This window comes from Chanodichthys erythropterus, chromosome 12 (assembly GCF_024489055.1).
Source record: "Chanodichthys erythropterus isolate Z2021 chromosome 12, ASM2448905v1, whole genome shotgun sequence".
NCBI classification, from domain to species: domain Eukaryota; kingdom Metazoa; phylum Chordata; class Actinopteri; order Cypriniformes; family Xenocyprididae; genus Chanodichthys; species Chanodichthys erythropterus.
In genome coordinates this window covers 43,910,325-44,054,503 of record NC_090232.1, presented here as the reverse complement: position 1 = coordinate 44,054,503, position 144,179 = coordinate 43,910,325, and the positions used below count along the sequence as shown (strand labels likewise).

General features: G+C 36.8%; 5 protein-coding genes across 12 annotated transcripts; 3 read left to right on the top strand and 2 right to left on the bottom strand.

Annotated features, from left to right (window-relative positions):
- Positions 1 to 4,537: 4,537 nt before the first annotated feature.
- On the top strand, positions 4,538 to 13,429 carry fam161a (FAM161 centrosomal protein A). Its single transcript, XM_067405026.1, has 7 exons — positions 4,538 to 4,772; positions 6,275 to 6,537; positions 8,288 to 9,535; positions 11,582 to 11,749; positions 12,068 to 12,167; positions 12,375 to 12,532; positions 12,859 to 13,429. Exons 1-7 carry the CDS (start codon positions 4,614 to 4,616, stop codon positions 13,163 to 13,165), a joined length of 2,403 nt encoding a protein of 800 aa, XP_067261127.1. The 5' UTR covers positions 4,538 to 4,613; the 3' UTR covers positions 13,166 to 13,429.
- A 980-nt stretch (positions 13,430 to 14,409) lies between these two features.
- Positions 14,410 to 30,585, top strand: xpo1a (exportin 1 (CRM1 homolog, yeast) a). The gene is made up of 24 exons (XM_067403634.1): positions 14,410 to 14,977; positions 15,854 to 15,983; positions 16,096 to 16,197; positions 17,751 to 17,823; positions 18,153 to 18,214; positions 18,532 to 18,576; positions 18,654 to 18,835; positions 18,928 to 18,976; positions 19,071 to 19,190; positions 19,534 to 19,662; positions 20,271 to 20,429; positions 20,527 to 20,724; positions 20,810 to 20,948; positions 21,424 to 21,605; positions 23,605 to 23,761; positions 23,880 to 24,178; positions 24,362 to 24,545; positions 24,633 to 24,739; positions 24,836 to 25,030; positions 26,110 to 26,278; positions 27,204 to 27,338; positions 27,692 to 27,851; positions 27,938 to 28,034; positions 29,695 to 30,585. The coding sequence occupies exons 2-24, from the start codon at positions 15,858 to 15,860 to the stop codon at positions 29,839 to 29,841; spliced, it is 3,216 nt and encodes a 1,071-aa protein (XP_067259735.1). The 5' UTR covers positions 14,410 to 14,977; positions 15,854 to 15,857; the 3' UTR covers positions 29,842 to 30,585.
- Positions 30,586 to 32,348: 1,763 nt separating this feature from the next.
- usp34 (ubiquitin specific peptidase 34) lies at positions 32,349 to 87,571 on the top strand. Of its 3 annotated transcripts, none has more exons than XM_067402497.1 (77): positions 32,349 to 32,659; positions 38,494 to 38,578; positions 40,012 to 40,483; positions 42,882 to 42,932; positions 44,417 to 44,566; positions 44,647 to 44,714; positions 46,573 to 46,765; positions 46,848 to 46,909; positions 46,987 to 47,068; positions 47,222 to 47,314; positions 50,031 to 50,156; positions 50,304 to 50,433; positions 51,472 to 51,602; positions 51,685 to 52,466; positions 52,752 to 52,966; positions 55,514 to 55,629; positions 55,721 to 55,848; positions 55,953 to 56,042; positions 56,200 to 56,295; positions 56,794 to 56,876; positions 56,964 to 57,118; positions 57,211 to 57,324; positions 57,404 to 57,503; positions 58,767 to 58,926; positions 59,155 to 59,281; positions 59,410 to 59,557; positions 59,703 to 59,803; positions 59,881 to 60,090; positions 60,171 to 60,296; positions 61,397 to 61,519; positions 61,629 to 61,712; positions 61,931 to 62,017; positions 62,704 to 62,904; positions 62,991 to 63,073; positions 63,293 to 63,333; positions 63,787 to 63,911; positions 64,661 to 64,813; positions 65,390 to 65,550; positions 65,806 to 66,110; positions 66,367 to 66,530; positions 66,762 to 66,827; positions 66,911 to 67,057; positions 67,508 to 67,564; positions 67,685 to 67,762; positions 69,106 to 69,200; positions 69,286 to 69,458; positions 69,540 to 69,690; positions 69,862 to 69,940; positions 70,068 to 70,121; positions 70,952 to 71,047; positions 71,195 to 71,259; positions 71,638 to 71,713; positions 72,535 to 72,582; positions 72,741 to 72,791; positions 73,243 to 73,323; positions 73,567 to 73,652; positions 73,789 to 73,957; positions 74,515 to 74,589; positions 74,674 to 74,825; positions 75,087 to 75,240; positions 75,364 to 75,408; positions 75,492 to 75,596; positions 75,778 to 75,925; positions 76,555 to 76,859; positions 77,302 to 77,631; positions 77,990 to 78,147; positions 78,234 to 78,312; positions 78,392 to 78,521; positions 79,816 to 79,923; positions 80,017 to 80,121; positions 80,569 to 80,693; positions 80,776 to 80,899; positions 80,985 to 81,064; positions 83,877 to 84,017; positions 84,289 to 84,435; positions 84,510 to 84,666; positions 86,259 to 87,571. In XM_067402497.1, the coding sequence occupies exons 1-77, from the start codon at positions 32,617 to 32,619 to the stop codon at positions 86,930 to 86,932; spliced, it is 10,878 nt and encodes a 3,625-aa protein (XP_067258598.1). In that variant the 5' UTR covers positions 32,349 to 32,616; the 3' UTR covers positions 86,933 to 87,571. The 3 variants fall into 3 exon arrangements, with proteins under 3 accessions (XP_067258598.1, XP_067258596.1, XP_067258595.1); XM_067402495.1 differs by having other exon boundaries at positions 72,726 to 72,791; positions 78,392 to 78,518; XM_067402494.1 differs by having other exon boundaries at positions 72,726 to 72,791.
- A 560-nt stretch (positions 87,572 to 88,131) lies between these two features.
- LOC137033037 (protocadherin Fat 4-like) lies at positions 88,132 to 107,816 on the bottom strand. Its single transcript, XM_067405098.1, has 30 exons — positions 107,643 to 107,816; positions 107,107 to 107,175; positions 102,628 to 102,791; positions 102,357 to 102,401; positions 102,153 to 102,242; positions 101,975 to 102,064; positions 101,570 to 101,677; positions 99,575 to 99,688; positions 99,398 to 99,491; positions 98,992 to 99,104; positions 98,723 to 98,896; positions 98,486 to 98,614; positions 98,221 to 98,376; positions 97,869 to 98,049; positions 97,631 to 97,761; positions 96,147 to 97,097; positions 95,866 to 95,991; positions 95,507 to 95,758; positions 95,313 to 95,411; positions 94,487 to 94,659; positions 92,972 to 93,120; positions 92,501 to 92,808; positions 92,063 to 92,173; positions 91,668 to 91,859; positions 91,417 to 91,511; positions 90,797 to 90,961; positions 90,032 to 90,232; positions 88,947 to 89,042; positions 88,795 to 88,816; positions 88,132 to 88,687 (listed from the first exon to the last, which is right to left on the bottom strand). Exons 1-30 carry the CDS (start codon positions 107,716 to 107,718, stop codon positions 88,613 to 88,615), a joined length of 4,749 nt encoding a protein of 1,582 aa, XP_067261199.1. The 5' UTR covers positions 107,719 to 107,816; the 3' UTR covers positions 88,132 to 88,612.
- A 6,027-nt stretch (positions 107,817 to 113,843) lies between these two features.
- LOC137032183 (cadherin EGF LAG seven-pass G-type receptor 2-like) lies at positions 113,844 to 141,865 on the bottom strand. 6 transcript variants are annotated; one of them, XM_067403818.1, is made up of 25 exons: positions 141,723 to 141,865; positions 141,185 to 141,253; positions 138,859 to 139,022; positions 136,658 to 136,702; positions 136,224 to 136,313; positions 136,045 to 136,134; positions 131,423 to 131,530; positions 130,657 to 130,770; positions 130,478 to 130,571; positions 129,494 to 129,606; positions 129,216 to 129,389; positions 125,729 to 125,854; positions 125,379 to 125,630; positions 124,960 to 125,058; positions 124,094 to 124,266; positions 123,826 to 123,974; positions 123,383 to 123,690; positions 121,886 to 121,996; positions 120,919 to 121,110; positions 118,838 to 118,935; positions 118,168 to 118,332; positions 116,092 to 116,286; positions 115,712 to 115,752; positions 115,469 to 115,523; positions 113,844 to 114,255 (listed from the first exon to the last, which is right to left on the bottom strand). In XM_067403818.1, exons 1-24 carry the CDS (start codon positions 141,796 to 141,798, stop codon positions 115,510 to 115,512), a joined length of 3,060 nt encoding a protein of 1,019 aa, XP_067259919.1. In that variant the 5' UTR covers positions 141,799 to 141,865; the 3' UTR covers positions 113,844 to 114,255; positions 115,469 to 115,509. The 6 variants fall into 6 exon arrangements, with proteins under 6 accessions (XP_067259919.1, XP_067259917.1, XP_067259920.1 ...); XM_067403816.1 differs by having other exon boundaries at positions 115,716 to 115,752; XM_067403819.1 differs by lacking the exon at positions 115,712 to 115,752.
- Between the last annotated feature and the right edge of the window lie 2,314 nt (positions 141,866 to 144,179).

Here is a 144,179-nt window from a genome sequence, read left to right as displayed (position 1 = left end):
CAGGAAGTACTGCAGGGATCGAGGAGCTGATCTGGTCATTATCAACACTGAAGAGAAGCAGGTGAGTTTGTGTGAGAATCCGTTCATGAATGAGAGGAATCACATTTATTCCTGTTTTCATTCACACACAGAAGTTCATATCTTCATTCATCAAGGAGAGAGTGTGGATTGGTTTGTCTGACATTGAGAATGAAGGCAGAATGATTTGGGTGGATAATTCAACACTGAATCGAGGGTAAGAGACAAAACACTCACAGAAAACCACTGTGGATGTATATAAGTCCTTTTTAATTCTCATTTAAAATTTAGATAATCACAACCTTCAAAAATCAGATACAGCTCTTCCACAAACACAACTATGACAACACAAATACAAACATAATAATAATTAACATATATCATTAAATGTAAAAAAAAAAAAAAAAATACAATTAAAAAAAAAAAAAAATATATATATATATATATATATATATATATATATATATATATATATATATATATATATATATATATATATATATATATATATATATATAAATAAATATAAATATTTGGGCAAATGTAATTTAATTTAATTTAATGCACAATTATCCAAACCCCAACCTCAATATTAAGATAAGCTAACATTAAAAAGTCTAGCCGCTGTTGGAACAAAGGATCTCCGAAACTTAACTTTAACTTCTGCACTCTGCTGTTGTGGTGCTGTGAATATTGTTTGCTCTTTTATGATGAATAGCTCGTTAAGATCCTCATTTGTTGTTTGCTCAATGAATAAAAACTTTCATTGAACATTTTGGGTTCAGAGTAACTGAAAATCTGACACATTTTATTCAGGTTTTGGTTCAGAGATCAGCCGGATGACTATAATGGAAATGAGGACTGTATTGAATTGATCCCTACACATGACCCCGGGAACAACTGGAATGATCTGCCATGCTCTGACAAGAGGAAAGCGTTTTGTGAGAAGAAATAGATTTGATCCAGTCTTGTGTTTTTGCTTCTATTATTTCATTGAATTGTTTTTATTGTGAATGTATAATTTCTGCCAGCTGATGCTCATATGAGTTTGTTAGAAGGAAATGTCAATATGATCTTATTCTGTTATCATGCGTGTCATTTGTTAGTCTGAAGTGTTGAAGTGAAAATCACAGTAGATTGCCCTGATTCACTCTATTATTCTGATATTGAGTGTCTGTGAAACTGCCTTTGTGTTGTATTGCTATCATTTTCAATAAAATGGTCAATAACCATTATTACTATATAATAATCTTTTCTTTTTTTCTTATTTCATATTTCATTCTTGTGTATCTGCTTTATTGCAGTATTTTCCTGCAATACCAAAAGCTGCAGTTCCAGGAGCCAATTCTACTTCAAACTTCAATCAAACAGATGCAAAGATTAAACCCACAGAAATTATTCACTTTTTTTTTATTATCCTTTACTCTTATTTTTAACAAGTGTGGGCGCAGCCATATTAAACTTTGGTGTGCAGCTTTCAGTGTCAGCAGTCTCCAGTTATTATTTAGCTGTGCAATAACAGTTTATTGTGCTGCTGGATGTTGTAAACTGGCACTTGTTTTCAAATAATTTTAATTTATTAATGTATTAATAAACGCACTAGTTTGTGGTTCAATTGTTTTAGCGTTTACTGCAATTTGTTAAGTGGGACACATCAGAGGTGGAGTGCCACACAAATATTATCTTTACAAGAAAACTGATTTTAAAACTAGAATAAAGAGGCTCATAAATTAAAACAAATTAGGTGAAATTTGACAGGATTACCAATGGGTTTGGTTAGGGTTAGGGGCTGGTTATAGGACAGTATACCAATTAAATTTTACAATTTAACAGCTAAATCATTCCTTAAATAATAATAAAAAATATAGAATTGAAAAAGTAAGTGATATAAAATAGCATAAACTCCTAAAAAAAACCAAAAACTAGCAAAAACGCTAGTAAAACACGAGTAAAAAAAAAATGATTAAACTAAAGATTGGAGTCAATAGTGTTCCTTACAATTTACCAAAGATCCAGTAATCCATTACTGACATGCTGGCAAGAATCATGTTTCCTGAGATTTGCCTGATTTTGATGCCTGGAAAATACATGAAGCAAATTTGCCTGTGAACACTTTATAAATACAATATTGAATATAGGTATAAATCCTGGGGCCTGTTGTTCAAAAGTACTCTTTTTAAGTTAGAGAGCCATCTATATTAGATATAGATACGGGTCGCTAAAGACCCCAATATGTAATAATGATTGCGTATCATTCATGCATTTAAGGTTAATGTAATTCAAGCAGCCACCTGTCAAAACTCACTCATGGGCATTAAGATTGCGTTCCACTTTGCATTTAGACACACACTTCTGCCCTGTCCAAATGCCCACATTTGCGGTCTCAGCCACTTAAGAGCGTGTTCATGCAACAGGAAGTAAGTGCACAAGACTGTCCCATATCTTAAAGTCCCTGTGAAGCGGAAGTTGCAAACGACTTTTCTCCAGTGTTGTGACGTATTTCCAAGTGAAACAGAATATTGAATAGAGGGCAGAGTTTTACTTTTGCGCTCCTCCTCTTCATCTTTCGCTCATAGCAGACTAACGGTTGGAGGGGAGTGGTTTAAGCATTTTCAACCCAAGCCTTCAAACTGACGTCATCAGAGAAAGAACGCCATTCCAGACCGGAAGTAACCTTTCAGATTTTGATTAAAGATTACCAAGACAAACCAATTTTTTTCTGTGTATTAACTTGCATGCATTAATTGTTCACCACAAGACTATAGTATGCACTAACAAAGTAAATAGGGTCAATTTTGATTTCATGATGACTTTAAAAATGCCCAAGTGCAGTGCCCTTAATGCACATTAAACCCACACTTCGGAGCGGTTTTCGAGACTAAGCGTATCCCATCATCCATTATGTTCAGGAACTCACCTGCCCAGAAATCGCAAAATGTCAAGGAAAACATTTGACTGTAAGTTAAATTAATTATAAAGCCTATTACATATAATTTGGTAGTAAAATATAAAGTGTTACACATTTCATTGATGCAAAGATGGGTAGGCTATGTGTATTTTGTACATCTGTACATTTGCAAGAAGGACCACAATAGAGTACCTCAGAGATGGCGTTTTTGTAGGCAAAATCCGGAAGCGAGTTAGCATTTTAGGACTTCTGGTTCCATCACACTCAAGTCTATGGGTTTTTTGAATGGGTTTTTGCTAAATCGCCTGAAATAAGGTCTGTGGTTAACAAAGACTCTAAATACTTTCACGTTTTGATCTATGATATAAAACACAGCAGTTCTAACCCACTTGTGATTTTTTTAAACGTTTATTGTTGCTTAAAAACAGCGGTGGCTAACAAGTTGCTAATAAGTATTCATACACAGCACAGATCATAATCAGTGAGCATGTTTTTAAATAAAGTTGTTTTCTAAATAAAGTTTGAGGAAGCTTGGTGGTGGTGACGTTGATCCGCGACCATGGTGTGCTGTAGTCCGTTTATAGCCTACTGATAGCCTTTTATATCTGACGACTTTATTTAGGCTTCAAAATGTATGAATGTTGTGTTAACTTGTAAAGATTATCTTGATAGACAAATGTCATAACCCATTGTTAAACAGAGAGCTTATTTTTTTGCAATTTTCCAAAAGTCTAAATGCATTGGCTTTCGATAGGGAACCCGTGCACCGCTAACTTCCGGGTTGGCCTACAAAAACATGTCATCTTGTGTCTTCTATTAGTTAGGCTACATAGTGACCACTGAACAGACATTTAGAATTGTATTTTAAAATGCAAAGTATTAAAAATAATAATAATAATAATAATAATAATAATAATAAAGCTCTGTAAATGCTTGCATTTTTTGCAAGACTATGTGCCCTCTAAGGGTAATCAAAAGTTATTCACACTTGCAGTCTTCAAACCCGCTTGAACACTTGAGCCCAATACAGTCATGTAAGTAGACAAGTGGTCAAGTGCAAAGACCGCAAGTGTGAGTATTTGGACAGGGCGTTGCCCTCGGGGGAATCCCAGCGCCATTTTGAAGTGCGTTCAACTTCATGAAGTGGACGAATGAAGTATATATAGACAGACCCTCGACCCCTCGATTCAGCGAATCTACTTCATACACTTCAGGCAGCTATATACCACAATGCAACACGATTGTGGCGTCACCTCAGATTAATTTACCCCCACCACAACCAACTCTATGATATAATATTTTTTTTAAAAAATATTTAAAACAACCCAAACACGCCTATATACATATAGAATGCATTCAACAATTTCGTAAGGGAAAAAAATGTAAATAATAAATCAACTCAGTGGATTCCAAGTGATCAGGGGCTTTGGACGTTCCAGTTCAGCCCATCGCAAAGGTTGTGTCCATGATTGTAACATCACAGCAGATCACGCTTAATTTACCCCACCCCACACAACTTTCGTGAATGATATTGGCATTATTTATAGAAGCGCGCTCCCGCGTCACTGCGGCTTCCCGACGCTACTACGCCGTCGTCAAGGAGACGCGCACCTGTTACAGTCAGAGAGAAGCAGTCAGTCTTTAATTCATTCATTTTGAATATACTAGTCTAGAAAGAGAGACCGATATGAAGAAGTCTCACCGCACTAATGTCCTGGTGACGTCCTGTCTGAAGACGCCGGTGGACCCGCACACTAAAGTTCCGTTAGCTCAATATGAGAGGGAGCGATCACTGCCGCGCGCGCCCGGTCCCGCGCTCACGGACAACAGGCGCTGTGAGAAAGAGGTGACTACAAGCTGTTAAACTGCGCTTATTATCGATTAAAGTATGAAAAGAAGGTTTTTAGTGAGCACTTTTTGCATAACGTATATTAGAGATGTTTCACAAAACGAAACGCAGCTACGGTTTCCAGTCAATCAGTAGCCTATTAACGTTTAGGCTTAAACATGGTTACACAATGTTGAAAATAATTGTTGTGTAACATACTATGGGTGGTTAAACATCTCACTAATGATGAAGAAGAAAAATTAACCTTTAATTGTATCTGTTAAAGTCTAACTTGATGTTCTTGAGGTGCGTGTTAGCTTAACTTCGAAGTATTAAGTAGGAAAAATCAATACTTCTGTGGTTGTGGTTATGATTGTTTACTTATAGGTATTCTAAATATAGCTAAATAAACCTCAAAGGTTAACATTATTCATAACTAAATGTTTTATTAATTTTTATTTATTTATTTGCAATACATGTGCATACATGTCCACATTTAGCTACACAAACTTGTGTGATGTGCTGTTGGTTTCTTGTTGAATATGGTGAAGAACTGTCAGACAATATAATATATGAATGAAGAACAATCTGCCATCTGGCCCTAAAGCTGTCAGACCTGCAGATTAACAGCTTACACACACACACACACACACACACACACACACACACACACACACACACACACACACCGAGAGAGAGAGAGAGTCATCTCATGTTACACACACAGCTACTGATCAGACAAGAATCACAAAAAAGGGTCTGACATACATATCAAAACACTGGCTCTCAACCAACACTCCTTGATTTCACTGTATAAACACTTCCTTTACACATTTTTTTTTTTTTTTGTCAGTCAAAGGATAATGATGAAGAATTTTAATGATTAAGAATTGGCCTGATATACTTGCAGTTACTGTATGGGTATTTTTTTGCACATATTATCAAAGTAATAGTTATTATGCATTGATATTTATTTTTAACCTACAATATGGACTTAAAGGGTTAGTTCACCCAAAAATGAAAATAATGTCATTAATTACTCACCCTTATGTCGTTCCACACCCGTAAGACCTTCGTTCATCTTCAGAACACAAAGTAAGATATTTTTTTTTAAATCTGATGGCTCCGTGAGGCCTTCATAGGGAGCAATGACATTTCCTCTCTCAAGATCCATTAATGTACCAAAAACATATTTAAATCTGTTCATGTGAGTACAGTGGTTCAATATTAATATTATAAAGCGACGAGAATATTTTAGGTGCGCCACTGTACTTACATGAACTGATTTAAATATGTTTTTAGTACATTTATGGATCTTGAGAGAGGAAATGTCATTGCTCCCTATGCAGGCCTCACGGAGCCAACAAAAATATCTCAATTTGTGTTCCGAAAATTAATGAAGGTCTTACGGGTGTGGAACGGCATGAGGGTGAGTAATAAATGACAGAATTTTCATTTTTGGGTGAACTAACCCTTAATCTAAGCAAATCAGCCTGTTGTCTTTGTGTGTATCTTAATAGATGGAGTATGACTCTGGACCCGAGCTGGCGACTGATGACCCTCCTGCTAAAGACAGCAGTGCTCTGCTGATCAAAGACTACAGGGTAACGGGTGATCACATTGACCTCAGGGAGTTCTACTTCTCAAACCAGGAGTACTACCGCAAACTAGAGCAGCTGAAGAAGGCTCATCTCCAAACCATGGCTGAACTCGAACTCATGTATCGCAAGAAACTGGACCTCAAAGGGGTGAGCGCTGCGGACAACACTGATCAGATCAATCTGTGAGTTTATACATACTTTTTTCATAAATTTGTAGTTAAAAACTGAAATTATTTTGGGTAGGCCTACATAAACTACCATTCAATAGTTTGCAGACGAAGATTTTTTAATGTTTTTGGAAGCTTGTTTCTGCCACGGAATAAAACAATTCAAAGATAATTGGGACATTTTATCTCACAGTTCTGACTTTTTTCTCAGAATTGCGATTTATATCTCACAGTTCTGACTTAATTCTCGCAATTGCATTATAAAGTCAGAATTGCATGATATAAAGAATTGCGAGATATAAATTTGCAACTGCAAGAAATAAGTCAGAATTGCTCTAAGTCAGAAAAACTCGCAATTCTGACTTATTTCTCGCAATTGCAAATTTATATCTCACAATTAGAACTTTTTTCTTGCAATTGTGAATTTATATGTTGCAATTGAGACTTTATATCATGATATTTCCAGAAAAAAGTCAGAATTGCGAGTTTATATCATGCAATTACGAGTTATAAAGTCAGAATTGCAAGAAAAAAGTTCTTGTTGCGAGATATAAATTTGCAATTGCGAGGAATAAGTCAGAATTTCGAGTTTTTCTGACTTAGAGCAATTCTGACTTTTTTCTTGCAGTTGCGAATTTATATCTCGCAATTACAACTTTATATCATGCAATTCTGAAAAAAGTCAGAATTGTGAGATATAAACGATATAAACTCGCAATTCTGAGAAAAATGTCTTTATAAATCGCAATTGCAAGTTTACATCTTGCAATTCTGACTTTAACTCACAATACTGACTTTATCTAGCAATTCTGACTTTATAACTCGTAATTCTGACTTTATAACTCGCAATTCTGACTTTATATCTCGCAATTCTGACTTTATATCATGCAATTCTGACTTTATAACTCACAATACTGACTTTATCTCGCAATTCTGACTTTATATCATGCAATTCTGACTTTATAACTCACAATACTGACTTTATCTCGCAATTCTGACTTTATATCTCGCAATTCTGACTATATCATGCAATTCTGACTTTATAACTCACAATACTGACTTTATATCATGCAATTCTGACTTTACAACTCACAATACTGACTTTATAACTCACAATACTGACTTTGTCGCAATTCTGACTTTATAACACACAATTAAGTTTATATCACAATTCTGACTATAACTCGCAATTGCGACTTTATAATCTCGCAATTCTGACTTTATATCACACAGCTGAGTATATATCACAATTCTGACTATAACTCGCAATTCTAAGAAAAAAGTCATAATTGTGACAGAAAAAGTTGCAATTACCTTTTTTATTTTTTATTCAGTGGCGGAAACAAGCTTCCACACTCTTCTGCTCACAAATACTGATAAAAAAAAAAAAAAAACACAGTAAAAACAGTAATATTGTAAAATACAATTTAAAATTTTATTTCAATTTGATTGTCACATGATCCTTCAGAAATCTTTCTAATATGATGATTTGCTGCTCAAGAAACATTTCTGATTAGTATCAATGTATAATTATCAAATTGAAACTTTTGTAACATCATAAATGTTTTTTATTTTAATTTTTAATCAATTTAATGCATTCGTGCTGAATAAAAGTATTACTTTCTTAAAACATTTTCTTTTAAAAAATCATACTCACTCCAAACTTTTGAACAGTAATGTATAACGCATAACAATCCTTCAGCTTATTAACTTGGAATGGAAATTAAAAGTTTATTAAAATTATTTTTCTGTGCTAAATATACAGTTCCCCAGTGACAACCGGCAGTCTGAAAAAAGCCCAGTCTGCTCTAGAGCTGCGGAGGATTTCAGACCTGTCTGACATGTCTGATGAAGAGTGCGTTGCTGAAAACGGCCAAGGAGACGGCAACACTGAGAAAGGCCTTCTTATCTCGCCCAAAGAGCGCATTAAGAACATGTGGCATGACTTCAGTGTCAAAAAGCTTTCTCCGCCTCAGTGGCAGCCATTTTCATCCTCACTGCAGAGCTTGCCTGACTGCCAGACTGACTGCAAACCCAAAAGTAGGATTAGGGGTCAACATCGAAAAAAGCGCAAGCAAAACGGAGACGATGGTTGGCATCCGAGAGTGACCGTCCCCAAGCCTTTCCAGATGACGCTCCGTGAGGTGGAACAGCGCAAGAAGGGCTTCAAATCACGCTCTGAGGTCGAACGAGAGAACGAGGATCTCCGGCGCCAGCTGGAAGAGCTTACCGAGTGCCAGAGGAAGTTTCGTGCCAGTCCGTTGCCTGCGCATGTGCGTCTCCCGCTGTACGAGGAACTGCAGGAGCGTGACGAGGAACGCCGGCGTTTCCATCGGGAGCAGCAACGTCTACACACTTCGCAGAGACCCTTCAGCTTCCTGGAGCGCGAACGCCTGAAGAAAGAACAGAAGGAGGCCAAGCTCCGTGAGCAAATGCTCAAGCAGCACAAAGAGGAAGAGGAGAGGAGGAAATGCCCGTTCAAGGCGAAACCCGTCCCGCGGACGGTGAAGGAGGCCGCGTTGGGTGAGCAGCAGAAAGAGGAGGAGCTCTACAGGGCGATAAAGATGCAGATGCGGGCAAGAGAACTGCTTCAAAACGCATCCATGCCTCCTAGCATGCTTGCACGGCATCTCAGCGAGAAACAGACGCAGAAGGCAGTCCAGGACGACGAGCAGCTCCACAGACCCAAAATCAACACTGAAGTTCCTGACTTCGACGCCAGCTACAGGAGGTTTCGTAAGCAGCTGGCGAAGAGCAGAGAAGTGCGGCCCGTGACGGCGTGCGAACCCTTCCAGCTGCGCACGGCTGACATCGCCTCGCACAAAGAACGCATTATGGCAGAAATCGAAGCAGAGATACAGAGCCCAAAACTGTCACGCTGGCCGTTTGTGAGCCCACGCACCCTCTCGCCCAGGACAGCCTCGTCATCCCTTTGCTCCTCGCTGTCTGGAAGCCAGGAATGCTTGCCCGCTAAGATCACTGATGCAGCCAAGAAACGGCAAGAAGCTGTGAGGTAACTGTGATGCCCAACCCTGCTTTAAACCCTCATCCTGCTAGAACTTTCCAAGTGAAATCCTGTGGGAATTCCAGAGCAGGAATGTAACTTTCCCTGCCAGTGTGTCTCCCTTTAATAACTCCATGAACAGTAAAAGACTTTACTGGGAACCCGGAGTTGTAGATGCCCCTGAATCCTCTCGCTGTTTTCAAGTTCTCCTGAGAGGTTCAATAGGATTTCAAGATAATTTGTTCAAAAGTGTAGTAATCAGACTTTTTAAAAATCCCTATTGGAAAAATACTTCTGGATCCAAGGCTGCTGAAAAAGTGGGCGGGCACTCTTGCATATGGCAAACAATAGTAAGACATGCTTTGAATGCTTTTCTGAATTCAGCCAAAATGAAGAGCAAATGATATGATGGAAAATGCTATGGAAGCTTGTTTCCGCCACTGAATAAAAAATGTATAATTGCGAGTATAATTGCAATCAGTTTTAACTTCAATTATAGAGTTATAATGTCAGAAATGCGTAATATAAACTCACAATTGCGAGTTATAATGTCAGAATTGCTGACTTTAAATTGTTGATGAAGAATTGCACTAAAGCTTGCAAGAAAGTACTGCTTATTTAACTAGATTATGAATTTATGGGCTTGAATGACAAAACTACATGTTCTCTCTGTAACGTAGCGGGACTCAAGGTAAGATCCATTTGCAGCTTTATTAAAGTTAGAGTGGTCATACAGGCAGGGTCAGACAGGAATCACAAGGAACAGGCAGAATCGTGGTCAGAATACAGGAAATGGTCAGAGGCAGGCAGATATCAATCCCGGAACAGGATAACAAAGTGAGGAACAGACAGGATAAACACATGGTAACACTTGGAATTGCAACAATAGTTAACAAGACTTTGCGGTGAGGGGGTGTGTGTGTGACAGTCCTTTATAGTCCTGGTAATGAGCTGCAGCTGGGTGTGGTGATTAGTGTAGTGATTGGTGGAGTGAGTGCAGGTGATTGGCAGAGAGGATTATGGGGAATGTAGTCCGGGAAGTGACAGGAGCAGACGGTGATCGTGACACTCTCATTGCCTCTGCATTTTATGGAAGGTTGTTTCTACCACTAAATAAAAAATAAAAAAGATAATTGTGAATTTTTTCATGTCACAATTCTGACTTTTTTTCTCACAAGTGTCAGTTTGCTTTTCGCAATTCAGACTTTTTTCTCTTTCATTTTGTTTATATCTCGCAATTCGACTTTATAACACGCAGTTGTGAGAAAAAAAGTTTATATCTCGCAATTGTGAGCTTATAACTCACAATTCTGACTTTACATTTACATTTACATTTACATTTATGCATTTGGCAGACGCTTTTATCCAAAGCGACTTACATTGCATTATACTATACATTTGTATCCGAGTATGTGCAATCCCTGGGATCGAACCCATGACCTTGGCATTGCTAGTGCCATGCTCTAAACTTTATTTCTTGCAATTGTGAGTTTATATCTCGCAATTCTGACATTATAACTCGCAGTTGTGAGAAAAAAAAGTTAGAATTGTGAGAAAAAAAATTTGCAATTAACTTTTTTATATTTTATTTAGTGGTGGAAACAAGCTTTCATAAAATGCAGAGGCAATAAGAGAACATAGTTTTGTCATTCAAGCCCATAAATTCATAATCCAGGTACTTTCTTGCGAGCTTCAGAGCAATTTTTTTTTATCAACGTCACATAAAATGTGTATGAACTAATCTGTAAATTGAATATTTACAATGAAAAACATTTTGTGTCTAATTTTGTCTAATTATATCCAATATCAGTTTGCTCTGCAACACTTTAATTGGCACCCCCAACTTGTTTGGCACTCAAAGAGTTTCCCACTATAAATCATATATTAGTAAATTAACATTATGGTGGCACATATGTGTGTGCATGTTAAAAAATGACTTGAAGGCAGCATTTTGCCCAAACCCTGTCCCTGCTGTCTTACCGTAGCGCCGTCCCATTAGTGGAGAGTCCCTCCTTCAAAAGTTCAGTTCTGACAGCTCTTTAATCCTATGAGTAGAAAAGTTCTCGAGCAGAGAAAGCAGGCCAAAGAAGAGGAGGAGAAATGGAAGGAGAAGCAAAAACAGAGAGAGAAGAGACTACAAAAAGTGATCACAAAGCGAGCCCAGGCAAATGACCCACACGTGGCCCTGGCTCAGACCTGCCAGTCCAAACTAAAAGAGTTCAGGTAAACACACATTTCAGGTTGGGTTAAGAGGTAAAGGAAAGGTTCAATGGTGTAATTATAGCTTTGAATACTTATTTCTTAAATACAAGTACAAAGTAAAAATATGTATGTACACAATAAGTGCATTGTATCACATGATTTAGTACATTAAAAACACTGAATATAAGGTGGGACCCTATAATTACATCAATAAATGAGATTTTGCATTTTATGCTTTTATACACCCATACTTGACCACTGTTCTGAACCACTTTTCCCCCTGCATATGATGCAAATTTATTTGTATAAATGCTTTTATACATGTGCACATGGGAACAGGAAACAAGATCTCCAGAGACAGAGAGAGTTCCAAGAAGAGATGAGAGAAATCCAGGAAAGAGTGAAGGGAAGACCTCTACTACTGGAGCAGGTAGCACAGGTGAGCCCTATTTATTTTATTATTTTATTTTTATTTATGGTTTTATTATTTTATTTTATGTTTAATTTACATTTTACTGTATTTTTACTAAAAAGTTTTGGACATTTTTTGTGCAGCTGTATAGAGCTCTATAGAGAGAACAATCATCTCAAAGATATCTACAAATGATGTTAATGAAAATGATAATGCAAAGCTCTCTCTCCTCAGATGAATGCTAAGAAAGCAGCAGAAAAGCTATATTCTGCCACTTTGCATGGATGTGGCCTGAGTGAGTCCTTCATCACCAGTAAAGCTCCTAAAGCCTTGAAACACAGACTGACTCCAAGCCCCGCCCACTCTGACAGTCAGACTCCACCCACATACAGGTATGACAGATTAGTAAAAGAGCCAGCTGGTCAGTATGGGGGTTCTGCAAAACAAACTTCTGTATTCTCTAAAACAGTTTGCATCACTTCCAGTTCAGGTCTGTGCTTCATTAAATATAGAGCTGTTTTACTCAAGATAACCGATGTCCATCACATATGCAGACTGATATCTGATTACCTTAAAAGTCCATAGATATCTCCATCAGTTCATACTGCCGTTAACACTTTCTCCGACAAGCATATGCGATGAGACTTGTTTTCCTGATTGTTCATGTGAAGTTTGGCATAAAGCCTATTCTGTGATATTTTCATTCATTTTTCCATAGGAAAAGCAGAAATGAAGATCATGAGGAACTTCCAAACTTGCTGGATTCCCTTCTCGATGACTATCCAGATGACTATGAAGAGTATGACCATGACTTGGAGGCAGAACACATGGACAGAGATGAGGATGAGAAACACATTGTAGATCATGACAGTGATGAGGAAAAGGGCAATGATGAAGGACACTCACACGAGAGGGGTTTGGATGATGATGATGATGATGAACAGGATGACCATTATAAGGACGATGACAATGAAAGTAATAAGAGTCACCATAGCAACAGGAGCAGAACAGGTAGTGTTAATTAGTTAATTCAAAAAGAAAAAATTATAAGATTAGAAAAGTGATGAGAAACAGAAAAGCCTCTATTGGAGAAGACTGGTAATATATTGTTATTAGCTTTATTCTGGGTATTTTATGTGTTTTAAACTGAACAAACATCAATAGCAAATTGTTGTTGGATCGATGTGTAATAGAGTGAACCTTAAAAACCTTGTCCGGGTCACATTTAACCTTGAAATAAAAAAAATAAAAATAAAAATATGTAAAATTAAAATGCATAAATTAAGACTATTTTAGGACCATAAAGATATTTTGCATATAAATAAATGTAATTAATTTTTTTATTATTTTTTTTTAATTACTAATTAAAAATTAATACAATTATTTAAATGAGGTACTTATACATCATGGGAGTCTTTAAGTAACTTAAATATATATATTTTTTGCAATTGTTAAAATATTAATAATAATAAAACAGTACTGAGAATTAGCAAAAAAGCAAAACAAAAGAAACACCTTTAATATATGCATTACAGTAATGGGAATGTACTGAATTATCTTGAATATAATGCTGCAGTGCAACATATCTTAATAATGCACTTAATATTCTTAATATTCAAAATATAATTTCTTATTTTTATATGTGGCATAATATGACCTGGACATGTTTGCAAGCCATTCACTCAATAAACAGTAATAAATTTAGTATATATATGTGTAAATATAAATGTCTAGTCATTTATATTTTAAAAATAAAAGGCCAAAAACACTTTTATTATTTAATATGTTACAAAATAAATGAATGTGTTTGTATATCTGGGCTTATTAATGAAACTTAATATGTGGAAAATAAACTTTATTACAATTTTACTATTTATTTGCGTGTTTGTTTACTTCTTAAACATAACTACGAGCATATAAAACATTTTAAACACGAGCCACAGCCTAAAAAAACACAGCATGGTCAGTTACTGTTTGTACATCACAGGCAACATCTCAGTAATTTTCCATGCTCCACGCGGTCCAGCCCACCTCACGCTCACGCTCACGCTGTGATGCAAAACCCGCCTCGTACATGAGACCAAGGGCAAAAGACGGGCTGGGAGGGGTCCATCCTGATGGACAGCACTTCTAACCAATCAAATGCAAGCAAGGTGTCAGCGCCACACTCGCTCCAACCAATCAGCTGCAGCGGAGGGCGTGTCCGCAGTCCGAATTTTACGCGGCGCTACGGGCTGAAAACTAAACCGAGATGGAATATGCCAGTCTGAACCGGTTTCAACCGGTCTTGCGTGTGATGCATAAGACTGGAGAGGAGCTGGGTCACAGTCTCTCGCAGATATTTGATTTAAAACAACGTTTTTTCTGCAATAGACAAAAGAATAAACTAACGATTGATTGATGTTGTTGTTATAAAACGGACTGAGTTGTTAAAGCGAGCTGTAAACCGTCATACAGACAGACAGATGAACTAACACGAGCTGCTGACTGAAAGAGGACCCGGACTTAATTACTGAAGACTAAAATTCAAAATAACACCGAAATTGTGTGTTTTGGGGTGTTTCACGTATCGTTTGCTCTGCAGTGTAGTGTGTATGGCTATACTAGTTAGCATTTAAAGTGAACTTGCTAGATACTCAAATTGCCTTTTGAATAGTTTTACACACGCCATCGTGTAAAATGAGATAAATCAAACAGACCTTTCATTTTTTTACTTGACGCCTTGATCTTGTTTTGACGCGACGCCTATTTCCAGGACACTAAACCTGGTTTGCTGATTCCCAAACCACGTTAGCATTGTTTTTTTTCAGCGAAGAGAGGAGTTTTGTTTAAAACAGGTAAGTCAAAGGTGTTTGGTCAGATGGTTGTGTGCTATAAATATTAACAACTGAGATAAGCGAGTTGAATGAAGTGCTGGTTTGCTGACATTGCTGATGCGAAACAGAAACAAAAACGCGTTTTGTTCCTCATCGCTGCCCGTAACTGCAGACTCTCAGCTAGAATGCATGTGGGCTGCTTTATAAAAAGTTTAACGAGTGTATATAAAGATCTGCTGACACAAATTGTTCACTTTTTGTGTTTTTATAGCTCCACACACAGTTAATATGTTGATCGGACATGTTAGCAGTGTTTAACTAACATCAGTGATCTCAGCCAAACCGCACTCAGGGTCATTATAGGTTGTAATTCAATGTAAATGCAGTGTTTTGTGGATAAAAGTGCACCCACGTGGTGTGATCCACTGGTTTAGTGTTTAACTATTAATATCAGATCTGGTTTAACAACTAGTTGAAGTAATGGTATTAGTCATCTGTACCATTGTATCAGTGTTAATTTAGTGTCTTATACTATTTTAGTTATTAATATTTTGAATTTGATTTATTTTTTTTGTTTTTATTAGATATTTTTAAAATGTTTCTATTTTTTTAGTTCATTTTTCACAATTGAAGTAGTACTTTAATTTAAACTTGAACGAAAATGAGAAACATGGCATTGACAACTAACTGAAATAAAATAAGCTCAAATTTTTTAATATCTTATTTCAATTAATTAGTTAATTTCAGTCAATTAAAGCAAAAACTATAAAAAAAAAAAACATTTTCAATAATTGAAATGAACAACTTGATAATGTTATGAGGAGTCAAAGAAGTGTCAGTATTGATATTTGATAACTAAAAGTTGTTGTCCGTCTTGTTCCTTTGTCTCTCCTGCAGCTCTATGCCGGCAGACATGACCATGTTGGCGGATCACACAGCACGACAGTTGCTGGACTTCAGTCAGAAGCTAGACATCAACCTGCTGGACAATGTGGTCAACTCCATGTACTATGACGTGGGATCTCAGGTATGAGTCTGTTTGCAAAATCCAAGACAATTCTGAAGTTTTGAAACGCATTCAGATTGTAGTTTGGTGCAGTACAGTACATCAAAAGTGGTTTTCGTTATGATCATTTTAGCAAAGACTTGCACAAGAAGTTCTCACCAACCTGAAGGACCACCCAGATGCCTGGACCAGAGTGGACACCATACTGGAGTTCTCGCAGAACATGAAGACAAAAGTATGTCAACATTAATGTGTTTCTACATTTTGCCAAGCAAATATTGGTTCTTTGAGTCCTGCTACTGATTGTAACCTTAGGCTGTTTTCACACTGTCACTTTTGGTGCACACCCAGGTTCGATTGACTTAAAAATTTAGTTTGTTTGGATGAGGTGAACTCTGTTTTTCGAACTTGGGTGGTCTGGGGTACGGTTCATTTGAACTCCGGTACGGTTCGCTGCTCATATGAATGCAATTGTACTAAATCGCGGAAGTGAACAGCTATCGCTTCATACCGTGCCCGGGCGCGGTTTGGTTAACTGTCCCTGGCCCGCTCAGAAGAGGTTGAGTATATTTAGGCTTATAACGAGTCTGGTTCTCACCTTATTGATGAACGGGAATTGTAATTTGTGAGTAAAACTGCAAATTCCTCCATTAACGTCAGCTGCCTCCATAATAATCCTCTGAAACGTGCAGTACAATCAAGTGTAAATCATTGTGCAGCATAAATGATAAATCTATTAGGCAGTCTATTTGTGAAGGCTCTTTTTGTCTGTGCCGATAGCCTAGTGGTTAGTGCACTGACATACGGCGCAAATGCGTTCACAGCGACTCGAGTTTGATTCCTGTCTCGAGGTCCTTTGCCGATCCTGCCCCCCTTTCTCTGCCCAGTGCTTTCCTGTCTGCTCTCTGTTCTTTCTGAATAAAGGCCCATAAATATAACTTAAAAAAAAGCTTTTTTCTTCCTGTTTGCTTAAAAAAAAAAAAAAGTTGCATTGTAAGTGACGTAAGCGTGCACCCACCTGGAACGTTAAGTGCAAAGTGAGTGCAGGTCAGCGGGGGAATGGGGAGGGGGGACGGTACAACACAACCGTGCCTAGCGTGAGTACACCCCAAGTTATACTAGCAAGCTATTCCACAATCTAGGCCCCACCATCGAGAAGGTTCTGTCTCCTTTGCGTTTTAATCTTTTACAAGAGACTAAGTTTAGGTCAGCAGATCTTAAACTTCTGGGAGTGTAGGGTAATTAGACAGATAATTAGGAGCAAGGTTATGTAAGAATTTGTACACAAAGAGGAGAATTTTAAAGTCAATCCTAAATGGGACTGGAAGCCAATGAAAAGCTCGCAGAACAGGGGTTGCATAATCATGTTTGCAACCTTTCTTGAGAAATTTGGCCACAGCATTTTGAACCAGTTGAAGACGAACGACCTGGGACTTTGAGAGACCCCGCAATACAAAGAATTGCAATAATCCAAATGAAAGGTTATAAAAAGCTGTCATGAGATTTTTCAGACAGAAGGAGTTTAATTTTAGGTAATGCATTGAAAACAAAACCAAAGTTTCAAAAACCAAAATATAAAAGTGAGGTGAGCAACGTTATGCATTCTGCAACTTTTACCAAGCAACAGGGGTAAACGGCTGCTGCTTTGATGATGCAAACGCACCACGGTTCGGACCCAATGTGAACAAGTCCAGCGGGAGCAATCGAAGCAAGTGTGGAAGCACTTTAGCCATTTTTTTTCCAGCCACTTCAAACTGATGTTTATTCTCTTTGCTATTTGTATTGCAGTACTACGCTCTTCAGATACTGGAGACGGTGATCAAAACACGCTGGAAGATTCTTCCACGAAACCAATGTGAAGGTGAGGGATTGTATGACCGAGTCTCTATGGCAGGAGTTCTCAACTCTGGTCCTCGAGATCCTGCAGAGTTTTGCTCCAACCCTAATCAAACACCTGAACAAGCTAATCAAGCTCTTCATGATTACTAGAAAGCTACAGGCAGGTGAGTTTGAAGCGAAATTGTAGCTAAATTCTGTGGGAAATTGGACCTCGAGGGTCAGAGTTGAGAACCCCTGCTCTATGGAGAATCTACTACACACCTCCACGTTATGTAACCATACTGTAATATGAAAACCTAATGATTCCTTTAAGGAATGCACAAAAAACTTGACAGCTCTGTCTGTTGACAGGAATAAAGAAGTATGTCGTCGGGCTGATTATCAAGACTTCCTCTGATGCCAACAGCGTAGAGGTAATAAAAATGCTTCAGATGGTTAATTATCTTCTACCAATTGCACCAGTGTAATTTTAGTATAATGTACTTTAAAACAGTATAATGTAAATATTAATATTTTAAATTAGTTTTTATTTTTTACCAAAGGTTTTGTTGTTTCTCATTTTTATTAGTTTATTATTAGATTTAGTAAGTAGTACTTCAACTAAACGAAAATGAGAAATGTTCAAATATAAAACGGCTTTAAAACTTATAATAAACAAATTAGTTTCGGCTCACTGTAACCACCCTGATTTGTACTGAATGCATCTGTTCTTGTGTTTTTGCTCTTGCAGAAGGAGGGGGTTTACATTGCAAAGCTCAACATGATCCTGGTGCAGGTGAGCATCATTTCAGGTTTTTTCTAGTCATGATTTTGTGACGGTGTATGGCTCACTGTGTTCCTGTTTGTGTATAGATCCTGAAACAGGAGTGGCCGAAGCACTGGCCCACGTTCATCAGTGACATTGTGGGAGCGAGTCGCACCAGTGAGAGTCTGTGTCAGAACAACATGATCATCCTGAAGCTCCTCAGTGAGGAGGTGTTTGACTTCTCCAGCGGCCAGATGACTCAGGTCAAAGCCAAACACCTGAAGGACAGGTACACATGTAACAATTACAGACTGTAATGGGTGTAGTTGAGAAATTAATTGCAGTAATGTTTACTCAACCTCTCTCTTTGACCTCTTGCAGTATGTGCAACGAATTTTCCCAAATATTCCAGCTCTGCCAGTTTGTCATGGTATGTAAGAAGCAGATTATCACAGTAGTAATTGTCAAGTTCAGTATTCTCTGGCCTGTCATTTTTAACCTGGATCTAATGCTATTTTCTTCAGGAAAATTCCCAGAATGCCCCTCTGGTCCATGCCACATTGGAGACCCTCCTTCGTTTTCTGAACTGGATTCCTCTGGGCTACATATTTGAGACCAAACTCATCAGCACGCTGGTGTACAAGGTAACAAGACTTGGGGTTTCTTATGTGATAGCTAAATAAATAAGCAATAAATATGAAATCCACAGAATTTACTGTTAAATGTTTAATTATTTGATGAATTGTGATCTGTGAAATGCTCATGTATTTTTATACAAACTATACGTCACTCCTCTCACAAAGGCGCACTGTCATTGGTTCAGCTTGCCAGTGCGTAAGAAAGAGAGGAAAATGATTGGAGCGCTGGCTGTTCTCATGGGCTCTCTGCTTAAGGCTTTGTGTCCGAGCTGGTGCTCCTACATTTATTGTCTTTCACTTATTTTGTGTTCCAGAAAGTTTAACATTTGTGTTCCGACTAATTCCACAGTTCCTGAATGTTCCGATGTTCCGGAACGTCACGCTGAAGTGTCTGACAGAGATCGCAGGTGTCAGTGTCAGTCAGTACGAGGAGCAGTTTGTCAACCTGTTCACTCTCACCATGATGCAGCTCAAACAGGTACTCACTTTACTACTGTTGTTGAAAAGTTCAGGGTCAGGCAGATTTAATTTTTTTTAAATAAATGCTTTTATTTAGCAAGGATGCATTAAATTGATTAAAAGTGACAGTCAAGACATTTATAATGTTGCAAAAGATGTCTTTTTCAAATTAATGCTGTTCTGTTCTAGCTGTCTTCAACATTAATAATAATCAGAAATGTTTCTTGAGCATCAAAGCATCATATTAGAATGATTTCTGAAGGATCATGTGACACTGAAGACTGGAGTAATGATGCTGAAAATTCAGCTTTGATCACAGGAATAAATTACATGGTTGTAGAAAATGGTTTTTACATTGTAATAATATTTCACTATTACTGTTTTTACTGTATTTTTGATCAAATAAATTCAGCCAAACGGTAGCGTATGGCCATATTACTAGATCTGGTTGGAGGACCTCTTGATGATGTCAAAGGGGTCTTTCCAAAGGTATTATGTGCCTTGAATTTGACTAATTAAACATGATTATTTTGTGAACAGTGCAGTTTCTGCTTGAGTGTTAAACCAACTATACCAAATGTACAAATATTAGTTTTTAAACCAAACCCTCATTATTCTATTTGACAGATGCTTCCACTGAACACAAATATCCGTCTAGCGTATGCAAACGGGAAAGACGATGAGCAGAACTTCATCCAGAACCTCAGTCTGTTTCTCTGCACCTTCCTCAAAGAGCACGGACAACTGATCGAGAAGAGGCTGAACCTCAGAGAGACACTCATGGAGGTACACGCATATATACGCACAGTGAAAGGTATCGAGATGATGTGAAAGTGACACACACACACCTTCATGCCTTATTGTTTGTCTCTCATGTGCTCAGGCTCTGCATTACATGCTGCTGGTGTCTGAGGTGGAGGAGACAGAGATCTTTAAGATCTGCCTGGAGTACTGGAACCATCTGGCCGCCGAGCTCTACAGAGAGAGTCCCTTCTCTACCTCCACCTCTCCGCTGCTCTCAACCAGCCAACACTTTGACGTGCCGCCCCGCCGACACCTTTACCTGCCTGTGCTCTCCAAGGTCAGTTAATCACAGTGTACAGCAAGTCCACCTTCAAATTGTTGGTAGCAGGAGAAAAACCGTCTGTGTTCTTGACCGGTCTCAGGTGCGTCTGCTGATGGTGAGTCGCATGGCCAAACCGGAGGAGGTTCTGGTGGTGGAGAACGATCAGGGCGAGGTGGTGAGAGAATTCATGAAGGACACAGACTCCATTAACCTCTACAAAAACATGAGAGAGACTCTGGGTAATCAAGATGGGCTTATAATGCATAAAAGTCTAGGGCTGCATATGAAATCACATACTCTCTTGAGAAGGTACTTAGTTTGAATAAGCACTTTGCAAGTGCTAAAAAAGTAAAAGTTCTTTATAGTATGAATGTAATCCAGACGTATTACGTTCGCCATGTTGTCATTATTATGTGACCTACCAGCATCAGTTGTTACTTCTCTGCCATTCATAAATCCTCTTCCCGTGGCCTCATGGGAGAGTAATGTTTCCATCAAATGCACGCTTCAGAATCTTGACGGAAGTAGTAAGTCATCTGGGGACTATTTGCCTGCTCTTTCATGAGTACTGTGAACACAGACATAATTCTTTTGTCACATACTGTTTTTCACCTATATAGTAGGGAAGTATGCAATTTCACATGCAGCTTCGGTTAACCGCACACTGCCCAACTTTCTGGAGAAAGCTTCTTAATGATCTCTTTTCTTGTCCAGTCTATTTGACTCATCTGGACTATGCCGATACGGAGCGGATCATGACCGAGAAGCTTCATAATCAGGTGAACGGTACCGAGTGGTCCTGGAGGAACCTGAACACGCTGTGCTGGGCTATCGGCTCCATCAGTGGGGCCATGCATGAGGAGGATGAGAAGAGATTCCTTGTCACTGTCATTAAGGTGTTTATTCAGCATGTGTTTGTTTTGAGTTTATCAGGAACTGTTCACATGGAAAAAGATTGTTCAAGTGCACCTGAAAAGTTTACACATTATTTAAAATGTAGTAGGCAGTGTCTATGGTCTAAAAGTTTGGGGTCAAATAAGAATGTTTCTTTGAAAGAAATTAATATTTTTATTCAGCAAAGATGCATTAAATAGTTAAAATGTGTCAGTAATAGGTTTGCTGTGATAGTCGGTGTTAATGGTGTTCAGCCACAACACCGGCCCTTAACATAGTTTTATTTATTTATATATTTTTTAAAATGGTAATAAATCATTTAGTTCAGTTAGAAAACAGACACTACAATTAAAAACTGAACGCATTTGCTCAATGCAGCGCGAGTCAGATTTCATTCATCATTAGTGAGTGTGGAGCTGACTGACAAGATGATGGCGGAAGATATTTGGACTTTTGTAATATTTTGGGTTTGAACCCAGTGCTTATAGGGAACCTGCAAAGGATTAGTTGTCTTTTTCTAGTTGTGTTTTCCATTAAGAATAATAACCCAACATTCAAACAATTGCCGCCCCCGAATTGGCACTAACTTGAAAGCAAAAGTAAAATATGCATGACTGCACGGGCATTCATAACGGTGCACAATTACTGGTGTGGACCGTCAGTAAAAACATTCATTATGCTACAAAAGATTTCTGTTTCAAATAAATGCTGTTCTTTTGAACTTTTTTTTTTTTTTTTTTCAAAAATATTAATCAAAATAACTATTTTCAACATTGATAAGAAATGTTTCTTGACCATCAAATCAGCACATTAGAATGATTTCAGAAGGATCATGTGACACTGAAGACTGAAGTTATGATGCTGAAAATTCAGCTTTGATTACAGGAATAAATTTACATTACAATACATTTAATTTACAATACATTTAAATAAAAAAAAATAGAAAGTCTTTAAAATGATTAATATTTGTATTAATTACTGTATTTTTAATCAAATAAATGCACTCTTGGTGAACATAAGAAACTTCAGAATCATTAGTCTTACTGACCCCAATCATTTGAACTAATTTGAGTACTGTGCAGTATACTGATATTTAATTTCAGCATACCTTAGATATGACTTGAGGCTGGAATACATACAGTCATTTAGTGTATGATGCCCAATATTTCTCTGTAACCATTAGAGCTGCACAATTAATCGTTAAAAGATTGTTTCTCAATTCATGCACCCACATGATCTCATTCCTAAATGACAGCGATTCACCTGTGTCTATTAAACCTTTGACATGTACGATCACCGTAAACATTCAGATCTGTGGTCTGATCCAGAGAGAGCAGTTGTCATATATATATATATATATATATATATATATATATATATATATATATATATATATATATATATATATATATATATATATATATATATATATATATATATATATATATATATATATATATATATATATATATAAAAAAAATTAGGTATGAAACCGCTTCAGTCTTTTCAACCACACAGTATCATTATTTCACTTTTTAATATTTATATCATCACTGAAGTACTGGGTTAAATGTTTATAGTTCGTATGTAAACACTGATGTCAACTGAAGCTATCAAAATAGAGCAAATCACTTTTTGAAAGTAACTTAACAAAAATCTTTCAAATAAAGATTGTAACATTACATCATTAGACCACCAGGTGGTGACAAGTGACTCTCAAAAAAATAATTTACCATTGAATCCTTCAAGAGATTCGTTCAAAAACGCTGAATCATCCAGTCATGAAACAAGTGAAGTGTTTATGAGTAAGTCATTGAATTATTCATTCAAATCAATAAAAAAAAAAAAAAAATCACTCGGATTATTTAAACATTTAAAATAGACTGCAGCAAATAACATTTTGTCAGAACCGCTAGTAAAAGTCATGTATTACAGCCTTTAGTCTTTTTACAAATATGCATTTATATGTTTGTCAGTAAAATCAATATACTTCTCTCTCAGGATCTGCTGGGTCTGTGTGAACAGAAAAGAGGGAAAGACAACAAGGCTATCATCGCTTCCAACATCATGTACATCGTCGGCCAATACCCACGATTCCTCAGGGCTCACTGGAAGTTCCTCAAAACTGTCGTCAACAAGCTCTTTGAGTTCATGCACGGTGAGGAACAGATCATGTTTGACCCTTTGTCTGGTCATGCATGTGTTGTTTTTTTTCCTAAAGAGCAAATTTTATCTCAAGGTTTCTGTTATTTGGAAAGTCTCTCTCTGTCTTTCAGAGACTCATGATGGTGTGCAGGACATGGCCTGTGACACGTTCATCAAGATCGCTCAGAAGTGCAGGAGGCATTTTGTGCAGGTGCAGGTGGGGGAGGTGATGCCCTTCATCGACGAGATCCTCAACAACATCAACACCATCATATGTGACCTGCAGCCGCAGCAGGTGCACACGTTCTACGAGGCCGTTGGCTACATGATCGGAGCCCAGACGGACCAGACCGTCCAGGAGCGCCTGATTGAGAAATACATGCTCCTTCCCAACCAGGTGTGGGACAGCATCATCCAGCAGGCCACCAAGGTGAGAAGTAGTGTTATTTTAGTCTCACTGAGATACTTTTATAGTGAGTAGTTTGGTTATTATTTTATCTTTCCAAACCAAAAGAGAGCAGGACTCTCTTGCTCTTTTAAGGGTTTATACTCTGTTAAGATTGAAACAGAATGGCACCTGAACTCAAAGCACATGATGTCTTTCTTTGATCAGAACGTGGACATCCTGAAGGACCCAGAGACGGTGCGTCAGCTGGGCAGCATCCTAAAGACCAACGTGAGGGCGTGTAAAGCCGTGGGTCACCCATTCGTCTTGCAGCTGGGCCGCATTTACCTGGACATGCTCAACGTCTACAAGTGCCTGAGTGAGAACATCTCTTCTGCCATCCAGAGCAACGGTGAGCCACACACATCGACATGAGCACATGATCCACAACTTCCACATAATGACAACATGCGTTTAACTCCTTGGTCTTTCTCTGCAGGTGAGATGGTGACTAAGCAGCCTCTGATACGCAGCATGCGGACAGTGAAGAGAGAGACTCTGAAGCTCATTTCAGGATGGGTCAGCCGCTCCAACGACCCGCAGATGGTTAGTTCTGCTGATCCTGAAGCAGTCTGTGCTCATTCCAAAATAATAAGCCGGGTGTGACAGCAGCAGTACAAAACATTGTTGTTGTCTCTTTAGGTTGGAGAGAACTTTGTTCCACCTTTGCTGGAGGCGGTTCTCATTGACTACCAAAGAAACGTTCCAGCCGCTCGAGAACCAGAGGTGCTCAGCACTATGGCAACCATCGTCAACAAACTCAGCGCTCACATAACAGGAGAGATCCCGAAGATATTCGATGCTGTGTTTGAGTGCACCCTTGACATGATCAACAAGGTTAGTCCATCTCTTTTGTTTTACATCTTGATTTTTCTGTCAAACCAATGTAAGTCTTGTAGCGAGTACACACTCGCTATTTAATGCAGGGCTGAGTGATTCATCGAAATTGAAATTGCAGTTATGGCTTAGTGCACTTGTCACATTGCAAAAGCTGTGATTTCATTAAATAAATGTGTGTGTGGCACTGTGTTTGTTTTCTTAGAGTTGTATAAAGTACAGGTACTTTATTACCAAGTCGGTACTAAAATTTTAAAAATGTGACGATACCACCATTTCCCCCTAGCTTACACAGATACACATTGGAGCATTTGAAAGCAGGCGTCTATCAGCGGATCCCTAATATATCCACTGATAACGCTCGGTGAAGAGCGTCACAGACGTTTTTGAAGTGTTGATCGTATCTGTTGAGTGTGTGAACACATTGGCCAATCAGGTATGTTTAAGTTAGTCAGAATATGCTCAAAATGCTAGGGGGAAATGCTGGAATCATCACATTTTTTGCATTTTTTTTGCCATCGTTTGCTGAGGTAAATGTGCGTATCCTGCATGTGATGGTATTTTGGCCAGCTGGGAACTCATGAAGAGCTTATAAAATGTGTAAAGTAGTCAAAACAGTGGCTGGAATCCCTCCGTCACACACACAATCGATCTGCTGTGAGGAGACGCACGTCTGATGCGTGTCATGGGCAATCTTGCGACTATGACGAGAAAAACCGACATGTACCGATTCTGTACTTTTTAGGGTCACATCTTCCGGTTTTTGGTTCGGTTACATGTCTTTGGTCCATGTTGCGTTCATATATCATTCGAACCGCACCAGAGTTCGTTTGGAAGCGGACCGAGACCCATCTTTTCAGCGGTCTCGGTCTGCTTGCTTGGTGCGCACCAGGGTTCAGATGGCAGCGTTCACATATATTCAAATGAACCGCACTAACCGAGCAATCGCACCAGGGTTCGTTTTAATCGAACCAACATGACAAGTGTGAACGCACCCTGAGTTTAGGTTGATAATGCATTTGGGAACCATTTTGGGATTGTGCAGCCCTACTCTAATGCTCGTTATTTCCCTATCTCAGAACTTTGAGGAGTATCCCGAGCACAGGACGCATTTCTTCTACCTGCTTCAAGCTGTCAACTCCCAGTGTTTCCCAGCATTCCTGTCCATCCCACCCGCACAGTTCAAACTTGTTCTGGACTCCATCATCTGGGCCTTCAAACACACCATGAGGAATGTGGCCGACACAGGTGGGTGGAGAGACTAAAGTTACATCAACAGTAGAATTGTGCTTGAATAAATAAGCCAACTCTACGTTACTCTATGGCCCTGTTTCCACCTGGTATTTAGATGCGTTTTTGATCACAAGTAAATGAGAGAGACCTAGTCCCATTTACACCTGGTGTTTCAATCAGTCTCTTTTGTCCACTTTCAACCACTTCTGTCCTGATTTCTTTGAGGGGAGGGTCTATGGGTGGGTAAATGTATGGGCTTTTTCAGGTCTATTTAATTAACAAAATAAGCTTGCGCAGTTTACATATAAACGCACCCGGAGATGACAGAAAAACATACAGAGAGCAGCAGCTTTCGTGTCTGCACAGCTACAAGACCAGCTGAGCGCTGTGAGTGTGTGTGTGTGTGTGTTAGAAATCAGGAATGGTGAGAGAACTTTTTTTTTTTTGTCTTCAAACCAAACTTAAGTCTTCGGCCAACAAAGTTTAAATCCTGTCTGGCTAGCGCGCTTCTCATAATGTTTACGTGTTATGTCAGTAGGCGCGGAGTAGATGGTCTTTTGTGGCATGAGCGTTTCCTCTACGAAAGCAATCAGGTCAAATGTGTTTTCAACTACCTTTGAAAGTGGTCGAAAGTGGACAAGCTCAAAATGTTTTAGACCCTTTTACCACCTGTATTTAGTGTCATCCACTTGTGATCCGATCGACCAAAAACCATCTTAATACCAGGTGGAAACAGGGACTCTGTGAATGCAAAAGGCTTCTAGCTACACTTGATTTGACACATTGTGGTGTTTATAAATGTTTCTGAATGCAGTTCTTAATGGCCAAGCATTTGTGACCTGCATTTGTGTGTTTGCACAGTATGTTTGACATTAGGTTTACTCTGTGCCACACGCAACATAAATGAACATGCTGACTGTGTGTGTTTGTGCTTCTCCAGGGCTTCAGATCCTGTTCACGATGCTGCAGAACATCGCACAGGAAGAGGGAGCAGCTCAAAGCTTCTATCAAACCTACTTCTGCGACATCCTGCAGCACATTTTCTCGGTTGTCACGGATACGTCTCATACGGCTGGTCAGTTGCTAGGCAGAGAGATAGTGACATGTTTACAGTGTAACTAATGGAACTGTTATTTCGCACAAAAACGCTTCACGTCTCACTGTCGAAAACACGATCAGCTCATTTTCCAGTGGAAATCAAAAGCGGAAAAAATGTGTGCAAAATATAATGAAAAAAAAGGAGTTGTGCCCATTTATTTGTACATTTATCATTATAATTACACACATTTTGCCCCCAAATTCTCATTACTGTAATGCAAATTTTTTCAATAACATTTAAAGCATGTGTAACTGCCTTTTATTCATGCTAAACTGAAAACCAGCATTATCATGTTGTATTTGATTGATCTGTGCGTTTTGTGACTGCAGGTCTGACGATGCACGCCTCCATCCTCGCCTACATGTTTAACCTGGTGGAAGAGGGTAAAATCAGTGTAGCTCTGAATGCAGGCAACGCGGGCAACAATCAAGGCTACGTGCAGGAGTACGTGGCTAACCTGCTGAAGACGGCCTTCCCACATCTGCAAGAGTAAGAAGAGCAGAGAACATGGAGTCTGTGTTTTCAGCATGCTGTCGGTGTCCTGTGTTAACCTCAATGGTGTTTTTGTTTTTCAGCGCCCAGGTGAAGGTGTTTGTCACGGGACTGTTCAGCTTGAATCAGGACATTCCTGCCTTCAAAGAGCACCTCAGGGACTTCCTGGTCCAGATCAAAGTATGTCACATCCTTCCTGCTAGATTTTACTTCCTTATTCTCTAGTAATGAACCAAGACACAGGCAGCCACCGATAGAAGTTGACAATAGAATTGGATACACACACAAGCAGGGTGGGAAATTAACTTTTTCCCCAGCAGCTACAGTGTTTGTTGAAAACAATTTGTAGTAGTAGTAGTAGTGGTAGTGGTAGTAGTAGTGGTAGTGGTAGTAGTAGTGGTAGTAGTAGTAGTGGTAGTAGTAGTAGTAGTAATAGTAAGTAATAGTAAGTAATAGTAAGTAATAGTAAGAATAAGAAGAATAAGAATGAATGAATCTATGAATGAATGAATGAATAAAAACATCATCATCTCATAATTATTGAATTGGTAAATGTTAATGATTATTAATTACGTAGTAATATTAATAAATTAAATGCTGTAGTGCATAATTTTAATTACATTAGTAATAATAATTAAATGTAATAGTCAATAGTAATTAGTTATTAAACGGTTAATAGTTGTGTATAAGCATTTTAATTAATGACAATTTTATTAAATATATATTTTGTTGTTAAATAATACTAGCTTATAATAATTAAAATGTTATGCTTAATATTGTTAATTTTAACATTAGTCATTGATAGTCCTAATAAGCTGTTATGCATAATAATAATAATAATTAATAATAATAATAATAAAGTTGTGTATTGCAGAGGCTTCTAATATAACATAATTGTATTAAATATTAAAGTAAATTTAAATTTTAATAGCTATTATGTTCATATTTATATTTGTTAATTAATGGTATTAATTGTAAAAAGCTTTTGTTAAATGCTTTGTTATACACGATACTTGTTGTACCTAATTTGTATTGTACATTTTAAATAATTTCATTATTACATATTAATGCTAATTAAATCTTAATAGTTTATTTTAATAATAATTTATTTCATTTTAATTAATATTATCTGTTATGCATAGTAACAATTTATCAACTCATTGTTAGTTTTTATTAGTATTAATGATTAATATTGTTATGCATTAGTTGATGATAATAAATTGATGTTATTGTGCATAACAGGTTATTTTAATTAGTAATAATAATATAATTGTATTAAATATTGTTTATAATTTAATATTAATAGTTAATATTGATAATTAAAATTGTGTTATTATTATATAATAAAATATTGTGACATTCATAGTTTCTGGCCTTTAAAATGGACATGTATTCTGTTTTTGATTCTGAATAACATTCTAAATCCTAGATAATACTGATACTTGGTAGATAATACTATGAGATGTAAATAACGACCGCGTTATGGAGGATGATTATATATTTCTTATAATTTTATTATTAATTTGTGTTTACGTCGCGCAAATAAAGCGCTTAGCCAGCTACGGAGAAATTGGTAGCCAGGCAACAGACAAATCCTGTGTGGACGAAGTCACTTCACGGATACTACCAGCACAATTGTTAGACAACCGTGCTAGAAATTCCAGGCCTAGAACAGTTTGAAATCGTGCCGTGCCGTACCAGGCTCCAGTGGAAACGCAACCGGAACCTTTCCTTACCGTTCGGCCCGATGGTGGAAAAGCGGCTAATATGTCTTTTGAAAAGTGATGTACAAATACTTGACACAACAGCGTTCTCACACTCGCTCACTCTGTGTTTGCAGGAGTTTGCAGGTGAGGACTCCACAGATCTGTTTCTGGAGGAGAGGGAAGCAGCTTTGCGTCAGGCTCAGGAGGAGAAACACAAGCTCCAGATGTCTGTCCCAGGAATCCTCAATCCTCACGAGCTCCCGGAGGAAATGTGTGAATGAGATCCTGTGGCGTTTCACACTCGTTCGGGGCGCTTTGAGCTCCTCTGTCAAATGTGTGCGTGTGTATAGAGAGGTGGCGGTCAAATGAGGACAAATAGAAAAATGAATACAGATGTTGGTTGTTTGTCCACTCAGTCCATGCCAATATGTAAATTAAAGACATGTCTGTTATTAGTTTTCTGGCTCCTCCCACCTCTCCCAAATTCCTTGGTTTTACATAACAGAGCATTTTATATAAACTGTTGCTGTCTATCTCCTGTATATCAATCCACTGTATATGCATCAGTTTTTCTGTTCGGCATGTTTGCTTTCCTATTTCGAAGCACATGACTAATCATTTTAATGCCTCATCTATTTGTGAATATGTAATATACAGTATGACAGGCCGATGAAGACGGACAGTTGCTGTGCAGGAAGTGAGGTTTGCTCACAGGGACGTGTCGCTGTGGCTTGTGAACCACAGCAAGTGAATGTGACGGTTGAGGATCAGTCCTGATGCTGTTCCTATGTTCTTTATTGGGGGGTTGTGCGTGTTTATATATATATATATATATACACATATATATATATTTTCCATTTGATTGCAATGTATGGGAAAGACTGAAGTCTTTTTCATGCTACAGCCTCAGAGTGTTTTGGTTTTTTTTGCATAGGGATGTCATTATAATGGAAGGGTTTGTTCATATCATCCTATTTGTAAAGCTGTGCATTAGTACTATGGAAACATAAAGTTGGTTATTTTTACAAAGCATTGTGTGTGTGTGTGTGTTTTTCATTTAGCTCATAGGACTGTTTTAATAGAGTATCTCATTAATACTGATGGTGCAATTAATAGGATCAAGCTGTTTTGAGAAGAAACGTCCTATTCCAAATAACAGTGGAAAACAAAATGCTTAGGATTTATTAAAGCAATGTGTGTTTGTGTAATGTACGATACTGTTCAAAAGCTAGTGGTCAGCAGGCTTTTTTAAGTATTTTTGAAAGACGTATACTCACTGAGGCTGCAGTTATTTTTTCAAAATTACAGTAAAAATGGCAACATTTAAAATGACTTCTATTGAAGAGATTTCCACTTCAGTGGATAATAATGAATATACTGTAGGGGTGTTCCTAGATTTAAAAAAGGCTTTTCACACTACTGGTCATGGCTTATTAATGATGAAAATGGAAAGATATGGAATAAGGAAAAACCTTCTCTTGGTTAAAAAGTTACCTTGATGACAGATATGAATATGTACAAATAAATAATATTAAATCAGATCTAATGAAAGTCACTTGTGGTGTTCCACAAGGCTCTGTGCTAGGTCCGAAATTGTTTGTACTGTATATAAATGATATTTGTAAAGTGTCTAAATTAAAAATGGTTTTGTTTGCTGATGATACAAATTTATATTGTTATGGGAAAAAGTCTGGAACAGCTTCTGAATACAGTGGAAATGGAATTGATGGTTTCAAAAAAATGGTTTGATGATAAGTGACTTTCTTTGAATTTAAATCAAAGTTCATAATATTTAGCAATAGACAATTTAATAATAAAGTCAAAATTAGGATTAACAATGAGGAAATTGAAAGAGTATATGAAAATTTTTTTAGGTGTTATAATAGATCATAAATTATGTAAAATGTAAAAAGTAAAATGTCAAAATCAATTGCAATATTAAATAGAACAAAACAAAACATATTTTGAATGAAAACTCATGTTTTGTATTATCCAGCCTACATCTTTTTCGGTTATTATATATATATATATATATATATATATATATATATATATATATATATATATATATATATATATATATATATATTATGAATAATTGACTGCAAGAACCGAAATTAATTTTTTGTTGTTGTTGTACTGTAATATATTTTACAATGTATTTTAGTCATGTGATCAAAGCTGAATTTTCAGGATTACTCCAGTCTCCAGTGTCACGTGATCCTTCAGAACTCATTTAATATGCTAACTCGATACTCAAAAAAACATTTATCAATGTTGAAAACAGTTGTGCTTCTTCATAAGTTTAAAAGAACAGCATTTATTTGAAATATAAATCTTTTGTTACATTATAAATGTCTCCCTTTTTAAATTTAATTCGTTCTTGCTGATTAAAAATATTTAAAAAAAAAATCTGTTATATACAATCAATTAATTACACCTAAATGGACTGTATCATACAGTACATGTATCAAAATTAAAACGTCACACGTACACGTGCTCGACTGTGAGAAATCGCGAGATTTCCGAAGAAAGGCCGGAAGCAGGCGGAGCTGACGAAAACAGCCGATGTGTAACAAACGGTCGCCCCTCCCTTTCTCTTTGCTAGTTTTCCGAAAAATGCCGAACGCGCTGAATGATGACTCGGCGGAAACAGACGATGTCTCGCACAATGTTACCCGCTTGCCTCCGAGCGACCGCGAACATTCCCGGAAAGACCCGAACATCTCCGAGGTCCCCGGCGGAAACAACCGAAGTGTAACTACCGTCCCTGTTCATCATGGCTGCCGTATGTGCTAGTCTGCACAGTAACGCTCTGCTCGGAGACTGACTCTCCGCTCCTTTAGTGCCTCACATTTACTGTCTTCACCCTCGACATTTCGGCAAATAATCCCGCTTGCATGAGCCCAAACCTCCCTGGTTGTGTTGTCTCAAAATAACGAGCCTTCATCAAGCATTTCGTCGGGCCTTAAACACCCCCTTAAAAAGACAGAGAGAAAAACAGGCAACATTTTATTTCTCCAATGGTCTGAATACACTTTCCGCCTTTATGAACCATGTGTGAGAACTGCGCCGAGCTGCTGGAGGTGCTCAATGAGAGTAAGTCAACAGCATTTATTTGTTTTTTGTGTGTTTGTTGTGTTTTTATAGTTGTTTGCAGCAAGTTGTTAGCATGACTGTCCGAGCATGCGTCCCACTGCCTCACATTAGCGCAGATTTTCATGTTTAGCATTTAATCTTCCACACTTTTGTCAACGTGTGCATTTAAAAGAGCGCTCAAGCACCTTTTGGCTGTCATTAACTGTGTTTTGTTTGATTTTGAGATCTGTTTTTATTAATGCAATGCTATCAGAACGTGTTCGCCTCTCACCATTTCAGCATTAAATCGCCAATCAAGATTAAATTTAGCTACAAAACCTACTGTTTATTTCAAAGGGAAGCTCTAGAAAACATTTATGTGTGCGTTGAACATCAGTTTGTTGTCATATGTTTGGAGGCTGATGGGAAGTTGAACTGACATTAGCATTAGCATTAGCTGGAGCAGAAGTGTTTTTGACATTGTCATCCTTCAAAATGCACACAGATCAACATCTGATCATCCAACACAATCCAATCCGCACTTTAATTCTGTTTGACCGAGTGATTTATGAAATCTAAAGTGATCTGACAGTCATGATGTGAGTGTTTTTGCAGTATTTGGCCCGTTGATGGCTACTGGACAGGATTCAGGCAGTATTTGTGTTTGTGTGCTTTGTTGGATGTGGATTAATGCGCCTCCTTTGCTTGTCTCGGTGTGTAAAGACAGTGTTTGATGCTGTAGATGTGCAGTGATTGTAATACCATAGTTCTTTGATATATACTATTGTATTGAAGGTTTACCATGGTATTGGGAAGACTTTTTGAATAATTACTATGAAGAATGATCACAAAATCACCATGGTAAATTCCAAAAAAACATGGTCATCTGTTGGTATAATTATGATTTCAGATGGTATGTTTTGGTATATACCATTGTACTGTAAGATTAACACAGTATATGAATGATAATTCAGTGGAATTACTATGATACAAGTCAAAAAACGTGACCTTACCATGGTAAATTCCAAAAAAACATGGCGCTCTGTTGGTATAGTTATGATGTCAGATTGTATTTTTTGGTATATACCATTGCACTGTAAGATTAACACAGTATATGAATGATAATTCAGTGGAATTACTATGATACAAGTCAAAAAACGTGACCTTACCATGGTAAATTCCAAAAAAACATGGCGCTCTGTTGGTATAGTTATGATGTCAGATTGTATTTTTTGGTATATACCATTGCACTGTAAGATTAACACAGTATATGAATGATAATTCAGTGGAATTACTATGATACAAGTCAAAAAACGTGACCTTACCATGGTAAATTCCAAAAAAACATGGCGCTCTGTTGGTATAGTTATGATGTCAGATTGTATTTTTTGGTATATACCATTGCACTGTAAGATTAACACAGTATATGCATGATAATTCAGTGGAATTACTATGATACAAGTCAAAAAACGTGACCTTACCATGGTAAATTCCAAAAAAACATGGCGCTCTGTTGGTATAGTTATGATGTCAGATTGTATTTTTTGGTATATACCATTGCACTGTAAGATTAACACAGTATATGAATGATAATTCAGTGGAATTACTATGATACAAGTCAAAAAACGTGACCTTACCATGGTAAATTCCAAAAAAACATGGCGCTCTGTTGGTATAGTTATGATGTCAGATTGTATTTTTTGGTATATACCATTGCACTGTAAGATTAACACAGTATATGCATGATAATTCAGTGGAATTACTATGATACAAGTCAAAAAACCTGACCTTACCATGGTAAATTCCAAAAATACATGGCGCTCTGTTGGTATAGTTATGATGTCAGATGGTATTTTTGTTATATACCATTGCACTGTAAGATTAACACAGTATATGCATGATAATTCAGTGGAATTACTATGATACAAGTCAAAAAACCTGACCTTACCATGGTAAATTCCAAAAAAACTTGGCGCTCTGTTGGTATAATTATGATTTTAGATGGTATTTTTGTTATATACCATTGCACTGTAAGATTAACACAGTATATGCATGCTAATTCAGTGGAATTACTATGATACAAGTCAAAAAACGTGACCTTACCATGGTAAATTCCAAAAAAACATGGCGCTCTGTTGGTATAATTATGATTTCAGATGGTATGTTTTGGTATATACCATTGCACTGTAAGATTAACACAGTATATGAATGATAATTCAGTGGAATTACTATGATACATGTCAAAAAACGTGACCTTACCATGGTAAATTCCAAAAAAACATGGCGCTCTGTTGGTATAGTTATGATGTCAGATTGTATTTTTTGGTATATACCATTGCACTGTAAGATTAACACAGTATATGCATGATAATTCAGTGGAATTACTATGATACAAGTCGAAAAACCTGACCTTACCATGGTAAATTCCAAAAAAACATGGCGCTCTGTTGGTATAGTTATGATGTCAGATGGTATTTTTGGTATATACCATTGCACTGTAAGATTAACACAGTATATGCATGATAATTCAGTGGAATTACTATGATACAAGTCAAAAAACCTGACCTTACCATGGTAAATTCCAAAAAAACTTGGCGCTCTGTTGGTATAATTATGATTTTAGATGGTATTTTTGTTATATACCATTGCACTGTAAGATTAACACAGTATATGCATGCTAATTCAGTGGAATTACTATGATACAAGTCAAAAAACGTGACCTTACCATGGTAAATTCCAAAAAAACATGGCGCTCTGTTGGTATAATTATGATTTCAGATGGTATTTTTGGTATATACCATTGCACTGTAAGATTAGCACAGTATATGCATAATAATTCAGTGGAATTACTATGATACATGTCAAAAAACGTGACATTATCATGGTAAATTGCAAACATGGTATTCTGGTGGTATGGATATGATGTCAGATGATATATATCATGGTACTGAATGATTTCCACATTGAAATATGAATAGTACTCCTAATAAAACAGTTAAAATCGTATGATAATGTAAAAAACATTGTTACGGTGTTATAAAAACACTATACTAATGCTACATGTATACATGGTATAACAATACCATAACCAAAATGCAAAATCTATGGCATCATCACTGTAGTAACATGTCCAAAAACATAATTGTACCATGGTGTTTTTGGTGCTGTTTTGCTAAATGAGTTTGCTTTTTTCTATGAAATTGAATCTCACAGGTGTTGTTTTGCTGTCTTCACTTCCTGAAGTGTCAGATTGTCATATTGCACCAAAGCCTGAAAGTATTACTTTTCTATTGAGATGGGTGTCATGATTTATCTCAAATAGCCAGGATGAATTTCAGTGTGATTTTGAATGTGAAATGTTCTGTCGTGAGTGTCGCAGTTTTGAACTTCTGAAGCGTTACGCACACTTCCCTCCTATAGAGAGACGTTTGCCTAAATTGCTGTGAGAGGTTCTGGTGTGGTCATGTTCACTTAATGCAAGTGACTGTGTTTACGTGAATACTCATTAAGACTGGCATTTTGACATTATTTTGTGTGTATTTGACTGTTTAAGTGCAATAAGCAGTGAAAAATCACTCAATTTAGTACTGAGAGGTGGCTTTATGTGCATGTACCTTGGGTGTGAGCACAAAATCTGTGGGAATGAGTAAAATTATTGTGTATCTATTATGCGAAAATTGAGTATTGGAAGCATTTCAGATATTACAGTATCTATATATCGAAAAATCAATATTTCAGCCAACACTACATTGCAATTTCAGATGCCTTTTTAATAGACTACAATTGAAAAATGTATATTATATATAAAATTAAACCTGCCAAAGTGGCTAGTAGGAGTGACAGCGTTACACGCCACTGCTGAAATCCACCCACATTTGGTGGGTGTTAATGTCAAGCCCTGGATGTCTGTATATACCCAAATATAATATTAAACATCAATACTGCTGCTATTTGTGAATGATTTGATAGTGTATTTGTGAGCTATCATGTGTGTTTTTGGCCTTCAGGCATGTCTCGCATCTGTATCCCCCCTCATAGTGAGTGGCAGCTCCATATGTGCATGGGCAGCTTAACATTTGACCCCTCAAACGCAGTGCTGTGTGTAGATAGACAACAGAAACACACCCTTTAATTGTGTGGGCCAGTTTACAGTGTTAATCTGATACAGTCTGCTGCGTGTTTGTTTTCAGGAGAGAGGTTTTTCAGCTATAATGCAGTCTTAAGTGTGTGTGTGTGTGTGTGTGTGTGTGTGTGTGTGTGTGTGTGTGTGTGTGTGTGTGTGTGTGTGTGTGTACGCGCACTCCTGTATTTGTCAGCAGACATCTGTTTATGCATACTCTGTAATTTCACATTTTCTGAAAGGTCAGAAGCAGCCAGACAGCCACTAAACCAGTTGTGCCAGACATCATAAAAAGATATGAATCACAATGCATTTTAACTGTATTTTTTTTAAAGAAATAGGTCTTCTATGAAAGAGATCTCTGTCATTATTTACTTGTTCTCATGACGTTCCAAACCCATAAGACCTTGATTTAGGAGGATTTAAACTGTTCACACAGGTTTTTACTGGGCAACAAGGGTAGAAATGCATCATAACATTAGTCATGTGATAGATTTGTGTGAGGAGCAGACCAAATTTAAGTTGTCATTTACTGAAAAACTTCCTCTCTATACAAGCTGTTTTATCTTGTTTTTGTTTTGCATATTCAAATTTGCCCAATTTCATGACTTAACAAAAAGTGAACTTGTTTTTCATAATATAGCGCATGCTTTTATGGTGCATATTCGGAGCTGTATGGAAAAGTGCAGCATGAACATTCTTCAAAATGTCGTCTTTTATGTTCCACAGATTAAATAAAGTCAGAACATTATTTTTTGGTTTAGTTATTTTTATAAGTCAGTAAGTTCAGATGTTTTTTTTCCCCCTGAAAAACACCAAATAATATCATTCAGTCAGTCTGTGTGCTGTTTTTGTTTTTTTTCTGTGCCGTGAGATTTTTGCTGCTTTTGCGGTTTTGAGTTTTCAGAATAACGGCTTTGATAACGGATCCTCATATCACAGCGCAGTCAAACTGTTTCTCGGCCCGGCGTGAACACAATGCCCTGAATTGTTACTGTAGAGCTGTGTGGAAGTGGCAGAGAAAAAAAGACAGGAAAGCCGTTTTACAGAAAGAAAAAAAGAAAGGAATAAAATCTCATGTAGGTCAAGGCTAACCAGCTGCTCGAGTGAACTTTACTACCCCAAGGTAGCATTCCCAAGTCCAGCAACTCCCTTGTCGCCGTGGAAACCATTAATTGCGCTCTGTGTGTGTGTGTGTGTGTGTGTGTGTGTGTGTGTGTGTGTGTGTGTGTGTGTGTGTGTGTGTGTGTGTGTGTGTGGTTGTATAGTGCGGGCACCTAAATGGATGTTAAGGTACTGCAAATTAGAATGTCATGTGATTGTCTGTAATGATTCAGTCTTTTACAATGTAAATATGTGAAATTTATGTTAAAAAAAAGCAACTGTACTTGCCAGAACTTAACCGTTAAAAAAATTGTAGCCACATTTTAAGTTTTAAACTTAAATATAATTTTTTTTTTTACTGTAAATTTAATTTACTGAAGTAATGTTAATATACTAAATCTGTTTTTTGTTTTTGTTTTTGTTTATTTTTTGTGCTGTATCAATATTCTTCTTACTTAATGATGTGAAAAAACTCTAACATGCCATGTTAGAGTACTAACTACTAAACCTAAGTGTCTAAGTCGCGTTTTAGTGTGTGTTTGCTGTGTGTCTCTAAAACTGAGCTGATCTCAGACAGTCCCAGGACCCTGTGGCCACTTCATTAACGGTTTTCTCTCTCTGTGTGTCTCAGTCTCGGATGCAGACAGCTCAGACCTGCAGCTGAAGAAGGAACATGCCTTAAGAGTCTTCACTTACATCAGCACATGGACACAGAGGTCAGCACTCATTCACTCTCATATTCAGATCCTTCATTCACTCATTAATTTCTTCTCCAGTTTATACATTTAGTCAACATTTTTATCCAAAGTTACTTATATTGCTATGGTGAAATATTAAAATAGTAAAATATCTTTTGTTTTTATTCAGTACTTTTTATATTTTTATTTTGTAGTAATAAATAAAAAATTGCACAGCCCTACAAAGCACAGAAAATCTGGAGTTTTAATTGCATTTATTGCAATCACAATTTGTATCATGAGAATCAATTACATTTTCCCCCAAAATTGTGCAGCCCTATATTCACTTATTCAATCTCACACATTCATTCACTCGATCAGTCATTCCCACTTTAATTCACTGACAAGTTCATTGGTTCCTTTGTCCACTGTCTTCATTTATTATAATTCATTCATTCATTCATCGATTCGCTCATTAATTTATTCTCATTCACTTACTGATTCACTTACTAACTTGCTCTCTGATTTGCTCATTCATTCTCATTGATTCAACAATTTACTCACTGACTCATTCATTCATTCATTCATTCATTCATTCATTCATTCATTCATTCATTCATTCATTCATTCATTCTCTTGTTCACTTACATACTGTCTTAATTTATTAATTAATTTATTCTCATTTACTGACTGATTCAATCACTGATTCTTTCATTCATTCACTGATTCACTCCATTCATTCTCATTCACGCAACGATTCACTCACTGACTCACTCATTCATTCTCTTGTTTACTTACATACCTTCTTAATTTCTTTTTTTCTCATTTGCTCACTGATTCACTTTCTGATTCATGCACTGATTCATATGCTTTTTTATTCCATCCTGCATCATGGCTTTTTAATTGTAGATGAATTTATGATCTGTGTTGTTTGACCTTTGATCTGCTGTAGTAGTTTAGTGTGTTAAGCACACTGAATGAGCATGCTCAGATGCAAACTTTTGGCCCTGTCCCAAATAGAGCCCTAAGTTCTTGCAGTCACCTCCGAGTCCACACTTACTGTAACGCTGCTTTGATTGTCAGGTAGAAGTCTGCAGCAGAGCTCAATTCAGTGCATGCTCGGCAAAAGTGCACATTAAGGACACAAATTGGCTGTAAAGGGGATGCTCCCTAGCACCCTTCAGAAACCTAAAATGTTAAATGTGACACCCTATCGATCTGTGGCCATTGTAAGTCCACAAGACTGCAAGTGCATATGAAGTGTGCCATTTGGGACAAAGCCTTTCTGTGCTGGTTTGGGAGGAATCTGGAGTTGATTTAAACACAGTCGCATATGTTAAGCAATGCTGAGAGCATTACAGTGCATGCTTTCTTGGTAGCTGAACGCACCTTTAAATTAGACAAAATATTTCATAAACAAGCACACAAGAAGGTAGAACTTGAATAACCTTTGATTCTCTGTTTGTTTGCAGGCAGTGTCTGTGCTGTTTTAAAGAATACAAGCACCTCGAGGTGTTCAGCCAACTGGTTTATGCCCTCATTAACTTGGTCATCGCACAAGTAACCAACCTTAGGGACCGCCTACGCAATGGCCATGGCAACAGTAGGACTGAGGGGGCGGAGTCCGAATGGGGCTCCGCCCAGCCGCAGCCTTCGCCCAATGAGGATGAGCCTCTGAATGTGGAACGGGACTCGGCTGACGAGGACGGTGGAGCAGAGGATGGTGATCAGCACAAGAACCAAAAGCAGGGGGTCAAAGCGGACCCCCAGCCCAGGCTCAGCGAGCCCGTGGAAGGTGAGAGTGGGAACGAGAGCAGCATGGACCTGTTTGCATCCTGGAGCACAGAAGACCAGGAGAAACTACTGCTGTGTGCTGCCAAGATCTTCCAGATCCAGTTCCCCCTGTACACGGCCTACAAACACAACACACACCCCACTATAGAGGTAATGCATGCTCGTATATATACAGCGCTCTTCAACAGTCTGTAATTCTGAAGTATTTTTCTGAGGCATTTTAAGGGTTAGTTCACCCCCAAATGAACATTGTCATTTAATTACTCGCCCTCATGTTGTTCTAAACCTGTAAGACTTTCAGTCATCTTCAGAACACAAATTAAGATCTTTTAAATGTAATCTGAGAGATTTCTGTCCCTCCATAGGCCACTACAAAACTGACACTTTGACGCTTCAAAAAGTTTAGTCCAAATTTTCTGAAGAGACATGATCACTTCATATGATGAACAGATTGAATTTAGGCTTTCATTCACATGTAAACATTCATCAGCAAACATAAACAGAAGCAGAGTGAACCTCATTGGTTCTTGCATATCAAGCAAACATGCTTGAGCTTCCGTTTACCATATCTAAAGTGTGAGTTGATGAATGTGAATAAAAGCCTAAATTCAATCTGTTCATCATATAAAATTTGGACTAAAGCACTCAATTTATAGTTTTACAATCTACAGTTTTACAGAATTCATAAAAAAAAATAAAAATAATAAATTTAATTTGTGTTCCGAAGATGAACGAAGTTCTTACTGGTTTGGAACAACATTAGGGTGAGTAATTAATGACAGAAATTTCTTTTTTGGGTGAACTAACCCTTTAACTTCCGCCTGAACCGGAAGTTCTGACCGAATTTACTTCTGTATTGTGACGTATTTTTCGAGTTCAATGGAATAATGAATCTACAAAAGTAGGCGCTCCATTCGCTGTCAAAGCTCGCAGCAGACAGACAGTTTTAGGGGACATTCTACTCAAGCCTTTAAACTGACGTCATCAGAGAAGGAAGGGTGTTCCAGAGAGGAAGTACATTGGCAGATTTTGATTAAAGATTATGAAGATAAATTCTTTTGTGTTTTAACTTGCACGGATAAATTGTTTACCGCTAGAATAACAATGTGCACTAACAAAGTAAATAAGGTCAATTTTGATTTCATGCAAACTTTAAAGGGGACCTATTATGCCCCTTTTCACAAGATGTAACATAAGTCTCTAGCGTCCCCAGAATATGTCTGTGAAGTTTCAGCTCAAAATACTCCACAGATTATTTATTATAGCTTGACAAATTTGCCCCTAGTTGGGTGTGAGCAAAAACACGCTGTTTTTAAATGCAAATGAGCAGAAGAGAGAGGAGCTTTAACAGCTCATGCTTCAGTTGCTCAACAACAACAAAGCTGGAGAATCTCACGCAACCAAAATGAGGATTGTCAGTAACGGTGTTCAGCCTTACATTGTTCAAACCCGAGTCGGACACTGATGGAGAGACTCAGGAAGAAGTTTAGAATGCAAAAAATGTAGGGCGGGGACTTGGTTCTGTGTATCAGTTGTTGATTGGGTGTTGAGATGTGGGTGTTGCACTCAAGTGAATGAGAGTTTACAGTCGATTTTGGAGGGATGTGGTTTAAGTGGAATAAATGATCAGAGAAGTCCGGCATACCTCACCAGCGACAGGTCTGTCGTTTCACTGGAAGATTGAGTTATGACATTTTGATTAAACATTACAAGGTCAAAAAGTAAAAAAAAAAATAAACATACATGGATTAATCAGTGACAATTATCTAATAGGTTTTTTTTAGTAAAACATTTGAAACTGTGATCCAGATTAACCAGCTTTGATATGAATCACAACATTTGTTTAATTTTTTATCAAGGTTGCTTTAGTCATCAAGGTACCTCTGAAAAATATGCCGCAATCAGTCCCAAAATGTAAAATATTTGTTCGTTTTTTTAAAAAAAAAAATGCTTTTTTCGGTAGATGTTACTGAATCTAAGGCATGCAGTGCTTTTACATGTGCAGTTATAATCAGGTTTTTGTGCACAGGTTTAATTTTTAATACACATCATGTGTCACTTTTGTCTTTCTGATCAAGCTCACAATGTCGAGGCCATTTGTAGTGCAATTATGCCAAATACTGAACAAAACCATATTTACACCATATTTTAAAAAGATAAATTATGTCTTTAGTCTGACTGAAATCAAACTGTTTTTCGTGATCCATCATTGTTGTCAGTACCAAGTACTTGTGCCCATTTCTAGTTTATCAGAAAAAAAAAATGTTTTTAATGCTGTTAAAGTCTGCACCTTTCTGTTGGGCTCAATAGAGGTAAAATTCATACACAACATAAGCAGTATACACATTTCATACTCTTCCAGTTAGTGCTTCATTATTCCTGAATGCTTTGGATGAACTGAATAACCTCAACACAAATATCCAAAATAGGATGAAGAAGCTGTTTTCTGTTGAACAGTTTGAGTTTTTCTCAGTCGCACACTTGTTTAGTAAGATTTTATTTGGATCGCTCCCTTTTTTTAATATCCGTTTGTTGTTTTTGCCCTCAGGATATCTCGGCACAAGAGAGCAATATCCTCGGCTCTTTCTGTGATATGAATGTAAGTCTCTCTCTCTCTCTCTCTCTCTCTCTCTCTCTCTCACACACACACACACACACACTCATGATGATGGGCTTGATTACACCATTTAGAGATAATTCATGAGCACAATAGATGCTGAGTGGACTAGACTTCACTGACTCTGATTTTGAGACAACTAGGTGTGGCTTTTGTGTGAAAGTACGAGATGTTCTTTGTTTAGATGTTGGCTAGCGTGATTCATCCGCTCCCATGAATCATCACAGGTTGTAGTGATTAAATACAAACTATGCATCACTCAAACTCTATATAAGTATTTCCTGTAGCTCATTTGAAGTCATATATAATTAAGAATCATTTATATCCTTTATGTTATAGTTTTTGCAGTCTGTAAATAGTGCTGCCTGCAACTGTTTTGACAGTCAATTAATCTGTGGATTATTTCTTTGATTTAATCAGATAAGTTTGTGCAATGTTACGCGCTGTGTGCAAAATAAGGTATTTATTTAATATTTAATAAACAATATTTCTATAAATAAATATTTAATAAATATATTCACAATATATTCACAACATTCATAATACAGTTTTTGCAAATATTTAATATATAATAATTAATTATTATATTATATTATATTATATTATAATATATATTATATTATATTATATTATATTATATTAATTATATTATATTATATTATGTTGTTAATCATTATGATTATTATATTGTTTTTAAAAATAATCATATTATTAAGGTAATAGGTCACGTCTGGTTTTCATACCTATAATAATCATTATATTATGTTTTATGTTATGTTATGTTTTATGTTATGTTATGTTATGTTATGTTATGTTATGTTATGTTATGTTATGTTATGTTATGTTTTATGTCATGTCATGTCATGTCATGTCATGTTATGTTATGTTATGTTATGTTATGTTATGTTATGTTATGTTTTATGTCATGTTATGTTTTATGTCATGTCATGTCATGTCATGTCATGTCATGTCATGTCATGTTGTTAATCATTATGATTATTATATTATTTTTAAAAATAATCATAATTAAGGTAATAGGTCACGTCTGGTTTTCATACCTATAATAATCATTATATTATATTAATATTGTGATAATATATTATTGAGATAATATGATTAAATACATTATTAATGTATAATGTAGTAATTATATTTTATAGGTTATAGGTCACGTCTGGTTTTCATACCTCAGGTTTTCTATATTTAATGTGTTAGTTATTAATATGTTTAGTCATAATAACAGTTGACACAAGGTCCTTTTGGGCCTTATGAATCACAAGCTAAATTTTTTTGCAAATAATTTGTAAAATCTTTGCATTCATTTGAATAAATGTTTTTATGGAGAATTGATATTTAAACTCATTTTGAGGCACAATCATGCTGTTGCCGAAGACAGTGTTTTCTTTGATTTTGGTGTGTTTTAAGTGATGTTATTACATGGTCTGATGTGTGTGTGTTTGTCTCAGGACGTGGAGGTTCCTCTGCACCTGCTGCGTTACGTGTGTATGTTCTGCGGGAAACATGGCCTCTCTCTGATGAAGGACTGCTTTGAATTCGGCGCTCCTGATACTCTCCCCTTTCCCATCGCACATGCCTTCATCACCATCGTCTCTAACGTGAGTCGTTGCCCAATCAAACCAGAGTCTGATACGTTTGACCTGTAACCAATCAGAGGCTATTTCTTCTGTGTATGCAGATCAGAATATGGTTGCACATTCCCGCTGTGATGCAGCACATCATCCCTTTTCGCACTTATGTTATCAGGTAAGAACGCATTTCTAATCTGGTCCTAAAGGTTTACAGTTATTTAATGCCAAGTGCAAAATGTGTGCAGAAATATCTGCATCTATTTCATCTGATCAATCCTGACTGACTCACTGAACGAGACGCAGGCAGAGCACAATCAAAGTACTCTTAGAAAGAGCGCTGCCGCCAAGAATCTGCTCTCGGTTGAGTTGCTAGGAAGAGCATCCCTCACCATAGCAACAGTTGCCACGGCTCTCCTCACATGACCTTGGGGGGAGCCAGACGGCTGGCAGGGGAGCTGTGAGAGCGCCGGTCATGTGACTTGAGCCAGACCGGATTAGAGCAGCACAGAGAGAGTGTAGAAGTGTGTTCAGATGGAAATCTCAAGTTTTTCTTTGATTTCTTTCTGATTTTCATTTGTATTCCTAAAGTTCAACTGGTAGAGCATGCAAAGCTCAAGTGAGGATTTTTGTTCTGCTGGCCAGATCTATTATATTATATTATATTATATTATATTATATTATATTATATTATATTATATTATATTATATTATATTATATTATATTATATTATATTATATTATATTATATTATATTATATTATATTATATTATATTATATTATATTAACCTAGAAAAGTAGTCTCACCTAAAATTACTGTTATGTTTTATGTTATGTTATGTTAATCCATCTAAAAAAGTAGTCCCAACTCAAAATGACTCTTATATTATATTACATTATATTAATTATATTATGATGTTATCCACCTAAAAAAGTAGTCCCACCTCAAGATGACTGTTATATATTATATTATATGCAAATCTACATACCATATAAATATTCATCCACCTAGAATAGTCCCACCTCAAAATGATTTATTATATTATATTAACCTAGAAAAGTATTCCCACCTAAAATTACTGTTATGTTCATTCATCTAAAAAAGTAGTCCCAACTCAAAATGACTATTATATTATATTACATTATATTAATTATATGTATTATATTATGATGTTATCCATCTAAAAAAGTAGTCCCACCTCAAGATGACTGTTATATATTTTATTATATGCAAATCTACATACCATATAAATATTCATCCACCTAGAATAGTCCCACCTCAAAATGACTTATATTATAGTATAGTATAGTATAGTATAGTATATTAATCCACCTAGAAAAAGTCAAGTCGTCTAGTCATCCCAAAATGACTATATGATATACAAATATGCACATCTATATATAATTTGATTTTGTATTAATATAATTTTTTTTATTGAAAGTATATTTTCATACTTTTACAAAAGAGAAAAAATTGCAACACACTGAAAATCATACAGCTATTATGTATTCCATTACACTATCATATTATTATAATGTAACCCTATCAATTCAGACACATTTTGTTGATAAACAATGGCATACGATACGAAATAGTTTCGTAAATGTGATGATTAAGCCACTAAAATGGTCTGTCATTTCTACTTTTTTACTTTTAAAAGCTTTTGTATGGGACCTGATGTATCCTTTAGGAATAGAAAAGGATTTTTTAATACAGATCCTTAAAGAATGTTTCAGATTTAATACAAGTCAAGTCCCTCAGTATAAAAAAGCACATAAAAATTGCAATTACAGCAGTGCTCTTATAATGGACTTCTATGGGGCAAGATATTCCAGGGAGTTTACAGAAATGTGAAACTCATAAGTGCTAATATTAAGTCTTCTGAACAAAATGTGTGTTATTTGAGCTGTAAATCTGTCGTCTTGAAGGAGCACTACTGGATGAATATTAGTGATTAGTTGTTTTTATGTGCCTGACTCATATAGAGTCAGCCGAAGTGTCTGGTCAGATGTGAATCTCTCTCTCTCTCTGTAGGTATCTGTGCAAGTTGTCGGATCAGGAGTTGCGTCAGAGCGCGGCGCGTAACATGGCCGATCTGATGTGGAGCACGGTGAAGGAACCGCTGGACAGCGCGCTGTGTTTCGACAGAGAGAGTTTGGATCTGGCCTTCAAGTACTTCATGAGTCCAACGCTTACCATGAGACTGGCCGGACTGAGCCAGATCACGGTACGAGAGGCACAAAAACACACAAGCTCTTTTTCCGTTGCGTCCAGTCTGTTCTCATTGATCTGTGCTTGTGTTTCTGTAGAATCAACTGCACACCTTCAACGACGTCTGTAATAACGAGTCCCTGGTGTCTGACACTGAGACGTGAGTGTGACGAGTCCACTCGTGTTAGTAGTTCAGTCAAGCTGGACATCTATTGACATCTTTGTTTCCTCTCTCAGGTCGATAGCAAAGGAACTCGCTGACTGGCTTATCAACAACAATGTTGTGGAGCACATATTTGGACCAAATTTGCACATTGAGGTGAGTGGACTTTTGCACGGACAAACACCGCTCATATTTATTGTCTTTGTAGTTTGGTTTTGTGATGTTTTTTTCTGTTGAACATGTAGTTCTCTCTAATCCCTCACTAAAGATTTATTATTTCTGATTGTGCTTGTATTGTTTCTGCTGTAGATCATTAAACAGTGCCAAGTGATCCTGAACTTCCTGGCAGCCGAGGGCAGGTTGAGCACTCAGCATGTGGACTGTATATGGGCTGCTGCTCAGGTACACACACACACACACACACACACACACACACACAAGTACACACACAAAGCACTATTTCTTCTGGACGTATATTGTGCACAGAATGTATATTTTCTGCATAGAATACCTGGACGACTGACTATATTTGTCAAAATGTGCAGTAAACTGCCAGAGCACTTTATCCCACAATGCAGTGTGCTTCATTTGACCTGGATGTGCATGTATATGAAAAATGACCCCCAAAAGATGCTTTTAAGTCATTATTGTGTTAAATGAGAAAAGCATCAAATAGACATTACAAAAAGTAGCTTTTTTTTCTAGATTGAACATTTATTACACAAACTTTTAGGCTTCAACAGCCATGAGGGTGAGTAAATGATGACAGAATTTTAATTTTTGGGTGAACTAACTCTTTAAATGTATATTTCACCCAAAAATTAAAATGTATCCCATAATTTACTCACACTCAAGCCATCTTAGGTGTATATGACTTTCTTCTTTCAGACGAACACAATTAGTTTTATTAAAAAATATCCTGACTCTTCCAAGCTTTATAATGGGAGTGAATGGTGCCATTTTTTGAATCCCAAAAAGCACATCCATCATAAAAGTACTCCACACGACTCCAGGGGGTTAATAAAGGCCTTTTGAAGTGAAACAATGTGTTTTTTGTGAGAAAAATATAATTGTAGCTTTTATGAACTATAATCGCTATTTCAGGTAACAGTCAAGTTGATTACAGCGGAAGAGTGTGTGTCATAAATGTGTGAAATGTGTGGGTTTTTTTTTTTTTTATTGAAATGATACTCTGAAAAACTAAAACTTCCAGTAGTGTCGGTAAATGTCTACATTAAGTCATTCATTAATGTAATATGTTCAAATGGCTGATTTATCAGGAATGAAATGACTCTCTTTATGGATGGGCTGTTGAATCATTAGTCATTAGTCGTTCAATCATTAGTTTGAATACCTGATTGATTCATTCAAAACACGGATTCATTCAGAAACGAAGCATCGCTGTGTGTTGTTTGGAGATGCAAAACAGTTCTGCTCTGGCTTTACAGGTAATATTTCATTGGCAAATCTGAGCAGAAGCAGACAATATTGTGTCTAAAATATAACACAACTTATTTATTGAACTGTTGTATAAAATCAATATCCCATTTTCACTCGTGCTCTTCAGGACAGAAACAGCACTTGTGTGATATTGTGCTTGTTACTCGTGTGATATTGGATAAAACTATATCATGATATTAATATGACGACACAACCCCTACACAGGGGCATTTTTACCCTGATATCTTGAATTTTAGGGTCATTCTAACTGCATTATATAGGCTCCATCGCACAGTGAGTTGTTGCCCTGCTTCATGTTCGTTATATTAACGTTATTTTTTTTTATCCATAACCAATTAGTTAAAGTAATGCACTAAAACGACAGCCATTTAGCCATTTATATATATATATATATATATATATATATATATATATATATATATATATATATATATATATATATATATATATATATATATATATATATATATATATATATATATATGTATGTAAAATGGAAACTACTTGAAAACAACTACTGATTTTATATATATATTTATATATATATATATATATATATATATATATATATATATATATATATATATATATATATATATATATATATATATATATATATATATATATATATATAATATAAAATCAGTAGTTGTTTTCAAGTTTGTATTTATATAATTATTATTATAAAAATAATAATAATTGCTAATTAACTTCCAGTTGGCAATATAACTAATAAATCCAAAATAACTTTTATTTTTGATTTAATAACTGAATGTTTATAAATGTTTCTGCATACTATGTTCTAAACTTTTTTTTTTCTTACTTTTTTTTTATTTCTTTTAGTGGAACAAATGCAAAAGAACAGAACAGAACAGTCAGGTCACCAGGGGTATCACATACAATTACGGTTTTCATACGCAGTTAGCTTCATATCAGGGGGTAATTAACTAATAGTTCCAGAAGAAAGAGAAACATAAAAATAAATAAATAAATAAACAGGGCAGGTAAGAACACAAAATTATTGTTAGTACATAAAAGGTTCAAGTCCATTCAGTCCCATCTTAAACATAAAAATCCAATGTTTTCATTGAACAACAATTTCACATCCACAAAAATAGGAAGTGATTATCAACACGATAACGATAATACTGATAGATTGCACAAGTGTGGAGAGGAAGAAGAATAAAAATAACAAAATACTTCATGTCTCCCTATGTTCTGTCTATACTCCTGTTTGTCAGCTGTTTTGACCAGTACATGTAAAATACATCCATCTTTAATCTTAGAGAAAAAGTCAGTTATTCCTTATCATACTTATCTTTTACAATCACTATCCACTCTACTTTTGTTGGTGGATTCTCATTCAGCCGTTTCTTAGTTATTGCTTTTTTTTTTTTTTTTACTAGCAATCAATAATACTATAAATAGGTACTTGTCTTGAGTATTAAGGCACTTTCCTTTAGAGCTGTTACTGTTATTTTGATTTTGAAGAGGTTTTCTATATTTGAGAGTAGATTTTCAGAAATTCTGCCCTCTTGATACAAGTACATCAAAACAAGAGCACATATATTATACACTCTTTCTCTTTTCGGCCTTTGTGACTCATTTATTTGCCCGTACTATAGTGTTGAACAGGTCTCTGTGTCTCTGTCCTCAGCTGAAACACTGCAGTCGCTACATCCATGACCTGTTCCCCTCGCTTATAAAGAACCTGGACCCTGTTCCTCTGCGCCATGTGCTCAGCCTGGTGTCAGGGTTACACCCCAGCGCACACACCGAACAGGTACCACACGCTTTGTAATTAACATTAACGCTTAACACGTTTGAGCTCTCACTCTCACACTTCGGTGAATTTTGAGACAGACTGAAATAAATGTATTTTTCCCTAGCTGTCCTGTATGTGGTTGTTGAATTGTTTCTCTGTATGCAGACTCTGTATTTGGCGTCCATGTTGATCAAGGCCTTGTGGAATAATGCCCTGGCAGCCAAAACACAGCTGTCCAAACAGAGCTCCTTCGCCTCCCTGCTCAACACCAACATTCCTATGGGCAACAAGAAAGGTGTGTGTTATCTGCTTTTTGATGTTCATGCCAAAGATTAATTTTAAGTTGGTGTCGATGAATGCAAAATGTAAATTTTGTTCACAAAATACTGAATTAGACATAGACCCCTGGTTTCACAGACAAGGCTTAAGCTAGTCCTAGATTAAAATGCATGTTTGAGCTGTTTTAGCTGAAAACAACGTGCTCTGAGAAATCTTAAAATATCTTAATATATGTTTTGTCTCAAGATACACATCAGTAATGTTTTTTTTTTCTATGGTATGTTTATAAAAGATATTTAAATGCCCTAATTAAACTAAGGCCTAATCCTGACTTAATCTAAGCCCTGTCTGTTAAACTGGGCCTTATTGTATTAAATTTAGGTTAGAATCCACAAATAGTAAAAATGGCATTTGAAGTCATCATAAAATGACCTTCACAAATTATTTTACTTCTGTAATGTGAAATGTTTTTGCATTTGCATTTCAGTGTAAAGAGTTTCAGGTTAAAGTGTTATAAATAATGTAAATACATAATTATCTTCGCAATAGTGACAGTTTTATTTTGCAACCATGGCTCAAATAAGCATCTCCATATGAGTTTCTAGCTAAATTTATCTATTTATGTATTTAGCTAATTTTTATTTTATTGTATTTTGCCACTATGGCTAATTTTATTTTTATTTTTATTTTATTTTACCACTATGCTTAATTTTATTTTATTTTATTTTATTTTATTTTATTTTATTTTATTTTATTTTATTTTATTTTTTTTGTTTTATTTTATTTTATTTTATTTTATTTTATTATTTTATTTTGCCACTATGGGTAATTTTATTTTATTTATTTTTTATTTTATTTTGCCACTATGGCTAATTTTTATTTATTTTATTTTATTTTTTATTTTGCCACTGTCTAATTTTAATTTAATTTTATTTTATTTTATTTTGTCACTAAGGCTAAGATTATTTATTTGTTTGTTTTGCCACTATGTCTCAAAGTATCCCAGTGTAAAGAGTTTCTGGTTAAAATGTCAGTTTACAATATTTGTCCTCAGGTTCTCCTGCAGGAAGCCCAGAGAGCAGCGACAACAGCGACACGCATCACAGTGGAGGAAGTGACATGGAGATGGACGAGCCAATCATGAGCAGTGGAAAACGAGGGCAGCAGAGGCTGTCGGACACAGAGGTAACATTCGTGCAAATTCCAAAATATTACATGAAAACAAGTGTCATTCATCTTAATTTAGGTGTTTTTCGCTGTCCCGCAGGAGTCTTTGCAGGGCAGCTCAGATGAAACGGCCAACAGCGGTGAGGAGGGCAGCAGCAGCGGCCGTAGCGAGGCGTCTAGCAATGAGGCTGGTTCCAGCCGAGCCAGCCAATCAGCAGGCAGCCCAGGCAGCGAGCTGCACTCTGACGACATGGCTGACAGTGAGGCCCTAAAGGAGGAGGAAGAGGAGGAGGAAGAAGAGGAAGAGGACGACGAGGATGACGAAGACGACGATGAGGACGATGAAGACGACAGACCTGCTGTCACGTCTGAGAGCAGCCCGCAAAAGGAAACCAGAGACTCCAGAGAGCCTTCTACGTCAGAGCTGCGCAAACGCAAAGCCGGCGAAGCACTCGGAGAGGTCCAGGGTCCTCCAGAGCGGCCCGGAATCCCACCTGGCATTTCTGTCTCTGGACTTTCCAAAACCAAATCCATCCCTTTCACCCCAGAATCAGCCGCTGCAATGGTTGCCTCGTCTTCCTCCCTTAGGATCCTTGAACCCTGCTCTTCTTCATCCGTGTGCCTGGAGGGAACGTCGGGAGAGCAGGCTGATCCCTCCTCACATTCCCAATCCCAGGATCCCCAGCAACCGCAGCAGGGCGGCTCAGAGATGGACTCCTCACACGGGCCTTCCGTTTCCCAGGAGCCGCCCTGTATGCCTCGACCGGCGGACTTCCTGACGGAGGCCATGGGCAACGAGCTCTTTAACTGCAGGCGCTTCATCAGCCCTCAGCATCACCATCATCACCATCATCATCACCATCATCACCACCACCATGATGGGTGAGGATACCTTTCAAATGTTTTGTTGACATTATCTCTTCCAATACCTGAGCTCCCTTCCTCTCTACAGCTGTGCATTTTGGGATTGGGATCTTACAGTGGACCTATTATGCCCTTTTTCAAAATCTTGATTTTGTTTTTGTGCTCTACTGGAATTTTTTTTCATACTTGAATGTTCAAATTGACCTTAAATTACTGTCTAGGTAGTCTGCTCACTAGGTTTTGACGCAGAGCCATTATGTCTTCTGGTAACATAGTCTTAACACAAACTCTTACTCTCTGCAGTCATATGGTAGAGGACATGCTGAGCGCCGACGACGTAAGCTGCAGCAGTTCCCAAGTCAGCGCAAAATCTGAGAAGAACATGGCGGATTTTGATGGAGAGGAGTCCGGCTGTGAGGAAGAGCTGGTCCAGATCAACTCTCACGCTGAACTCAGCTCGCACTTGCAGCAACACCTGCCCAACCTGGCCTCCATATACCATGAACACCTGGTGCAAGGTACATACACACCTCCAAAGGCTGCTGCCGCTGTAAAGTGTGGCAGTAAATGCCACACCACACAAACTCCATCTCTGAAATGTCACAATTTGGGTCGCTTATAACATGCATTTGAAAACGCAACACGCGCCAACCGTCTTTCCAAATTTGTAATGAGAATCGTTTATAAATCTGTTGTCAAGAAAAGAGAAGATTTAAGCTGTGTTTTTCCATCAAATAAAAGCTCTGTTTAATGTTTGAAACCAAAGAAATGAATACAGCCAGTAATATTAGTGTTGTAATTTAAGTCAGATCAGAACTTTTACACATTGGAATTAAAGTAATATGGTTAGACAGTGAGTTAATTTGGGGTTTAAACGTGTAGCGCTGAAACCCTATTGTAATTGTTAGAATTTTCAAGGATCAGCATTCTCCCCTAAAGGTGATCAGGCAGACTAAACTGTAAGTCGTTGAGACTTAACTTTGAGTGCTTGTAGTACTCACACTGTCTACAGCATCAAGGCTTGCCCCAATTGGCCTGATGGCCTATTGACCGTTTAGGAGATTCGATCGTCACCCTGGCAAACTCTTTGGGTATTTTGGATTTTATTGAAAAACCTCCTTTCATCCAATCTGAACCAAACCAGTGTAGAAAGATTCTCTGGGGTCTGATTGTCAATATTTATGAAATAAAAGTCGCAATTTCGATTCATGTCCGCGACGGGACACTAAAACGTTTGAAGTGGTCGTGGCCACTTTTACTAAAATGGCTATTCCTCTTGAACGGAATGAGATCTTGGTACACCTATGTATGGGCTCGGCCTGTGGTCGCATGAAAAAGTGGCACTTGGTGGCACTGTAAAATGAAAAAAACAAAGAAACGTAAAAAAAGCTGCAGCTACGCAACAGTCAGTTCGATTGACTTGAAAACTGGCATGTGATGTCTATGAGGACATTTGCATATCTTGAAAAACACTGCCGCCGTCAGCCAATGAATTTCGATCGGCTATCAGAACGAAACTCGCTGGGCATGTTGATTCACGGCCCTAGAGGCCTGTGAGAAATTCGAAAGAAATCGGCTACCGAGGGGCACCTTCCCATTTTTCACGTGCGTAAAGGATTGTGTATTGTGCTTTTTTTTTCTTTTCTTTTTTTTGCATACACCCACAACATTCATACTATATGGTAGAACCCCTCATTCTGAAAGACTTTGCCTCTAGGACCACCTCTGTCAATTGAATCATTCGTTAAATATTGGAGATTATTTCAAAAACCTACTTTTGCGAACTAGTCCTGGGTTTTTGGCTCAATTACTGTTAAAAACCTTTTAAAGCATAAATTTCTTATGGTAAATTGCCTGTATTGGCTGTGAATGGTCTTTTTCATCTATGATCGAGATGGTTACAGGCTTTCTAAATAAAACATAACAGTGCATCCCACAGGTTTGAAATATACTTGCGGTGGTAGCCGGGTGAAAAATCCTCCTATTACCCACGGCACAAAAATGGTCTACTACATGTGACAAACAAATAATGTGTGATTTTTAACAGTATTTTTATTTATTGAAATTAATTTTAATTACATAGCATATTATTACATTTAATTACATACTAATATTATGCATTATTATGCATTGTAAATTATGCTAAAGTACAGCATTTAAATGGTTCACATTTTCCTATGTTCTCCTTGCTGTCATATAGTGTCTCTCTCAGTGAATGGGACACAGATTTTACTAGTAAAATTTATATAATGAATATTGTATGTGTCAAATAATGTTCTTAGTCTTTTCTTCCTGTGGGGAAGACTACAATAATTTACTATGAATTAAATGGAAATCAAATTAAATAAAAAAATTTGTGTAACCAAAATAACAATGCCCAAAAGAAAAAGAAAAACTTAGCGTGTGACTTTTATAAACAAGCCCGAAATACACCGGAACTCTTAATTTGAAATGTTGAATCCTTCAGATTCTTACAACTGTATAAAACATTTTATATAAAGGCCATAAAGTAAACATTGTAATAATTCATCAACTTGAGTTCATTAGCAATCACTTGGCATAAATCTGTGCTTTTCATTGATTGAGAATTACTTTGAAGCAGCCTGAAGCGCTGTTGCGTGAACCTGTAGAACGCACAACAGCGCCGCCTTGTGACTTTGCAAAATGCAGCGCCCGTGGGAATGTCAGTGGGAGTAAACAGTTCTGACTTGATGCACACATAACGAGCAGGTACGAATCAACTAGTTAATCGATCACGGATGGTTTCATTATCTTGGGCGGATATAAAAGTATAAGAGGATAAAAATAATAAAAGCAAAAATGTGTCTCTAAATATACTTGGGCCGCAGTATATATACTTGGGCGACCTGCCCAAGTAAAGTCTATGCGTGGGAAGCACTGCATAATTTTTACACGTGCTTAAAGGCCTTAAAGGGCTTGAAGCCCTTTAATTGTTGCTTGCAGCTATATTTTGTATCTGCGCTTACTTGAAATATGATTTCAGATGAAAGTCACATGATTTTAGTCCGATGTTTATTTTTTCTTTTTCTATATGTTCGCTACAGGTCCGGCGTCGCACAAACATCAGTACTCCACCCACGCGGTGACAGACATCAACCTGGACAACGTCTGCAAGAAAGGAAACACTCTTCTGTGGGACCTAGTCCAGGACGATAATGCAGTATGTTTACTTCACAGCAGACTATTTCAGGCATTTCGTATGTAGGTTGCGATTCTCGTGTTTATGATTGTCATGTTGTCATGGTGACTAGATCCACCTATCGGAGGGCTTGATCAATGAGGCGGAGAAGCTGTTGTGCTCTCTGGTCTGCTGGTTTACTGACCGGCAGATCCGCATGCGTTTCATCGAGGGCTGTCTGGAGAACCTCGCCAACCACCGGTGAGACCATCACAGATATGAAGTGCTGTCTGAAACTGCTGAAGAGGGTCGGGCTTCTCTCAGAAATATGTTTGACAGTTTTGTTTCTGTGTGTTTTTCATCAGGTCGGTGGTGGTGTCCTTGCGTTTGCTGCCGAAGCTCTTCGGAACCTTCCAGCAGTTCGGCTCCAGCTATGACACTCATTGGATAACCATGTAAGAGAAAACCACCCACCACTACTTTTGATGTTTTTTCTGGAATGTTCAATTCAGAATTAGTTTGATAATTGGAACTTGGATTAGTTCACAGGTGTTTTTGAAAGAGTAAATATTTTTTATTTATTTTTTCATATTTTCCCTGTGTGTGCTGCAGGTGGGCGGAAAAGGAACTGCACATGATGAAGCTCTTCTTTGATGATCTGTTACACTATATCCAGGACGTGAGAGAGCAGCGCCACAAATTTGCTCTGTAAGTCTGGGTGTTTGTCTATGTTTCTACACTACCGTTCAAAAGTTTGGAGTCAGTTAGATTTTATTTTTCTGAAAGAAGTCCCTTCTGGTCACAAAGATTGCATTTAATTGATCAAAAATACTGTAATATTGTGAAATATTTATTACAATTTAAAAGAACTGTTTTCTATATGAACATACTGTAAAATGTAATTTATTCCTGTGATGGGCTTTTCAGCATCATTACTCCAGTCTTTAGTGACACATGATCCTTCAGAAATCATTCTAATAGGATGAATTATCAATGTTGAAAACATTTGTGCTGCTTAATATTTATTATATTTTTTTTTCTGTATTCTTTGATCAATAGAAAGTTCAAAAGAACAGCATTTATTTGAAATGGAAATTTTTTGTAACATTATACATGTGTTTGCTGTCACTTTTGATCAATTGAATGTGTCCTGTGTATGTGTATGTGTAATGTAGTGATTTTGAACATCAATCCCATGTGTCTCAGGTACAGTCACAGTGCGGAGGTGCAGGTGCGACTGCAGTTCCTCACCTGTGTGTTCTCAACGCTTGGATCACCTGATCACTTCAGTGAGTGTCTCACTTAATCTCTCACACATCGCTGCAAATGAGAATTGCTCTTTAACAGTATGAATATCCTCTGTGTTTGTGTGTCAGGGTTGAGTCTAGAGCAGGTGGACATCCTGTGGCACTGTTTAGTGGAGGACTCTGAGTGTTACGATGACGCCTTGCACTGGTTTCTAAATCAGGTCCGCAGTAAAGACCAGCACGCTATGGGCATGGAGACATATAAACATCTCTTCCTGGAGAAGGTCTGGCTACCTTATAATTAAACCCCAACTTGTATACAGTATGTGCCATGAGAATGAATCTTTCATCACCTGATTCTCGCCGTCTCTCTCAGATGCCTCAGCTGAAGCCGGAGACGATCAGCATGACGGGACTCAATTTGTTTCAACATCTGTGTAATCTGGCTCGTCTGGCCACCAGCGCGTATGACAGCAGCTCCAACTGCGAGGTTCGATGCAGCAAATCTTGAAATCTGTCCGGTTTGTCTTGATATGTTCTCTCTGACCTCTCTCTCTCTCTCTCTGTAGTTGTGTGGTATGGATCAGCTGTGGGGAATCGCCTTGAGGGCTCAGTCCGCAGACATCAGCCGAGCTGCGATCCAGTACATCAACTCCTATTACATCAGCGGTCAGTAAACAACAGAGTCTTACATGTATTGTATAATTCATAACATAAACATTTACAGTTTTATAACCTCTCAGGTTTAGAATAAATGAGGAAGAATCATTTTTGTTCTCAGTTGTTTTGCTACAGAGATGTTTTTATTTTTGACTGGATTAAATGTTTGGATGGATGAATGGATAGATAGGCAGATGGATGGATGATGGATGGAGGAGTGGGTTGATGGATAGGCGGATAGATGGATAGGTAGACGGATGCATGGATTGGATGGATGGAGGGATAGGCGGATGCATGGATGATGGATAGGCAGATGGATGGATGGATAGGTGGATGGATGGATGGATAGGTGGATGGATGGATGGATGGATGGATGGATGGATGGATGGATGGATAATGGATAGGCAGATGGATGATGGATGGATGGGCAGATGGATGGATAGGTGGATGGATGGATAGATGTATGTATGGATGATGGATGGATAGGCGGGTGGATGGATGTATGGATGATGGATAGGCAGATGGATGATGGATGGGCATATGGATGTATAGGCGGATGATGGATGGATAGGCAGATGGATGGATAGGTGGATGGATGGATGGATGTATGTATGGATAGGCGGGTGGATGGATGGATGGATGGATGGATGGATGGATGGATGGATGGAATGATTGGAATGGATAGATGGATGGATGGATGGATGGATGGATGGATAGGCAGATGATGATGGATGGGCATATGGATGGGCAGATGGATGGATGGATTGGTGGATGGATGGATGGATGGATGGATGGATGGATGGATGGATGGATGGATGGATGGATGGATGGATGGATGGATGGATTATGGATGGGCATATGGATGGATTATGGATGGGCATATGGATGGATGGATGTATGAATGGATAGGTGGATGGATGGTTGTATGTATGGATGATGGATAGATGATGGATTGATTGGATTGGTGGATGGATGGATGAGTGGTTGGGATGGATAGGCAGGCGGATGGATGGATATGCGGATAGATGGATGGATATGCGGATAGATGGATAGGCAGATGGATGGATGGATATGCGGATAGATGGATGGATAGGTTGATGGATGGATGGTGAATAGATGGATGGATGGATGGATAGGCACTAGGCAGATGGATGGATGAATGGATACGATAGATAATTATGTAATATATATAATAATTTTAACTTTTTGTTTAGTATTATGAATATGTGTGAGAGTGTAATGTGATGTATTTATTAGTGTGTGTAACCGCAGGTAAAACGGGTCTCGAGAAGGAGCAGGAGTTCATCAGTAAGTGTATGGAGAGCTTGATGATGGCGTCTGCTAACCTGGAGAAAGATGCCCACTCCAGCCTCACCATCATAGAGAGAGGACTTCTGCTGCTCAAAACACACCTGGAGGCCTTCAGACGCAGGTACACACAGAGAAACACTCACATTTCCTCACTGACACTGCAAGAAAACCATATCCACCAGCTTTGATATCAAAATGTAAACAGCCATGTGCACATTAAATAAGTTTGCAGATTGCCAGTAATGTTTAGGACCTTCACCCTGTAAAATAGCACAGTTATGGTATGTACAGGCGTTTAAACTCACTCGTTGAATCTCAGTGTGCTCAGGTCTGGTGTGTCTGTGTTCAGGTTTGCGTATCACTTGCGGCAGTGGCAGATTGAGGGGACGGGCATCAGCAGTCATCTGAAAGCTCTCAGCGATAAACAGTCTCTGCCGCTAAGAATCGTGTGTCAACCAGCAGGACTGCCCGACAAGGTCATCATCATAACTATTATTAGCTCAGTCATCAAGCTGAGTTTAATAAAGATTTCTTCATAAACAAGCAGTATTTACTCCATCTTCTCTCTTGCTCATTCTCATGTTGCGTGTTTGCACCTGTGTAGATGACCATCGAGATGTACCCCAGCGATCAGGTGGCTGATCTGAGGGCAGAGGTCACTCACTGGTACGAGAACCTTCAGAAGGATCAGCTCAGCCAGCAGGCACAGCTGCAGGAGTTCGGTCAAACCAGCCGGCAGCAGGACTTCCCAGGTACACACACAGAAAAAAGACGTGCTCTATTGGACAATTGTGCACCAAAATCTCTGTCTGTCAATAGGTGATCTCTTCTGGGCAAAGTTAGTTAACACTTAAATCAGTCGTTTTAGTACAAATGGATGTGTGTGTTTCTGTGCAGGTGGTCTGATGGGTCCGGTGCGCATGATCTCATCAGGACACGAGTTGACCACCGACTATGATGAGAAGACTCTTCATGAGCTCGGCTTCAAGGACATGCAGGTAATGGCGACAAATCCACATACGACCACACGCCCACTAGAGCATAAAACACTAAGAGACTTTCTGTGTGCGGTCAGATGGTGTTCGTGTCTCTGGGCGCTCCTCGGAGGGAGAGGAAGGGTGAGGGTGTTCAGCTGCCGGCGTCGTGTCTGCCGCCCCCTCAGAAGGAACACATTCCCATGCTGCTGCTGCTGCAGGAGCCCCACCTCACCACCCTCTTCGACCTGCTGGAGATGCTGGCCTGCTTCAAACCGCCCAGCCCCGACAGACCCCAGCACAGCACTGAGGTAACGTCCAGCTCCACATGTGTGACCCGGTCCAGCCTGAGTTAAACCAGCATCCAATCCCAGTGTGTTTCCTCCTGCAGAGCGTTCGCTGCGAGGAGCTGCACCTCCATGCGGAGAATCTCTCCCGCCGTGTGTGGGAGCTGCTCATGCTGCTGCCCACGTGTCCCAGCATGCTCCAGGCCTTCCAGAACATCTCCGATGACACGGTCAGTCACATTACTCATGTTGATTTATTTAAGGCGAGACTGGGGTATAAAAAAGTAACTAATTGATGTCGTCATACTTCCCCAGTTAATTGATAATATTATGAATTGCAAACATTTGTTTTGTATGAAAAGTTTCCTGAAATGTTTAAATATGCAAATCAAATCAAATTGCATATGTTTTCAGAAGACAAAATCTGAACAAATGATAAAGCAAGGTTCAGTTAGCTTGTTTCATTTTGTTGACATAGTAGAGTTTAAAGTTTTTTTATATAGAGTTTTCTGTTTTTATTGCATAAATCAAAAAATACTGTCAACAGCTAGAAAAAAAACATTATCACCATGTTTTTAGGATTAAAATGTTGTATAAAATCAGGCAAATGAAGATGAAGAATATAAATAGGACTAAAATTATGAAATGCGGTGTATGTTAGTGCTACAGACGCAGAGATTTCTTGCTCAGTGAAGGAGAAAACTCATTTTGAGAAAACGGCCTTTAAAAAATATGTATTTTACTGCACTTTATCTATTAGCATCTGTAGATTTCAATTACGCTTTCGTGACGTGTCATGTGATGCCAAAGTATTGTAACCTTATCAAAGAACCTAATAAAATATAAAAATAGATATTCCCAAATATTTAATATAGGCTATAGGGAATTGCACGCAAAATAAATGGATTTTTTATTTTTTATTTTGTTTTTAATGATAGTCTTTATAGTTTTAGTTCTATTTATATTCTTCATCTTCATTTGCTTGATTTTATACATTTTAATCTTAAAAACATGGTGATAATGTTTTTTTTTTTCTGGCTGTTGACAGTATTTTTTTATTTATGCGATAAAAACAGAAAACTCTATATAAAAAAATCTTTACTATGTCAACAAAATGAAACAAGCAAACTGAACCTTGCACCAACTACACTTAAAAGCGCAAAAGAGTCTGAAGATGTAAAAGATGTCTTGAGCACATTATGAAAAGCCAAACAGCCCAAAATCCCAAAACTGACCAGTGCAAATTAAAAAAAAATGTTTTGCTTGTAGTGTCTTTCCTTGAGATATTTCTAGTGTTTGTTTGCCTCAACATGTTTATTTGTGTCTTTAGGGATCTGACGGTTTGTGCTGGAAGGATCTGTTGAGGATCAAGAGCCCCCATAAGCTGCTTTACGCTTTAGAAATCATAGAAGCCCTCGGCAAACCCAACCGCAGGATTCACCGCGAGTCTACGGTACACATGCAGGATCACTGTAACACGATCTCTTTCATACACGCAGCCCTGCGGGCCTGTAAATGAAATGTTCTCATGTACTTTCTCTTGAAACTTGTGTGTATTTCAGGGCAGTTACAGTGATCTGTATCCAGACTCTGACGACTCCAGTGAGGAACAGATTGAGAACAGCAAGAACACCTGGAGCTGCAAGGTACAAACGCCTCTTCTCACACTTCCACTAAAAATGATCTGTTGTTATTGTTCATTGACTTATGAACTAGATAATTGTACTCAGTTGGAATCCAAATGTAGAGGTTTTAGTAAAATGATTATGCTTTTGTAATTGTACAGCTGTGTGTTCCAGTCCTTGTGCTCTTAATTGACTGTATGGTGTGTTTGAGCTGGTTTGAGCTTGTGTCTCTCTTGTAGTTTGTGTCATCTGGAGGCCTTCAGCTTCTGCTGGACATTTTTAACTCTGCAATTTTAGAGCCGAAAGAACAAGAATCCTGGACGGTGGTGAGTGTCTGTGTCAAAAGGAAGGAATAAAAAAATTAAGACTGAATATTTATTTATTTTATTTTTTTAAAGAATCATTAAGATTTTGGGCATTATATGATTTCTAATGAAAATTCTCAAAATGTTGTACTGTAATGCAAAACAAATATATTGTGATATGATTTCATTTTGTAATTGTACAATTTAAATATAAATAATGCTTAAATTTTTTGTACTGAATGTCTGCTTATTTTAATTAAAACAAATTAAATCATATATTCAGGATGGTTCTGAATAAACTAGAATAATGATTGACAAATAAATAACAAAATAAATGTATTTTTGCATTACAAAAGGGTTGTTTGCAGAGAAGTACATAATTGTCATAAAATAACATTTGCTCATATCATAAATATTCAAAAATATTTTTTTTTCTTCTGAACATGAGATTATTTGTAACTATTTATTTTCGCATAAAATTATTATTTTTTTTTTTTTTGCGTAAATGTGCATTGTCTTAAAGTTAATGTGTAAAATATTACTAGTCATATACAATTTGCTTGCATCAAAAAGGCTTATTTTTTCATAATTTCTTATGACTTTGATGTAAAAATAGGCCAGGACATTTTCTCTGTGAGATTTACCCAGTTCTGCCATTGACTGTACGGTTATGAATATCATGTTTCTTCTCTTCTCTCTCTCTGTAGTGGTTGTTGGACTGTCTCGCGTGTCTGCTGAAACTCATTTGTCAGTTTGCGGTAGATCCGGCCGATCTGGACCTGGCTTATCATGACGTTTTTGCCTGGTCTGGTCTCACGGACACTCAGAGAAAGAGGGCGTGGCCAGGGAAGTCCCGCAAAACCACCGGAGATCATGGGAAGGGCCTGCATATACCTCGTCTTACAGAGGTGAAACTACTTCTAAATTCACTTTTCTCAGTGTATGTGTGTATTTTTGCCGTCACTAATTTTGAGATATTGTGCTTCTCTGTCAGGTTTTTCTAAGTCTTGTTCAAGGCACCAACCTCATCCAGCGGCTCATCAACGTGGCTTACACATACGACAATCTGGCGCACAGGTGAACAATTCTCACGCACAAGTCTCAGTTTATTATTGATTGAGTTTAAGATTGGAATTTTGTTATGCTAACAAAGTGATACTCTGATAAGCTTAAAAATACACAGTGCACAAACTGTGTAAAATATTGTTTTTAATAACACTTTTTATCAGTATAAAAAAACAATTATTTATATATTTTCCCTGCCTGTTTTTCACCTTCTAATTATTTATCCTGCAGGGTTCTGAAGGCCCAATCAGATCACAGATCCAGACATGAGGGTAAGCACATCATTGGTTATACAGTCAAACCAAAATTGAACACCTTGAACATTTCATTCATTATTACAGTTTATTCACTATAGTTTTTAAAAAAAATGACAATAAAATATGACAAGATCTCAGATTTAAACTGTGTCAGAAAAAATGAATCTTAATTATGGCAGATAACACTTAAGCAAAACATGGTCAGGTCAAAGTGTCTGAATAATTTTTGGTTCCAAATTTTTATCAGTTTTACTGGTAGTCCACTTTATGAAGAATCTCTGGGTATAATATGTCACAGTTTACTTTATTTTGCTGTCCACTCTTACATAAATGAACTATAGTGTCCTGCACCCACTAGTAAAAATATATCAAAAATATTTTTTGGTTTGTTTGTATATACCTTTGAAGGTTTATGGTTTCAGGTTGTTTACTGGTCGTTATGCTCATTGCTGGTGATGTGTTTTGCAGTGACTCATTACTCCATGTGGCTGTTTGTGAGCTGGGCTCACTGCTGTTCTCTGGTGAAGTCCAGCCTGGCTGACAGCGAACATCTCCACGACTGGCTGAAGAAGCTCACACTGCTCATACCTGAGGTAAACCAACAAATGTCATAATGACTTTAATCATCTCTGGTGTAATTACTGTTGTAATTAAGTTCATTTAGGTGGGGAACAATTATATTGACCAATCAAATCATAGCTATTCAACCCATGCAATAAAATCAAGTTCCACCCTACAGCTCACAAAATAATTGTAGAATCGGCTTTATTTTATTGTATTTTATTTTATTTTATTTTATTTATTTATTTTATTTTATTTTATTTTATTTTATTTTATTTTATTTTATTTTATTTTATTTTATTTTATTTTATTTTATTTTATTTTATTTTATTTTTTTATTATTATTTTAGTCACATTTATACATTTTGCATTTGCATTCATTTCATCCCTGGGAATTGAACACATGACAATGGATGGACAATGGACCACCGGATAGTGCACTCAAGACACGAAAATTCACCAAAGTGTTCATCTTGCCAGAATCCACTGTCCATTAAGCATATTTTGCTAGACTGGAATGCTTCTACCCCTTTGAAGAACTTGTTTTATCTGTTGATACTTTTGAAAAGGTTTTTAACCAAGTAAATCCAAATTTAGTCTTAAGGTTGTTTTTTTTGATAGACTGAAGGAACTTACATTGATATTCAAGGTAAACATATTTTCTGAGTTCATGCGTCCCCTGGGAGTCGAACCCATGACCTTGGTCTTGCGATCACCATGCTCTACTGTTTGAGCTCCAGGAGTGCTGTTGTGCTAACAGATCTGTGCTCTGAATCTGCAGACGGCGGTGCGTCAGGAGGCATGCAGTGGACTGTATAAGCTGTCTCTGTCAGGTCTGGAGGGAGGAGAATCCATCAATAGATCCTTCCTGCTGCTCGCCGCGTCCACACTGCTCAAGTTCCTGCCAGACGCACAGGCGCTTAAACCCCTCAGAGTAAGTTTACACACAGACAGTGTCTTAAAACTCTTTATGTGCCACTGTTATTTATATAATATTAGTGTTTATATATATATATATATATATATATAATTTCAGTTTTTAGTAGTATTAGTTTTAGTAATTTCAGTACTTCATATTAAACATTTTTTTGTTGCAAAACATTTTTGCATTTTAGTTTCCGCAAGCTAATTTCAGCATTTCATGTTTTAATTTGGACTTTATAAATATATATAACTATATATAATAATAACAATTGCGAGTTTATATCTCACAATTCTGAGAAAAAAGTTGCAGTTGCAAGAAAAAGTCAGAATTGCGAGATAAAAAGGTGCCAAAGTGTCATAGCAAACTACTAGCCTGGCATGCAGTGTTTTTAGTTGTTTTCGTGGATCGGTGTAAATCCGTTTTGACTATGTTGTCGTCTGTACGCAGAACTTTTCAAAAAGAACTTTTACATTGTCATGTAAACGTACGCTAAGATTTAGCTAATGATAACAGGTTCTAACTCAGTGTTATTTACCCATTTCATTTTTGGGTGCTTTAATTGAGTGTATTTTTGTTTCGGTGCAGATGGAGGATTTTGAGGAGGAGGCCATGTTTCGCACCGGCTGTAAGGAATATTTCTGGCTCCTCTGTAAACTCATCGACAACATCCATGTGAAAGATGCCAGTCAGACCACCCTGCTGGACCTGGACGCCCTGGCCCGACACCTCGCCGACTGCATCCGCAGGTCAGACACGTCACGCTCCTTTTGCTGCGATTACTGGATTAGTTTCAGTCTGAACACATAATTTACCCCTCCAGAGCACAGCCTGAAGCAAACCAATGTTATTAGTTAGTCTAGAGGGACATTTTAAAGGAAAATCATTGTTGGTATTATGCTACGACACCTTAAAATCAAACTGAATTAATAGTAATCAATTTCAATTTTTAACTTTTCAAGGCCACTGTTTTGTACAGCATGTTGTTGTTTTTCCACTTGCAGTCGTGAGATTTTGGACCAGCAGGACGGGGCGATCGAGGACGACGGTCTGACGGGTCTCCTGCGTCTGGCCACCAGCGTCCTGAAGCACAAGCCTCCGTTTAAGTTCTCGCGGGAGGGTCAGGAGTTCCTCAGGGACACGTATGACCTGCTGTTTCTGCTGCCCAGCCTGAAGGACCGACAGCAGCCCAAATGCAAGAGTCCCGCGGCCCGTGCCGCCGCCTACGATCTGCTGGTGGAGGTGGTCAAGGGTTCTGTGGAGAACTACAGACTACTGCACAACTGGGTGATGTCGCAGCACATGCAGGGTGAGCCGGACACACATGAGTTCTTCTGTCGACATCTTACCCCTTATTTAGATTAAGACAACATTAGAGACTACTAATAAATCTTTGTATTAGCAAGGATGTCCTCATAAATTGGTTATAAGAGATTTACTATGTTTTTTTCAGGTCTCATAAGCTCAAAAAACATGCAGGAAGTTGACTTGAAGTTGACATTCATTTATGAATGATTTGAAAATGAATGAATATGTCATAATTCTGTGTTGTTTTGCTGTTTTAGCGTCTCACGCACCTTATAAGTGGGATTACTGGCCCCATGATGATGTCAGAGCCGAATGTCGTTTCGTGGGATTGACTAACCTGGGCGCCACGTGTTACCTGGCCTCCACCATCCAACAGCTCTACATGATCCCAGAGGCCAGACAGGCCGTCTTCACTGCTAAAGTGAGTATAAAACTGTGAAATATATGCACACCTGCGCCCTTGCATCAGTTGCAACCATAAACTGCCCATAATTATGCTAATCAACTATATTACTTAAATGAAGAATTGTTCATTTTTGATTATTGAACATTGGTGTTTTATCATATTGCAGTTGCTGCTGTGATATAAAAGAGCTTAAATGATTTGAGATGTTTGTGCCTTGTAGTGATGCTTGTGTCTGTTTATTTACAGTATTCAGAGGATATTAAGCATAAGACCACATTGCTGGAGCTGCAAAAGATGTTCACTTATCTCATGGTACGTGACACTCTTGTTACATGCGTTAATCTGATCTCATGACCTGTAGATGTGATGTAATTTCACTGTTTCTGTGTGTGCAGGAGAGCGAGAGGAAAGCGTACAACCCTCGTCCCTTTTGTAAGACCTACACGATGGACAAACAGCCTCTGAACACAGGAGAGCAGAAGGACATGACCGAGTTCTTCACGGACCTCATCACCAAGATCGAGGAGATGTCTCAGGACCTGGTACGTTTGATTAAAGTTGGCATGAAATGGAAGTTGAGAGAGACTTTTTTTCCGAATTGTGACATATATCTGAGTGAAACGGCCTCTCAGACAAGAACAAAATGGTAGAGCTTGATATTGTCCATGTGGCAGTGATTGGATGGTTGTGGATTGCTATTGGTGGATCTCATGTGAGTGACAGGTTGCCCCGCCCTCATGCCAGTAAACATCATCAGAGAAGAGGTCGCTGAAAGAGGGAGGGGAACATATGTTGATTAAAGATTATGAGGGCACACAAATTTTAAAAATGACGATATGCATGGATAAATCATTTATAATAAATACTGCAATATTCCATAAAAAATAAGAATTTTCAATTTTGATTTCATGGTGATTTTAAGAGTTGTGTGTTTTTAGTGTGTTTAATGAATTAGTCACAGAGATCTGATGGCTGTGTGTTTGTTGTTTCAGAAAAACACTGTCAAAACACTGTTTGGAGGCGTCATCACTAACAATGTGGTTTCACTGGTAAGATTGAGCTGTTTGAACGCTTTTACTCTTATGCATGTGTGTTGTCTGAAAGAGAGAGATCATGTATGTGAGACTGAATATGCACATTTGGATTAATCTCTTGCTGTGTGTGTGTAGGACTGTGATCATGTGAGTCAGACGGCTGAGGAGTTTTACACAGTGAGATGTCAGGTGGCCGATATGAAGAACATCTATGTGAGTGTTTCTCATTTACACACACACTCATCAGAAGAAAAATCAGTTCTCTGGGTGTAAATGTCATTAAAAGGAAACTTTAAAGCTTGAAAGGCTTTACTATTCAGATTAGAATAAATATTGGTTTTTAAATGTTTCCTCCATTTGTCAATATGTAATGGTTGCTTTGCAAAGTACCAGTAGTTATTTGTAGTTACTGACCATAAAGCGCTACATAATTTCAACCCCACCACAGTAAGTTTGGTATTTATATACTTAATATTTGATCACTGAGACTCTTGTGGCATTGCTTAGTTTTGTTGTGTCTTATAATTAATCACACATTGTAATTGGAAAAAAAAAAAATAATAATAATAATCGTAGTCCATAATATTTTCAGTGACATTCTTACATTTATCATTTTTCTGTATTGGTTGTTACAGGGTTGAAGGTCAGGGGGAAAAAAGGCTAATAATAACTAGAAAATGTTGTTGAACCACACTACATTATTTACAATCAGTTTTCTTGTACTTTGTGCTAAGAACAATATTTTATGTATAAAAACTAATTGCTATGATTTTGTCCCCCATAACAGAGTTGAACTTTCGAGCTTGATGAGGTCAAAATAAGTTTAACACATAATAAAAATCCTGAAAAAGACTATAAATGAAACATTTCTATTTGAACCTTGTTTTCAACAAGAAAATAATGTTTTCACTTCATGGTAGAAAGATGAAACTATTATTTTTATAGCATAACTGGTTTGAACAATGCAAGTAAATTCTGCATTTTCACAGAAAATTGCTAAAATATTTTAGAAAATAAAATATTTATTAATTATATATTTTTTTATTTTATTTAAATAAGGAAATATATTATTATTAATATATTATAATTAATAATATTAATATATATATATATATATATATATATATATATATATATATATATATATATATATATATATATATATATATATATATATATATATATATATATATATATTATTAATTATAATATAAAGAATTGTGTATATATATATATATATATATATATATATATATATATATATATATATATATATATATATATATATATATATATATATATATATATTAGAACCTTATTTATTTATTTTATTTTATTTTTTAAATGTCTTAACCACTTACATCAGTCAAGTAATGTGACCAAGTTTATTATCCTGTTGGCTATTTCAGTAATAAGCCAAGGAGAGACACACGTCACACAAATAAAGCCATTTCTGGTCTTTTATATTCCCCGATTGTCAGTTACTGAAACGGCCACCACTATCAAACAATATCAACCTCTAATCATAATACGCACATCATCTGTCTCTGTTTCAGGAGTCTCTGGATGAGGTGACCATCAAGGACACTCTGGAGGGTGATAACATGTACACCTGCTCTCAGTGTGGGAAGAAAGTACGCGCTGAGAAACGGTACAGTTCCCTTCTTCCTGTGAGAGCTGAAGTCTTTCTGTTAAAATCCCTGAATATTTCACGACTGTCTCTTTCTGTCTCTCAGGGCATGTTTTAAGAAGCTCCCGCGGATCTTGAGCTTTAACACCATGCGCTACACGTTCAACATGGTGACCATGATGAAGGAAAAAGTAAACACGCACTTTTCTTTCCCGCTGCGGCTCGACATGACGCCGTACACCGAGGACTTCCTCATGGCCAAGGGTGACAGGAAGGAAGGTTGTGCGGTTGTTTTGCTGAAATACAACGATTTTAAACTCTGTTTGTCTTCTGCGTCAACTAATCATGATCTCCATGCAGGTTTTCGTGATGACGGTGATGCAAAAGTGGCGGAGAGTTACGAGTACGACCTCATCGGTGTGACGGTGCACACGGGCACGGCAGACGGCGGACATTATTACAGCTTCATCAGGGACATTGTCAACCCACACGCTTACCGCAATAACAAATGGTGATTATTCACACTCATTTGTTTAAAATAAATTAACCAATAAATTCACGTATTTATTGGTTAGGCATTCTACAGCTACTGAGTAATTGTAGCCCAAAGTTTGTTACTGGTAATTGACCTTCAGATGCATTTGATAACATTTTGAAGTGATGATGCCATTTCCTGTTGCAGGTACCTGTTTAACGACGCAGAGGTGAAGCCTTTTGATTCGGCACAGCTGGCCTCAGAGTGTTTTGGTGGAGAGATGACAGTATGCGTTTTGTTTATATTCTTCCTACTAGATCAAGTCGTCCTTTGTGCTTTTGGGATAAATGAATATAAATTTAAAAAAATTGTGTTAATGTGGTTTTAATTCAGAAATGCTCGTCTCATTTCAGACAAAAACATACGACTCTGTCACAGACAAGTTCATGGATTTCTCCTTTGAGAAGGTTGGTTTTATATTGATAACAATAATAATAATGATACATTATTGTTATTTTATATATTATGATTATTAAAGTAATAAATAATACATCTATATTTTTATTTATAATAATTTTACATTATTTTTATATGAATCATAATTAAAATAATATTATTTTATATATTAATTAGTAAATATAATACATTATATATTATTATTTTATACATTAAGTATGCATTATTCTTTATTTTAATTATTAAATATAATTAAAATAAAGAATAATGCATACTTAATGTATTATTTTAATTATTAATTATAATTAAAATAAAGAATAATGCATACTTAATGTATAAAATAATAATATATACTGTATTATATTTACTAATTAATATATAAAATAATATTATTTTAATTATGATTCATATAAAAATAATGTAAAATTATTATAAATAAAAATATAGATGTATTAAAGTCATGATAATAGATTATTATTATTATTATTATTAAAGTAATAAATAATAATACATTTATATTATTATTTTTATATATTAATAATATATTGTAGTTATTATTGTTGTTGTTATTAATACTTTATTTTTTTATTTTATTAAAAATATATTTTTTATTATAGCTATTATTGTAATTAATATATTATTTATATATTGTTTTATAAAATAATACATTATTTTTATATTAATTATAATTATTAAAGTAATAATTATTGATTGTTGTTTTTGTAATAAATTATTATAATAATTATTAATATAATATTAGTATTATTTAAATAAGTCTCCCCCATAATTTTTTCTTGTAAAATGCTTTAGAAACAGTAATGTGTGCTTGTCTGTCTGTCAGACCCACAGTGCCTACATGCTGTTCTATAAGCGAGTGGAGGTGGAGGAGGAGAATGGGAAGGACTTTAACTTTGACATTTCGCCTGATCTTCTGGAGGTACAGACTTCCCTGTATATCACCCTCAGTCTTCAACTGCACACATCCGTCAGGCTGGGCATTCATCTGACGCTTCTTCTCTCTCTCTCTCTCTCTCTCTCTCTCTCTCTCTCTCTCTCTCTCTCTCTCTCTCTGTCTCTCTCATAGTGGATCTGGCATGACAACATGCAGTTTCTCCAGGACAAGAACATCTTTGAACACACATACTTTGGGTGAGAGAACAGTAGCGCAGTTTCACAAAACCTCTCCTCTCCTCTTGATGTATATGATATATAATATATTTATTTTATTTTTTTGTTCTCTTTTTAATTTTCTATATTTTCTGTCTATCTACATTTCTGTTCTTTTTCTTTAATTTTCTTACACTTTATTTTTTAAATATATTTATTCATTTAATATATATTTAATGTTTATATTATTAATGTATTGTATTAATATTATTATTGCTAAATATTAATTGTGTTTGCATTATTAATATATTTAATATTTTTTGTTTTAAATGTTTTTTCATTGTAACTATTTTATCTGACCTGTGCTCAGTCCAATTTCCTTTCGTTGTTTAATTCTTGTATTTTGTGATCTCTCTGTAGTTTCATGTGGCAGCTGTGCAGCAGTATTCCCAGCACTTTACCGGATCCTAAATCTGTGTCGCTCATGACGGCTAAGGTGAGTCTGTCCACATGATCAGCTTTATCAGGGCAGATTATGAAACATGATCATCTATACAAGATAGGCTTGCTGCAGTAGTCGGTGTTGACGGTGTTACCAGTGCTCAGCCGCAACACCGATTAAATCTCTTGTCCACCACGGCACCGCACCCCACAGTCCTTTTTTTTTTTTTTTTTATAGTAATAAAAATAATTTAGTTCAGTTAGAAAACAGACACTACAATTAAAAACTGAACGCATCTGCTTAATGAGCCGAACGAGAGTCGCAGAACAGACCAGCAGCAGGAGTCAGATTTCATTCATCATGAGAGTGACTGACTGACAAGACAATGGCGGATGATTTTTGGATTTTTTGCAGTATTTTGGATTTAAACCCATTGCTAATAGGAAACCTACAAAGGATTAGTTGTGTTTTATAGTTGTGTTTTTCATTAAGAATAATTACCCACCATTCAAGCAATTGCTGCCCCCGAATTGGCGCTAATTTGAAAGTGAACATAAAATTCGCACAGGCATTCATGGTCTATTGGCATTGAGCGTTTTCAGTTTAATTAATTGAACCATTATGAATGCCTGTGCGACTGTGTGCATTTTACTTTCACTTTATCTCAAATTAGCGATTAAAATCGAGGTGCAAAAGAGGGGTAACCCCACCCCCGGTATTACCTGTTTTGTCAGACGTTGATTAACCTGTGGGATAATTTCCTTACTGCCACATCCCTAATAGAAGAATTTCAGGGAAAACCTCTTGAGTTCTTCTCCACAGAGAACTAGTGATGTTCATATTTTTAGATTAACTTTCCTCCCTTCTTCTCACAGCTCAGCACATCGTTTGTTCTGGAGACGTTCATCCACTCCAAAGAAAAGGTGAGATGGCGTTGTTCTGTTTTCCCCTCATCTTTAGTGTAATTCACTTCAGTTGTAGCTTACAGAACAGACTTGATGCTGTTTTCTGTGTTTGAAAGTTGTTTTGTGTTGTTGTAAGTTCATCTTGTGCTCATTTCTCTCAGCCCACAATGCTGCAGTGGATTGAGCTCTTGACCAAACAGTTCAACAACAATCAAGCTGCCTGCGAGGTAACACACATACACACAAATGCATGCACACACACAATCACTCACACATTGAGGTCATTGCATAGACTTCCATTGATTTTTTTTTATAACAGGTTAATGATATTTTCTATGGCCTAACCCAAGCCCTACACTAGATTTAAATCAAAACATGTTTTGGCTGATTTATAAGCCTTTTTAACTAGTGAGAACCAGTAAAATGTCCTCACTAGTCAGTTGTCATAATATTTCATTATATAAGTGAGGTAATTTGGCCCTCACAAGTATAGCCAAACCTGTACACACAGAACATCCGGCTTCTTGTTTCCCAGCATCTTCTGCTCTGGAAAATCACTTTTGAGCCTAATGAATGGAGAGGGTTGGTGATATCAACAATTTTAAAACGATAGAGTGTTATTGGGTCATGCTTTGTGTGTTTGTGGGTAATGTGTCATATCTGTGTGTGTGTGTGCAGTGGTTTTTGGATCAGATGGCAGATGATAACTGGTGGCCCATGCAGATTCTCATCAAGTGCCCCAATCAGATTGTACGACAGGTGAGTGTTACCAAAGTCCTATTTAAGGAAAGTCAGTTCACTCGGCGGCCAAATTTGCCACACCTCTGGGCAGCTATTCCGTGCATCCAAGTCCTATCTATTTGAATGGGGAAGTCATTAACATTAACAGAAAAACCCACATCCTACCCCTAAAAGAAAACATTTAGCATGTTTACAGTAAAAAACACTATGATATTATGTTTGTGTTGCTTGATTAAAATAAGCACTGCTGTGACGTTTCAGATGTTCCAGAGGTTGTGTATCCATGTGATCCAGCGCCTCAGACCAGCCCACGCTCACCTGTACCTGCAGCCGGGCATGGAGGATGGGTGTGTCTCTTTCTCTCTCTCTATCTCTCTTCCTCTGAAGCCCGCTAACTATCCTGTCCTCATGTTTTCAAACCCATATGCTGTTATATTGTCTGTGCAAAATGTCTCAATAGTTGTTCTTTTGGTCTGTCTACAGCTCTGATGACATGGACGGGCCGGTGGAGGACATCGGCAGCCGCTCCTGTGTGACGCGCTTCGTCAAAACACTGCTGTCAATCATGGAACATGGAGTGAAGCCACACAGCAAACACCTGACCGAATACTTCGCCTTCCTCTATGAGTTTGCCAAAATGGGAGAAGAGGAGGTAGACATCCCTATTTCCCTTTATTTATTTATTTGTTTGTTTTATTTTCTGTATTATATTCTTATTTTACTTGTTTATCATTTTAATTATTTACTTATTTTTATTTTAATGAATTTATTTATTTTTACTTATTTAATTTAATTTATTATTTTTTTTAGTTTTATTATTTCTTTATTTTACTTATTTTATTTATTTGTTTTATTTTACTTATTTGATTTTATTATTTATTTGATCATTTTATTTATTTAATTTTATTATTTATATTTTACGATTTACTTAATTTATTTTATGTATTTTATTTTACTTATTTTATTATTTCATTTATTTTAATTTTACTTATTTAATTTTATTTTTGTTGTTTTTTACTTATAATATTTTATTTATTTATTTTAGTTGATATAATTTGTATTCATTGTTTTACTTAATTTTATTATTTATTGTACTTATTTATGTATTTATTTATTTGAGTTATTTAACTTTATTTATTTTTACAATTTTTAAAGAAAATTCTTTATTTTCTTCTTTTCATAATGTCTTTATGCTTTTTGTCCTCACAGAGTCAGTTCCTCTTGTCTTTGCAAGCCATTTCTATCATGGTGCATTTCTACATGGGCACAAAAGGACCTGAAAATGTAAGTGCTGTTTCATCAGGGTAGTTCGTGTCTGATTTAAAGTTGCCCTGATCTCAAATAATAATGTCAATCTCTCTGTTTCAGCCTCAGGTGGAGGTGTTATCTGAGGAAGAGGAGGGGGAGGAGGATGAAGAGGAGGACATCCTCTCGCTGGCAGAGGAGAAGTACCGCCCGGCCGCTCTGGAGAAGATGATCGCTCTCATAGCTCTGCTGGTGGAGCAGTCTAGATCTGAGAGGTGCACACTGAAATATTTCACAAAAACATCTCATATTTCACCCATAATGGGTCATATTTCACCCCAAAATCATTTACAGAAAATTAAGCTTATATTGGAGCTGTTAAGTGTAATTTCTGCACCATTAGCGTCACCAAACAGAGTTGCAAAACATTGCATCAGTCGTTTCTTACTGTAATACAGTAGAAAAAAATGTCTTTATAATTGAGCCTTTGGCTTAGTAATATCTACTCGTCTGATCATTTGTCTGTCTGTCTGCAGGCACTTGACTCTGTCTCAGAGTGACATGGCCGCACTGACCGGAGGAAAAGGTTTTCCCTTCCTGTTCCAGCACATCAGAGACAGCATCAACATCAGACAGACCTGCAACCTCATATTCAGCCTCTGCAGATACAACAACCGCCTGGCAGAACATGTAAGATGCCCAAATGAGGGCACACCATAGTCTTCTAGTGTTTCTGTGTGAAAATAATTATAACAGCTACAGGTTTGTAACACAAATCGATGTTCTCATGGTTTGTGTTCTTCTGTGGTATAGATCGTGTCAATGCTGTTCACCTCCATCGCTAAGCTGACTCCAGAGGTAAAAACAAATCTCACAACCATTGTTTCATTATTGACACATTAGTTACACACACTAAATAACCTTGTGTGCATGTCTGACAGGCAGCAAATCCGTTCTTCAAGCTGCTGACGATGCTGATGGAGTTTGCTGCTGGTCCTCCTGGAATGCCCTCGTTTGCGTCCTACATCCTGCAGAGGATCTGGGAGGTAAATCAGCCCACAGACAGTCCCATCATTCATATACCTTCTTACTTCTCCACTGAAACAGTGCTATATATATAGGAGTCAGGAGATTTGTGTCAATGATGATTTGTGGTTGTTTGGAGAACTTCAAATGTTGTATCTGCCTCATTGATCTGAGCGTCTAATCCCCGTTTGTCTGCATTAGGTGATCGAGTATAACCCGTCTCAGTGTTTAGACTGGTTGGCCGTCCAGACTCCTCGTAATAAGCTTGCTCACAGCTGGGTCCTGCAGAACATGGAGAACTGGGTGGAGAGGTTTCTGCTGGCGCACAACTACCCACGTGTCCGAACATGTAAGAATATATATAATATATATGCTATGTTTATGAAAGAGTCTCTTCTGCTCACCAAGGCCCAAAGCTGCATTTATTTGATCAAAATCACAGTAAAAACAGTGATGTGAAATATTATTACAATTTAAAAGAGAACTGAATTTTCAGCATAATTTCTCTTAAGTCAAATATGAAGCAGCACACTGGTTTTTAAAATTGAAAATAAACAGAAATGTTTCTTGAGCATCAAATCATATTAGATTGATTTCTGAAGGATCATGTGACACTGAAGACTGAAGTAATGATGCTGAAAATTCAGCTTTGATCACAGGAATAAATAACATTTTAAAATATATTCACATAGAAAACATTTGCAACAATATTTCATAATTTTACTGTTTTAACTGGTATTTTTGATCAAATAAATGCAGCCTTGGTGAGCAGAAGAGACTCTTTCAAAAACATAAAATTTTACTTGTATAAATAAATGCTTAAGATCTACTTGCACACTTAACTCACACTTTAAAAATGTCTGAATATGCATTAGATGAAATTTTAAAGCATAATCAGCTAGACTTATCTTTAATTTTCCTGGTAAAACATCCGATTTTGCATTATTTTGTGATATAATCAATACATTTCTCTTTTAGCTGCGGCGTATCTGCTGGTGTCTCTCATCCCGAGCAACTCCTTCCGTCAGATGTTCCGCTCCACGCGCTCTCTTCACATCCCCACGCGGGACCTCCCGCTGAGTCCCGACACCACCGTGGTTCTGCACCAGGTCTACAACCTGCTGCTGGGCCTGCTGGGCCGGGCCAAACTCTACGTGGACGTGCCCGTGCACGGGACCACCAAACTGGTGCAGTACTTCAGCTTCATGACCTACTGCCTCATCTCCAAAACCGAGAAGCTCATGTTCTCCAGCTACTTCATGGACCTCTGGAACCTCTTCCAGGTACTTCACATGCAGATGAAGGCATTTTTTAGGTGCTCATGTGATGAAACGGAAGTTGCTATAGTCTTTTCTTCTCTATTGTGATGTATATCCGAGTGAAATGGCTTCTCGTACAAGAACAAATGTAGGGCGTGGCTTGATTTTGTCCATGGTGAATTCGTTGGATGGTTTTGATTTGTTATTGGTGGATCTCATGTGAGTGACAGGTTGCCCCGCCATCATACCAGTAAACATTTCATCAGAGAAGAGAAGAGATGATGCTGCAAGAGGGAGGGGAAGATATTTTGATTAAAGATTATGAAGACACATTAATATAATGATGTGGATATTTACTTAAATCAATCGCAGCCTAAACGATGTGACAATCACGGATATCGTGATATTAATTTTATTTTGATATATTGTACAGCCTTGCTCTTATGTGTCTCTTTCCGTCTCTCAGCCCAAGTTATCAGAGCCAGCCATCGCCACTAATCACAACAAGCAGGCTCTCCTGTCCTTCTGGTATAACGTCTGTGTGGACTGCAGCGAGAACGTGCGGCTCATCGTCCAAAACCCTGTTGTCACTAAAAACATCGCATTTAATTACATCCTGGCCGATCATGACGACCAGGAGGTGGTGCTGTTCAACCGAGGGATGCTGCCAGCATACTACGCCATCCTGCGCATGTGCTGTGAGCAGTCGCCCGCTTTCACCCGCCAGCTGGCGTCACACCAGAACATACAGTGGGCCTTCAAAAATCTCACACCCCACGCCAGCCAGTACCCAGGGGTGAGTACAGCAGTTTCTGACCCCATTACCAAAGTTCAATATGATCAAATGTGTTTTTCTTTAGTTGATGGGAAAGTTTATCAGTTACTACACTATTGTTCAAAGGTTTGGAGTTTTAATGGATTTTTTTTATGTTTTTGAAAAGTCTCTTCTGCTCACCAAGGCTGCATTTATTTGATCAAAAATACAGTAAAACACTAATATGAAAAACTTTTTTTTGTTTGTTTCAAGCCTTTTTTCATGAAGAGTGTCTCCCTGTTTCTCACTGTGTTTCTGTCCGAAGGAATATAATGTCTGAAGTTTCATTCAGGTTCATTCAGTTCTGTCAAATAACAGCATGTTTGTTCTTTCTCTGCAGGCGGTGGAGGAGTTGTTTAACCTGATGCAGTTGTTTGTAGCTCAGAGGCCTGATATGAGAGAGGAAGAGCTGGAGGATGTGAAGCAGTTCAAGAAGACCACCATCAGCTGTTACCTGCGCTGTCTGGACGGACGCTCCTGCTGGACCACTCTCATCAGGTACACATGGTCTCTCTTTAAATTCTCACTGAATATTTCACAAAACGGCCCGTTTTTGTCCATACTAAGACTCTGTACACTCTCAGTGCCTTCCGTATCCTGCTGGAGAACGATGAGGACAGACTGCTGGTGGTGTTCAACAGAGGACTCATCCTGATGACTGAGGTATTCACGCTCTCTTCATTCACTCGTCTTCGTATTTTAATGGACTGTCATCTACAACTAGCTATTTCTGTGTCTGCAGTCCTTCAACACCCTGCACATGATGTACCATGAGGCCACCGCGTGTCATGTGACCGGTGATCTAGTGGAGCTGCTGTCCATCTTCCTGTCTGTTTTAAAGGCAACACGACCCTACTTACAACGTAAAGGTAGTACGTTACCCACAATACACCACGCGCCTAAACTGCAGTTTAAGTGTGGATTATCCACACTGCATCCATAATACACCGTAAATAAACAACTCCATAATATACCTTACTGTAAAGTACAAAAGTACTCATTACCCATAAAACACCTTAACATGTAGTACAAAAGTACTCATTACCCATAATACACCTAACTGTAAAGTACAAAAGTACTCATTACCCATAATACACCTTAACATGTAGTACAAAAGTACTCATTACCCATAATACACCTAACTATAAAGTACAAAAGAACTCATTACCCATAAAACACCTTAACGTGTAGCACAAAAGTACACTTTACCCATAATACACCTAAACGTGTAGTACAAAAGTACACATTACCCATAATACACCTTAACGTGTAGCACAAAAGTACTCATTACCCATAATGCACCTTAACGTGTAGTACAAAAGAACACATTACCCATAATACACCTTAACATGTAGCACAAAAGTACTTATTACCCATAATACACCTTAACTGTACAGTACAAAAGTACACATTACCCATAATACACCTTAACGTGTAGTACAAAAGTACACATTACCCATAATACACCGTAACGTGTAGTACAAAAGAACACATTACCCATAATACACCTTAACATGTAGCACAAAAGTACTTATTACCCATAATACACCTTAACTGTACAGTACAAAAGTACACATTACCCATAATACACCTTAACGTGTAGTACAAAAGTACACATTACCCATAATACACCTTAACGTGTAGTACAAAAGTACACATTACCCATAATACACCTTAACGTGTAGTACAAAAGTACACATTACCCATGATACACCTTAACGTGTAGTACAAAAGTACACATTACCCATAATACACACAACTGTACAGCACAAAAGTACACATTACCCATAATACACCTTAACATGTAGCACAAAAGTACTTATTACCCATAATACATCTTAACTGTACAGTACAAAAGTACACATTACCCATAATACACCTTAACGTGTAGTACAAAAGTACTCATTACCCATAATACACCTTAACGTGAAGTACAAAAGTACACATTACCCATAATACATCTAACTGTACAGTACAAAAGTACACATTACCCATAATACATATAAATGTACAGTAAAAAAGTACTCATTACCCATAATACACCTGAAGCATCAATACTTAAGTACCCTATAACCCATAACACACCTTAGCATGCAGTTCAAAGGATTTGATTGCCCATAATGCACTTGTACATGTCAATAACTGAGCGTTTGTGTCTGTGTGTAGATGTGAAGCAGGCTTTGATCCAGTGGCAGGAGAGGATTGATTTTGCTCACAAGCTGCTGACGCTGCTGAACTCTTACAGCCCACCAGAGCTGCGTAACGCCTGTCTGGGTGAGTCGCCACATCCCTAAAATAAAAGCACCGCTTTAGAAATGAACCCAGGTTGCAGATGAGTGTGATCTAACCATGTGTGTTCATCCTCAGATGTGCTGAAGGAGCTGGTGCTCTTGAGTCCTCATGACTTCCTGCACACTCTTGTGCCCTTCCTGCAGCACAACCACTGCACCTACCACCACAGCAACATCCCCAGTGAGTCCCGCCACAGGCTTCATTCATACAGCATCACAGATTTTCCTCATACACAGTGATACAAACAGTAACACTAGCGTTGGTTTTACCGAATCAATTCAAGCCTGAGTCCTCATTACTTTAAAGTACATGCAAAGTAGATTTGCTCTGTCAGCACAGAAAACCAAACTCTCCCAGGCCTCGGCTACATCTACAGTGTCCTGCACTTTGATCTTTGAAACTTTACAGACCTTTTACATTCACAAACCGCTCTATTACACACTGCATGACGGGTAGTATCTGAAAAAGCATAACAAGGGCACATTAAGAGCACTTTTTATCTTCTATTAATCTTCTATTTCTTATATAGCTTTTTATTTATCATGAGGATGGCCTTGTTGCTGACATGGTGTTAAAAAATACTAATATCGTCAGCACGTGGTGTAACACTGTTTGTGTGTTTTATAGTGTCATTTGGGCCGTATCTGCCCTGTAGAGAGAATATCAAGCTGATGGGCGGAAAGAACAACATTCGTCCTCCCAGACCGGAGCTCAACATGTGCCTGCTGCCCTCAATGGTGGAGACCAGTAAGGTGTGTATGAGAACAATGCCCTGAATCACGTTACACGCTGAGCTTTAGTTGTTCATAGAGTGTGTTTTTGTGTTTCCTATAGGGTAAAGATGAGGTGTATGACAGGATGTTGTTGGACTACTTCCTGTCGTATCATCAGTTCATTCACCTGCTCTGTCGAGTCGCCATCAACTGTGAGAAGTTCACAGAGACTCTGGTGAAACTGAGTAAGAACACTTCCATCTCTCTGAGTGTGTCTGTGTGTATGTGTGTGTGTGTGTTTGTGCTGATGGTGTTTATTCACGTGTACAGGTGTGTTGATTGCATATGAAGGACTTCCTCTGCATCTGGCTCTCTTTCCCAAACTCTGGACAGAACTTGCTCAATCTCAGGTAAAACCTTTTTATCAATCAATCAATCAAAATTTATTTGTACAGCACTTTCAACACCATAACAATGGACCAAAGTACTTTACATAAAGAGCATTATATAAAAAAAATAAAATCATAAACATCAAACAGGCAGATTAAAAATACAATAATACCATACACAATAACTCAGAAAGATATACCAATCATAAAGCAAAACCTTAGAAAAAAGGAAGGTCTTCAATTGTCCTTTAAAACTATCCAAAGAGGGAGCCAATTTCAAAGACACTGGAAGCCCATTCCATAACACAGGGGCTGCCACGGAGAATGCACGATCTCCACTCCTCCTTAACCGTGTTCGCGGAACAGACAATAACATTAACTCATTGGCTCTCAAAGAACGAGAGGATTTGTACGGACTCAGCATAGCTTTAATGTAATCAGGAGCCTGTTGATGTAAGGCCTTATACACAATGATCAGGACCTTATACTCTATCCTATATAACACCGGAAGCCAGTGTAGAGAAATTAACACAGGTGTTATATGATCCCTCTTCTTAGTGCCAGTTAAAAGCCTAGCAGCAGCATTTTGAACATAAGAGATGCATTCAAGCCCAAATATAGGGCATTACAATAGTCCAACCTCATAGAAAGAATAGGCTTCAGCTTGGACAACTTCCTTAATTGATAAAAGGATGATTTTACAACAGCATTTACTTGTCGGTCGAAACAAAGTTCTGTGTCAAAAATGACACCCAGGTTCCTAGCATAACCATTTATGCTGGGAGCAAAATCTTCACTCGCAAATAGATTTTCAGTAGACTGTTTGTTTCCAAAAACTAAAATCTGAGTTTTATTCTCATTTAATTGCAGAAAATTACTCACCAACCATATCTTCACTTCATTTAAACATTTGTTGAAACTGCTCCACGCAGCAGGCTTATCCAAAGAGAAATATAACTGCAAATCATCTGCATAGATGTGATAATTAATATTGTGATGTCTAAAAATATACCCCAAAGGCAACAAATATAAAGAAAACAAGGTCGGTCCAAGAATAGATCCCTGAGGGACCCCCCACAAAACATCCACAGTATCAGAAAGACAATCCCCAATCTTAACTGAACATTTTCTGTCCCTTAAATAAGAACCAAACCACTTCAAGGCCACATCATTAATACCAACATCATCTCTAAGACGTGCTAACAAAATACTATGATCAACAGTATCAAAAGCTGCGCTCAAATCCAGCATCATCAAAGCAACACATTTCCCTGAATCTCTTCCTATTAAGATGTCATATTTTTTAGTCATCTCTCTCACTCACACACACACACACACATTCACTTGTGTGGTTTATGGAGACTCTCCATAGACATAATGTTTTTTATACTGTACAAACTGTACATTCTATCCCCTTACACTACTCCTAAACCGACCCATCACAGGAAACTGTGCATTTTGAATTTGAATTTCAAAAAAAAATTTAGTATGTTTTTTTTAAGCCATTAGGTTTACGTTGTAATACCCATGTTATTGTACGCATTTGTGTCCTAATAAACTATCTATACAAGAACACACACACACACACACACACACACACACACACACACACACACACACACACAAACACAGTGCTAAAGCAATAAGACACTAGAGGTGTGTTACAGTGATTTTATCACAGGTAAGAGGTGTTGTTAAGCATGATGGGATGTGGAGTGCCTGAAACTGGTAAAATTATTTATTTACATAGTTTACATATTATTATATTTATCTTATATTTTATTTAATAATATTTTTTTTAATAAAAATACAAACTAATAATATTTATTTATTAATTCATTGTTAGGAGTGCAAAAAGAGTGCAATTATTATACATCTTACAAATTAATAAATTTTATTTATTTATTGTTAGGCGTGCAAAAAGGGAGTATGCATTTATTATATATCTTACAAATTAATAATAATATTTATATGCATTTTTTATTGTTAGGAGTGCAAAAATGAGTATGCATTTATTATAGATCTTACAAATTAATAATACATGTTATTTATTTATTTATGTATTTATTCTGTATGCCTTACAATATATCTTGCAAATTAATAATATTTATTTTATTTGTTTATTGTTAGGAGTATGCATTTATTATACATTTTATAAATTAAATAATACATATTTTTTATTGATTGATTAATTGATTGTTCAGAGTGCAAAAAGGGATTATGCATTTATTATACATCTTACAAATTACCAAAAGCACATTTTTAAACATTAATTAAAGAATACAAAATGTTTGGTTACTAATAATCATACTTTGTATTACTGTTGGTTTTTTTTTAATTATTTTTAATTTTTTAATTTTTTTAAATTTTTTTAATTTTCATTATTTGCGTGTTTTAAACTCTAGTAAAATTTAAATATATATATATACATATATATATATAATATAATATAATATAATATAATATAATATAATATAATTTTTTTTTTTTTTTTTTTTTTTGTTTGTCATAATACGTTATAGGGTTATTTTTTACATTTATAGGGTTCTTTTCAAGGTACTCAAGCACTTTAAATGAGACACACAACATTAATCACACACTAAAAGCATTCCTAGCAAGGTACAAGTTTTAAATGTTAAAAATGATCATTTTTATACATATGCAACTATGTATCATCTCAGATTGATGCCTTATATGGGCGGCACTAGAGGTGGGTCTTCAAGCAGCAGATATTTCAGACACATAACTATGAAAACAAAGCAGCCTCATCCAGTCAGAAGTTAGTCAGATGTGTGTGTTTCATGAAGTCGTCTCTTCTGCCTCTCTCTGTCAGTGTGCGATGGCTCAGTCCTGTGTGAAGCTGCTGTGTGAGGATCCGGCGTTTGGAGAATACATGAAATGCATCCTGATGGATGAGAGAAACTTCCTCAACAACAACATCGCCTACTCCTTCCTCACCTGCTTCTTACATAAAGTAAATACACACACATTAACACCTTATGCAGTTTGAATGTAATGAGTTGTCTTTATCCAGTTCAACAGCTAATGTGTTTGACACCTAATCCTGATGTGTTTATGACTTAGCATTGCAAAGCTACTAGGTTAATAACAGGCTGTTATAATTACAAGGGTGACATGTTTAACCCAAAGTTAAGTTTATTCTGTAAAGCCTAAAAGTTGTTCCTTTGCTCTCTGACACTGAGCCTGTCCTGCTGAAGTTTGAAACTTGATTTATGTGTGTTCAGGTGCAGGTGCAGGTTTTATCAGGCCAGAGCTGCTCAAATCTCGTCAACGTGTTGGTGACCAACCTACTGAACGAGTACCACAGCCTGCAGCCTGAGCTGACCAATCAGAGAGCAGAGATGAGCAAGACCAGCAGCCTTCTGAACGCAGTGAGTACAGCTCCCTCCTCACGTCACGGCCAGCGCTCCATCGCTCTTTACTCATCCCTCTGTCTGTGTTGAAGGATCTGCGTGCGCTGCTGCTGGTGCTGTCGGTTTACGCCCCTCAGCAGCTGGATCCAGCTCTAGGTCCGGCTCTACAGGAGCTGCTGTCCAAATGCAGACTGTGTCTGCAGCACCGCGCCACATTAGAGATGGAGGCCAAGGAACGCAAAGTCAAAGGTGTCAACATCACAAACACACTTTAATCACCCTCATGTGTTGCTTCGAATTAATTTAAAATATAATATTAATATTTAGTTATTTTAAAGGGATAGTTCCCCCAAAAATGAAATGATCCCATGATTTACTCACCCTCAAGCCATCCTAGGTGGATATGATTATCTTCTTTCAGATGAACACAGAGTTATATTAAAAAATATCTTCCAATCTTTATAATGGGAGTGAATGGTGCTACTGATTTTGAAGCCCAAAAAGGTGTATCCATCCATCATAAAAGATATCCACACGGCTCCACTGGCTTGATAAAGGCCTTCTGAAGTGAAGCGATGGGTTGTAAAGCTTGGAAGTACGGAAGAGAAAAAACTTGAGATAAAGGTTGAGATAAAATGTTAAGAATAAAGTAATTAAATTGCGAGAAAAAGTCATTAAATTACGAGAACAAATTTGTTAAATTATGAGAAAAATTTTGTTAAACTTGGAGAAAAAAGTCGAGATAAAATGTTGAGAATAAACTCATTAAATTATGAGAAAAACGTTAAATTAAAAAAAAAAGTTGAGATAAAATGTCGAGAATAAACTCATTAAATTATGAGAAAAACGTTAAATAAAAAAAAAAAAGTCGAGATAAAATGTCGAGAATAAACTCATTAAATTATGAGAAAAACGTTAAATTAAAAAAAAAAGTCGAGATAAAATGTCGAGAATAAACTCGGTAAATTACGAATTTGTTCTCATAATTTAACAACTTTTTTTTCTCGTAATTTAATGACTTTATTCTCAACATTTTATCTCGACTTTTTTCTCGAAATTTAACTACTTTAATCTCAAGATGGTTTTATTTATTTATTATTATTTGATCCTAATTACTCTTCCGTATGGAAGAGCTAGGATATTATTTTAATATATCTCCGATTGTGTTCATCTGAAAGAAGGATGGCTTGAGCGTTAAGTAAATCTTTGGATAATTTACATTTTTTGGTGAACTATCCCTTTAATTTTTTAAAATAATTTTAATAAAAATGGCACAAAAGTGCATTTGACAATTGCATCGAAGGTTATGCATTTCTTGTACATTATGGCTTTGAATAATTTTATTTGAAATACAATAATTATAATAATAACAATAACCAATGTTTTTACACAAAGTTCTTTAATGGATGTTTTCAAAAATGTTTCACCAGAAACAATCTTTTTATCAAATATTGAAATGAAAAATCTCGTATAATGTTTGTTATATTTATGTGAGTTGATTATCAACTGTTGTTTCTTTACTATTTCTGTGCTAATTGTTTATTTATGTATTTTTATGTTACTCTTGCCATGAAAATAGCCATAGATGCTGATATGGCAATAAAAATAAACAAACATAATAAAAGTAGCAACAATAAGAATTATTAATATTATTAATTATTAATTATTTTTGTACATAATATTATTAATAATAGTACTTTTATTTATAAAGCGCTTTTCAAGGTACTCAAAGACTCTTTAAATGAGACATAACATTAAATGCATCATTTGTAAAATGATAAAAATGATCGTTTTTAAATGGGTATTGTGCATTGATGACATCACTTTATTTTATCTCTCAGTGGACGAGGAGGGCGTGACTCCAGTGAAGCGGCGGAGGGTGAGCAGCAGTGCTGACGATCGTCAGGGAGACAGCGGCGGAAGCAGCATTTGCCCTCCCTCCACCTCCTCCTCATTGGCTCCCTGCTCTGAGCAGAAGGCGGAGCCCGGGGAGGCGTTAACGCCCACCAGCACTTCGGACACTGAAACACGAGACTCCTCCCTCATCGACCCGGGAACGGAAAACGACCCTCCCTCTCCCGACAGCGCGTCCCTTGAGGAAAAGAAAATGGACGCTTCGTCGTCATCGTCGTCATCATCATCATCTTCGTCGTCATCCTCCTCCCTTCCAGAGGCATTCGGCAGAGCAGATGAACCTCCACCGCAGATAGCAGGAAGAGAGGAGGAGGAAGAGGAAGATGGGCGGAAGGAACCGCAAGAGCAGGAGGCGGAGCCAGAAAGAGAGGAAGTGCCCTCTACTTCCTCCGCCTCTGCCGACTCGGTGCTTTTATTATCCAGCCTGCCAGACGCTGCCGAGGGGCGGAGCTGCTCGCTTCAGGAGGCGGAGTCAGGCGGGTGTGGCCACGCCCTTGCACAGGATGCTCTGGAAACGCTGTCACGCACAGTCGAGGCCACTATTGCTGTGGTTGCCAAACTTTCAAACGGAAAAGGAGGGACACGCCCCTCAGCTTTGTGACGTTGCTTTCACGTCCCTCCTTTTTCAGGTTTCACCATTTTCGTTCACCATGCTGTTCAGTTTTGTCTTTTTAAGAGTAATTAAAAGTCCGATTTGTCAACATTTTTTTCTTTTCCCGCCCTTTGGCCTTGCTCCTCATCAACTGAGCTCCACATTAATCGAACAGAACGAAAAACGAACGATATCAGCTGGAGCATATTTTTGTCAAAGGGCAGTTTTTTTTTTTTTTTAAGCCGTAATTTTGTTGGTTTATTTGTTTTGAAGTGGTTTGTTTTCGAGCCTGCAGTGAAACAGGGAAAAGGTTTACAGCGTTTTAGTCCCATCAGTGCATAATTTAATTTGCGTTTTTATTCACGTGTATTATTATAATTACGATTGTCTTCTGTGCCAGTTTTGTACTTACAGACGTGAGGCTGAAATGGCCTTGCTGTGTTTTTTTTCTCTGTGGTGGATATCAAAAACTATGTTTACTTTGTATATTGAAAAGAAAGAACGAACCACAAGAACCTTGATTCTGTAAAGAATCTTCTAGATGTTGCCTGGCTTTGTAAATGAGATGGTTTATATATATATATATATATATATATATATATATATATATATATATATATATATATATATATATATATATATATATATATATATTTCTGTAAGGTATATGTATACAGTATATATCCATTCAAGCGCAGTATACTGTATATATAAATCTACTGTATATATATATACCTATGTTGTGTATATAGAAACTTACGGTGCTCTTTTCAGGCTCAGATCATTTGTGGCCGGAATATTGCACATTTGATGGAACAGTTGGAGCTCTATTTTATTTACCGAAATACATTCCATAATCTATTGGATGTCATTCTTGCGTTCTCTGTATTTGATTTCTCTCAGTCTTTCTGTTTTCATTTTATTTTAATATAGGATATAACTTAATAAAATTTTAATATGATTTAATTATGAACCGAGTCCAAAAAGCAGGTTGTGGGATGATTTTTTCTTTCTGTTATGAGTGTAACTTGTTGCTAAAATGGCTGTGTTTGGAATAGAATAATACAGCATACTATATGGTGTGCACTGCATACTTATTATTATTTTTTGGTAAAAACTTAGTATGCTGTAAATGCAATGATAAATATTGGTATGTGATAATTACACACATAGACACACACAGTATGATTAAGAAATATTTTAAGAAGTTTAATCATTCAGGTAGATATTTACATCAAAGATACAAATTAAAAGCAGTAGATAATTTGAATACACAGTCATAGCTGAGCTGGTTAAAGTGCAAAAGCCTACTTTTATGTGTAAGCAGTTTATGGGATGTCCCTTTGTGAAAGACCAAGTTGAAAATTAATTAGCAAAATGCTAATATTACTTAAAAGAAAAGAAAACATCGATACAAAAGGAGATATTTGCTCTGTTTCAAAACCAGGTGAGTCTGAAATGGTGATTGATGATGTGGAACCTTCTGCATAGGCAGCAACACAAGAAGTGCACAGGAAACAACTGATTTCAGTAGTCTGGTGTTAGCATGTTGCTAAGCTAATGTTAGAGTACATAAAATAAACATGAACATAAAAATACATAACAAAAATGTTTCATTAACCGAACTTTAACAGTGTGTCAGAATTCATTTTAAGCCTCATGAAGTCTTATTCTGAGAAAGATGGAGCATCAGAGGGCAGAGATACTGTTTCCGTTTCTCAAATCCGTATCATTTTCAGAATCGGCTGTGTTACTAAACTTAACCTGAAAAACAGAAAATTTTAAACTTTAAGCATTTCAATTCTACAAACCGAATATTGTCCGAATCATTGATTTATCATTACTGACGGCATCCGAATCGAGTGCTTTACCTCTTTGTCATCTTCTTTTTTGCTGTCAACAGAAGAAACATGTTTAGTCAAACAAACTAAAGCACATTTTGTATTTGAAGACAAATTTTTAGCAAATATGAGAGTTATCTGTTTGCATCTGCTCTTTAAAAATACTGTATATTGGCACTTACTTGTGAAATTTAAAACTTTTGTCAATACTGGATATCTTGGGTTTGCCAATATCGAAGCTCTCTTTGTCAGAATCTGTGTCCTTCATTTTCTTCATCCTGAGGCAGCAAAATATATATATATAATCACCAAGTCATTCACAATTTGGTCCTTTTGAATGATGTTCAAAGTCAACATGAAGGATTTATTTTTACTTCTGTAATTTGACATATTTCTGAGTGTTACAGCAACCATACAACATATATAAGCTAGAATTTGGGTTTATCCGTCAGAAATTGGTGTGATAGTGTAAAATGGGAGTTTCACTTGGACAAGTTTGTGTTGGATTTGGGAAGGGCTACTACCCTCCTGAACATAGAGACTGAAGGTCAAGTTCACTTTCCAGAACATCTCCACATATGCCAGTGGAAAGCTGCTTTTTATTTTTTATTGAAATGAAATGATCTTAGATAAGCTGCATTACCTAAAACAAAGATTAAATAACTGTTTGATTAGTGGTTAAGATATAATATCCTGCTTGTCTGGCCTAGATCAGGGATCGGCAACCAATGAACCCTGGCAAGTGGAGGGATAAAATTGCGTTGTCAAAAACTTTGTCCGAATCGGATTAGGAATTACGATCACAATATAGATGGAATAGATAGTCCATCAACACCCCCAAAGCTTTACAGTCTTTGTAGTTTTCGACATTTTTCTCTGTAACATTAGACAATTTTGATTTATGTGGTGTTGATTGGTTAATGATCACAATAGCTCAATTGTGCGTAAGCAACTTCTATCATTCTGGTTCATGCAGATCTTCTTTGCTTGTTTTTAGATCTGAGATGCTGTACTCTTTCAATACAGCATCTCTACAGCCCCCTATCTTAAACAGTAACAGTGAAAACAACAGTGAAAAACTTTGGTGGAAGTGTTGTGTCATAAATAATGGAAAATCTTGTCAATGGCAGGGAAAGATTTAAAGTAAATGGGGTTGATTGTTTCGTGTTGACTTTGTTGGTTATTTTGCAGGGCACCAGTACCATGTTTATTCAGTGTGAGCCAGACTGCATGTTTGAAATCCAAATAAAAAATGGCTACTACTTACCTAACGAGATAGACCGTTAACAGAGCGACAAATCCCACGATGCTTATAGCCAGCAGAACACTGAGAGCAATGATGGCTGCTGCACTGGAATCTTCAGAATCTTCAGAGATTCCAGAACCTTCCTCTACTTTGATTTCCAAATCGGAATCAAACACCTTCTCCAGCTCCACCTTTAAATCATTGTGATTACTCTGCAGTTTCCTGTGGGAGTCGACACAATTCAGATCCCTCAAAATAACGTATTGTAAATTAACTACAGTGGAAACCTAGTAGGCATGCAGACCAAAGGGTTTAAAAGCAGAACTGTGAAGCTCGTTTTTTGTTAAAGTGGAAGCTCCCCCTACAGGTTCCTTCAGTGAATCACACTGTCGTAAATACTCCAAGCCCAGCTCTGGACTACATCGACTACAACGCTCACCAGTGCAGTAGTTTTGCAAATACGGTACAAGAAATATTGTTGGAGGTGGGTAATTTTCGAAATTGTCTTATAAAGTGAGGTTGTTACCGTAAACGTAAAGCATTTTGTCACTCTCGCGTGAACGTGAACATGAGGCGAGATTGTGTCGGGTCGGTGCAGCTCAACTTGCAAGTGCTGTTTTATGACGTAGACGTGCCAAAGGGGGTTAGTGCACGCCTCAAACACAGCACTACAAGTCAATTAACCATCGTAAGGACTTAGAAAACTATTTATGAAGGTAAAAAAAGTTACTTTGTTCTGCTTTAAAGAACATGAGTTATGAAATTATGGATATTAGTTCAACTTACATTTTGACCTCTGTGGCTTTGATGACAGCTCCACTGGAGTCCATGGCAATGAAACTGACGTAAGTTTTGTCTGTAGATTCTCTGAGAATGGTGCGCATCTCAATCCCATCCTCGGCTCTCACACGGAGGATTTTCACAGTCCAGCCTAAAGCTTTCTTCATGGATCTGAGAAAAAAGTACCAATGAATCATTTGGTCTGATCTAGGGAACTGGAAGTAGTTTGTTGAAAAGAACTCACTCAAAAGAATGATTCATTTAAATGATATTCTCCAAAAAATAGTCCACATGCACACCATTCCAAGTCTCCTAAAGCCTAATATACAATTTTGTGCATTGTCATGTTTTTTCTTTTGGTAAATTTGATGGCTAACAACGTAGATGCTAATAGCTGCTGTTTCAGCTATTGTATGACTTTAAAAGACTTGGAATAGTGTACATATGGACTATTTTTCGTCTTTCTTTTTTTTTTTTTTTGGAGTTTGATAGTCCCATGGTCACTGCGAACTGTCGTTAAATGGAAAAGTGCTGCAATTTTTAAAAAAAAAAAAAAAAAAAAAAAACTTTCCTTTTGTCTTACAGTGGAAAATCAACAGCATCAAGGTTTAGATTTTCCCACTCACTCTTCAATCTCTGGTATCTTCTTCTCAACTGTGAACACGGGCTGGTTTAAGGAGATGACCACGACATTGTCACTTGCACTTTCTTTCACGGTGATCTGTAGGTCAAACAAAAGAGCACGTTTTGATCTTTGAATTTTCTTATTCGCATTGACTGCTCTGTTTTACTGCTCCATTCTCAATCAAAATGCCATTGGCCATTGGAAAGTCTTTCAAAAGCTTTCTCTTTTCTCTCTCTCTCTGTTTCTGCTCACCTGTACTGTTGTAGTCGTGGACAGTCCATGTTTATCAGTGGCTTTAACATGAAAGGTGGACAGATTGTTTTCAAAACTGGATGCATCCAGTACGTAGATCTGACCAGTGTTTGGCTCCACATCCAGCAGAGTTGTGGACTCCTGCAGGGAATACTGCAGTTCTGAGCTCTCGCCCACATCAGGGTCCCATGCCTGAGGGAAGGGGAAATTTACTTACATAAATTACCAAAAAAAAAAAAAGTCTAGTCTATTGCTTTTAATATATAAAATTCTGTGCATTTCCTTTTGATAAATTTAATGGCTAGTAGCTTAGATGCTAATAGTTACTATTTCAGACACCAATCAGACTACATCCATTGCGTTTATAACTGATGTCTATACCCAGCCACACTTACCTGGACCTTCACTATAGGGAATTTGTAAGGAGAGAGACTGAAAATTTCTGCTTTATATATTTCATCCTCAAACACAGGAGCCTCATTCACATTCTCAACCTGAACGTTGACCTGAAGATTGTGAGAGAAAGAAAGTCGAAGGCAAATATTAATGAGCGCTATGGCAGCTTTCCTTTAAGAAGAGAAACATTGACTTTAGACGTTAACATAGACTTAGGTCAGAAACGCATTCTTTGAAAACATGTGAACGCAAACAATTTTAGTTACACAAACTTGAGTCATTGCATTCTGAAATGTGTCAGAAAGCAATTCGTAATACAACAAACGTTTTTTGTGCATTCTTGGTTGCATCAAGAAGTGCTATGGTGGCAGTTGTCTTCTAAAGGTCAGCTCAACTTGTATTTTAGCTAGCTTCCCGTATAATAACAAGAATAGTACCGTTGTTTCTGCCGTTGTTGGAGGAGTTCTGGAGTCTATGGCCTCGACTGTGAGGATGTACCACTCCTCTTCCTCCTTGTCCAGTGGTCTGAGAGCTTTTATGGTTCCCTCACCATCCACAGAGAAGACATCCTCATGGGACTTCATGTTATATCTGACTGTATCCAGTGGTCTACCTGTTAATGCCTTAACCTTGCCCACTTCTGAGGCCTCAGGTTCATTCTCCTTTATTGTGAATTTGTAGGAGGAGCTTTCAAAAGCCACTGTCTCAGTGAGAGAGGCTATTTTGAAGTAGATCAACACTTCCGCTACAGAAAGAAGAAAGATGTTAATCTGACGTGTTTATCAGATCAGATTTGAATAATGAAGGGGGAATGAACTGCTCCCAATAATAAATGTTTATTTGCACACATTATCTGAATTATTTTAACACCAGATTCACTAAAGAAATTATGCAAACCAAGCCCAAACCTTCATCAGATTCTGGTGGTGTTCCATGATCTGTTGCTATAGCAGTAAGGGTTAGCAATGTGTCTTCTGTTACCCCGCTAAGGTCAGAGGTCAAAGTGATGTCTCCTGTTTCAGCATCCAGTGCGACCATTGAGGAGACTTCAGAGAACCTACAGAAAGACAACATTCATGCCATCTGTCTTAAAAAAGGTGTCATGTAAATTAAGTCGTTCTCTTTTATCATCTCATGTTCGAGATCCACCTATGGGAAGGGAATCTACCTGACCTCTGCAGAAGCATCCAATTGCATCAAATCTGGCTTGACAGACAGGAGCATGTGCTCAATGCCAGGTAAGGGACCATCCCTTACCAAGGTGCATAAAGCACCTGCATGCGCTTTCCTCAGGTGTCATATGCTTCTTGTGACCTCTGGAATATTTACTCTCAGCTCATGGGTTTATGGACTTTTGGATCAGCCTCCGCCGGATGTGTTTGTCCAATTAGCCAGGTTAGCTGACCTAATTACTGCAAGCTGCCCATGCTCGCAGTCTTTATCAGAATGCCCACCTCTTTCTTCACTAGTTTCCCCAGTTCTACGGCTACCTGCCTGTCAGATTGCTGGTTTATTTCATGTCGATGGCTCTCTCTAAACCTTCAACGGTTACCCCCAGAGACAACCAGTTGTGTGGGGCAACCTCATCATCACTAGGGATTCCCATCCCTCATGTGTGGTGTGCATGGGCCTTGACCCCTGTGGTCACCGTCATTTTGCCAAGTAAGACATGTTCCTGGATTAGCATCTTTGTTGATCCTGGAACAACATTCCAATCAACCAGTCAGATTTGAGAGACAAGTTTACCATTTATGTCAAGTTTAGGCTTGCAACCAGGGTTAGGTGCTTCTACATCAATGTTATTCACCTATCTTTCCCCTCTGATTTTAGTGATAAGTTATGGGTAGGATTATGTTTAGGGTAGGAATAGGGTTAAGATTAAATTTTCAGACTGGAATGTTTTACTTGACAAAATCACTGTGACCCTACAAAGAACGCTGATTTAGGTTTGTTTGACTCTAATAGGGTATAAGATAACGCAGGTGCAGCCTCTTTGAGCTGGGCCAACCAAAGTGACCTAGGTCATTTCAAGAATGTTTTATCCGTTGAACCCCCTTTTATGGATAATCCGACCAGTTCTGGGGATGAGGACGATGCTCAGCGGCTTGGAAGAGGGAAGAGGAGGATGCCATTCTGTCATCTGTAATGCCTCAGATAAATGTTCCTGCTGCTTTACCCCAATCGGTCCACTTTGAGCTTTGTGAGTGAGCGGCCACTTACGGCAACATCAAATGGCCGGCCCTACAAAGTGCCTCTGACCAAGAGTGGGACCCTCTCCTGGCCCTAGAAAGCATTGGATGCCTTTCCCATAGGTGTATCTCTCCACTTGATGTTTCAGAGAACTAGGGTTACGAACAGCAACCTATTGTTTTTGCCTTCATATTATTGATCCTAAAGAAATGGAAGTTTAGTCTTAAGCTTACCTGTAGCTAATCAGTGAATTGCTTCCAGCATCTTTATCTGTGGCCGAGAGCGTCAGCAGCACCTCTCCAACCTTGGCATCTTTAACGAGAATGCTTTTGCTGTAGGTGTCGGAGCTGAAAACTGGAGCGTTATCATTGACATCTGTGATATTGACCCTCACTGTGGTGATGCTCTGCAGAAAATGAACCCAAGAAACATTATGTAGTAGAGACCAAAAGTTCATATTTGCAATGCCTAGTATCTACCTTAAGGATTGTACAAGTATTGTGTATCTGTAGGTTTGAATATTGACAGTTAGATCAGTGTTCAGTTCCAACCCTGCTCCAACACACCTGCCTGCAAGTTTTAAGCAATTCTGAACACCCTGGATAGTGGGTTCAGGAGAGTTTTTTGGGTTTGGAGCTCAACTTTCATGGAAAGTAGCTCTCCAGGAGCAGGGTTGGCTACCCCTTACTTAGAGCAAACTTGAATGTTTGTTTGAGTCAAGAGCTACCATCCTGCATAGTTTATCTCTAACCCAAATCAAACACACCCATACCAGCTAATTAAGATATTCTTGAAAACAAGTGTTTTGGAGCAGGATTTGACTAAAGTCTGTAGGAAGAGAGCCCTTGAGGGACAGGGCTATCCCTGTTCTACTGTATGTTGTCTAGATTACGATATTTTTGCAATATGAACCTGCAGTCTGGGAACAGACAATGCTATTTGAGGTTGTGACTAAGAATGTACCAATGTGACTAAGAATTGTACCAATGTATACAATCACAAAACTTTATTAAAATACACATCCAAATGATGCAGATAGTCCAACGAAAAGGAAATTACATTTCCCTGTGGCATCCCATGATCCACAGCAACAATGACCACATCATATACATCCTGTGTTTCCCGATCCAGCTCCTCTATAGCTTGTAGAGTCCCATCCTAAAGGGATGAAATAAAGGAAATGATTTTTGAAAAATTAAATAAGATCTAACATGTTACAGTACATTTTCTTGTTTATATGTTAAGGTCCTCACATCTCTGAAGCTGAAGAAATTGCTGTAAGTGGAAGTAGTGATGGTGACACGTCCGTTGTCTCCAATATCAGCATCTGTGGTTAAGATTTTGCACACCTCTCCAGGTGATGAGGGGGTGTACGCACCTTCCTGAATCTCAATGGGCTCTGGGAGAGGAAGGAATTGTGGGTTGTTGTCGTTGACATCCAGAACAGTGATGATGACCTGAGCTGTGGAGCTTAAACCATCGACAGGCTGGTCTACCGCTATTACCTGAGAAAGACAATACAAGCATCCCATTCAGAATGAACAGTCATACTGAACATTTTGTAAATAGTTGGAATAATGAAATTGTGATTGGAAATGTGATTGCTTTATACCTCTATATTGTAATTGTCTACAGTTTCTCTATCCAAGGTGGCGTCACTCCGGAGTGATATTACTCCTTGACTGTTGATAATGAAGGTATCGCTATTCATGATAAAATGACCTTTAGAGAATCCTCCCTGATCAGACAGAAAACTAGAAAAGGTAAGTACCTGTACATCAAAATAAACTTGGAGTGTTGGCTTGACAAAGCCTTACATGGAAGTTTACATGGTTAATTTGAAGGTTATTTAGGTCTTGTGCAGTTTACATATGTCTGCTTTTCTTCTCTCACCTCATCCTCATCTGTAACCTCCAAAGATACCAGAGCAGTTCCACCTGCAAGGTTTTCATAGACGGACACGTCGTATTGGTCCTTACTGAACACAGGAGCTTTATCGTTCACGTCCTCCACCCACACCGTTACAGTAGCACTGCCAGTGAGAACAGGGATTCCTCCATCTCGTCCCTCCACCTCTAGATTGTAACGCTTAGCTTTTCCATAATCCAGCTTTTCAGCAAGGCTTATGGATCCAGACACTGCATCAATGATAAAGATGGGTGATGTTGAAGATGGCTCCTGTTTGACAATGTGATAGGTCACGATAGCATTTGCACCATCATCCTTGTCTGTTGCCATGACATCTAACACGGCTGTTCCTACTTCAGCATGCTCAGACACTGTGATCTCATACTGTTGTTTGGAAAATATGGGAGCATTGTCATTAATGTCAGTCACGGATATGTCCAGATTGGTGGTGGTGGAGCGTGATGGGCGACCCTGATCCTGGGCAGTGATCACTAAGTGGTACACATCTTCGGTCTCCCTGTCAAGTGGAGCTGCTAGAGTTATCACTCCTGTTTCCTGGTCAACACTAAACCTCCCAGCACCTCCCAGGAGGGTGTACCGCACTTCTCCATTAAACCCTGCATCCGCATCTGTGGCTTTAACGGATGTTACATCATCTCCCACCGTGTGATCCTCTGTTACTGAGACAGAAGCAGGGTGACTTTCAAAAACTGGACTGTTGTCATTGATGTCCAGCACCTCGACCAGGACTGATGCCTCGTCCCGGTTAGTTCCATCTGATATCGACAGTCGCACAGTGTAGCTGCTCTCCTCCTCAAAGTCTAGTTTGACTTTGGTCGAGAGAACACCTGTATCCTGGTTTATGGAGAACTTCTCAGCTTCAGACTCAACTGTTAAGATGACAGGAACAATAGGATCAATGGACAGGAAGTCCACCTGTGAACGAGAGAGTACACATTGATTTATGATTTACCAGATTTACCTGTTTACCAGATTACCACTGTCTTCTTACTGTACATGAGAACTCAAAACTCACTGATATGGGGGTGATTAAATGGACAGACCCCCCCCCCCCACCCCTTAATTTTTATGGGGGTTTTTTTATATATGGGACTGTCCTCATACACCCTTGTGGGAGCTTAAAATATTATGCAAAATTTCAAGTAGATTGGACCATTTGTTCCATAGTTATAGCCAATTTCATGTTTTTTCCAGTTATAGCACCATCAAGTGGCCAAGCACTGCCATTTTTTGCATGTGTCCTCTGACTGAGCCCATACATAAGTGTACCAAATATGGTGAAAATATCTTTTCCTTTTTTTATTTCTTTAAGTAAATATTTGTTAGTTAGCTGGTTGTCATTTAATTAACACACCATATGGTTTTCATCAAATGTTTGTATATCAGTTACAGAAGCAATCCCTCAGGATAGAAGATGTTATAAGGAAACTGTTTCTGCTTGTAAGGACCTTCACAATGTCTGCCCCTGACTGATCCTCCTCTACTTGTCCCTGGTAGGTCTTCTGAAGGAACTGAGGATGGGAATCTCCAGGTGCCTTGACGTCCACCATTGCAGAAGTTGATCTGCTTATAGCACCCCCTAATGAATGTAAAGGAAGTGAAATGGTATTTAAGCCAACAGTAATGTATCCACAGCCATAATATACTTCCATCAAATGTCTTCCAGAACACACAGATATAACTTACCATCTTTTGCAGTCACATAGAGTGAAAACTGAAGGATTCTGTTTTCCACCAGAGGGATTGTCTGAACTAGCGTAATCTCTCCATCATTCTCATTAATGCCAAAATAACCTTCCTCATTTCCAAACTCAATGGAGTAACTGATTTCACTATTTGGACCTTCATCCAGGTCTGTTGCTTCAACCTTATATGAAAATATATGTACAGTAAGTTTAGTTGGTAACTTTATTCCAATGTTTATGGTATAGCATTCATCTTATTATGACATAATGGTTCCATAATCTCCAGAAATTTACTAAAATATTGATTGTGCTGGAAAACAATTAAATGACTCAACAAAACAATAATTCATCACCTTGACAACCTGCATTCCAACAGTCTGATTGCCGTAAACTTTGCCCTGATACTTAGAAGTTGTAAACTGTGGACTGTTGTCATTCTCATCCAGCAGGATGATGGTCACGTCGGCTGTTGCTTTGTTGGTGGAAGGAGGCTTTTCTTGTGCTTCAACCTTTAGATTTTGAAGAGAAAATTGGCATGCTTATTATGTAGTGGTGTTTGAAAACATAATGTTATTACAATTCTTCATTCTGAAAATTGTTAATGAGATTTGTTGTTACTTGAAAACTGAAGCTGGCTGTGGTTTCTCTGTCTAGGTCTGCAGAACTTTTCACCAGAATTGTTCCATCAGGACTGATAGAAAAAGGTACGGACTCTGGAATAATCCGGATTGTTCCCACAAATCCTCCCTTGAAAGTAATTCAATTAATAAGTTAATTTTGCATGCATTTGTTGGCTGAATCTCACAATAATTATATTTCTTTACAATCAGACAGTGATGTTTTGAGGAACAGTACCAGGTCTAGATCAGTGACTCTAGTCTGAAGCACAAACTGATCCTGAGGTGAATTTTCCAGAATAGATACGGTGTACTCATTGTGGTCAAATTTCGGAGGGTTGTCATCCACATCCTCAATTGTGACTGACACAACAGCGTTAGCCGTCTTACTGGCATCATCCTGCTGAGTTGCCTGTTTATAAAAGAAAATCATGAATAAAAACATATGAACTCATTCATAACATCAGCCTAATGATTTTAATGAACATCTTAAGAAAGCTCTGATACCTGTATGTGGACAGTTATCTGGTCTATTTCCTCTCGGTCTAGTGCTGTTGTCACAGAGATTACTCCACTGCTTTGATTGATTTCAAAGTTGCTCTGATATTCATTTGGAAAGACTGAAACAGAAATGTGGATATATGCTTTGTTATTATCAGAATCTTACTGTATATATATTTTTTTAAATTCAAGAAGTGTGTTGGGGTGTAAAGTACTTGTTTTATTATAATTACTGTGCTTGACTATAGTTTGGTGGAATTTTCTATATTATCAGATTTAAAATGAGTGTTTCACCTCCAGCTCTCACATATCTACAGAGAAACTTTATTTGGGAGAAGTATCTTTAGGTGGAGAAGGTTATTTAGATCAGATGTGTCATGTAAGTATGTTGTTAATCTTCTGTTATCAGTACCTGCTGTAATGCTGTAAACTACAGGCTCGTTGATGCCCGTGTCGCCATCTTGAGCTTTTATGGCCTCAGGAGTGACGTCTGAAAACTGTCCTACCTGTGCATGAACAGAAAAGACATGGAGGGTTTGATTTGTTTGATCAGACATGAGTTTAAATTATTGATCACAATGTCATTTACCTGATTTTCCTCAAAGGATGCCTCGTAGAGACTGTGATCAAAAAAAGGGTTCAGATTGTCAAAATCTTCAACTGTTATTGTAACTGTTGTGGTGTCACTGAGTCCTCCTACATCCTGCAAAGAAACAGTGTTTTATTACTATCTACCTTCAAATTATAGTTCATCCAAATATAAAACTTGTGTAATTTGTTCCTGGTCTCCACACACTTTGATTTTATGGGGAAAAAAGCAGCTTGGACATTCTGCTAAACATCTACAAACCCAATTCCAAAAAAGTTGGGACACTGTACAAATTGTGAATAAAAACAGAATGCAATGATGTGGAAGTTTCAAATTTCAATATTTTATTCAGAATACAACATAGATGACATATCAAATGTTTAAACTGAGAAAATGTATAATTTTAAGGGAAAAATAAGTTGATTTAAAATTTCACGACATCAACACATCTCAAAAAAGTTGGGACAAGGCCATGTTTACCACTGTGTGGCATCCCCTCTTCTTTTTATAACAGTCTGCAAACGTCTGGTGACTGAGGAGACAAGTTGCTCAAGTTTAGGAATAGGAATGTTGTCCCATTCTTGTCTAATACAGGCTTCTAGTTGCTCAACTGTCTTAGGTCCTCTTTGTCGCATCTTCCTCTTTCGCACGTTCCTCTTTATGATGTTTTTCTATGGGTGAAAGATCTGGACTGCAGGCTGGCCATTTCAGTACCCGGATCCTTCTTCTACGCAGCCATGATGTTGTAATTGATGCAGCATGTGGTCTGGCATTGTCATGTTGGAAAATGCAAGGTCTTCCCTGAAAGAGACGACGTCTGGATGGGAGCATATGTTGTTCTAGAACTTGGATATACCTTTCAGCATTGATGGTGCCTTTCCAGATGTGTAAGCTGCCCATGCCACACACACTCATGCAACCCCATACTATCAGAGATGCAGGCTTCTGAACTGAGCGCTGATAACAACTTGGGTTGTCCTTGTCCTCTTAAGTCCGGATGACATGGCGTCCCAGTTTTCCAAAAAGAACTTCAAATTTTGATTCGTCTGACCACAGAACATTTTTCCACTTTGCCACAGTCCATTTTAAATGAGACTTGGCCCAGAGAAAACACCTGCGCTTCTGGATCATGTTTAGATATTGCTTCTTTTTTGACCTATAGAGGTTTAGCCGGCAACGGCGAATGGCACGGTGGATTGTGTTCACCGACAATGTTTTCTGGAAGTATTCCTGAGCCCATGTTGTGATTTCCATTAGAGTAGCATTCCTGTATGTGATGCAGTGCCGTCTAAGGGCCTGAAGATCACGGGCATCCAGTATGGTCTTCCTACCTTGACTCTTAAACACAGAGATTGTTCCAGATTCTCTGAATCTTTGGATGATATTATGCACTGTATATGATGATAACTTCAAACTCTTTGCAATTTTTCTCTGAGAAACTCCTTTCTGATATTTCTCCAATATTTTTCACCGCAGCATTGGGGGAATTGGTGATCCTCTGCCCATCTTGACTTCTGAGAGACACTGCCACTCTGAGAGGCTCTTTTTATACCCAATCATGTTGCTAATTGTCCTAATAAGTTGCAAATTGGTCCTCTTAACTTTTCCAGCCTCTTATTGCTACCTGTCCCAACTTTTTTGGAATGTGTATCTCTCATGAAATCCAAAATGAGCCAATATTTGGCATGACATTTCAAAATGTCTAACTTTCAACATCTGATATGTTATCTATATTCTATTGTGAATAAAATAGAAGTTTATGAGATTTGTAAATTATTGCATTCCTTTTTTATTCACAATTTGTACAGTGTCCCAACTTTTTTGGAATCGGGTTTGTATATTTGTATTGCACAAGTGAGTAAATGATGACAGAGTTTTAATTTTTGTATGAGCTATTATATAATAAAAGAATATACTACTAAAGTAAGTTTGAAGTTTAGTGATCAAAGTAAATTGGATGTGGGACTAGTAGAGTCTCGGAGAGTTTGTTTTTACTTTAGCTTCGACGATGAAGGTGTACTGTTGATCAATGTTGTAGTTCAGACGTTGTTTCAACCGGATGTTACCGTCGCTTCTCATTTCAAATTCATCTGGTGCTGGAGGCTGTTAATAGAGGGAAAGTGATTCATTAAAATGAAATTCATGAAAACAAGTTGTGCTTACTTAATAATTATATATATTATTTAGGTTTCTTCCCTTTAAAAGGATCTGCATGCATCAAAAAAGAAAAAAACAAACAAACAAACAAAAAACCTGAAATTGGACATTTTATTTGATTGACAGCCCTATTGGAAATTTAATTTACAATTAAATTACATCTTCATGCCTGACACATATAGTTTTGTGTAAACCTGCTGTGTTAGTATTATAACAAATATATGAGAATTGTTCATGATTTACCAGTATGGAATATGTAATTCTGTTGTTTTCTGTAGAAACATCTGCATCTTTAGCGGTCACTCTGAGCACATCTGAACCCACAGCCGTCGTCTGGAGAAAAAGACATGGTTTACAAAGAGATGTGAGTCTCTGAGTGACCAAACACACTACTGCTGTATAAAGATGACATTACACACACCTCTGACACTGTGGCGCTGTATGATTTACTCTGGAAGATCGGAGGATTGTCATTGAAATCCTGAACTCTTAATGTCCTGATGTTTTTCAGCTGAAATGCACAATGAAGACTTGAAGCACAATGCACAGTGAAGCACAATGAATCTTTATTTTTATAATACTTTGTCATATTGAATGATTTGATAATGTTATTGTTTATACTTACCGATGGGGTTGGGCAAGTGAGTGAATAATACAAAATCCCTCCTGACTGGAATAAAAAAACACACAAAGAGTCATAGGTGGCACTTCATTTCTCTTTAAAAAAAAAAAAAAAAAAAAAATATGTAATACTCTCCCAACTGTGCCACAATGGGTAACAGTTGCAGATTTAGCCTAAACTAAACTGTTAATCAGCAGGGGATATTGTTGGTTTGTAGTTATTGATAAATTATATAATAAATATTGATAAAAATTTGGTTCAGTGAGGTACAAACCTCCTGTAGTACATCAGCATCCAGTGGTTTTCTGGTTCGTACAGTAGCGGTTGAGCCTTCATCAGAGTAAACCAGCTCCAGAAATGTCACACCAATGGGAAAGAGATAATACTCCAGCACCAGATGATCATCAGGTCCGATATTAGTGATAATCTCTACATCTCCTGAAGGGCAGATCAAATACACATTTAACCTGTTAACTGTCACCCCCACTTTTTGTTTTAGACAACAAAATGCACTATCCAAACTTAAATGGTTGTAATTCAAGAATTCTTTGGAGTATAGACATAAGGCTGGTCTTGTTTTAAAGATGAAATTTGGCAGATTATTGTAAAAGTGAAATAACTTATGTAAGTGAAACAGAAAAAAAGTTATAGAAGTTTGTTTATGAAAATATAAAATGTTAAAATATAATATTTTATATTTTATATAAATATATATTTTACAAAACAAGTTTTACTCTAAAGCTGCTAGGAAATCAAAGCCAAAAATATGGAAGTAAGATAATGCCAAATGTTTTTGAAATAAAAAGCTTGTTGAATTGCACTATTTGAAAAAAAATATGCATTACATTAGCTGTGCTTGCATTTAGATGCACTGTATTTTTAAGGCTTGCATTTTTATGGGATGAAATTCAACACAATCGTATATTTAAGCTGTGAATATTTCAATTAAAAATATTTCACACACATTTTCATTATTAAAAATTCAATAATTCATATTCACCTTTCAAATTTCACTTCCAAAATATTCATTCTGTTTAAAAATACAACCTATAAAATTCGACTAGCAATTTTCAGTCCATTTTATTTCGCTTTACAAATTCGCTTCCACAAATTCAGTGGTTCAAATTCGGCAGAAAATTCAACATTTCACATCCGGGAACTGCAGGAAGAGCAGTAGAGTGCCGATGCATCATCTCTATCTGCTGTTAGTCTGCTTCACCAGCAGGTGCCGCTAGCGGCTGTTTAGGAAGACCAAAGCAACGCTAGTAAGTCATCATTCATTCATAAAAACGGATCTACAGAATTAGAGCAAGCATAAGTGAATATGTGATGATTATCAGGGCCAGTATAAATGCAGAAACGCTGATAAAGACACAAAAACTGCATTTATGTTTAATTCAGTGTATTTACGCTTACTTTCCCAGTGTAGCTACAGCTTTCTCTCCAGTGAACAAGATAACGTTATTGCCCGATGCTGGTGTACATAGCAAACGTTAAATCTGAGGTAGACATATATTTCTCTCTGTTGTTTAGTTCCCTTAACTTTATATCGCGGCGCTGTGTTGTAATACTAGGGCTTCCCTCATCCGTCATAGGATTGCCCTGCCATCAGGACATATAAACTCTTAACACAGCTTAATGGACTCGTACAGTGATATAAAAGACCAAACTCGCACCTCATTTGTGATGTAGGTTAGACTATATAGGCTCCAAGAAAGCAGATACTGGCATAAAGTTGATTTGACGCTGAACGTTTGATTATGATATTCGCAAATTTAGGGACCGTCTCTAAAGTTACGACATTCTGTATTCACGTTTCTACCTTCAATTACATTTAAAGAGAATGACTTAGTCACAAAACCAACTGTAAATTGTTCATCTAGCTGTCAGGTATAATGCAAACCTTTTAGATTTTTGATGTTTATTATAATAAAAGGTAACACTTTATATTAAATAGTTGATATGAACGAACAATGAACTGCACTTCTACAGCACTTACTAATCTTTGTTAATTCCAGCATTTAATAATACATTACTAAACCCAAGAGTTGTATTTGTCAACTTTAGTTAATGCACAGTGAAGTAACATGAACAATGAACTGCTGTATTTTTATTAATGTTAACAAAGATTAACAAATACAACAACAAATGTGTTGCTCATGGATAGTTCACATTAGTTAATACATTATGAACCTTACTGTAAAGTGTTTCCAAATAAACTGTCAAGTAATATGTAAAGATTGCTATGTATTTCACTACTGTATTGGATTATACAAAAAAATGCCATAACTTAAAGCTCAATAGCATATGATGAGAATGATTTAGTCACCAAAACTACCTGTGAAGTGTTCATCTATAGGTGCCAGGTCGAAGAGTGATGCACCCTTCTCTCTCTCTCTCTCTCTCTCTCTCTCTCTCTCTCTCTCTCTCTCTCTCTCACACACACACACACACACACACACACACACACACACACACACACACACACACACACACACACACACACACACACACATATTCAAACACACTCAACTCAAAGTACATGCACATATACTTTTTCTTTTTTTTACACATTCATCACACAATTAGTTCTACTTAGTTAATTTTATTTCTAAATTTTATTTAAAATTTGTATAAGCAGGATAATCTATGATCAGGTAAAATAAAAAATGAACAAAGTAAAAAAAAATAGTGTGATGAACGTGTAAAATAAATAAATAAATAAATAAATAGTATATATATATATATATATGCATGTACTTTGAGTGAGGTGTGTTTGAATATGTATATGTGCATGTGTGTCTACAAGAGTTTGGTAGAAGGTAGAAACGTGAATACCAAATGTCGTAACTTTAGAGACGGTCCCTAAATTTGCGAGTATCATAATCAAACGTTCAGCGTCAAATCAACTTTATGCCAGTATCTGCTTTCTTGGAGCCTATATAGTCTAACCTACATCACAAATGAGGTGCGAGTTTGGTCTTTTATATCACTGTACGAGTCCATTAAGCTGTGTTAAGAGTTTATATGTCCTGATGGCAGGGCAATCCTATGACGGATGAGGGAAGCCCTAGTATTACAACACAGCGCCGCGATATAAAGTTAAGGAAACTAAACAACAGAGAGAAATATATGTCTATCTCAGATTTAACGTTTGATCTGTACACCAGCATCGGGCAATAACGTTATCTTGTTCACTGTACAGAAAGCTGTAGCTACACTGGGAAAGTAAGCGTAAATACACTGAATTAAACATAAATGCAGCTTTTGTGTCTTTATCAGCTTTTCTGCATTTATACTGGCCCTGATAATCATCACATATTCACTTATGCTTGCTCTAATTCTGTAGATCCGTTTTTATGAATGAATGATGATTTACTAGCGTTGCTTTGGTCTTCCTAAACAGCCGCTAGCGGCACCTGCTGGTGAAGCAGACTAACAGCAGATAGAGATGATGCATCGGCACTCTACTGCTCTTCCTGCAGTTCCCGGATGTGAAATGTTGAATTTTCTGCCGAATTTGAACCACTGAATTTGTGGAAGCGAATTTGTAAAGCGAAATAAAATGGACTGAAAATTGATAGTTGAATTTTATAGGTTGTATTTTTAAACAGAATAAATATCTTGGAAGTGAAATTTGAAATGTGAATATGAATGATTGAATTTTTAATAATGAAAATGTGTGTGAAATATTTTTAATTGAAATATTCACAGCTTAAATATACGACCATGTTGAATTTCATCCCATAAAAATGCAAGCCTTAAAAATACAGTGCATCTAAATGCAAGTACAGCTAATGTAGTGCATATTTGTTTTCAGTTAGAGCAATTCAACAAGCTTTTTATTTCAAAAACATTTGGCATTAATTTACTTCCATACAAAAATCTGAACAAGTTGTGTTCCAAATTTCAGGTTGATATCTCAAAAAATGAGCTTTCAGTAAGATTTTGTTTGGGCGCAGTACCACACTTTTTCACTAGATGACAACCAAGCTCCATTACTGACCATATAAAGGTGCCTCCATTTCTATATATGGTTTGAGTGATCTGAACCATATATTTCCATTATTTTCATACAATTTATGAAGTAGACATCCTATATAGAAGTAGTATGGGAAGTTTGGCAGAATTTGATATGAATTTAGCCTCTAATAAACATAAAAATAACATGCATGTGGGTTATAGATCGCCGCCACAATCATAAATGTATTTTTTTTTTCTATTAAAAACATTTTTAGACCTTTTTTTCTCGAAAAATTGAATGGATGTTATCTTTTGACATGAAAACAAACATGTTTCAACCAATCTTTAATGATTTTTCATGTTCATCGCTATTTCAAAATAAAGGTCTGAACATGCCTTATGAGTATGAAAATATGCTTGTTGCAAATTGATAAATTACTGCTCCTCTGTAATTTATTTTGTAAATCAGTCACTAGGTTTAGTATAGAATATTACTGTTTTAATTACAGTAGGTGGGCCCATGACAGTTAACAGGTTAAATATATATTATAACACACAGTCTTAAACATAAATATAAGGCCAATATTGATCTTGCATTGCTCTTAATATTCACAAGCAATGGCATTTTAAATGACCAGATTTTTAATCAAATAATAATTATTTTATAAGTTGTTTCAATACAAATCAATGCAAATATCTTTACACCGAAATAGGTTCAGTTTTTTTTGTTTGTTTGTTTGTTTTTTTGCAAATGTGAAAACAAGCATCTAATATTGTGAATATTTCTCACCTTCATATCCCTCCAGGATACTCCCTACTTCATTATTACTTCCACTTGTACAGTTTATCGGTACGTTACCTTAAACAACAACAAGTCATTAGTTTCAGGATGTAACAAGCAGCTTAAAGCACACAATACACTAAATCACACAATACATTAAAAACAAGACGTATAACAATTTAAACACGGGAGAACAGTTTTAAAATTAATTTTCATTTTCATTATTTTACTAATATATGCTGGTGATATGGATAATGGACAAACAATTTCTGTTTGGATTATGAATATTACTCCAATGTTCAAACCAATCTTAAATCACTTCACTTATATTATTGAATAAAGCTGTTTCCTATTAAATCCTGACAAGTATTTTACTTCAATATAGAAGATCTATCCTGTAAAACACATGATTTTTAATAATAGGCAATAGATAGAACTAAACGGATAGAAATAAATAAAATGTATAAAAGTAAGTTAGGCTTCACATCCAAATGTTTTGAATTTAAAATTGATACTTCAGCTGGTTATGAATGAATTTGACTTACCAATAACACTCCTTACACTGTGGACATGAAGAGAAGCTAAAATAAATAAAATATAAAATAAATCCATCTTTTTCATAATTCGCTGTCAGTGCAGCCTGAATTATGAAGCCTGGCAGTGAAGAGAATGACAATTCCTCCTGTATTATCTCTCTGAGCTGTTCTTTATTGTGTGTCATAAACAGTTATGGCCTCTGGTGTAAGCAGGTATCAAAGGTGCTTCATAAAGGCCAATAATACAGATGTGGGAGGGATTGTCCGCAAATAGTTTCATGTTACAAGTTTATTTGAGGATATCTAAGATTTTACACCTGTATACTTTGTTATTGACCTTTACTTGATCTTGTTCTACCATTCCTACTCACGTAAAGGTTTCAGTCACCTGGGTCTATCCTTGTTTATTATGATACATCCCACTGGAATACTTGATTCTGATTGGTCAGTCACAACATTCTGAACTGTATACTTGGGTGTTGCTCCTGGAAACTGATTTCACACACTGATCTAGCCTCTTGAATCACCTTAAACTCTTTCCTAACACATAATGAATAATTTCAACTCAAATTTCATATCAATTTATTTACTTCTTTAGTAAGTGGCTGGAGTAATAAGAATGATAATGAACAGTTGGGGAAGTGATCATTATTGTGTAACAATGACTGTTACATCATTCATACCTTAATAATACACACTCATCCACTGCCATAAATCTAAAGACATGTATGCTGGACTTTGGCCTGCAATTGAACAGGCTATAAAGATACATGACAACAATGAATAATTCACACCCTGCACTGCTGGGTAACTCAATGAGATTGTTTTAAATCGATATCCTTTATTCAGTGTTGCTACTGCCAACACAATCAAATATTATCTCATCACTGTTTACTTCTTATGAGTCTTGTTTATCAGAACCAGCGTTATATTTATGACATCAGTATTTTAGTGACATTACAGAACAAATCAAAGGTCACACGCAATAAACACTGTACATAAATGTTTGAAAGACTGTTACTGTATATAACATTCCAATATAAAATATTGGAATGTTTGCTGAAACTTTAATCCTACAGAAATGTGTTTGAATTTAGTTGAGTAAATGTGGAAAAAAAAGAAAAAGAAAAAACTCCATCAATTTAGTGTCTCTTAATCTGCTGGAAAAAGGGATCAAAGTCACTCTCTAATACATCATGACTTCATTGGATTCTTTTATTTCCAATTCAATAAATCTGGGTTGTCCAATCCTGCTCCTTGAGAGCCAAAATGCTGCGCTCACGTCATGTTGTAATTACTGTGATGTCGAGAACACGTGACGTTCTCGGAGCTGTTCATGTTGTCAGACTGGGAATTACACATTTCTATGGCAACACTATCAATGCCTGAATGGATCTGTAGCTGAAAACTTAGGCAGCTGACTTGTTGCTTCACTGCCTTATAAGCAATATCTTTGCAGGCAGCATTTGCGCACGAAGGTACCTCTGGACTTCTGGGACTTCAGGACTTCTGAAGCAGTGTTACAGTTTAATGATCTACAGCAAAATAGTGCTTTGGTGAAAACTAAGTGAATATTTAAGTACTACAACAGTAATTTCTCACTAGAAATGTCATCAAAAGTGGAAAACAAAAATGAAAAAGGTACATTTGCACACAAACTGACCAGAAGCTGCAACTTCCAGGTGCTATCTTTCTTTTTATAGCTCAACTGTCACAGAATGGAAAACACAGATATCAAAGGCAGTGAAGGATACATCTATGCTGCCTTCAATAATCGATCAGATGAAGATATCTCAGGAGACAGGAAGTGAAGCTAACATTGGATTCAGGCTGCCTTGACGCCTTCCTACCTTGGAATACTGTAACAGTTCAGCCCATGCACAGTTCATCCCTCCAGCAGAGGGAGCCGTCACCTGAGTTTTAGTGGTTCTTCCTGTTTGTAGCCTTATAAACCATGTGCTTCTCTGAATACCTTGCGAAGTATTGCATGTTAACTCTGCCTTACCAAGCAGATCTCTGCCTATTCCATGTGTCTTGACCATTTAGCCCGTTTTTGGATTTACCCTTTTGTCTAGTGTTTTGGATTTAGCCTGTTACCTGCCTGCCTGCCTTGCTGTGTTTTTGAACCTTGCCTGGACTTTGCCTGCCATCTTGTATTGTTCATTCTGAGTTTGTTTTTGTCAATAAACAACCTCTGCATTATCGATTCAACTCCGTCTCCATCTATGGGTTCCTTACAAATACGTCCTGCAAAGTCAGCATTTTTTAAGTTTTTGGATGCAGCCATAAACTAGTGGATAGTGGCTCTCCATGAGCAGGCCTGAACAACCCTGAAATAAATGAATCTGTTTATGCGTGAGTGCAGCGGATTTCAACCCTGCTCCTATGCTGTATTGGGTAAGTTACTCTAAAAAAGTAATTAATTACTAGCTACTAATTACATATTCAACAGTGTAATTAGATCATATTAGATATTTAATCAATACTGATTGATTAAAGGGTATAGTCACCCAAAAATGAAAATTTGATGTTTATCTGCTTACCCCCAGTGCATCCAAGATGTAGGTGACTTTATTTCTTCAGTCGAACGCAAATTATGATTTTTAACTGCAACCGCTGCCGTCTGTCAGTCAAATAATAGCAGTAGATGGGAACTTCAACTATAACAGTAAATAAAACTTCCATAGACAAATCAAAATTAAACCCTGCGGCTCGTGACGACACATTAATGTCCTAAGACACGAAACGATCGGTTTGTGCGAGAAACCGAACATTATTTATATAATTTTTACCTCTAATACACCACTATCGAACTTCGTTCAGCTTCCTGTTAGTGAGGTCAAAAAACGCGTTCTGAAGACGGAAGTGATGTCTCGCCCATATACTTCAATGAGCGCGAGACATCACTTCCGTTGTCAGAGCGCGATCAGACCTCACTAACCGGAAGCTGAACGAAGTTGGACATAGTGGTGTATTAGAGGTAAAAAATTATATGAATACTGTTCGGTTTCGTTATCGATCGTTTCGTGTCTTAGGACATCAATGTGCCGTCACGAGCCGCAGGGTTTAATTTGGATTTGTCTATGGAAGTTTTTTTGACTCTTATTGTTCAAGTTCCCAATCACTGCTATTATTTGACTGACAGACGGCAGCGGTTGCAGTTAAAAATCATAATTTGCGTTCGACTGAAAAAAAAAAGTCATCTACATCTTGGATGCCCTGGGGGTAAGCAGATAAACATCAAATTTTCATTTTTGGGTGAACTATCCCTTTAATCTCGCTAAAACATATTGGATTACTGATTTGTTTATGAAGACATTATACAACATCAGGAAGTTATGGGTGTTCACCTGTAATACACCACATACTGTACACCAAGGTATTTCAGGGGAGAAGATTACATTTACAAAAACGTGCATTATGGGGCGGTTTCCTGGACAGGGTTTAAATTAAGAGAGGAGTAGGGCTTAATCCAGAATAGCTAATCTAGACTATGGAGTCCTGAATGAAAATAAAGCAGATTAATTTAAAACCAACTGTGCTAATCTGAATTAGAGAGAGGCTGTCTATAAAACATGGATTGAACCAAGAAAATCTTAAAATTGCATAGAACAGAGAAGCAAATCCAAAGAAAACTATGGCAGCAGAAAAAGACTGCAAAAAAAAAAAAAAAAAAAACTTACCTAAACAAGAGACATTTCTTTTAATATTAGATGGTAAATGTTACGTTAAATCCACTATCGTTTTATCTAGAATAAGGGAGTAGTCCCCCTACTTTACCTTTTTTAAGGGAAAATGATTAAAATACAGTAATTAACTACTGCATGCATTACACTCAACACTTCTCCTGGGGACCAACTGTCATGCAAAGTTTATTTCCATCTTACTTCAGCACATCGTTTTTAAGCGATCCTGAAGAGTTCAGGTCTGTTTAAATAGGGTTGAAGATAAACTCTGCAGGACAGTGAGTCTACAGGAGCATAAATGACATGTTTTACACTGTGATTAACTCCTCAGAGAGATTAAACCAGAAGCACATCATATATAGCCAGTCTAATCTTAAGGCCTTTGAGATGTTAAATATCAAAGATCATGAATTTTCGTTGAAGGGCGTGTCCGTGGCGGACTGACAAAGTATGATGTTTCGCCATGAAAGAGGAAGCTGTTGTACTATGTCTGATCTGCCCCAAACTTCACATGAGTGATAAAAGTCCTGGCCTAAAGACATCTATATGACAATATTCAGTTAGCTATAGCACCACCTGTTGGCAGCAGGAAGTGTGGCACTTTTACATGATTTTGCCATAATTCTCCTGTATTTACTCGCTTACATGCATGTTGCCCACTGTTCGCTGTTTTCCTGAGGCCAACGGGTGGCCGTGAGTCCGGGTGCGAGGGCCCTTTCATCGCTGCTTGCAGCTTTAATGATACTTGTATTTCAAATACAAAATAGTATTTTGTAATTTGTATTTGATAGGGTTGATGAAAATGGCTTCATATTTTGTATCAAAATACTTTGTTTTGTATTTTTGTAGTTTTAAAATACTTTGTAAGAAGTCTACCTGATGACATCATAAAAATGCGGCCTCTGATTGGTGCTTACTAAGTAGTTGCCCAGACTTGTTGAGATCAGAACAGATGTTAAGATTTGGTGTTTGTTTTAGTAGCATATAGGCTAAATAGTTTACCAATTTACATAATGTTCTTGAAAACTATTATACCGAGCTGCAGCCCCCTGTATTTGTGATCAACAATTAAATGATTAATTAGTTAGAAACTAGTTGCTATGAATACAGGTGCCATGAGTTGACTTCTTATAAATGACTTGTCATTGAGTCAGTGTTGCTGATGCAAAGTAGTCCCTTCGTTACCAAACACCAACTAAATTAGGATACAATTAGTCATTTGCAAACATTAAACTGTTGGTTACTTTAAAACTAAAATTATTCAGTCGTTTATCCTTGATTTAGTGGTATTATGGGATGTGTTGTTTTCACGTCTACAGCCAGTGGGAAAGAATCTGGATAGGACTCGGGCAGAAATCATGTTCATGGACGAGATTATTAATGTTACTGTAGTATGAAGCAGAGCAGAGCCGAGTTACGTTGGAGCTGAACGAGGCCGCTGGAGCGATTGTAATGACAGACAAAAGCGACGCACGTCTTGACAGCAGTGGAGCTTTTATTATGCCATTATTTTTCCGGTCAAGCGTATGTGGAGTAAAGCAGTGCTGTTTATCATATTAGATGCATTTGAGTGTTATAATGCTACTCTGTGTTCGCTCAGTGGCTGCTATGAGACTCTTGTTGCACACTGCAGTAAACTAGATCAATATTAGTCATGGTAAAACATGGTACTCGTGGTAAATCAAGAAAATGAGATTTAAACAAGAAACTATATAAGATCATTAGTTTTTAGTCAATGAATGAATCCAAACAGTTCCTCATTTGTCTAATATAAACATAATATGTTTATTAGAGAGATGAAGAATATAATGCGTATTTGGTGTTTCCATGGTTTATACAAAATAAAACTGGAAAATTAGGGTATGATATAATTGATAGGCGACGCACGGACACGCTCCGTGTCCTTGTTAAAATTGCTTATTTCTCTGGATTTAAACATTCTTGGAAACATTTGGGATAATGTAAGTACACAAGTCAACAAAAAATATAACATTGTTCTAATGGTTTTTGGATATTTTAATCCAAAAATTCTACTGTACATATTGTGCCTTTAACTGGATGCATATGTCAGATTTATTGCATGACTCGGGCAGAGAAAAGCTGTTGCTATCAAACATTGTTTACTTGTAATTGTGAAGGGATCGATCAAATAGGCCAATTGATGGAAGGTTTGCGAAGAAATTTCATGCTCCCTTGTAAAAGTATTTTTAAAATACAAAAATATAGTAGTTTATTTTGATACATGGTGTGGCTGCTGTTTATTTTGATACACTTAAAATTAAGGTATTTGGTATTTTATTTTAAAATACATTTTGATGGATTTTTGTCCAACCCTGGATATCTCCTACCCACACCTAATAAACTAACATCTGTTGTTGTGGTCTTCTCAAACCTAGAAATGTAACTAATTTAATTAATGTTTGTTAGTTTTAACCAAATGCCAGATGTGAATTAAAGACACAGAGGCTATATTTGAAAAAAATATTTATTTGATCATATTTATTTACATTTACACATTGCCAGTTCTTGTATTCCTTGGGAATAAATCCAATGTCTTTTGTTGTGTATGTTGTGACTTGAGTATGTCATTGTGAGTCACATGACAGCTGATCCTGGAACTGATGATCAAAGATGTTAATCCTATAATGCTGTAGCCCAGAGCTTGTTTCTGTCTTTAGAAGCCCTGATACTTGTGCTGTTTCCTCCATTTTGGGAACACAACCCTTAAAATGCTGCCTACAAAGGCATCTCAAGTTTAGGATTAGGGCTGTAAATGTGTCATAAGTATATCATAAGTATAAGTCATAAGTTCATGAAGTCTTGTGCACTACTGAGAAGAAGTGAGGAGCTTTGATCCATCAGGTAGTTTTCAGAGGGCAGATGCTGTTTTCACTGATATCACTTCCATTCTCAGATTCTCTGTTACTAACCTCATCCTGGGAAACACACAGGACAAAATTATAAATAAGAATCTAGTTTCCATGTTTAATGACAAAATTATACTTAATGTATCATGTTACAGCAAGGTGCTTTTCCTCTAAGGATTCTGGGTTTCTGTAAAGGTGCCATAGAATTGAAAATTGAATTTACCTCGGCATAGTTAAATAATTAGTTTAATAGTGAGTTCTGTACATGGAAATGAATTACAGTGAATCTCAAACTCCATTGTTTCCTCCTTTTTATGTAAATCTGATTTGTGCAAAAGACCTCTGAAGAACAGGCGAATCTCAACATAACACCGACTGTTACGTAACAGTCAGGATCATTAATATGTATGACCCCAATATTTGCATATGCCAGCCCATCTTCAAGGCACAGCCGAATCAACAGACTTTATGCAGGTAAGCAAGCAAGGAAAAGAAAGAAAAATGGCAGATGGAGCGATAATAACTGACATGATCCATGATAACATGATATTTTTAGTGATATTTGTAAATTGTCTTTCTAAATGTTTCGTTAGCATGATGCTAATTTACTGTTAAATGTAGTTAAAGTTACCATCGTTTCTTACTGTATTCACGAAGACCAGAGCCATGTCGTTATTTTCATTATTGAACACTTGCAGTCTGTATAATTCATCAACTTCATTCTTTATAAATCTTCAACCGTTTGTAACGTTAGCTTTAGCCCTGTTAGCCACGGATCACAGCCTCAAACTCATTCAGAATCAAATGTAAACATCAAAATAAATACTATACTCACATGATCTGATATGCTGCATGACAAACACTTTGTAAAGATCCATTTTGAGGGTTATATTAGCTGTGTGAACTTTGTTTATCCAATGTATTATAGAGTCACGAGCTTGGGGGCGGGAGCACGAGCATTTAAAGGCGACACGCGCTGAAACAGCGCATTTATAATTATGCCCCAAAATAGGCAGTTAAAAAACTGAATAATAAAAAATCTATGGGGTATTTTGAGCTGAAACTTCACAGACACATTCATGGGACACCTTAGACTTATATTACATCTTGTAAAAAAAGTTCTAGGGCACCTTAAGAAGAAACATGTTTAGACAAACATCTCCGAACAAACCAATGTATATAACAACATGGTAACTGATGCAGATTTTGTATTTGAGAACAATCTTTTCACAAATGAGTTTAACTGATTGTATCAGATCTTTAACAATGTTTTGGCACTTACGTGTTAAAAGGTAGTAATCACGTCAATACTCCATTTCCTTTTTACTTCTTTTTTCCTGAGGCAACAGAAATATGTATTTTAACTACTTTAGCAAACATATTAATATTCTTCACTGTGAAAAAATACACCTAAAACATTAACAATGTTTTAGAAGTAACATGAAATGTTCAAACATGAAACGTCATCTTATCACTATAAAGATTACTGGCGTTGTATTACTGCATTTTAGGAAAGCTGTATTACCTACTATATAGCTGACAATCCAGGTGTATGGAAGCCCATTTCTGCCACATAAGAAAAAAATTAAAAGTCGAAATTATGACTTTTAAAGTCCAAATTATGACATAACTAATATGAAATTATGACTTGCTTGCAACTGCGAGATAAAAAGTCTGAATTCTGAAATAAAAAGTCACAATTACTCCTTTTTTTTCTTTTTTTTTTTGTGGTGGAATGGGCCTACAGACAGACAGACAGACAGACAGACTAGATAGATAGATAGATAGATAGATAGATAGATAGATAGATAGATAGATAGATAGATAGATAGATAGATAGATAGATAGATAGATAGATAGATAGATAGATAGATAGATAGATAGATAGATAGATAGATAACTTACTTAAGATAGATATTTGTCGACACTGAAGTCACACTGATTACAGCCAGCACAACAATGACAGCTATGAGAGCGATTATGAATGCTTGAATGGGATCTTCAGGGTTTCCAGAACTGTCCTCCACGTTGATTTCCAAACCAGGACCAAAAACTTTCTCCAGTTCAGATGTTAAAGCTTTGTGCTCAGTGTTCAGTTTCCTGTGGGAGTGAACATATTTCAGATGCTGCACATAACTCTTTCAACCTAATTATATACAATAGGTGTAATTCAAGCAGGCCAGAGGGAAATATAAAGAGTCTATTTTATATATATATATATATATATATATATATATATATATATATATATATATATATATATATATATATATATATATTTTTGTTAATGCACATACATTGATTTTTTTTTTATATATATGCGTGTGTGTGTGTGTGTGTGTGTGTGTGTGTGTGTGTGTGTGTGTAACGGGCCGTGTTTCGGGAAATTCAAAATCTGCGGCAGATTTAAGGGAAGTTGCAGCAGGTTTATGTAATGCATAGTGGGATGACAAGTTTTTGTAGACCAACCCAGAAGTTAGCGGCGCACGGGTTCCCTCGGTTGAAAGCCTATGCATTTTTCCCACAGACTTTTGGAAAATCACAGAAAATAAGCTCTGTGTTTAACAAAGGGTTTTGACACTTACACGTTTTGACTATCAAGATAATCTTTACAAGTTAACACAACATTCATAGATTTTGAAGCCTAAATAAAGTGGTCAGATATAAAAGGCTAACAGGCTATAAACGGACTACAGCACACCATGGTCGCGGATCAACGTCGTCACCACCAAGCGTCCTCAAACTTTATTTAGAAAACAACTCTATTTAAAAACATGCTCACTGATTATGATCTGCGCTGTGTATGAATACTTATCCACTTTTTCATGAGAAATGCTGTCCAAATGTCCCGTTTTTAATGATGACGTCTAAAGTCCCAGCCAAAGGAAGTAGTCCCTTTTAGCACTTTGTTAGCAACCGCCGTTTTTAAGACACAGTAAAGGTTTAATCACAAGTGGGTTATAACTGGTGTGTTTTATGTCATAGATCAAAACATGAAAGTATTTAGAGGATTTGTTAACCACAGACCTTATTTCAGGCGATTTAGCAAAAACCCATTCAAAATACCCATAGACTTTATGGTGTTGGAACCGGAACCCCTAATATGCTAACTCGCTTCCAGGTTTTGCCTACAAAAACACGTCAACCCTGAGGTACTCTATAGACCAGCAGATATAAGGATTCAGGATTTGCTTATGTGCAGTCTCATGTCAAAGAGGGAGAACTGAGGCCACACCAAAGAAAAAAACGGACCAAGCAAATCATAGTCATTTCATGGTGCTGACTTATTTGTTCCATTTGCATTACCCATTGTTAATATTATTATTATTTTTTGTTATAGATTTATTTTTGACCTGACAGTGGCTGCAGGGTTGCCTTCACTGTTGGATAGCAGTGGTGTGTTTGTTTCATCACTCTATTTCTCTTTCCTTGTAATTCTGCAGTGTGATTTGCCAAGAGCTTGATTGCAGTGAGGGCACGTTTACCTGTACGCCACTTTTGCCTTCACAATAGAGGTAACCTGTGGCAATCTATGGGTTTTTCTTTTCATTTGTTTTTCTTCTTCTTCTTCTTCTTCTTCTTCTTTTTTTTAATAGTTGCATTGAAATTCTGTTGCATCCTTTTAACATGTTAATTTTTTTTCATTATTATTATTATTATTATTATTATTATTATTTTTAAATGTCTCTAAATATTTATTGAAGCTGCACTACCACCTTCTGCCTGATTATTTTCTACTTTTTGGGTCATAAGGTCACATATGGCTTACATATTTGTTATATTTATATTTTATACTTATATTATACTTATATTTTTGTTAAAATTAATTTTATAACTGATCAAAATTACAATTGATCCAAAGAAGTCAAAGCACTGTATATGACTGTATTTACTGTAAACATGTTTTCTGTTTACTTACACATTTCCACATCAGCTTTCACATTAGAAGACTTTAAATAAACTGATATTCGTTCAACTTACTTTTTGACCTCTGTGGCTTTGATGACAGCTCCACTGGAGTCCATGGCAATGAAACTGACGTAAGTTTTGTCTGTAGATTCTCTGAGAATGGTGCGCATCTCATTCCCATCCTCAGCTCTCACACTGAGGATTTTCACAGTCCAGCCTAAAACTTTCTCCATGGATCTGAGAAAAATAAAACACTATCAGATGATGTAAAGAACACAAAACAATAAGAGGATGTAGCAAGAAGTGCCTGTTTAGTCCAGTTTGTGAAACAGAAAAAAAAAAGATTAATTGATGAAAACTGGCTTAAAACAATGTTTTGCTCATGATCGATTTGGTTCTTTAATTTAATGAATTAACAGCTTACTAGGGGAGTTACAGTTGTGGTGTTCTTATAAATCTCCTCGTTATGCTATATTGTTGACAAATATTGTATTCAATCTTTTTATCAAATAGTTTTAATTTAGCACATTTTTTTATTTGGTTTTGGAACGAATTGATTGTAGGCCTCATTGATCTGAGCTTATGCACCTGGGGAATAAACTTGAGTGAACTTTTTCTATTCAAACACTGAGGTGCATAAACTCAGATTAATGAGGCCTGCAATCAATCAGTTCCATTTAATTTCACAAATGGAAATGCTTTTAATAACACAATGTTTCAATAATGAACAGAGATCACTCACTCTTCCATCTCTGGTATCATCTTCTCCACTATGTATACAGGCTTATTTAGGGAAATAACAGTGACGCTGTCATGATGAACACTTTGATTCATTTCGATCTGCAGGTAACAAACACAAGAATCTTACTTTTGCAATGACTGCTCTGTGTTCCTGCTCCATTTTAAATCAAAATGCCATTTGATAGTGTTGCAGTACTCAAGACCAGTCTTGAGACCAAGGTCTTGTCTCGGTCTCCACCACATTTGTACTTGGTCTTGTCTCATTCTCAGACTAATAAGAGGACTTAAAGGTACAATATGTAAAATTTTTGCAGTAAAATATCCAAAAACCACTAGGCTAGTGTTATATATTTTGTCCAGCTGATTACAAACAATATCTCTAATGTTTTCAACGACTTGTAAATCATGAGAAAATTCCCATTCTGAACAGTGACACGGGGCAGTGCAGTCGCCTGTCAATGACGTCAGTTCCCTTTGTTACCGCCTTTACTATAGGTGCGTTCACGTGGCCTCGTAATTCCTGTAGTTACGAGATTCTAGCTTGTAAAAAGCGTTCACGTCCTCGTAGAGCTCGTAATTACAGCTTGTAAGCTGGGAGTTTTCTGAAAGCTCCCAGATATACCACGTGGCCGCTGTACCACCTGACAGCTGTAGATTCATTTAGGCGTTGGCAGTGCTGCCATGGAAACGCATAATCGGTCTTTGTCAGGTGACGTCACACTCGTGAAAACCGAAGTGCATTATGGGTTTCGCCGCCATTTGTGAGGTATCCAAACAATCTCTGTATCAGTGCAGAGTTGTTTCTTCTTTGGCTTCTTTTCATTGTAAAAATGGCACACTTTTGTTGTGTGAAAAGCTGCAATAATATGTCCCACGATAGAAAATGTCAAAAACTTTACTATGAGATTACATTTAATCGGTTTCCTACTTGAAAAAAGGCTGTACGGAGAGTATGTAGGCAGTAACAGAGGCACCGGATCGCATGGGTTGCCGCGGTGAGATGCAAAACATCACTTTCGTCAAGATATCTCCATTCACGTATGCTTGCTCTCTAACGTACATTTTCACAAAGGTGAGTTAGAGATTTCTGTTTTCTAAAGTAGCAAACGTTATAGCAACACATTGTTTTGGATGCTCTGCTTCATACTACAGTAACGTTAATAATCGCATCCACGAACATGAGTTCTTCCAGACTCCAATCCTTATTCTTTTGCACCGTCCTTTGAGATGGAGACCACATGTCCCAAGATTCCGCGTCATCAAACTACGCCTTTGTTTTGAATAGGCTTCTAGCGACCTCTAGCGGAAAAAAATATCACAAATTGTACCTTTAAGACCACAACTGCAGGAGTATCACTAAATTGTCAGTGCATTGTATGATTTATTTGTTATCATCATTACTGCAATTGGATGGAAAAATCCTGCTTCAAATGCAATCAATAACTTATTTGATTTCTTTAGTTACTGCCGGGTCAGAAATCAGCGAGGGATTACGTAAAAAATGTCACCAAAATTAATAAAAATGTCACCAAAATTAATACAAATGCCCACATAATTCAAGATATTGTTGCAGAAAAGTGCTTGTTTTGAGATCTTTTTTGTATATTATGTGATATAAATAAGCAATATCACAAGAGCAAGAGAACAGTCTTCAACAATATAAGCATGATTGCAAACTTGTTATTGATTTTATACACTGTTCACAAAACAAAATTGTATTTTTAAAACATTAATCTCAACGTTATTTATGCATTTGTAATTGTACCATCTCAGATTCTGTGCTCCCTCTGCAGTGCAAAGATGAATTTTGTTGTTAGTGATTTCATTTGATTGGTACAGCTCTATAGAGTGTCTTATTATTATAATTGTATTATGTGATTAAATATAAGACATTTCAGGTGGTAAATGTGGATCTTTTAGATGAATTTAAAGAGTGCTGGTCTGGTCTTGACTTGGTTTTGGATTAGGTGGTTTTGACTACAACACTAACACTAAGTTTCTTTCATACTGTATTGAGCAGTATTTATATATAAGTCATAAAACACCTTTTTTTTTTTTCTCTCTCTCTGTGTTTCTGCTCACCTGTACTGTTGTGGTCGTGGACAGTCCATGTTTATCAGTGGCTTTAACATGAAAGGTGGACAGATTGTTTTCAAAACTGGATGCATCCAGTACGTAGATCTGACCAGTGTTTGGCTCCACATCCAGCAGAGTTGTGGACTCCTGCAGGGAATACTGCAGTTCTGAGCTCTCGCCCACATCAGGGTCCCATGCCTGAGGGATACATGACCACATTTCAAGCACTTTTACTACAAAAAAATCATGAAATCTTTTGTGTGTTATAATAATAGTCTATTGATAGCCATGAAATATACAGTTCTGGGCTTTGTCATGTATTTTCAGTTGGTAAGTTCACTGTTTAGTAATATGTTGACAGATAGCACTCTTAGAAGAAAAGGTTCTATAGAACCTTAAAGAGTCTGTCAGGCACTTTATATATACAGAATCTTTAGAGGTTCTCGTCATTGGATCATTTCATGGATTTAGTTAAATTAATTTTGTTTTAATACATTTTTTAATTTAATTACATTTTGTGAATTAAACAGCTCATAAATTTAAATAGCCCCTTGAAATGAAAGTATATATTTCATTTTTAATCTTTATTTAAGATATTTCTTCTTATATAGAACATTTTTGGCATAAATTGTTCTTTAAAATTGTGTCAAGAATCCTAGGGTCCTATATAAAACCCCACTGAACCTTTTTTTTTTTTCTTCTAGGAATGGCTAGGCTGCTTTGGGGGAGACATTTCAGACATCAAATTTTTATATGCCAGGAGAAAAAAAGTCTGATAACTTTGAAAAATACCCACACAGATGGCATGGGATGAGTTACATGCCAAAATGTATTACTTAGGGTTAAGGGTTTGAACAAATTACTGGCCCTTTATGAGCAATAGCAACAGAAACAGGGATGTTTGCCTTTGTCAGTGAACACATCTAATTCCGAAATACATTTATAACTGATATATAAGCCCAGTCACACTTACCTGGACCTTCACTATAGGGGATTTGTATGGAGAGAAACTGAAAATTTCTGCTTTATATGTTTCAAGGTCAAACACAGGAGCCTCATTCACGTTCTCAACCTGAACGTTGACCTGAAGATTGTGAGAGAAAGAAAGTAAAATTCTCTGTGACAGCTTTGTTTTAAGAAGAGAAACTTTGGGTTTGACATGCTTGAAGAGTAAAACTGTTGCAGTTCCCTCGTCTCCGAGACTCCATTTCCCATGATCCTCCTGTTTCTACACCTGCACTCACTTCCCTCGTCAGCTCCTCATCATCACCCATCACCATCACCTGGACTTCCTCGTTTGCACTCCCTATATATATGGACTCACTCCCTTCACTCCGGGTCTGTTCTAAATGTTATAAACGTTACTAAATGTTATAAATGTTATATTGTAGTGTTTGGTTGTGTGTTATGCTCCTGCTTTCATTAAATACCCATTAATTGTGGATGTCCGTATACGACTCGTCTATTGCAACCAGCACCCGTAACAAAAACTTAGGCCACAAACATTCTCTACATAAATATGTGAATGTAAACACTTCTAGCTACACAAGTTTGTGTCGTTTTCTGAAATTTTTCAGAATGGAAATTAGGGTTGTAACGGTCCACGGTATGATAACTGTCTCAGTTTCACGGTATACAGTATTAAATAATCAATTATTATTATTATTATTATTATTATCAGTTAAAATGACCAATAAATTAATGAAAATGTTTGTTTTGTTTATTCAAATTTCAATAATCAAAACAATCAATTAAATGTAATAAATAATTATAAATTAGATGAACAACTTTTATTTATCATTAATAATGTATTAAAATTCAGAAATTCTGGTTTGACATTTAATTCTCCTGGCTTTTATCATTTAATGCAAATATATTATCAAAAATGATGGTAAATTAATGCATAAAACTTTTATTCTTTTAAGTTTTGGCAAAGTGCTACACAACAGAGATGTGAAAAGCATGGAGAAAAAATATATTCCTTAAATAATGTAAATAAATTGAATTATTATTATCATTAGTAGCAGTAGTAGTATTTTGAGAAGTACATTCTATTGATAATGATAATTTTTTAGAATTAACAAACAATTAACACTTATAAAGTTGCTGCACAAACATGTTAATTGATTGTAATATTAGTTCTGCTACATTACATTAATTCTATTAACTGATCCATATATTTATAATTAATTATAACTAGTTATACTTCATTCATATTTCTTTTGAGCTATATAGGCAGAGAGCGTGTAAGCCTGGGCAAGGCTTAGCCTTCCCCTGGCCATGGACTTGAGACTAGTGTGGAATTATCTCTGTCAAAACCAAGGTCTGCTGAGTGGTTGAAAGTGGACAAAAGAGACAGATTAAAACAGCAGGTGTAAATGGGTATGTGTTTCCCTCATCCACCAAATCCAAGCATTGTTGTTGTTTGAGGTTTTTTTTTTCTGGCCTTAGTTTAAATTAGGAATAATACCGTTGTTTCTGCCATTGTTGGAGGAGTTCTGGAGTCTATGGCCTCTACTGTGAGGATGTACCACTCCTCTTCCTCCTTGTCCAGCGGTCTGAGAGCTTTTATGGTTCCCTCACCATCCACAGAGAAGACATCCTCATGCGACTTCATGTTATATCTGACCGTAACCAGTGGACTACCTGTTAATGCCTTGACCTTGCCCACTATTGAGGCCTCAGGTTCATTCTCCTTTATTGTGAATTTGTAGGAGGAGCTTTCAAAAGCCACAGTCTCAGTGAAAGAGGTAATTTTGAAGTGGATCAAAACTTCCGCTACAGAGAGAAGAAATCAGAATCAGATTTGAATACTGAAGGGGGAATGAACTGCTCCCAATAAGAATTGCTCACATTATTGCCATTATTTTAACACAATATTCACAAAAGAAATAATGCAAACCAAGCCCAAACCTTCATCAGATTCTGGTGGTGTTCCATGATCTGTTGCTATAGCAGTAAGGTTTAGCAGTGTGTCTTCTGTGACCCCGCTAAGGTCAGAGGTCAAAGTGATGTTTCCTGTTTCAGCATCCAGTGCGACCATTGAGGAGTCTTCAGAGAACCTACAGAAAGACAACATTCATGCATCTGTCTTAAAGGTATCATGAGTGTTTATAGTTTTTCCTTCATATTATTGATAAATAACGTTATTAAAGAAATGGAAGTTTAGTCTTAAGCTTACCTGTAGCTAATAAGCGCGTTGCTTCCAGCATCTTTATCTGTGGCCGAGAGCGTCAGCAGCACCTCTCCAACCTTGGCGTCTTTAACCAGAATGCTTTTGCTGTAGGTGTCGGAGCTGAAAACTGGAGCGTTATCATTGACATCTGTGATATTGACCCTCACTGTGGCGATGCTCTGCAGATAATGAAACCAAACAACAATTTTGTAGTTCAGACCAAAATTTCATATTTGCAATGTCTAGTATCTAAATTAATGTGTGGAATTAACAGCAATATACTTGTAAGGACTGAACTATTGTCAGGTAAACAGGCATGTTTATGTGTCATTTAGGGATGGACAAATCCCAAATTTAAATTAGAAATAACCTTAAGGACAAAAATGAATATGCAGCTGTGCTCCCGGGTTGTCATAAACAATACATGCCGTAAACAAAATTTATATTTCATGAAGCTATGGCAAATCAGACAACTAGCTCTTACTTGGAATCACAAACTATGTATGCTGGCAGATAGATAAAACCCTTTATTTCCAGATATGCATAATGCCTTCTAGTAAGACTAACTTGCATTTTAAGAAATCTTTTATGGAACCCCAGACATAACATGAAGAGGAGAAAACAAAGGTATTGTGGCAATGAATTTGTTCTTAATTTAACTAAATTAAAACAAGGAAACAAAATATTTAAATTAAGAACTAATTCGTAATTCATGGCCATGATTTTTATTTATTTATTCATGTGCATGCCATGTGCGGACTCTGTCTGAAGTAATGCCACAGAATGTTCCAGTCAATACAATCGCAAATTGTATTGAACTTCACATATTTACATCATGCAATAATACAAATAAATAGAAATTAAAACTGTACATTTCTTTGAGGAATTGCATGGTCCATGGCAACAATGATCACGTCATACACATCCTGTGTCTCCCGATCCAGCTCCTCAATAGCTAGTAGAGTCCCATCCTACAAGTGAAGGAAATAAGCATGTTTTTTACAAAACAAATTAGATCTGAACATTGACATTACAATTTCAGGACCCACTTTATATTATGTGGCCTTAACTAGTATGTACTTGTGTCAAAAAATAATGTACTTCTTGGGTTCATATTGTATTGCAAAACACTTTTACAAGTACAATGTAAAAGCATGTTTGCATTGTATCACATGATTCATTTAAATGTAAGTACATAGTAGTTAAGGCAACCTAATATAAAGTGGGACCCAATTTCATATTTATAAATGTATGATATCATGTACAAAAGTCACAGTGAAAGCCCCCTCACCTCTCTGAATCTGAATAGTTCAGTATGTGAGTTAGTAGTGATGGTGACATGTCCATTGTCTCCAATATCAGCATCTGTGGTTAAGATTTTGCACACCTCTCCAGGTGATGAGGGGGTGTACACACCTTCCTGAATCTCAATGGGCTCTGGGAGAGGAAGGAATTGTGGGTTGTTGTCGTTGACGTCCAGAACAGTGATGATGACCTGAGCTGTGGAGCTTAAACCATCGACAGGCTGGTCTACAGCTATTACCTGAGAAAGACAATATAAACATCCCATTCAGAATGAACAGTCATACTGAACATTTTGTAAATAGTTGGATTTAAAAAATGAATGTGATTGCTTTATACCTCTATATTGTAATTGTCTACAGTTTCTCTATCCAAGGTGGCGTCGCTCCGGAGTGATATGACTCCTTGACTGTTGATAATGAAGGTATCGCTATCCATGATAAAATGACCTTTAGAGAATCCTCCCTGATCAGACAGAAAACTAGAAAAGGTAAGCACTAGGGATGTCGCGATCACGTTTTTTTGCCATCGAGTCCAAGTCATTTGATTTTGAGTATCAACCAATACCGAGTCCCGATCCGATACTTCTATAATACATAAAAAAGAATAAAGAAGAGCGAAAAAACAGATCCAGATACAGTGCTTTTCAGGTTTTTCAGGTATCTAACAGTAGTATTCACATAAAGAAAATGGATAAAGTCATCTTTACTGTATAAAATAAATAAAGATTATTGAAGTTACAAAAACTATTCAGTCAAGAGCAGTGAGTGATTTCTTTGTTATTTGTTGTTTGATTTAACATTAAAAACAGGCAGTATAGTTGATTTCCCTATAAGACATGCACGATCCAGAACATATACTGTTACACATGCGTCTTTTTCGACTAATATACGTTCACTTAAGACATAACCAACTATGTTTGCTAGGATACTCGCTAAGACGGGCATCTTGACATAATTTTTGTATGAATTTGTCCGCTGAAGCGCAAGACTTGAAAGAGAACTCAGTATTTGCGCGCTGACTGGAATAAGCGTGTGCGCGCTTCGGATGAGCGCACACAAATCTTCTCACAGCGCGCGAGCTCTCTTTCGCGTCTTGTTCTTGAAGGTTTAAATCAGCAAGGCTTAAATGAGTTAGTTTAAATACAGACAGCAACGTGTGCTGCTCAGGTCTCACCTGTATCAACACCCGGGTGATGACGGCGTAAATGACTGGACATTACAGCAGACGGCACTCGCAGTTAACAGTTTACAAAGAGTGACTTTTTTGTCCACGCTTTTTGATTATCGTTGTTGTAACGTTTTGCGCATCCATCGACTGAAACATACATTATCTGAACTCTGTCTGTTTTCCACGTTGCTATTTTAAACAAACCATATTAACCAATAGATGCGTCATTCGAGATGGACCGCGGTGCAAATGCGGTCCGTAAGCGGAGAACCGTACGGTTCGATTTTTTACCGAGAACCGTTGCACCCCTAATACATCCGAGTCCTGATCGGGAGGTAACGTCCGATTCCGATCGGGTCTGCATTTACTTTTTGGCTTTTTGGCATTTCACAGTGCAACCGTCTCAGAGGTGGAGATTCCAGGGGTCAGAAAGTAAAAGTCCTGCCATATTTTTATTCCACCCACTGAAGCATTAATGAGATAATTAAGTGATAAATTGAGAGATGATTGAGCATTATTGAAGACACCTGATGATAAAAAGCAGAATCACCAAAGGAGAAAATCACTATTTTTAAGTTACCATCATCGAGGTCAGGGTTTGTTTTAGTTGAGCTCTTGATCCTTGCCTTTTTAATATTAGATTTTGTTTGGGCAGTTTTAACTGCATTATAACCAAACAGACAAGCAAAGTTAAGAGATGATCAGGTTTTGGTTAAGTTTTTACATAAACATTATTTGATCTGAATCACTGAACTCATTTAGAGCCCAATCTCTGAGTTAGTTTTACATTATTGATTACAGCAGAACTGTGATTCTGCAGAAGATCAGCTTATACAGTACAGAATTTTTTTTTTTTAAAAGTTGTCCTTATCACAAAAAAAAAAAAAATTATTTTAGGCACACACAGACATCAAGTATCAGCCTGTGAATCTCAACAACGGTGACAAGCAACATATTCTGATCAACAGATCAACTCTGAACTTTAGAAAACAAGCTACTAAAAAGTCACAGAAAAACAGCAAAATTTTAATAGTGAGAATAAATGAAATTACTAAGACAATTAAGATCATAATTTATTCATGCAGCATTGCATGATGGGAGCCATGGATGAATTTTGATTGGTGGCTCCCAGAATGCACTGCAACATGCTTTATGATGGCCACCACTGTTGAGATTCACAGGATGATTCTTGATGTCTGTGTGTTTAAATGAGCTCTGCTTTTTTTTATTTTAAATCAGAACTCTTAAAAAAATGTATTGTAAAAGCTGATCTTGTGCTGTAGAATCACAGTTCTGCTATAATCAATAATGTAAATCTAACTCGGAGATTGGGCTCTAAATGAGTTCAGTGATTCAGATCAAATAATGTTTATGTAAAAACATAACCAACAACACCTGATTATCTTTTAACTTTGCTTGTCTGTTTGGTTTTAATGCAGTTAAAACTGCCCAAACAAAATCTAATATTAAAAAGGCAAGGATCAAGAGCTCAACTAAAACAAACCCTGACCTCGATGATGGTAACTTAAAAATTGTGATTTTCTCCTTTGGTGATTCTGTTTTATCATCAGGTGTCTTCAATAATGGGCAATCATCACTCAATTAATCACTTAATTATCTCATTAATGCTTCAGTGGGTGGAATGAAAATATGGCAGGACTTTTACTTTCTGACCCCTGGAATCTCCACCTCTGAACTCTCTTGGTTCATGGGCATCTAAAATCAATCAATTACAGCAGAAATTAAACAACACAAAAATGCATTAAAATAGTTATTAAGTTTAATGAACTCACTTTTCTGCAGCGCCACGCAGTATTCAGGGTGCCCTTTGATGTCACAGACTGTCAAATGACTATCTATGATTTCAAAATGGCTTCTTGATCCCATTACACCGAATGACCTCTAAAAAACTGCATTTTTTGGACCAAAGTCCCCTGGTTATATCGTAACTTAAAAAAATAATAAGATATAGTCCTTTTAATATAACACTGCTAACACGTATTTGAAAATGCCAAGAAAACAAATATATATATATTTTTAATTTGGTATTTTATGTTTATTTAAAGTTGTAATGGCAAAATCAATATCCAGACCATTACACTTTGGAACATTATTTCCCCCATATGTTGACATTTTATTTTAACAAAAGTTATTTTAAAAATTAAAGTAGACACTTTACTTGCATTTAGGATGTTTTATACACACACACACACAAACACACACACATATATATATATATATATATATATATATATATATATATATATATATATATATATATATATATATATATATTGAATTTTGTAAATTTAATTTGATGCAGACACAAAAATGGTGACGTCTCGTCTTTGACCCAAAACCATCAAGATAATTGTGACTCTAGGATTGTCGGAAGGGGAGAAATCGGTCCAAGATCGCCCTGAATATCTTAGTATGTACCTAGCTTAGTGTTCTGAACAGTTGGGGAATAACTTTTAAGGTGTCCTAAGTTGATTAGGTAGCTAGGGTGATGCTAATTGCTAAATTTAAGATAATTAAAATGTCAAATATAACCATTTTTCATAAGGTTCACCCTTTTAGTGTCTGTGGGTGTGTATTTTTTCCCCTTTATTTAATTTATTTAACAATCAGACAGTGATGTTTTGAGGAACGGTACCAGGTCTGGATCGGTGACTCTAGTCTGAAGAACCAACTGATTCTGTGGTGAATTTTCCAGAATAGATACAGTGTACTCATCCTGGTCAAATTTCGGAGGCTTGTTATTCACATCCTCAATTGTGACGGACACAACAGCGTTAGCCGTCTTACTGGCATCATCCTGCTGAGTTGCCTGTTTTTAAAAGGAAAAACTGATTAGAAAATATGAACCATCAAAATTCTGAAATTTTCAGATTCATAACATAAGTCTTGTGGTTTTCATGAAAGCTCTGATACCTGTATGTTAACATTTATCTGGTCTATTTCCTCTCGGTCTAGTGCCGTTGTCACAGAGAGTACTCCACTGTTTTGGTCGATTTCAAAGTTGCTCTGATATTCATTTGGAAAGACTGAAACAGAAATGTGGATATATGCTTTATTATCAGAATCACATACAGCAGTCACACACAGAGATTAGAAATCACATTGCACACACACAGGCACGTTCAAGAGCACAGAAACTTTTTGTCAGTGCTGCCCTGCAATGTTTGTCACTTCCCTGAAATACGGCCCATAGGAGCGTTTACTAAAGTTGCGCCCCAATCGACAACAGGACACATTAATTTTAATGCATTGTTCCTTTTTATCTGCGTCATATTTCAGGTTTGCGTAGCTCAATTGGTAGAGCATTGCAATATATAACAATATGCAATCATGTGATCATGCGATCGTGGGTTCCTTCCCAGGGAACGCATGTGCTCATAAAATGTATACTGCACTAAATCGCTGTGGGGTGGGTGTAGTCGTTAATAAAAAAATTAGTTTTGGTAAATGGAAATAGGACAAATGGTGTAAAAAGTCCACACATTGCATTTAAATGAACACACATTTCGGTAACGACAGTCATACGTCATTTCATGATATAACATGAAACTTTTTATGCCAGCTAGAGGGCGCGTTACTTTAGAACGTAAATTTTGCTCGTAATAAGGTGCTTGAAAAACAACTTATAGGGTTGTGGGGTTTTTTTTTTTTTTGGGAGGACATAAATAACGCATGAAGTGACCAGGCCCAAAAAGATTAAACAGGCCCAAAAAGATTACACACCTCTGTTAAAATAGCTGGGGTTTTTTTTGTGATGTAAAAAATGAAAGAAAGATAAATCATATCAGAACTTTTGCAAATCTAATGTAAAAATTACAACCTATGCAATGCCACTGAAAACCAAAGTGACATGTGTAGAAACATGTAAGTATGTTGTAAATCTTCTGTTATCAGCACCTGCTTTTATGCTGTAAACTACAGGCTCGTTGATGCCCGTGTCGCCATCTTGAGCTTTTATGGCCTCAGGAGTGACGTCTGAAAACTGTCCTACCTGTGCATGAACAGAAAAGACACAGAGGGTTTGATTTGTTTGATCAGATATATGAGTTTAAAGTATTGATCATGACGTCATTTACCTGATTTTCCACAATGGATGCCTCGTAGAGACTGTGATCAAAATAAGGGTTCAGATTGTCAAAATCTTCAACTGTTATTGTAACTGTTGTGGTGTCACTGAGTCCTCCTTTATCCTGCAAAGAAACAGAGTTTTTTATTAGTATTTACCTTCAAATTGTATTAATATTTATCTTCAAAAAACGAAAATTTCAGCGTTTGGAAAAAAAAACGATTCCAGCAAATATCTGCTTTTATGTTCCACAGAAGAAAGAAAGTCATACAACTTTGACAATGTGAGGGCAAGTAAACGCTGACATAATTACAAATTTTGATTGAATGAAAATGATTAATGATTATTTGATATGATTATATATAATGATAATGTGAAATAATGATTATGTGAAAATATAACCAACACTACCCGATTATCTATTTTTCTTTGTTTGTATAGCTATTACAACTCAGTGACAACAGCCCAAACAAAATCTAAAATTAAAAAGTCAAAGGTCAAGAGGTCAACTAAAGCAAACACTCTTCTCCATGATGGTGACTTAAAAATCTCCTTTGGTGATTCTGCTTGTTATCATCAGGTGTCTTCAATAATGCTCAATCATCACTCAATTTATCACTTCATTATCTCATTAACTTTAACACTGTTTCAGTGGGTGAAATTAAAAATATGGCACAACTTTTCCTTTCTGACCCCTGGACTTTCCACCTCTATCTATAGCTATACTCAGTAAAATGGATGTGAAACTGGTAGGATGTCGGAGAGTTTGTCTTTACTTTAGCTTCCACAATGAAGATGTACTGTTGATTATTGTTGTAGTTCAGACGCTTTTTCAACCTGATGTTTCCATCATCTCTCACTTCAAATTCATCTGGTGCTGGAGGCTGTCAGGACATATGATTTAAATGAGAATATCAGTAATACACAAACAGAGCTCACACATTATTAAACTCAAATTTCTGTATTTAGGATTGAATGCATTAATGTGTTAAGTATGAACTATATATGTGCTTATTCAAAATTAAATCTATTTTAACAGATTGACAACTATTTATTGTGATATGTCAAAATTAAAAATAAATTGAATGGCAGTAACATAGGAAATTTTACTTAGAAAACAGAGAAACTTAATCATACCAGGGCTGCACAATTAATTGTATTTTAATCTCGATAACGATATCTGCTTCTCTCGATTGATTTCAAATAATTGCCACGATATTGGCCCACTCATTATTTATCCTGCAAATGGGTTTTTCTTTGGGATATGCTTGTGGTTGCCAGATGCAAAGAGCTTAAATCCCCCAAATATAGCTTTTCCTTTAAAAGGCTATACTGTCTTCTCTGTGTTTTTACTTAATCTGTGCAATCTGGCAACCCTGTCACACGCTCCCTCTAAATGCAGAAGCGCTGATGATCTGAAAACAGACGTGTGCTGCAGTTTAGTGATCTCCACAGCGAATTTCTGCTTCAATGAAGCATCTTTGTTTCTTCACAAGCCACTTGTACTATTTGTGTGCCTAAATCTGCCACAATCAAACCTTTAGGGATGAATTTCAACAAATGCAACAAGGATCTCCACTTTACTGTTTGCAGAATGCACTTTTGCAACCTACACTGTTAGACCTTTCCGGGCTTTTTTACAGTGAAATACTGGCAACAGCGATTTACTGTTGATTCTACAATTATTTACTGTAATATACAGTATGTTACTGTAAAGATACCATGCACTAAATTAACACTTGTGTTGCCTCATTTCATTTGCAGAAACCAATTGCCTCAAATTGTCAGACTGCCATTTAAATTTAAAAACAAATTTGTATTATATGCTAATAATATGATCATATTATTACTATGAACTTATTTCTCTAGAGTTCAATAAAAACACTTAAAATAAAAGGATTTTCACTGCATTAGCAACTACTCAGGCTGTTAAATAAAACAACATACAGCATATCACCAGTGTCTCTTGATCTTCTCCTGAACTTAAGCACAGGCTCTACTCTTCAGCACAATGGTGACCCACAAAACTCAATTTTACAGTAAACTACTGGCAACAGTGTTGCCAGTATATAACTGTTTTTTAACTTACAGTTAAAAAACTTACAGTTAACTTACAGTTTGTTACTGTTATACATTTTGTGGGTGTGTCTTTTTATCTTACACCTTTAACCCTTTCAACCCCACAGGAACATCATCTAGTGTCCACACTACAGAGTAAAAGTAACATTGACGCTGTTGCAGTGAGATAATTAAGTTAATATTTAAGCAATGATTGAGCATTAATGATAAACACCTGCTGTTAACAAGCAGAATCACTGAAAAGAGGAACAAGAACAGAAAAAATTCAAGCAGAAACTACAACTAAGAGCAGAAACTACAACTGTCTTCCAGCTATTACACATTATTACACTTATTACTGACCACATTAACTTTATTTCTACAGAAGATCTTATTGAGAATTAACAAAAGTTTAGATGTTGATGTTTTATTGAAAATGTTTGGTTTGATGTTACCATCGAGGAGATCAGCGTTTGCTTTAGTTGAACTCTTTACCCTTGACTTTTATACATCAGTTTTTGTTTTAAAACTGTTTTTGCATTTGTTGTAGCAAAAACAGATGTGGAGAAAAAAATCGTTGAGTGCTGAGAGTTATTTGTTGGTGAAGACCTAACCATGACATAGTCTTTTGATTCACTGAATTCATACTGTGTTTCATCCATTGTTACATTATCGCCACTGTGAAACGACAGCAAGAACGCCAACAACAATCAGCTAAAAAGAGTTTATTTTTAAACACCATGAATAAAAAAGCTGCAACATTATTTAGACACACACAGATATCAAAAATCAGCACATCAGTCTCAACAATGGTGGCAATAAAGCTGCATAATTTATTCATGCTGCAGTGCATGCTGGGAGTTTTGTACAATGCTGGCATCCAGCATGCATTGCAACATTAAACTTTTGGATGTCAACATTGTTGAAATTCATATTCTGATCAACTTATGCAGAAGCTTAAAACGCTTTATGCACTATAAGACTTATATATTCACTTAAATAACTGATTACTGAAACTTTACTGGTTCTTATGCTGTTGAAACACAGATATAGTACAACCAATAAAGATAAAAACCCATTAATTCAAAGATTAAACACAAAGAGATCAGTTAAATAAACAAGTCCAAGATGATTACAGGATCATCACAAATGCCAAAAAACCTGATCAACTTTATGTTTGGCATCTTTTTTTTTTTTTTTATGTTTTATAAACACTCAGTTACAGCAGCCAGAGAAAGCTAACGTAAAAGAGTCAAGAGCCCAACTAAAGCAAACACTGGTCACTACGATGGTGATAAATTTCAAATTTCAATACATTTTTATTTTCAATAAAACATCAACATCCAAATCTGTTAATTCTCAACAAGACCTTCTGTACATGATTGAAAGAAATAATGTCAAACAGGTTTGAAAACTGAAGTCAGTTTTAGTTCTTGTGTTTCTGCTCGTCTCTTTTTTCTGGATACTTGTTTCTCTGTCCTTCAGTGATTCTGCTAATCAGGTGTTCATCAGTGTCTGAATTCACTCACTTCTTTTAATTCACTCTGTCAAGTGGACTATATTAGTGAACTAATGTAGGGAATAGTGAATGAGGGTATAGGGTGTGATTTGAACACAGCCTCTGAGTGTCGACTTTGAGTGTCGAATTAACTCACAGTATATTCCTGTAGGCTACTTTCTCGAAAATGACAAATATTACCCAGAATGCATTGTACAGTATATTACTGTTTTAATGGAAAATGGTTAGTTACTGTCAGAATTTGGCCGTTTTTCTACAGCAAGGTCTAACAGTGTATGTGACAATTCAATCGGGAAAATGAACATAATTTGGAATTATTGGAAATAATATTAGAAGTTTCGTCATTTTATCTTTTGAAGTTCCTAAAGGTTTTAGCAGTTTTCATAATGTTAATCAGTTGAAAATGATATATAGCCAGGGATATTTAAAGAGCATTGTTCTTTGCTTTACGAATTTGCAGGGCAATCTGAATCTGTTTTGTCTCATTTGCAAATGAATTGTGTTGCTGTAAAAGTCTAATGTGAATACAGATTACAAAGCGCTCACCAACACCATGTCTTTTGTATTGATTTACCATCTAACGAAGTTATCATAGTTGGTTAAATGAAGTCGTGTGCCACCTACAGGCCTTTTGGGTGAAGTGTAGGTTGGTAAAGAACTTGGAAAATGACGATAACAATACCCTTTTTGATTGAACAATCGTGATTATAATTTTGAGCAAAATAATCGTGATTATCAGTATTACCATTATCGTTCTGCCCTACATCATACTAACCTTTAAATAACATTCTACTAACATTCAACTAACACATTCCTTTAAATTCTACTAACATTAAGGAAAATGAACATTTTCATGTTCTTGGAATGTTAAAAATCAACGTTCCTAAAATGTTGAATTTCAGATCAAAATTAAGTTGAAAGAACGTTTGAGGAACATTATACCTTATAAAAACCTTCCTCTAATGTCAGAAAAACTGGACATTTTTTATGTTCCCAGAACCAACACTGAATATTTAGAGAATGTTCTTATAACAAAATTCTGTTAGCTGGGATGCAGTTGGTGCAGTGAATGCAGTGCAGAGCTTCCATGTTTACGTCAGAACGCAACTCATTATTGGTCATGCTGCTCACGTGAACAGCATCGGCCAATACTGAGCCACCATTCTGACGTAGAACCCGGAAGCTCTGCACTGCATCAACTGCGTAGGAGACTGACAGAAAAGAAAAAAAAATTCTTGAATAAAGTCAATATTTTTGTTTTGTGCACTAAAGAACTGTCATCATTTTGTAATTTCATCAATGTTGTAATTTTGTTGCTTTCTACGGGAGAAAAAAAACTCTCGGATTTAATAAAAAATATCATAATTTGTGTTCTGAAGATGAATGAAGGTCTTACGGATGAGGAACGACATGAGGGTGAGTAATTAATGACAGAATTTCATTTTTGGGTGAACTAGCTAACCTTTAAGAAACTGACTAATATCATCAGGACTATCAGCGTGACAGTGACTCACGACAACACTCATGGAAAGAATATGTGAATGAAGATGTGTTTTGTTTGTTTGATAATGTGTTTGAAGTCCATGTGTTTCTTTTTGCAAGACACAAATAACTTTAGTGCAATTAATTCATTAAGCACACATTCACACGAAGAAAGGGACTGTACTACTTGAAAACTATGGAGAGTGGAAACTAGGCAGAAACATAAATTGGTGCCTATGGTTCCAGGAACATGTCTATCACAGTCACCAGTAATTCAGTTTTGTGGAAGCCATTTGTGTTATTTATATATCAAATACATGAGACTCAGTTTAGACTCACCTGTATAGAATATGTAATTCTGTTGTTTTCTGTAGAAACATCTGCATCTTTAGCCGTCACCCTGAGCACATCTGAACCCACAGCCGTCGTCTGGAACAAAAGACACGTTTTAAAAGAGATGTTAGTCAAACTGAGTGACCAAACACACCACTGCTGTATAAAGATGACATTACACACACCTCTGACACTGTGGCGCTGTATGATTTACTCTGGAAGATCGGAGGATTGTCATTGACATCCTGAACTTCTACTTTCCTGATGTTTTTAATCTGAAATGGAGAAAGAAGACATTATAGTGAAAGTTTATTTGCTGAAATTTTATTTCTATAATGCTTTGTCTTAAACCCGGGACACACTTAACGACTGTAAGGCCGATTATAAATGTAAATTGATACTTATGACTGATCGCGCTCAAACGCGTCCAGTCAGAGCCAGTTGCGTTCAGTCTGCGATTACAGTCTGTGTTCAAATTCCATGTGTAAGTATTTAAATCTGCTTCAGTCACAGAAAACAGTCTTTGTGTGTTGAGCTCAGTCTTAGAATGTTTCAGCTAGTCGTTAAGTGTGACACCGGCTATATTTAATGATTTAAAAATGTTATTGTTTAAACTTACCGATGGGTTTGGGCAACTGAGTGAATAATACAAAATCCCTCCTGACTGGAAGAAATAAAATATATAAAGAGATGTGGTACTTCCTTTCTTTATTAAAGAAGGCTTAAGTTAAACTATCAGTCAGTAGGGTCTATTGTTTTAGCCCATCGGCAACTATAGTTGCCACAGCAAAAACTGCAGTGTTAAATTAACTCTCCTGGGAGTATATGTGAGACCATATCAAGAGTGTTAAAGTGTTAAAATAAGAGTGTTAAATGAACACTGAAGTGGTGTTAAAGTTAATGAGTTACTAGTGATTAACAGTGATGATTGACCATTATTGAAGATACCTGATGATAACAAGCAGAATCACCAAAGGAGAAAATCACAATTCAAAAGCACAGAAAGCCACCATCATGATTGCGTTTGCTTTAGTTAAAATAAAATTTTGTTTGGGCTATTTTAACTGAGTTATAACATCCAGACCAACAAATGGAAAAGATAATCAGGTGGTGTTGGTTATGTTTTCACATAATCATTATTTGATCTGAATCACTGAACTCATTTAGAGCCCAATCTCTGAGTGAGATTTACATTATTGATTACAGCAGCACTGTGATTCTACAGCACAAGATCAGCTTTATCAATATAATCTGAAGGATTTCTCAAAAGTTGTTCTGATTTCAAAAAAAAAAAAAAAAAAAAAAAATATTTTAGGCACACATGGACATCAAGAAATATAATCATATGGTCATATAATTAGAATATCATCAAAAAGTTGATTTATTTCACTAATTCCATTCAAAAAGTAAAACTTGTATATTATATTCATTCATTACACACAGACTGATATATTTCAAATGTTTATTTCTTTTAATTTTGATGATTATAACTGACAACTAAGGAAAATCCCTAGTTCAGTATCTCAGAAAATTAGAATATTACTTAAGACCAATACAAGAAAGCATTTTTAGAAATCTTGGCCAACTGAAAAGTATGAACATGAAAAGTATGAGCATGTACAGCACTCAGTACTTAGTTGGGGCTCCTTTTGCCTGAATTACTGCAGCAATGAGGCGTGGCATGGAGTCGATCAGTCTGTGGCACTGCTCAGGTGTTATGAGAGCCCAGGTTGCTCTGATAGTGGCCTTCAGCTCTTCTGCATTTTTGGGTCTGGCATATCGCATCTTCCTCTTCACAATACCCCATAGATTTTCTATGAGGTTAAGATCAGGCAAGTTTGCTGGCCAATTAAGAACAGGGATACCATGGTCCTTAAACCAGGTACTGGTAGCTTTGGCACTGTGTGCAGGTGCCAAGTCCTGTTGGAAAATCAGCATCTCCATAAAGTTGGTCAGCAGCAGGAAGCATGAAGTGCTCTAAAACTTCCTGGTATACGGCTGCGTTAACCTTGGACCTCAGAAAACACAGTGGACCAACACCAGCAGATGACATGGCACCCCAAACCATCACTGACTGTGGAAACTTTACACTGGACCTCAAGCAACGTGGATTGTGTTCCTCTCCTCTCTTCCTCCAGACTCTGGGACCCTGATTTCCAAAGGAAATGCAAAATGTACTTTCATCAGAGAACATAACTTTGGACCACTCAGCAGCAGTCCAGTCCTTTTTGTCTTTAGCCCAGGCGAGACGCTTCTGACGCTGTCTGTTGTTCAAGAGTGGCTTGACACAAGGAATGCGACAGCTGAAACCCATGTCTTGCATACGTCTGTGCGTAGTGGTTTTTGAAGCACTGACTCCAGCTGCAGTCCACTCTTTGTGAATCTCCTCCACATTTTTGAATGGGTTTTGTTTCACAATCCTCTCCAGGGTGCGGTTATCCCTATTGCTTGTACCCTTTTTTTCTACCATATCTTTTCCTTCCTTTCACCTCTCTATTATTGTGCTTGGACACAGAGCTCTGTGAACAGCCAGCCTCTTTTGCAATGACCTTTTGTGTCTTGCCCTCCTTGTGCAAGGTGTCAATAGTCATCTTTTGGACAACTGTCAAGTCAGCAGTCTTCCCCATGATTGTGTAGCCCACAGAACTAGACTGAGAGACCATTTAAAGGCCTGTTTTAAGTTAATTAGCTGATTAGAGTGTGGCACCAAGTGTCTTCAATATTGAACCTTTTCACAATATTCTAGTTTTTAGAATAATTTAGGATTTTCCTTAGTTGTCAGTTATAATCATCAATATATATATATAGTGAGGGACAAACCTTCTGTAGTACATCAGCGTCCAGTGGTTTTCTGGTTCGTACAGTAGCGGTTGAGTCTCCATCAGAGTAAACCAGCTCCAGAAATGTCACACCAATGGGAAAGAGATAATACTCCAGCTCCAGATGATCATCAGGTCCGATATTAGTGATAATCTCTACATCTCCTGAAGGGCAGATCAAATACACATATATTCTAACTAGGAGTTGCACAGACTAGTCAAATGCTCCACCATTGATGTTTTAATCTTGATGTTGACTAGCCGCTGATCATGTTCCTTTGGCACCAACAACATGGCCACCTTGCAGAAGACCTTCATACTGTTTGACTTAATATACAGGTGCTGGTCATATAATTAGAATATTGTGAAAAAGTTAATTTTTTTTATTGTAAATTATTTAAAAAAATGAAACTTTCATTTATACTAGATTCCCTACATGTAAAGTAAAACATTTCAAAAGCTGATTCAAACACTTGGGAGAGCTTCACAATGAGTCAAATGAAGCCGGAGTCAGCGCATCAAGAGTCACCACACTCAGACATCTTCAGGAAAAGGACTACCAAACCACTTCTGAAACAGAAACAACGTCAGAAGCTTCTTACCAGGGCTAAGGAGAAAAAGAACTGGACAGTGAACAGTGGTCGAAAGTCCTCTTTTCAGATAAAAGTAAATTTTGCATTTCATGTTGAAATCATGGTCCCAGAGTCTGAAGGAAGACTGGAGAGGCACAGAATCCAAGCTGCTTGAAGTCTAGTGGGAAGTTTCTGAAGTTAGTAATGATTTGGGGGGCCATGACATCTGCTGGTGTTGGTCCATTGTGTTTTATCAAGTGCAAAGTCAATACAGCCATCTTCCAGGAGATTTTGGAGCACTTTATGCTTCCATCTGCTGACAAGCTTTATGGAGATGCTGATTTCCTTTTCCAGCAGGACTTTAACACCTGCCCATAGTGCACTTCCAAGTGGTTTGCTGACCATGATATTACTGTGTTTTATTGGCCAGCCAACATGCCTGACCCCTGAATCTATGGGACATTTTCAAGAGAAAGATGAGAAACAGTCGATCCAACAATATACAGATGATCTGAAGGCTCAATAGTGCCTCAGCAGTGCCACAGGCTGATCACTTCCATGCCACACTTCACTGATGCTGTAATTTGTGCTAGGAGCAAGTCATTTGCTGTAATATGAGCTGCCGACCAAGTATTGAGTGTACAAATGAACATACTTTAAAGAACTTGAACTTTTCTGTTTTGAAAATCCATTTTTTGATTGATCTTAGGAAATATTCTAATATTTTGAGATACTGGATTTTGGACTTTCATGAGCTGTACGCTCTAATCATCAAAATAAAAATAAAAAAAACAACTTTTGAAATGTTTTACTTTACATGTAGGGAATCTAGAATATATGAAAGTTTCATTTTTAAAAAGAATTTACAATAAAAAAATGAACTTTTTTACAATATTCTAATTATATGACCAGCACCTGTACTATACATTTTAACTGATCGGACCATAGATTTACATTGGCTGTAATACTAATGCTGTCCTATAGAGGGGACCACAGGATAAGAAATCCTTGAAGTCCACTTTTACATTTCCATAAGTTAAATTACAAATAAATACATACTCTGAGAGCTCATGTTTTAGCAGAATGTTATTTGAAGGTTTGTTGATGTTCCTAAAACATTCTTTCAATCATTCAAACACCTGCTGTGAACAAACACTGAAAGAAAGAGAAATAAGAACACAAACTACAACTTTCTTTTCTTAGATGAACTTAAGATAAAAGACATTAAATCTCTGAAGATCTGATCAAACAACTCCACAAACAGCATTACCAGCTTCACTTGTTACTAACCAGACTGACTTTATTTCTGTCACACGTCTACAGAAGCTCTTATTGAGAAATAACAGAAGTTTAGATGTTTCGTTTGAGGTCACCATCATGGAGGTTGGTGGTTGCTTTATTTGAGCTCTCGACCCCTGACTAGTTGCTTCTTTATCAGCAATTGCATGTTCTTAGGAAACATTTCTGCACTGATAAAAAAAAAAAACCTCAGACAAATGGTTGCGTTAAGGTGTGCAGTGGTGCACAAGGCAATCTAAATTCAAGTCTCGGCTTGAGATTCAGGCTTCTCAAGCTAACATCACATTTTTTCACAACTTAAGGCTCTAGTTGCAAACTGTGGCATGCTGCAAAGGATTTCCATCTCTCAGGTTTAATGTCATCAGTGATTACTCAACTTTAATCACAAAAGAGTCAACTTCAAATTGCTCCTCAAATAATATTTGCTTGCAAATGTGAAAAGTGGACATTTCTCACCTTCATATCCCTCTTGGATATTGCCTACTTCGATATTACTTCCAGTTGCACAGTTTATCTGTGAGGTTCCTTAAACAAAAACAAGTCATTGGTTTTAGGATTTAACTAAAGTCTGAAGTCAGTGGAACACAATACACTAAATCACAGTAAAAACAAGATTACTAACAATTTAAACATGGGCATATAGTTTTAAAATCTTTTATATTTTCAGTATTTTTACTGATATGCTGGTGACATGAATCACACAGTCATTCTAATTTCTAATTGGCTAAGTAGTATTACTCTAATGTCCAAACTTGTGTCATTTAATCTTAAATAGCTTCACTTATATTATTAAGTAAAACTGTTTCCAATTAAATCCTGACAAGTATTTTACTTCATTAGAAGATATTTGTCCTGTAAAACACACAATTTTTAACAGTAATTAGAACTAAACAGACAGAAATAGATAAAACTAATAAAAGTAAGTCAGGCCTCACTTCCAAGTGTTTGAATTTAAAACTGAAACTTCAGCTGGTTATGAATGAATATGACTTACCAATAGCACTCCTTACTCTGTGGACATGAAGAGAAGCTAAAATAAATAAAATATAGAATAAATACATCTTTTCCATAATTCACTGTCAGTGCAGCCTATATTATGAAGCCTGGCATTGAAGAGAAGGACTATTCCTCCTGTAATTTCTCTCTCTGATCTGTTCTTTATTGTATGTCATAAACAGTCATTCTCTGGTATAAACAGGTATCAAAGGTGCTTCATAGAGGCCAATAATGAGTGATGTGGGAGGGATTTTCTGGAAAGAAGTTGATGTTTATTTAAGGATATTTGAGATGAGCCAGATTTTGTTACTGAACATGTTTTGAGTTTGTAGCAAACCTTCTCATGCAATAGTATATATATTCTAGTTTAGTGGTTCTCACTGCAGACCAGCTAACAGAATTTTATTATAAGAATGTTACTGAGGAATGTTTTCTATAAAGTATAATGTTCCTCAAACGTTCTTTGAATTTAATTTTGAATTAAAATTCAACATTCCAAGAACATAAAAACGTTCTAAAAAAATACCAGCAAATGCTGATAAAGTAGCAATTCAACAGATGTCAAGGGTCAAAAGCTCAACAAAAGCATGGTGATGGTGACCTAAAAATTTCAATAAGACATTAACATCTAAGTGAAGTTCACAATGTAATTTCGGGAGGAGTGAATCCATCTAATCTTTCAATTAGGGAAATTCAAACATAATTTCAAGAGGAGGGAACCCTAATCTTTCAATTAAAGTCCAGAACATATAAGCAGCTAGTAGTCTGGCATCAGTTGTTTCACTATTTCTCCACCTCACCAACTCCACCACATAATTTAGGCATCTCATCTATCATACTCCTCTTCCAGGCACTAGTAGTCCCTGGGGGTATATCCAAGCTCGAGTTAAAGCTGTTTCCTTGAGCCCCTACAAGCGGACAGCAAGCCAAATACACAACCTGATTTGCTTAAAGATTTTGTGAGGAAACAAACTCATGAAACCTCTGTTCATTCTCAATAAGAGCTTCTGTAGATGTATGACAGATATAAAGTCAGTCTGGTTAGTAATAAGTGAAGCTGGTAATGCTGTTTGTGGAGTTGTTTAATCAGATCTTCAGAGATTTAATGTCTTTTATCTTCAGTTCATCTAAGGCTGTGGCTGAAGAAAGTTGTAGTTTGTGTTCTTATTTCTCTTTCTTTCAGTGTTTCTTCACAGCAGGTGTTTGAATGATGGAAAGAATGTTTCAGGAACATCATACTAACCTTTAAATAACATTCTACTAACATTAAGGAAACTGGATAATTTCATGTTCTTGCACAATAAAATCCACAGTGTTAAATCAACTCTGCTTAGAGTACATTTGGCCCATCTCTAAATAGTGTTAAAGTAACACTAAAGCAGAGTTAAAGTTAATGAGATAGTTAAGCAATTAATTAAGTGATGATTGAGCAATAATGATAAACACCTGCTGTTAACAAGCAGAATAGTAAAGAGAAACACAATAACTTCAGCCACAGCCTTAGATGAAATCAACTGAAGATAAAAGACATGAAATCTCTCAAGATCTGATTAATAGATCTGATTCACTTATCACTAACCAGATTGACTTTATTTGTGTCACATATATAAATAAGTTCTTATTGAGAATTAACAGAGGTTTAGATGTTGGTGTTTTATTGGTAAAAAATAAATAAAAAATGATGCCACCATCATGGTGGTCAGGGTTTGTTTTAGTAATGCTGTAGTTTCACAGGGTTCATAATGCAAAACCAAACAGTATAAATGATAACGTATTTGAGCAGTTGCTTTGGATGTAGTTCAGGAATTCACCATGACTTCATCATATAAAAGTAACTAACATCTGCTCACTGTAAGGTGTTGGACTCATTGCTTTACAACAACAACATACGCATTGTTGCAGAGAAAAATCTAATATAGGAAGTCAAGTATCAAAAGCCCAACTTAAGCAAACGCTTAAGTCTTTTCTTGACCAATAATCTTCTTTTCTTGACCAATAAACCTCTGTTAATTCTTAATTCAAATGTAAAAATAAAAAATAAAGTCAATCTGGTTAGTAATATGTGAAGCTGGTAATGCTGTTTGTGGAGTTGTTTAATCAGATCTTCAGAGATTTAATGTCTTTTATCTTCAGTTGAATTCATCGAAGGCTGTGGCTGAAGTCAGCTGTAGTTCTTGTGTTTCTCTTTTCTGCAGTGATTCTGCTTGTTAACAGCAGGTGTTCATCATTAATGTTCAATCGTTACTTAATTAATAGCTTAATTATCTCATGAACTTTAACTCTGCTTCAGTGTTATTTTAACACTATTTAGAGAGGGACCAAATGTACTCTGAGCAGAGTTGATGTAACTCTGGGGATTTTGCTGTGTGGAATGTTACAAATCAACGTTTCTAGAATGTTGAATTATAAATCAAAAGAAAACTTGACATTTTTTACATTCTCAGAACCAACTCTG

Excerpts from the sequence above, each read along its gene's own strand:
- fam161a (XM_067405026.1), top strand. The coding sequence starts at position 4,614 with ATGAAGAAGTCTCACCGCACTAATGTCCTGGTGACGTCCTGTCTGAAG. Across the intron at positions 6,538-8,287 it reads AACACTGATCAGATCAATCT|TTCCCCAGTGACAACCGGCA; the intron begins GTGAGTTTATAC and ends CTAAATATACAG. Across the intron at positions 12,533-12,858 it reads CAGACTCCACCCACATACAG|GAAAAGCAGAAATGAAGATC; the intron begins GTATGACAGATT and ends ATTTTTCCATAG.
- usp34 (XM_067402494.1), top strand. The coding sequence starts at position 32,617 with ATGTGTGAGAACTGCGCCGAGCTGCTGGAGGTGCTCAATGAGA. Across the intron at positions 76,860-77,301 it reads ACCTCTGGAACCTCTTCCAG|CCCAAGTTATCAGAGCCAGC; the intron begins GTACTTCACATG and ends TCCGTCTCTCAG. Across the intron at positions 80,122-80,568 it reads CCACCACAGCAACATCCCCA|TGTCATTTGGGCCGTATCTG; the intron begins GTGAGTCCCGCC and ends TGTGTTTTATAG.
- xpo1a (XM_067403634.1), top strand. The coding sequence starts at position 15,858 with ATGCCGGCAGACATGACCATGTTGGCGGATCACACAGCACGACAGTTG. Across the intron at positions 17,824-18,152 it reads TCCACGAAACCAATGTGAAG|GAATAAAGAAGTATGTCGTC; the intron begins GTGAGGGATTGT and ends GTCTGTTGACAG. Across the intron at positions 28,035-29,694 it reads ACTTCCTGGTCCAGATCAAA|GAGTTTGCAGGTGAGGACTC; the intron begins GTATGTCACATC and ends CTGTGTTTGCAG.
- LOC137033037 (XM_067405098.1), bottom strand. The coding sequence starts at position 107,718 with ATGAAAAAGATGGATTTATTTTATATTTTATTTATTTTAGCTTCTCTT. Across the intron at positions 102,792-107,106 it reads TATCCTGGAGGGATATGAAG|GAGATGTAGAGATTATCACT; the intron begins GTGAGAAATATT and ends TCTGCCCTTCAG. Across the intron at positions 88,817-88,946 it reads AAAAGTTTTAAATTTCACAA|CAAAAAAGAAGATGACAAAG; the intron begins GTAAGTGCCAAT and ends TTCTGTTGACAG.
- LOC137032183 (XM_067403816.1), bottom strand. The coding sequence starts at position 141,798 with ATGGAAAAGATGTATTTATTCTATATTTTATTTATTTTAGCTTCTCTT. Across the intron at positions 136,703-138,858 it reads ACGCTGATGTACTACAGAAG|TCAGGAGGGATTTTGTATTA; the intron begins GTTTGTCCCTCA and ends TATTTCTTCCAG. Across the intron at positions 136,314-136,657 it reads TCAGTTGCCCAAACCCATCG|ATTAAAAACATCAGGAAAGT; the intron begins GTAAGTTTAAAC and ends TCTCCATTTCAG.